This window comes from Salvelinus namaycush, chromosome 42, assembly GCF_016432855.1.
Source record: "Salvelinus namaycush isolate Seneca chromosome 42, SaNama_1.0, whole genome shotgun sequence".
NCBI lineage: Eukaryota > Metazoa > Chordata > Actinopteri > Salmoniformes > Salmonidae > Salvelinus > Salvelinus namaycush.
In genome coordinates, this window is record NC_052348.1 from 338,130 (window position 1) to 482,308 (window position 144,179).

Genomic DNA, 144,179 nt, shown 5'->3' on the forward strand with positions numbered 1-144,179 from the left:
TCTGACTTACATATTGAGCGAGTCACTGGTGCTTCCTGCTTTAGTTTTTGCTTGTAACCAGGAATAAGGAGGATAGAATTATGGTCAGATTTGCCAAATGGAGGGCGAGGGAGAGCTTTGCATGCGTCTCTGTGTGTGGAGTAAATGTGGTCTAGAGGTTTTTCCCTCTTGTTGCACATGTAACATGCTGGTCAAACTGAGGTAAAAACGGATTTAAGTTTCCCTGCATTAAAGTCCCCGGCCACTAGGAGCGCCACGTCTGGATGAGCATTTTCTTGTTTGCTTATGACTTTATACAGCTCGTTGATTGCGGTCTTAGTGCCAGCATTGGTTTCTGGTGGTAAATAGACTACTATGAAAAATAAAGATTTCAACTCTCTTGGTAATTTTTTTTAACCTTTATTTAACTTGGCAAGTAAGTTAAGAACATATTCTTATTTACAATGAAGGCCTAGGAACAGTGGGTTAACCCCTTACACTCGTGGGAATTGGCCTATTTGGATAGGGCTAAATTGCTATGTTTCTTACACTTTTTCCATATTTCTTTTGTATGCATAACCAATGGTAGCAATTGAAAGGGGACATTTTGGAGATGATGGAAAAAAATGATTAGACTAAAGGTGAGGACACAAAAGTTCAGCTGACACGAGTGAATCCTAACATTACACTGTTGATTTTATGTGCATTTTACATTTACTCAACTATTCGCCGCATTTGCTGATAAGGAAATCTGAAAATACTCTGGAAACATTCAGTAACATGATAAGAATATTCTTGAAACATTTTGGGTAGGTGCAACATAAGACAAATAAATGACAAGGGTTTGAGTGAGAGGTCTAACTGGTGTTTCCAAGTGGCCACACACCTCTCCAAAGTGTGCAGTTTCCTAAGTAACTTCAATGCACTTTTATGACTCATAGCACTTCATAGTTGACTTTTCTTTTTTGAGCTCTCCTAGCTGTGCCGTTGAGGAACTAGAGCAAGCACACTTGCAGCTGTTTTCTTTGGAACACAGGCCTCCCGCCTTTACACAAGAACTGTTGTTTATGCAATCCAAATACGATCCATTATAAATAGCAATCTGGGTCAGGTGGGCATCATTTGAAAGCCTGTTCTATTGTCAACATGACTAGCTAAACTATAAAATTACAAGACAATTCAGAGAAGTAGATCGTAATTTCGGTGCACATAGAATGGAGTTGAGTTCATTCAGATGTGTGGTCCGCTGCAAATTTTCTTCACAATAGAACAAACAATACTCATTCTGTTCAGGACAACCCAGGGTATAATGCCACGTCATCTTGTAATTGTACGTCAATCATAGTGATAATAAACATTGACTCTGTATATGCCAAGTTTTATGATATGGAAGTGAATATTTGGACTCACAGGTGTTTGACTTGCTTGTATGACATCATCAAAGTGCTATTTATTATGATACTCAGTGTTTTGTCTTTCAAAATACATAATGTCCTCATAATTTAACTGCCTTGTTCAGGGGCAGAACAACAGATTTTTACCTTGTCAGCTCGGGGATTTGATCTAGCAACCTTTCGGTTACTGGCCCAACGCTCTAACCACTAGGCTACCTGCTGCCCCAAATAGTGTGGTCTACAGCAAAACCTCGAGACTTCCTTAATACTTGATTTTGCGCACCAGCTGTTATTGACAAATAGACAAAAGACCGCCACCCCTTGTCTTACCAGAGGCGGTTGTTCTGTCTTGCCGATGCACGGAAAAATCAGCCAACTGTATATTATCAATGTCATCGTTCAGCCACGACTCAGTGAAACATAAGATATTACAGTTTTAATGTCCCGTTGGTAGTTGTCTTGAACGGAGCTCATCTAGTTTATTATTCAATGATTGCACGTTGGCCAATAGTACAGATGGTAGAGAAGGGTTACCCACTTGCAGACAAATTCTCACAATTTGGACCTGCGTCCCCTGTATCTGCCTGGTCGGGTATCTAGAGTAAATGCTTTGCGTGCGACTCGTTAAAGAAAAAATATTTGTCCAGTTCGAGGTGAGTAATCGCTGTTCTGATATCCAGAAGCTCGTTTTGCTCATAACAGACGGTGGCAAAAACATTATGTACAAAATAAGTTGCAAATAACGTGAAAAAAAAACACACAAAACAGCACAATTGGTTAAAAGCCCGTAAAACGGCAGCCATCTCCTCTGGCACCATTATGATTATTTAAAATATTTAATAATGTAATTAACTCCTGCAGAATTAAGCAGTTCTTGCAGTAAAATTATACACCAACGTACATTTTGACTCAGGAACAGGAGTGGAGAAATATGATTTAGCAGACCTGAAATCTTATCAGAAACATAGGTAATTAGGTAATTTTCACAGCTTTTAATTCCCGTCAAACTGATGTCATGTGGAAATTTTGCACTGCATTTTCACTTTATCACATAGTCGGACAGTTGCAGATGGGTTATTAGCAATTGCGGCGGGTGTGGTTGAACAAACAGCTGATTCCACGCATCACTACCGGAGTGCACCTTTAAGCCTACTGTCTAGTAGCGCTTCTACAACTGGGCCTTTAATATGTAGGCAAAATGTATCTTCCAAGTTAGAGAGGACACATCCTCTCTACTATCATCATACACATCCTACCGGCATACCACACACTTGCTTATGCCAGGACAGGAGCAAATGTTTTTAACCTACAAACGGAATAAGCATTTGGTCCTGTTCGGGTCAGGAAGAGCTTGCAATTGACCGTTTGGAGCCGACTGAAAGAGACACTGATTTCATGAAGGAAGGCGAAAGGGAAGCAAGTCTTATTTCTGGAGAATACATTTTTTACAGGATAGTTTATTTCACAGTACAACTATAATGGACCTAAACAATATCCTGCAATTTAAATAATATATATAAACAATTTAAACCAACACAAAAGACAAATGTAACATAATCCCTTGAGGAATGCACTTTAACTACTCATTCAAGTATCCAACAAAATATATGTGGTTCTAGACATTGTAAAAATAATAAAATGAAATGTTTAAATAAAACTGTATGAGAAACCTGAGGGAGAATTGCTGGTGCTTGTAGACGAGTTGCACATCCATGATTTGATTACAACACAATGCCCCTGCAATCTACTCCCAAAACTTTATACACATCCTTCGTTAAACACAAAAAGGATCATTCAGTAAGAAACAGGGTTGCGGTCAATTCAACTTTCAAATCAATCAGTGCATTTAGGAAGTTAATTAAATGTAACATTTACAATTAGGATTTTTCACTTCCTCAGTTGACGCAATTGAAGCGGGAACTGACCCCAACCCTGAAGAAAAGTCAACTTCTCTGTGCATGACATCAGGATGAAAGCATGACAGAGGTTTCAACCTCCAACATAAAATGTGATACTTAAGTCTACAAGTTTAAACCAAGTCCAACTTGATCCAGAGCGATTGAGCAGTGGTGTTAAAAATTCAGCTAATACAATCCACAACCAAAACACACATCTATTGCCCTCACTCAGATAGAAGCTAGCCTGATCCCAGGTCTGTTTTTCTTCTCTTGCCAACTCCTATAACAGTGACCATAGCTGTTGGCGAGACAGCTAAAATCGATCTGGAAGCAGGCAAATGAAGAGCTTCTTCACACCTTTCTCCTATCAGGGTGTAAAGTACATCTCTTTGGTCAGCATTGATACGATGCAGGGGATCTGCTTCTTGGCATCGAAACCAGGAGACTTTGACGCAGACTCAAACTCTGTCGCCACTTTGTGGTTGACCCGGGTCAGGATGTGTTGGACCTCCAGCTCTTTGCTGTACTTGCCAATCATCTCACACAGCGATTGGATGAACCAGGAGCCAGTCTGAGTGTTCCTCCACGAGTAGTAGCCTGTGGAAAGACGTGTGAGAGTGCATAAGAGTCAAAGGCCTGGTTTGAATAATTCAGAAAATGCATCCTTGCTCAAGATAATAACAGATCTTAAGTGGATGGATTGGTAGAAGTAAAAGGGTGGTAGCCTTGCTTTCACAGATCCAACTACTTATAGATCTGTGCATACTTCAAGGAAACAAGGCAACTTGACTGGAGAGTGCTTCTATGTATGTGTGTGTGGCTTTGGAACATGTCTTGGACCTGGAGCTGTGGAGTAGGCATAGAGGAAGTCTGCTTCCACAGGGATCTTGGTCGAGCTCCCATCTGAATTGCTGTCTGCCTCGATGCCCACGTCCAGATCAGTACCTCTGCACGCCTGCATGTCACACACACAGGGAAACAGGAGACATGGTCACAGTCACACACACAAAAACGCAAAGGCTAACTTTTGAACCATCCTTCACCTCTTGACTTCCGAATCGTACTACACCGGCTCTGACGCTTGTCGGACGTGGCAGGGCTTGCAAACCATTACAAACTACAAAGGGAAGCACAGCCGAGAGCTGCCCAGTGACACAAGCCTACCAGACGAGCTAAACTACTTCCATGCTCGTTTTGAGGCAAATAACACTGAAACATGCATGAGAGCACCAGCTGTTCTGGAAGACTGTATGATCACGCTCTCCGCAGCCAATGTGAGTAAAACCTTTAAACAGGTCAACATTCACAAGGTCGCAGGGGCAGACGGATTAGCAGGACGTGTACTGCGAGCATGCGCTGACAAGTGTCTTCACTGAAATGTTCAACCTCTCCCTGTCAGTCTGTAATACCAACATGTTTTAAGCAGACCACCGCCTGTGCCCAAGAACACTAAGGTAACCTGCCTAAATGACTACCGACCCCTAGCACTCACGTCTGTAGCCATGAAGTGCCCTAGAAAGGCTGGTCATGGCTCACATGAACACCATTATCCCAGAAACCCTAGACCCACTCCAATTTGCATACCGCCCCAATAGAGCCACAGATGATGCTATTGCACTCCACACTGCCCTTTCCAACCTGGACAAAAGGAACACCTATGTGTTGCATCACTGCTTGGTATGGCAACTGCACAGCATCCGACCGCAAGGCACTACAGAGGGTAGTGCGTACGGCCCAGTACATCACTGGGGCCAAGCTTCTTGCTATCCAGGACCTCTATACCAGGCGGTGTCAGAGGAAGGCTCTAAAAATTGTCAAAGACTCCAGCCACCCTAGTCATAGACTGTTCTCTCTGCTACCGCACAGCAAGCGCTACCGGAGCGCCAAGTCTAGGTCCAAGAGACTTCTAAACAGCTTCTACCCCAAGCCATAAGACTCCTGAACACCTAATCAAATGGCTATCCAGACTATTTACATTTCCCCCCCCCTCTCTTTTATACCGCTGCTACTCTCTGTTATCATCTATGCATAGTCACTTCAATAACTCTACCTACATGTACATATTACCTCAACTGACCGGTGCCCCCACACATTGACTCTGTACCGGTACCTCCCTGTATATAGTCTCGCTATTGTTAAACTGCATTGTTGGTTATGGGCTCGTAAGTAAGCATTTCACTGTAAGTATTGTTGTATTCGGCGCATGTGACTAATAACATTTGATTTGACTGCGGACGAGACTGACCTGTTTTGTCAGTAGGGGATTAAATTAACCGCTATCTTATACCTTCTTTTAACCTTAACTTCATATTGTTGTTCTAGTGCTTTTATTTCACTTTAATTCCATCTAGAAAACAAAAACCCCAAACAGGTGCAACGGCTTTGTAAATTTGCTACTGTGCAGTTTTAAAAGTCGGTTCTAGGAATACACGTGATGGCAACAGTACCTGGATGAAGAAGAGTTTGGGCTTGCCCACCAGCGAGTTGCAGCGGTCGCCCCGGAACAGGCTGGTGAGGCTCTTGAGCTCGATGGAGGCATCCGTTCCAAAGAACACACTATCGTCCCCGTGACTCAGCAGGACACACACGAACGAGGCGGAGCGGCTGTGGTCCTCCTTGGAGGCTGGAAACACAACAGCATGTTTTAGATAGGTCCTTCACAGAATTGACAAGACACTTTAACTTCTTATGGCTGGGGGCAGTATTGAGTAGCTTGGATGAATAAGGTGCCCAGAGGTGCCCATAGTAAACTGCCTGCTCCTCAGTCCCAGTTGCTAATATATGCATATTATTAGTATATTTGGATAGAAAACACGCTGAAGTTTCTAAAACTGTTTGAATGATGTCTGTGAGTATAACAGAATTCATATGGCAGGCAAAAACCGGAGACAAAATCCAACCAGGAAGTGGGACATCTGAGGTTGGTCGATTTTCAACTCAGCCTCTATTGAAGATACAGTGGGATATTGGTCATGTTGCACTTCCTACGGCTTCCACTAGATATCAACCGTCTTTAGAAACTTGTTTGAGGCTTCTACTGTGAAGTGGGGCCGAATGAGAGGGGAATGGGTCAGAGGTCTGGCAGAATGCTTTGAGCTCGTGACGCTCGTTCATGTGAGAGCGAGATCTGTTCCATTTGCTTTTCTGAAGACAAAGGAATTCTCCGGTTGGAACATTATTGAAGATTTATATTAAAAACATCCTAAAGATGGATTCTATACATCGTTTGACATGTTTCTACGGACTGTAACGGAACTTTTTGACATTTCGTCTGCTCCTAGTGAACACGCTTCGTGACTTTGGATTTGTTTACAAAACGCGCTAAAAAAAAGTAGCTATTTGGACATAAATGATGGACATTATCGAACAAACAAACATTTACTGTGGAACTGGGATTCCTGGGAGTGCATTCTGATGAAGATCATCAAAGGTAAGTGAATGTTTATAATGTTATTTCTGACTTCTGTTGACTGCACAATATGGCGGATATCTTTTTGTCTTGATTGGGCTCTGAGCGCCGTACTCAGATTATTGCATGGTTTGCTTTTTCCGTAAAGCTTTTTTAAATTTTTTATCTGACACAGCGGTTGCATTAAGGAGAAGTGGATCTAAAATTCCATGTGTAACACTTGTATCTTTGATCAACGTTTATTATGAGTATTTCTGGAAATTGATGTGGCTCTCTGAAAAATCACCGGATGTTTTTGGAACTACTGAACATAACGTGCCAATGAGATTTTTTTATATAAATATGAACTTTACCGAACAAAACATACATGTATTGTGTAACATGAAGTCCTATGAGTGTCATCTGATGAAGATCATCAAAGGTTAGTGATTCATTTTATCTCTATTTCTGCTTTTTGTGACTCCTGTCTTTGGCTGGAAAAATGTGTTTTTCTGTGACTTGTATGTTTGAGGAATTTTAATTATGAGATTTCTGTTGTTTGAATTTGGCGCCCTGCACTTTCACTGGCTGTTGTCATATCGATCCTGTTAAGCCAGGAGAAATCTGCTGTTGCTACATCAATTTTGGGACTTAGAAAGTATTGATGTACCCTTAGTTAAACTGTTGTATACCATCAGAACCCAAAATATAAGCTTGCGTTACTTCAATGTTTGTAAACAAAGTAAATGTAAACAAACACTGTACAGCATTTTAAAACATGGTTAATACTATAATGTTGATATCATGGATGGTCAGTCCTGTCTATGAGTTTGAAAATGGTTACATTTCTTCAGCCTCATCTCTCAGCTTTTTACCAAAACATGGTGGGGTTAGGTTTTGTTATTGTTTCAACTGCGGATTGCCCCTTTAAAAGGTAGACAAGAGCAGTATTGGGACGATTTCCCGGGACAAGAAGAAGTGGGAAGCGAGTCGCACATTTTCTCCACCATTGTTTCCACACAGCCATCACGTTGCAGGTGAGTGAATGAAGTGCAACAGTGCACATGTGCAGATACTGTGAGAGCGGATAGTTTTGCATCCCGCTCATCTGCAATGTCTTTGGTTAACCCTGTTGCTCGTGGCAACATCATATTGTTGATTCTCAGTTTAAGTACAGGAGACCATGTACCTGTTTTTATTGTGAATGGGCTGCTTTTAAAACTTAATTTACTGAATGTCTTCTGTGTATGATCTTCATACGAAGACAAACCTATCTCTGTAGTGGTTGTCAGTGGTGGTGCTGACTTCCGAACAAGCTTACCTGTGGTTAAAACATGCTTGATCTGGTCCACTGTCTGGTCGTTGTAAACCTTCACCTTATAACCCAGTTTCCCAAACACATTCATCACATTGCCTGCATCCACATCTGTGCCATTGCGTACATTCATACCTTTAAAAACAAAGTCAAGTTATTAGACTAATTCTATTTGCTTTCTGGATATGCAATGTGTCATCATTGTGTACATACAGCCTTACACAGTAGTGGAAAAAGTACCTGATTGTCATACTTGAGTAAAAGTAAAGATACCATAGAAAATGACTCAAGTAAAAGTGAGTCACCCAGTAAAATACGACTTGAGTAAAAGTCTAAAAGTTTGTTTTAAATATACTTAAGTATCAAAAGTAAAACTAAAAATAATTTCAAATTCCTTATATTAAGCAAACCCAATGGAACCATTTTATTTCTATTTTATTTACAGCTTGCCAGGGGCACACTCCAACAGTCAGACATCATTTACAAAAAAAGCATGTGTGTGTAGTGAGTCCTCCAGATCAGAGGCAGTAGGGATGACCAGGGATGTTCTCTTAATAAGTGCGTGGATTGGACCATTTTCCTGTTCTGCTAAGCATTCAAATGTAACAAATACTTTTGGGTGTCGGGGAAAATTTATGGCGTAAAAAGTACATTATTTTCTTTAGGAATGTAGTGAAGTAAAAGTTGTATAAAATATGAATAGTACAAAAAACTACTTTAGTACTTTAAAGTATTTTTACTTAAGTACTTTACACCGCTGCCTTTACACATATTCTTACAGTAGTAACCCAGCAGACAAAGCTGGGTGAGGTAATGTCATTACAACCAGTTTACATAATAAAAAATATATAAAAATATTGAACCTTTATTTAACCAGGTGGGCCAGTTGAGAACAAGTTCTCATTTACAACTGTGACCTGGCCAAGATAAAGCAAAGCAGTGCGATAAAAACAACAACACAGAGTTACACATGGGATAAACAAACATACAGTCAATAACACAATAGAACAATCTGTGTGTGCAAATGGAGTAAGGAGGTAAGGCAATAAATAGGCCAATAGTGGTGAAGTAATTACAATTTTGAAATGTACACTGGAGTAAGTAGAAATACTGGTGTGCAAAAGAGCGGGAAAACAAAAACAAATATGGGGATGAGGTAGGTAGTTGGTTGGATGGGCTATTTACAGATGGGCTTTGTACAGCTGCAGCGATCAGTAAACTGCTGACAGCTGACGCTTAAAGTTAGTAAGGGAAATATAAGTCTCCAACTTCAGTGATTTTTGCAATTCGTTCCAGTCACTGGCAGCAGAGAACTGGAAGGAAAGGCGGCCAAAGTAGGTGTTGGCTTTGGGGATGACGAGTGAAATATACCTGCTGGAGCGTGTGCTACGGGTGGGTGTTGCTATGGTGACCAGTGAGCTGAGATAAGGTGGGGCTTTACCTAGCAAAGACTTATAGATGACCTGGAGCCAGTGGGTTTGGCGACGAATATGTAGCGAGGACCATCCAACGAGAGCATACAGGTCGCAGTGGAGGAGGTATATGGGGCTTTGGTGACAAAATGGATGGCACTGTGATAGACTGCATTCAATTTGCTGAGTAGAATGTTGGAGGCTATTTTGTAAATGACATCGCCGAAGTCAAGGATCGGTAGGATAGTCAGTTTTACGAGGGTATGTTTGGCAGCATGAGTGAAGGATGCTTTGTTGCGAAATAGAAAGCCGATTTAATTTTGGATTGGAGATGCTTAATGTGAGTCTGGAAGGAGTTTACAGTCTAGCCAGACACCTAGGTATTTATAGTTGTCCACATATTCTAAGTCAGAACCGTCCAGAATAGTGATGCTAGTCGGGCAGGCAGGTGCGGGCAGTGATCGGTTGAAGAGCATGCATTTCGTTTTACTAGCATTTAAGAGCAGTTGGAGGCCACGGAAGGAGTGTTGCATGGCGTTGAATCTCGTTTGGAGGTTTGTTAACACAGTGTCCAAAGAAGGGCCAGATGTACACAGAATGGTGTCGTCTGTGTAGAGGTGGATCAAAGAATCACCCGCAGCAAGAGCGACATCATTGATATGTACAGAGAAAAGAGTCTGCCCGATAATTTAATCAGGTAATAATGATGTAATTTCAACTAGTTTCACCCACTGGGAAGAAGCTGAACAACAAGCTTTATGCAAATACAAAACACATGTATTAGACATAGACTAGACAAGGAAAAACATCATCCTATGTCTACAACTGAACAAACACAATACCTGTTCTTCTGTCAAAGTTCTTGTTGTTGATGATGATACACTGGCCAATGCTGGGGTAACTGAGACTGTACCTGAAGCTATGGGAGTGAGGTTTGGCGTCCACCTGCATAGACCCAGAGCCACCACGGGGGCCCTCACACCTAAGAAATAATAAAACAGATGCCACTTAGCAGACGCTTTCATCCAAAGTCCCTTGCAACCTAGTGATTGTATAGCCTACATTTTCATCTATGCATGTTATCCCTCTGAGAATTGAACCTACGACTGAGCCACACAGGACCACTAGTTAGATCACAGCAATACACCAATCTGATACTCTGTGTAAGTCAGATCTCGGACTGGGATTTGAGTAAGGATACATGTGATCTGTTGAAATACTTTTGAGCATCCTTCCCTCCTACTTTCCTCAAAGTAATCACTGATCAGACATGTGGATTGTGTGGATGAGCTATGAGGTGGTACCCTTACTTTTCACCTGCAGAATCATCAGATCAGTGATTACTGTAGGAAGGGCTGAAGAATGCATTTCAAAAGCATTTCCCAGGCAGGCTCTTAACTCAAAATTATCCCAGGGATGTTGCCATGTGACTGACCCTGTGCCTTCCCTCTCCCTCCGACTGGTAAGCCATTTATATGACTAAAAAGAGAAGACGTTTTAAATAAGAGATACAATAGATTTCCTATTGTAAAATGTATATTTTTAGTCATAGATATGGCTGTGTGTGTGTCAACTATAGGCGTGATACAAAAACAATTTTGCCAATTTCCTGTATGTAGTCTAGCTATACTGGCCATGAACCAAATTTGGCATCAGACTCCACGACCACAACACGATGATCAAGTAACAATGTAGCCGAATGTCCTGATTTCATTACAATTATTTTTAATAACATGTGAAGGCCCGACTGTCTGGTAAATATCGACACTCAAACCAACTTTACCACGGTTGACTAGGCTACTTCGTAAAATGCATGCATTGTGATAACAAAGAATCTCACTCTTGTCCATCGCCCCGCCTGGCGTCAATGCAGTCCCCAGCGCTCAAATCGTTTGCTACTGACATGGTATTCTGCGAATCGATTTCAAACAAATGTCAGTTATTATATATTTTAAAAAATCGTAGTAAAGTTTTGGTCAGACCGTGCAAATTGCCACACTTCTATAAAGCCAATATACTGTATGCGTATGTCTTCCTGGAGTTCTTTGTTACAAACACAGTCAGCAACCAACCAATAGTAGCGTCCGGAGTAAACAATATGAGATTACGTCACCATCAAAACCAATGCAAGGGGGCGTTCGGTTTCCACACCACTCATATGATCCCATCTAAAAAATAATATTAATAATACACATAACTTGTGGCTCCATATTGATGGGCTATATGCATTTGTAATATGTAATAGCCATATTGCACGAATTCAGCTTATGAGACAAAAGTATAATGTGCTCAACTATTTGGATAGTAAGGCACACTTCTAGCGCACTGGAAGTACGTCACTTTTCGCAGCAAAACAACGTTTTCAACACGGGTTCCTGTAAGTAGATAGATTCAGTTCCTGCTGTAAATCGAATTCTGTAACGTTAGCTTAGCTTAGCAAACGTTAAGCAGGTTTTTACATCTTATTATACATTTTAGTAGTACTAACATTACTGGTACACATTACACTCAACTCTGGCTAAATGTGCAGTGTGTATGGCTAGTCTGATTTAATCAGGCTGTAATACACAATTCATTAGTACCAATTCATACACAATTGAATGCTTGTAAACAAAAAAATGAATGTCGCTAAAACAATCTTGTCATTCTCATGGCCTGTCAGTCCTTGCATCCAATGTGTCGGGAATTTGAATGTTGGCCCTAGCTACATTTCTCCAGCCACATCCCATCCATTCTCTGCTAGACCTAATAATGATGGGGCTTCACAATCATATTGTTGTGAGTGCAAAATCAGAGATGGGCCTATAGTAATGCCTTCAGTATTGATCATTGTTAAAGTTAGAAATGAAAAACACTGACACAACTACATTAAAGTAATCAAATAAAAATTGTTTTTCTTACATGCAGAAATGACTGTGGTGGCAGCCTGCATCACATAGAAGATGAACACGGGTGATTGGGGGAAACAGATTGAAGAAGGTGGAACAACTAGCTCAGTCCTTCCAGCAGTGTCCTTTGTCCTCTCGCTTCAAACCAAGCAGGCAGCCATCCTCCATATGGAAGCTCTTCCCCCGTCAATGTATGGCTATCAACTTTGCCCAGAGAGGTACGCACCAGCATCTCTGCAGTAACGTGGTGCCATATCTGTTTGTGCTGTCATGTTTGACATTGACCATAGGATTTGACAAGACGGCACAAACAGATCTGTGAGCAGGTATGTCCGGAGGACTTTGTTCCCTTTTGTGTGACGTGTGTGTTTCATTGCACTTCCATGTGTCATAATAACAGAAAAAAATGACATTTGTTTTCAGCTAACTGTAGTTTTGACTGCCCTCTAATTCAAAGGACGTGCACGTGTTTGCACTTGAGAAGGAACAGGCCAAGATGGATGGGAAGATCTTCCTGGTCATCAGTTACAGTGAGCTATGGCATTACTACAGGTATGTATAAGGTAACACCATTCACTTCAATACAACTTTACTTATACCTTCAGAGGCAGTTAAGAAATAAGAAAGTCCTATTTGTCATAACTGAAGATTGTTAACCAATGGTACTACCGCACTTTAATAACCCTTTCAAGTTCAACTGTAATCATTACCTACAGGCAACCTGCGATGCGTTGCTATTAGGTTATCCCAGAGTAAGTAACTTGCCATAAGGTGAAACCAGCTGTCGAGACTGTTTATGACATCTGTTAGGTAATTGTTATGACAGTAGCCCTTATGACATGTGGTCCAAAAGTGATCCGTAGAAGGATGTTTTTTGTTGTACATTCTGAGGAATTAAATGTTAATTTAGCCACTCTCAATTTCATAGACAGAGCTATGGATGCAAAGACTGACTTGCAGAATTTTAATAATGTTTTGAGGTTATACAGTGTCGTTTACAACTACATTGTTTACAAACAATGGAGCAAAACTAGCTTATATTTTGGGTTCTGATGGGGTATGACAGTTAATGTGGAAATTTAGCAAGTTGAGATGACTTAACTGCTTGGAGTAACACTAGATTGTATACTGTCACGGTCAAAACATATTGATGCAGTTGTAGCTAAGATGGGGAGAAATATGTCTATAATAAAGCAATGCTCTGCCTTCTTAACACTTAACACTATCAACAAGGCAGGTCCTACAGGCCCTAGTTTTGTTGCACCTTGACTACTGTGTGGTCAGGTGCCACAAAAAAGGACTTAGGAAAATTGCAATTGGCTCAGAACAGGGCAGCACAGCTGGCCCTTAGATCTACACAGAGAGCTAATATTAATAATATGCATGTCAATCTCTCCTGGCTGAAAGCAGAGGAGAGGTTGACTTCATCACTACTTTTATTTATGAGAGGTATTGACATGTTGAATGCACCAAGCTGTCTGTCTAAACTACTGGCACACAGCTCGGACACCCATGCATACCCCACAAGACATGCCACCAGAGGTTTCTTCACAGTCCACAAGTCCAGAACAGACTATGGGAGGCACACAGTACTACATAGAGCCATGACTACATGGAACTCTATTCCACATCAAGTAACAGATGCAAGCAGCAAAATTAGATTAAAAAAACACCTTATGGAACAGCGGGGACTGTGAAGCAACACACAAACACACACGATAACATACGCACTAATGCCGGCCCTACTGGTTGTTCTGATAGCGTAGAATTGTATATAGCTTGGTAGGATGTTTCTGATAACTGAAAATTGATAAACTACCAACTCCTTACCTGTTTTCTGGTACTTGTTTGTTCTGGATTATTTTGTGAGTGATTTTATAATAAACATATGACTGCAAACCATTTATCTGCAAATTGAGTCACCAAGCATGTGTCCACAGGCATGGAAGGAAGCGAAAGTAATTCCACTGCCTAAAAATAGTAAAGCACCCTTTGGATGGCTGTAAGAGCCAGCAATCAGTTTGCTGCCTGTTCGAAGTAAACTGATGGGAGAGATTTTGCTTTGACCAAATACATTTTACATTTAATCATTTAGCAGACGCTCTTATCCAGAGCAACTTACAGTAGTGAGTGAATACATTTCCATTTGTACTGGTTCCCCGTGGAAATCGAACCCTGGCATTGCAAGTGCCATGCTCTACCAACTGAGCCATACACTATCATTTTTCAACTTCTGAATTTCAGATAGGGCACTCAACTTGTACTGCACTTACTCAAATGAAAGATGATTGGTTAAAATAAATGGATAAGATAGTTGGAGCTGTATTGTTAGATTTCAGTTCAGCCTTTCTTATTGATCATAAATTGTTATTGAAGAAACTCACTTACGACTTTACATCACCTGCCATTACATGGTTGGAGAGTTTATCCAATAGAACCCAGTGTTCAAGGCAGTTGCCTTGGGCCGTTATGCTTCTCTATTTTTACAAATGATTTGCCACAGGTCTTACACGAAGCTAGAATGACTATGTATGCGGATTAATTCACACTTAACATGTCAGCACCCAAAGCCTGTGAGCTCACTGACATTCTAAATGAAGAGTTTGTATCAGAATGGGTGGTTAGTAATAAACTGGTCTTAAATACATAAAACTAAAGCATTTTATTTGGTTCAGAACCTAAGATGTAAACCTCAACTGGAGTTGTGCATAAAGGGTGTAACCACTGAGCAAGTTGAGGAAGCGAACTCCTAGGTATAACAGGATGGTCAATTATCATGGTCAAGTCATATTGACAAAGTTGTGAAGATGGGGAAGGGGTATGTCTGTTATAAAAATATGTTCTGAGTTTTTTTTTTTATATACAAAAATCGACTGTATTAGTTAAGGCTCTGGCTTATGCGTCAGGTAATATGGTCAAGTGCGGCAAAGAAAGACCTAGCAAAGCTACAGCTGGCTCAACACAGAGCAGCACATATAGAACTAACACGCCAGTCCATCCTGGTTGAGGGTTCATGATAGATTAACTGCTTCTCTTCTAGTTTTCATGAAAAGTATTACTGCAATGAAAACTCCAGATTGTCTACATAATCAAATAACATTCCGCTCAGACACCCATGCATATCCCACAAGACATGCCACCAGGGGTCTCCAGTATTATAGAGCCACGATTGCATGGAACTCCAAACACTCAAGAAAACAGTAAAATTACCTTTAGGAAATGGATTAAACATCTCATGGAAAGGCAGGGACTGTGAGGCGACATTTTTTGTTGTATTTCTTGTGACCGTCCTTGTCTATCAGTGTTACTTGTCATGTGTTTTTTGTGGACCCCAGCAAGAGTAGCAGATGCTTCTCCAAACGCTAATGGGAATCGAAATAAAACCATGCATTTGATGAAGTTTAACATTTGATGACTGAAAACAGTTTCATCGTATTGCGTACATCACAAAGAATGTCTGTATACAAAAAAAAAAGATGAATCAGAGAGCAGGGACAAAAGTGTTTATTTGGTACAGTCAAATAAATGAAAAGGTATGATTTTCACTCCTGTACAAAACACGTCGAAACCGAACACTGCTAAGTCGATTTAAGGAGAGCTCAAGTTCCTAGTATTGGCCATCTGTGACAGTGTCTCGATAACGTAATCCAAGCAGATAAACCCAGTCAGGTACAGAACAATGTTAACAGGTCAATGTGTATCATGAGCACTTAATTCATTGTTAAATAACCTGAATTCACAAAAGGACCCTTTTTGTTAGATGTCAAAGGAGACTGAAATTATATAAGGAACCACATTATAGACGAGGTAAATGGTTGGTTAGGCCTAACACAATCACTATTTTTGTCCAAAAAAAAGCAAGCTTGCAAGGGGCCAGTGAGCCATGGCTTGGTACTGGTCTAAACCAGCTTAACCTGATCATTCTCCAGGGTATCCTTCATTAGGCATCAAATGGGAGCAAACATCTTCAAATGGATGGTGAGTGTGCAGTTCAATTGGACAAAGGTCAGTTTTACCACCTCCATTTGAAAACATTATTTAAAAGCATTGGATTTGTTTAAGCATGGGCTAGCTAGAGAGACCTTGCATCATTTCTTACACCCAATTATTCCTTTTATGTGAACAAGTGCACATTTCGGGGAGAGAATCGGAATTGGGCAGCTGGCTCCTGATTGTTGCCTTCGGAATATGACCCAGGTTCCAATTTGCCGATAGGACTAAGTTTTCTGTGGATAGGACAGGTACCAGCGTGTGCATTTTGGCACATTGAGGCCACTGTAGTTTTAAGGACACTTACAGAATAAATGTTTCTGTGTAAGAGCAGAAACATCGGCGTGTGCAATACCAGAACGAAAACAAACAACCTAGTCTTTTATCCCTGATGTGTGGGAGGCTTGTTTCCTTTGCCAGGCTTTTGTACCATTAGCGGTTCAGAAGATCATAACACCTTTCTGAATGGACGTCTTCCTACTTGTCTTGTGTGTAAAATAGATCTGGAACTGTTCAGAAAGGTTTAGACTAGGCCTTCTGACAGTACAACGTTGGTATGCAGAGAAAGGGAATGCAGAGAAAATAAAACATGGCACTTCTACTGTATCAACCATGACCCATTGATGTCCTCGTGATTTTTTCCCCCTTCTACAGACAGACACTACTTACAGTAACATTCATCAATGATATTAAATATCAAATTAAATTAAAAGAGACAAACATTAAATAGACTGCTATAAATAGCTACTGTATTTCTCAAGTTGAACAAGGCAGTAGGGTGATACTGAAACATCTGCATGGGTGTGGTATTAACATAACAAAAATAAGAATATAAAACTAAAGTTTGTCAGAACTTAGAGATGATTAGTAAAAATGAGTTAATTGAAACTGACACAATTGAAGGATTACCGACCGTGAGATGGTCGAGAAACTCCAGACGACTCGATCTGCACTTGAAACCTGACAGGAATGGTTGACACAGAGTCACATGGACAGTAAGGCATGAATCTCTCCCTCTTTCACTACGGCCTAGATATAAACAAATGTAGATAAACAACCTGTGCACTGCAATTTACTTCTAAAAGGGATTGTGCTGACATGATCACGTTTGCTGTAAACACAGCGCGCCGTGAACGTCTGGGAAAATCGCCTTTAAAAGTCTAATCGCAGTGCATGGTCTACCTGCATTTGTACAAATCCCGGTCTAGGCCTCTAACATAACCGTCTCCCTCCCTCTCCATCTCTTCTACAGCGCAAGGGGACCAAAGACACTGTCACAGTAGACAAGGGAGGGCACAACCGTCAATCATCACATCCGAGGAGCATTACATTCAAGTGGAGCGGGCTATGGTTTCCAGATGATCGTCACCCTCTGCTTCCCTTTCCCCTCTACCGGGGGGTTCACATCTTGATCGTCGCATAGAGCAGGTCAATCTGCTCCCGGAAGTGACTGCGAAGGTCGGTCCTCTTGGCCTTGAGCGTGGGCGTCAGGAGGCCGTTCTGGACGGAGAACATCTCCGTGTGCAGCGAGATATCTCTCACCTGCACGGGACAGAGAGCATGTTATTCATTATTCCGCTTATTATGCATTTAGCGTTTATTTAACAAGCCGAGTCCCATTGAGATGCAAATGTAGTTTTTTTTTTTAAATCCAAGAGTACTCTGGGCTAGAGGCAGCATTATAATCATGCACATTTTGGCACCAACATCGCTTGTGAGTGTTATCTTGTTTAAATGGTGCCTAAAGGAGTGTGTGGAGTATTAGGAAGGATGCCTTACCTGCTCAAAAGACTTCAGCCCACCTTCTTTCCCCAGCCTCAGAATGTCCTCCAGAATGGCATTTTTCAACTCCTGGAAAGACAGGCACTTTAGACAAGGCAGTGTAGACAATCTTAATGGCTGTACTTTAAAGGGATAGTTCACTCAAACTATCTTGTAGTATTTTGTTCGTTAGTCTATTGTTAATACAATCCCCCCCCCCAAAAAATTTTTTTGCATGTCAGGGGTCACATTTTCTTGGACACGTTCAGTACAAACAAAAACTGTGATGAGTGTTTGAGATGAGATTGGCCTTGTTCCGATATCCACGCTAGCATGCCCAATACATTGCTTTATTCTAAGGCTTTACACTCCAAATCAAATCAAGTTGTATGTCACATGCGCCAAATACAACAGGTGTAGACCTTACCGTGAAACGCTTACTTACAAGCCCTTAACCAACAATGCTGTTCAAGAAATAGAGTTAAAAAAAGATTTACTACATAAACTAAAGAAATAAAATAAGTAACAATAATGAGGCTATATACAGGTTACCGGTACCGAGTCAGTGTGCGGGGGTACAGGTTAGTTGAGGTAATTTGTACATGTAGGTTGGGTAAAGTGACTACGCATAGGTAATAAACAGCGAGTAGCAGCGGTGTAAAACAAAGGGGGGGGGGGGGGGGGGGGGGTCAATGTAAATAGTCCAGGTGGCCATTTGATGAATTGTTCAGCATTCTTATGGCTTGGGGGTAGAAGCTGTTAAGGAGCCTCTTGGACCTAAACTTGGCACTCTGGTATCGCTTGCCGTGCGGTAGCAGAAAGAACAGTATGACTTGGGTGATTGAGTCTGACAACTTGTTGGGCCTTCCTCTGACACCGCCTAGTATATAGGTCCTGGATGGCAGGAAGCTTGGCCCCAGTAATGTACTTGGCCGTACGCACTGCAATCTGTAGCGCCTTGCAGTCGGATGCCGAACAGTTGCCATACCAGGCAGTGATGCAATCGGTCAGGATGTTCTCGATGGTGCAGATGTAGAACTTTGAGGATCTGGGGACCCATGCTAAATATTTTCCGTCTCCTGAGGGGGAAAAGACGTTGTCGTGCCCTCTTCCCGACTGTCTTGGTGTTTGGTCCATGAGTTACTGTAGAGGCTCTTCAAGCTGCAATTACATTTTTCTGAGGACAACACCTGTTGAAGTTTAAGAGGATGGACTGTGGAACTTAGCCACTGAATACACTGTTAGTTGATGGTAAATCTGCCATACCATTGAAGCTAGCTAACCTTGCTTGCGCACATCTCCAAATAAGAACCCTCGATGCCCTTCTTCTTTGCCCATCCTGGTAAGAAGTCTGGATCAGGCACCACAATCCCCACCAGGCATGCCTGTGCCAAACAAGACATTTTCAAACATTTATCTTCTTACAATTCATAAGCATTTGTACTAATTTACAAATGTATCAACATTTACAAGCAGTGGCTTATACATGAAAGTCATAAGTGTAACCCAAACAAGTTTCAGTCCGATGGTGAATACAGCCACAGCAAACGTTATGCACGTACATACCCAACCACAAACAAAGTGCATCAATAGAAAGTATTTGGTTTGTCACACACCTGCACGCTATCGCCATGGACAAAGATCTGGGCCACCGGGTCGCTCCGGATGTAGATGTTCTCGACCTTCTCCGGGGCAATGTACTCTCCTTGAGCCAGCTTGAAGATGTGCTTCTTCCTGTCCACGATCTTCAGAACGCCATTCTGAAAGTACAGTAAACAAACAGTACAGTAAACAAACAGACTACATCAGATTTAGCCCCATTACTACTCTTAGTCAGTCATAGATTGAGGCCCAATAGCAGGGGTGGGCCAGTGTCTGCTGATCTCTTTTTCCTGGTACTTATATCATCATCATCATCTAAGCAGGGTCAGTCCTGATCGATCCCTGGATGGGATACCAGATGCTGCTGGCAGTGGTGTTGAAGCGCTAAGGAGATCCAATGCCCCAGGGCAGTGAAGGGGACATTGCCCTGCATAGTGTGCCGTCTTTCGGATGGAACGATAAACGGGTGTCCTGACCCAATGGTCATTAAAAATCCCATTGCAATTACCGTAAGAGTACAGGTGTTAGCCCCATTGTCATGGCTAAATTCCTAACCTGGCCCCATTCCATCATAGCCACCTAATCATCCCCTATATTCCTAATTGGCATATTTCACCTCATGTGTGGTGAGCGTTCTGGCACAACAACTGTCACTGTGCAAGCCCCACCAGAGGACAATTGCCATACGTTGCCTTATAGGCTAGCTCAGTGTTTCCCAATCTTGGTCCTGGGGACCCAATTGTGTGCACATTTTTGTTTTTGCCCTAGCACTAACACACTTGATTCAACTAATCAAGTCACCATCAAGCCTAAAAAAAAATGAGCAGAATTGAGAAACACAGAGGTAGCTGAATGTAGAGTTGACAGTACTTACAGGCAGCCACTTCCCAATGTCTCCCGTGTGGAGCCAGCCATCCTGATCCAAGGCCTCCATTGTCTTCTCCGGGTCATTCAGGTAGCCCTTGAATACGTTTGGTCCTTTTACACACACCTGCAAAGAAGCAGAATTTTATACACAAATACAAACATGAGACCAGGCTACACACCCACCTCCTCAAAGGCTATTGATAAAATTGTGAAGTATCAAAGCAAGCTCTCGAGTGGCGCAGCAGTCTAAGGCACTGCATCTCAGTGCAAGAGGCATCACTACAGTCCTTGGTTTGATTCCAGGCTGTATCACATCCGGCCGTGATTGGGAGTCCCTTAGGCTGACGCACAAATGGCCCAGCGTCGTCCGGGTTTGGGCGGGGTAGGCCGTCATTGTAAATAAGAATATTCTTAACTTACCTAGTTAAATAAATGTTAAAGAAAATTCAACTGGGAAAACCCCCATCCCAATAAAGCAAGCTAGAGAAGACCCATCTCAGTATTCCAGTAGGTCCCAATACATGCGTTAAAGAGATCAATGGAAGGCAGACCAAGTACGCTGCCATTGGAGGTCATTCAAAAAAACTTAACAATGTGGATATTCATCAAATCCGTCATGATTAATGTGTTCTAGCAGGCACATAATGTGGTTACTAAAGTCTGATTTGGCCAATTTCTTGTTGCATAATTTAGAAGTTGTACAATAGGGTTTAGAAAACAGACTACATGACCAAATGTACAGTTTAAGTTGACATACATCTTAGTCAAATACATTTAAACTCAGTTTCACAATTCCTGACATTTAATCCTAGTAAAAATGTCCAGTCTAAGTCAGTTAGGATCACCACTTTATTTTAAGAATGTGAAAAGTCAGAATAATAGTAGAGAGAATGATTTATTTCAGCTTTTATTTCTTTCATCACATTCCCAGTGAGTCAGAAGTTTACACACTCAATTAGTATTTGGTAGCATTGCCTTTAAATTGTTTAACTTGGGTCAAACGTTTCGGGTAGCCTTCCACAAGCTTCCTACAATAAGTTGGGTGAATTTTGGCCCATTCCTCCTGACAGAGCTGGTGTAACCGAGTCAGGTTTGTAGGCCTCCTTGCTCTCACACGCTTTCTCAGTTCTGCCCACAAATTTGAGATAGGGTTGAGGTCAGGGCTTCGTGATGGCCACTCCAATACCTTGACTTTGTCCTTAAGCCATTTTGCCACAACTTTGGAAGTATGCTTGGAGTCATTGTCCATTTGGAAGACCCATTTGCGACCAAGCTTTAACTTCCTGACTGATGTCTTGAGATGTTGCTTCAATATATCCACATGATTGTCCTTCCTCATGATGTGAAGTGCACCAGTCCCTCCTGCAGCAAAGCACCCCCACAACATGATTCTGCACTTCAACACTTAATCTGTCTAAACAATTGTTGGATTACTTGTGTCATGCACAAAGTAGATGTCCTAACCGACTTGCCAAAACTATAGTTTGTTAACAAGAAATTTGTGGAGTAGTTGAAAAACAAGTTAATGACTCCAACCTAAGTGTATGTAAACTGACTTTAACTGTATATGGATACCTGTTCGTCAAGCATCTCATTCCAAAATCATGGGCATTAATATGGAGTTGATCCCCCCCTTTGATGCTATAACAGCCTTCACTCTTCTGGGAAGGCTTTCCACTAGATTTTAGAACATTGTTGCAGGGACTTGCTTCCATTCAGCCACAAGAGCATTAGTGAGGTCAGGCACTAATGTTGGGCAATTAGCCTGGTTGCAGTCGGCGTTTGAATTCATCCCAAAAGTGTTTGATGGGTTTAGTTCAGGTCTCTTTGCAGGCCAGTCAAGTTCTTCCACACCAATCGACAAACCATTTCTGTATGGACCTCGCTTTGTGCACGGGGGCATTGTCATGCTGAAACAGGAAAGACCCTTCCCCAAACTGTTGCTACAAAGTTGGAAGCACAGAATCGTCATTGTATGCTGTAGCATTAAGAGTTCCATTCACTGGATCTAAGGGGTATAGCCAGAACCATGAAAAACAGCCCCAGACCATTATTCCTCGCGTTCTCCTGGCATTTGCCAAACCCAAATTTGTCCTTCGGACTGCCAGATGGTGAAGCGTGATTCATCACTCCAGAGATCGAGTTTCCACTGCTCCAGAGTCCAATGGCGGTGAGCTTTACACCACTCCAGCCGACGCTTGGCATTGCGCATTGTGACCTTAGGCATGTGTGCGGCTGCTCGGTCATGGAAACCCATTTCATGAAGCTCCCGAAGAACAGTTATTGTGCTGATGTTGCTTCCGGGGGCAGCTTGGAACTCGGTAGTGAGGGTTGCAACTGAGGACAGATCTGTGAGCTTGTGTGGCCTACCACATCGCGGCTGAGCCGTTGTTGCCACTAGACATTTCCACTTCACAATAATAGCACTTACAGTTGACTGGGGGAGCTTTAGCAGGGCAGAAGTTTTACGAACTGACTTGTTGGAGAGGTGGCATCCTATGACGGTGCCACGTTGAAAGTCACTGAGCTCTTCAGTAAGGCCATTCTACTGCCAATGTTTGGCTATGGAGATTGCATGGCTGTGTGCTCGATTTCATACACATGTCAGCAATGGGTGTGACAAATAGCTGATTCCACTTATTTGATGGGGTGTCCACATATACCATTTATAAAAAAGTATGTTTGCTAACTTGGATAAATTCAGATAAGCTAGTAGCATAGCTAGCCATATAGATGGTGGTATTTTAAGTCGTTTTTAAGTGTAATGCGGTTGATTGGTGACGATGACATGAACATGTATTGGAGTTGATAGGCTAATTTTGATGGGTGGCAATGAGGAAATTCTGGATCTATCCCCACCAGGGGGGACCCATGTGTGGAATTTCCATGGTGTTTACATTGTTTTGGTCGAACTCTAAACCTCTCTTTACTGCATGTATTAAAGCCTTACCACTGCACTTGGCCCTTATCTTTCAATGTTTGCAGATCAGTAAGGTGGAAGCTTTACCACTATAGTGCTTATACCCATTCAGACCCTTCAGATATGCTAACATCAACTGGTTAGGGCCAAGGGGGAGGAACAGGGAGCAATTTGAGACTGGCTGTTCCAATCAAAGGCACGCAAGAAACCAAGGTGGGACTTCCAATGGTCTTTACACCTCACCTCTCCTTCCCCATTGGCAGCAAAGTAGTTCATCTCAGTCACGTCTGCCAGCTTTACATAGTTGCAGGGCAGTGGAGCCCCCACATGACCTGGGCAGAAAGAGATGCGTTGTCACATTCAGTAACACTTTTTGTCTGTTCTTTCATAATGCCAACAAGGTTTCATGAAGATTCCAGTGAGCCACACAAGACAGAAGTAAAACTGTTCTTAAATCATTGTAGAATCAGAGTGTAGAGCGGGTGTAGAGCCATTTGTGTGACTTGTTTGTTGGATTAAGCATGTGGTGGTATGCGTTGTGTGATGTGGTAGTAATTGAATGTGTCGGTAACGCTTGAATGTGTGTATTACCTGCTGTCCAGTCCCCAGGCACGGACATGGTACACCCGGCTGTGCACTCAGTCTGACCATAGCCTTCGTAAAACTGTCAAGTAGAAGCACCAGACATTGATTTGAAAGCACTGTAATGGAGTAACTTGTGTTTCTGATGCTAGTATTATCCATCTTCAGCACCACAAGCAGGCTGGTTGGGTAGGAGGTTGATTCCCAAACATGAAGTGATTGTTTTGACTGATAGAAAGAGAACATTATTGAACAAACAGGAAGTGTCAAGAGGGCGCTACTTCTCTAGGGTATGAAAAGGGCTACATTCCGATTCTCTACCTCTCCCCCCAAAGAGTGCGCCTGTAAACTCCCCCTAAAGGATTTAAAAGGAAATGACTAGTGTGTTGGATATGGGTGAAATTCCTTCCAGCCATGCTTGTACCAATCCAATGCTTTTAAATGCATGAGGGGGAGTGAATGAGTGCACACCTCTTTAGAAGGTTAAAGAATTAGAACGCAACCAGGCTCTGCATCCAAATTCTCTGGGAAAGGGGGCATTTGTACACTCTTCCCCACACATTTAGAAGCATTGGATTGGTGGAAGCATGGACTAGAGAGTTTATCCTTTTGTTCACCTGTCATTTAAATGTGTAAATCAATGAAGGGAAGTCTCACCTGGCAGCCAAGTGCAGCACGAAGGAACGTCAGGACGGTTGGAGAAACTGGGGCCGCTCCTGTGATCATCAGCCTCACACGACCCCCAAGACTGTTCTGGAGAGCACAAAGGAGGAAAGACGTTATTGACATCCATGGTTGTACCTCACAATAGACCAGCGATTCTCAAATTTGGGTCGAGGGAGGTTGAGTGGGTCGCATGTGTCGAGTAATTTTCTTTAATATATTTTTGGTAAATTAATGGAAAAAAATAACTTAAACCAGGTAGAAAGTGTGTAGAAATTATTATGAATTTACATTTTTAAATAATTAGCAGAGACATTTTTGGTTGATTTTCTGGTCTCAAACCAGTGAGTTTATTAACCTTCAAAAACAGTGGCGACCCATTTTGAACCCCACCAGTTATTTTAATGTTGCCTGTTTTACCTTAATACATGGCACATATCTGATAGCAAAAAAGAGTTAAAAGAGTTAAAAGCTGCATACAGACATGGTCTCTTTTTTGCTTTCTTAAGGCAGCTCCAAAATGCAGGTGTTTCAGCCTCGCTCAGTGCTTTCTGTGGTGGGGCAGCCAGCGGAAAATATGGAGTGTAGGGGTTGGTAATGTTCTCTAGTTGCGACGTGATTGGCTCAGTGTTCTGTCACTGATAGGGACACTACGTCACCGCAAAATCTACGGGGAGTGCTCAAGCCCCTTGGGTGCTGCCATAGAGTTACATTAAGTGCCCATCCATGGTGGCTCAAGGTCATAAGCCACAGATTAAAAAAAACACATTATATTTACCGTAGCTTTGATTGGACTGATCATGTCAACATAAGTTTAAAAATCTTAACTAGCAGTCATCATGAATCAAGTCGACAATCTACTGGAAAATCCATTTAAATCCTTGTTATAGGAAGATAAATTATAGATAAAACCTATCGGTGCTCATTGGTCATAAACATTACACAACAAGTTGGAAATCGCAAATTCAACAATGAGTGGTTTAGGAGGACTCGGTGGCTAACTGCAAGCATTGCAAAGCAATCACTAGCCTGCTATTCAGTGGAGTGGGTGTGTGGTCCAAATCTGGGTTTAAGGGTCTCTTCCAAGCTTAAAAGGATAAACATTCAACATTGGCCATGCTGTCAATCCAGCAGGACTTCTGCCGCACTCAAAACTGGAAACTCAGAACTTGGAAATCTCAGACTTCAGTGAGTTCAAGACAACTGCGACCTCTAGAAAAAAAAAAAAAGGAGCTCCGACTGGGAAAATACGTTTTGAACGGTAACCCAATTTCAAGTCGGGAACTCTGGCCTCTAGAAAGAGCTCCAACGTGAAGAACACCGACGTCATGATTCGACCTTGTCGTCGCCCCCCCCCCCCCCCACCCGAGTTCCCAGTTGTCTTGAAAGCACCATAAATCCAGCGAATGCCAGACTTTGGATGACAAAATTTGCCCACGAAGAACCGCCACACCATCTTCCTGTTCAAGTGAGCACAGCACAACAAGGTGAGTCCAAAAATGTCTTGTATGCTGCATAAATGTACACTGCACATTTGTGGCCTGCTGGAGGTCATTTTGCACGGCTCTGGCAGTGCTCCTCCTTGCACAAAGGCGGAGGTAGCGGTCCTGCTGCTGGGTTGTTGCCCTCCTACGGCCTCCTCCACGTCTCCTGATGTACTGGCCTGTCTCCTGGTAGCGCCTCCATGCTCTGGACACTACGCTGACAGACACAGCAAACCTTCTTGCCACAGCTCGCATTGATGTGCCATCCTGGATGAGCTCCACTACCTGAGCCACTTGTGTGGGTTGTAGACTCCGTCTCATGCTACCACTAGAGTGAAAGCACCGCCAGCATTCAAAAGTGACCAAAACATCAGCCAGGAAGCATAGGAACTGAGAAGTGGTCTGTGGTCACCACCTGCAGAATCACTCCTTTATTGGGGGTGTCTTGCTAATTGCCTATAATTTCCACCTTTTGTCTATTCCATTTGCACAAAAGCATGTGAAATTTATTGTCAATCAGTGTTGCTTCCTAAGTGGACAGTTTGATTTCACAGAAGTGCGATTGACTTGGAGTTACATTGTGTTGTTTAAGTGTTCCCTTTATTTTTTTGAGCAGTGTATTATGCCAGGGAGATATGAATACTGCAGCTAAGAAAGTAATACTAAGTGTGTTGTGATCTGTTAGTAGCCCATGTGCCTCACCCTAATAATTTGGTCCCTTTTCCGCACATGTAGCCTGTTTTAGAGAAATGTCATCATAGAATATTGGAAGAGCTTTCATTGTATGCTTATTTGCCTCCTTTTGTAATCATACGGTTCTTAATTGGTGTACAGGGAGAAAACTAAGAACGGCCCATGTTCTGAATTCTGTCTCTGTACATTTCAAAAGTGCTGAACAAAGATATTTTGACTACATCCATCCTAGCTCATTGTCAATTGAAATTACGGATTGCCTCTTATCCGCTCGTCGTCCCCTTATGCCATAGTTTGTACATCTCAATTCTCAGTAGAAACCACATTTGTTTAAGTCGGCCATATCAGCTATGTTTTTTTAAAGGCAGTAAATGAGGCTGAATGAACTGTTTCGCTGCCAGACAAGGCTCTGCTGATAGCCAGGTGTAGCAGTGGTAAGGTTTTGGGACTGCTGTTGGGACAGCTTTATTTATTTATTTAGGCCAGTTTGCGGGCACCGTTTGTCACCATTATAGTGCAATTTATGTATTGTTTAGTGGCTTTGCTGTCATGCATAACAAAGATTCCGACCAAGATTTACATGCTAAAATCACCACTGATCAAGAATATGGGTAAAATGTAATAACTGACAACAAAAGTGGTGGGAATGTTGTTCCCATGTAATCTAATTTCTACATTTAATAGCAATATAGCATTTAAAACAGACAAAAAAATATAAACGTAACATGTAAAGTGTTGGTCCCATGTTTCATGAGCTGAAATATAAGATCCCAGAAATGTTCCATATGCACAAAAACATCCCTGTTAGTGAGCATTTCTCCTTTGTCAAGATAATCCATCCACCTGACAGGTGTGGCATATCAAGAAGCTGATTAAGCCTTGGGCCTTGTGCTGAGGACAAAAGGCCACTAAACAAAATACAGTTTTGAGGGAGTGTGCAATTGGCATGCTGACTGCAGGAATGTCCACCAGAGCTGTTGCCAGAGAATTTAATGTTAATTTCTCTACCATAAGCCGCATCCGATGTTGTTTTAGAGAATTTGGCAGTATGTCCAACAGGACTCACAACCGCAGACCACATGTAATTTTGCATGTGCATTTTTCCCCACCAATCAATCAGTTAAGGGTTGCATTATAATACTTCATACAAATTTGCCATGATGGAAAATGTTAATGTGTGGCACTTTCTTACCACCAAATTGTTTTACCATTAACCCTAGTCTTTACAATACCCACATTCCTAACTAAATGAAAAAAAGCCCTAACCTTAACCCTCACCCAGAACCCGAAACCTAAACCTAGCTCATGTAAGTCACAACATTAAAGTCAACATTGTCCTTTCTAGCACGACCATCTGGTTCCTATCCATGGGTACCTGGACTTTTTGGAAGATGAGCTTGTCCCACAAGCTGTCCTTCCTGACCACGCCATTCATCATCTCCGCATGCTTCCTCCTGGAGGCAAAAACCAGCAGCCACCTCTTCAGTGGCGTGTTGGCCTGTCCAAAGATCTGAAGGAGAGAGAAAATAATATCTTATTTGTCCATCTTGCAAAGGACATTTGTCTTTTGCCCTGCTCCCAACCTTGTGCCTCCGTCAAGGGCAAGACTGGAGTGGATGGGTAGCTACAATCTGTAAAGCAGTTGGTTGACAGTTCAGTTTGCTCTTTTATTGCCCAGCCCAGGATTTGAACCAGCGACTGTCCGGCTACTGGTCCGCCTGTCTGACCTCTAGGCTACATAACGCCCCTTCTCCAAAGAGAGTATTCAACAACATATCAAAACCCAAAGCAATCTAGGCCACTGAGCTATTTGAGACCTTTGTGGTTGAATTCAGTCCAACACGCCTTTAAATTGTTTATGAAGCATCTTGGTTTACAAACCTTTGCCCACACCCACCCATGCTTTAAAGGGTTCGATACACATGTACAACTGTTCTAAGAAATGTTTGTATTCGTCTTTTGTGCATGTCCAATTCAAATAAATCCAGCTACTGGTATTAAGTGATATGGTCATATTATTGTTGAAAACATCCCTCAGGGTCTACAGTATATCTGACCTTGTCAAACATGCGGTTGAGCAGGCGGGGGACCACAGGGAAGACTGTGGGCTGCAGGGTCTTCAGGTCGTCCATCAGGAGCCGGATGTCCCCCTGAAAGTAGCCAATCCGGGCACCGTGCACCAGGATCACGCCCTGGAGAATGGAGGAGGTGTGAGAAGGAGGCAGACGAAAAGGAAGAGTGTCCGTTAACTGCCAAGTACACGTGTCAAATATGTTCAATATATTTTAGGTGATTTTGCTTAGAGTTCACACTTGTGACTATTCCATTTGTTCCATGGTACCGGGAAAACTAAATCAAGCTAAGCCCAAGTATGACATTTTGTGTATTAAACAGGGGCAATTTGTAATTGCTACATCCATTTTTGGACTTTTAAATTAATGGTACAAACACGAAGAATATAATGCCTGATGCGCTTAGTCCAACTATCATACCCCATCAGAACCCAAAATACAAGCTTGTTTTACTCTGTAAATAAAGAAAATGTACTATATAGCCACAAAACAAGGTTAAAACTATAATGTTGATATCATGGAAGATCAATCCTTGCATCCATAGCCGTCTATGAATTTGAGAATGATTTAATTTCTACAGCCCCATCCCTCAGCTTTTTACAGAACCAGGGGTGGGGACACCGCTTTGTTATTGTTTATACTGCTGATTGCCGCTTTAAGGTCAAATATACAATATGTTTATATCCTGAAGCACACCCTAAAATTATTTTGTATGTTTTTTTCTTTCATACAAAAGTTGTGCACTGGGCCTTCACTAGTCCTGTATTAGCAGACCGATACAACACCGATACAAGCAACAACAAAAAAAAATCTGTCTCCCCTGTCGAAAAAAAACTGCCTTCGTATTAAGGGTGAAATGAAACGAGGGGTTCCTGCTTCTCCTCATTCTATCAGTTTCAGTACGTACCTCCACCACCCTCTCAAACATGTGTGCTAGAGGTAGGTAGGACATGTGAATGTCGTGGAGGTTCAGCATGCAGTGCACCTGCGGAAGACACACATACGTCAGGCATTGCATTACCTCAAAAACCTTCTCAAACATGTGGGCCATTGGTAGGACGGAGATGAGCACATCTTAGTGCTGGGCTTGAGTATGCTCTGAGGAGACACTGGGCAGAAAAATACATGGAATGGAAAAAAGGAAGAGGGAACGGATAGGACAGACAGGAAAGTCAACAAAGATTGAGGAACAAAAAGCAAGAAAAAAAAAATAACTGGCTTGATTTTAAAGGGCATTTAGCAGGGAGGCGGTAAGGCTTGGAAAATAGCAGCTTTATACAGTGTGGAATACAACAGTACATATTAAAATGACACTAAGCATAATATATATTTTTTTACTTAACTAGGCAAGTCAGTTAAAAACAAATTCTTATTTATAATGACGGCCTGGGAACAGTTCAGGGGCAGAACGACAGATTTTTACCTTGTGAGCTCGGGGATTCGATCTAGCAACCTTTCGATTACTGGCCCAATGCTCTAACCACTAGGCTACCTGCCGCTCCATAATAAGTCCATTTTGTTTTACTTGCCCGTCTAAGGCAGAGGCAAATGTTAAGATAAAAAAAATTGCTGTTTAAGCCAGGTTTGTTATTGCAAATAAGAAATTGTTTTCCATTCTTCCCAGGTTGAATAAATTCTACTTACTGATATAAGAAAACACTTCGCTGATGTGTTAGCAACCTCTTTTGTGATGCTATCTACACCAAGACACCCATCATAACACATAGGCTGCATTTACACAGGCAGCCCAATTTTGATATTTATGTGTATAATGTATAATATGTGTTCTGATTGGTCAAAAGACCATGTTAGCAAAATATCAGAATTGGGCAGCCATAGACAATACTCGAGTACAAAACTTGATTTGTTTTTTTTTATACGTGTCAGCTGCTTGTTATTGTGTTTACACACCTTGCTAAGATTCTCGTGTTAGTTCTCCAACTAAGAAGATTGCAGACTAAGGAGCTTCGGTTTGAAGGACTAACTTTGGGGGTCTCTCGGTTCTTAAACTAGTATCCCAATGCCCCAAACAAGGCTTTTTATGAGAACAAAAACAGTATGCAATCTGCCTTCTGTGAGAATATGCAGAGTGGCTAAATTTCAAATAGGTTGTCATGCAAATCACATGTCATGATGCCTATATTTCTTTTGATATCCACAATGCTTACATTTCCTGTGATACGCCATTCAGGGAACAAATTAATCAAAAGGGTGGTTAGTTTACCTCTGTTATCTTGATGAACGCAGCGCAATTGGCGATAACATTGCCATGTGTAAGCATTCCACCCTTTGGGTTTCCTGGGAGTGAAAGAAAACAAGTGACCGTTTATTAAATCTTGATGGTTAGATGCGTCACGTTTCCAGTACGCAATATCACTAATAAAAGAGTCAGTAATTAACGTGTGTGGGAGTCTCCATTCATGGAAACACAATGGATTAGTACCGTTTTTCATCAACTGCATCATTCTTGTCACGAGGGTCCAAGTGTAACACACATCCTCCTGATCATGCATGTACTTGCATATACACAGTATGTATTACTTCACACTTGACTATCGTATTAATGTATTACATTAGACATGTCAGTGTACTGGCCTATTTCTTCTACTGTGTTGCTTTTCCAATAAGACGGTTCATACTTTTAAAATGTCGACTCTTCCCTACTTTGAATCCCTGACTATGAAAAGCCTGACCTTAGAGTCTTGAAGTGTTTGAACCCTCTATAGCCATTATGGTTATTTTATGACCCTGCTGGTCCTCTATGAACATTTGAACAGCTTGGAAAAACAATCTGGCCTTAAATGGTACTCTTAAATCTCTACCCGGTATAGCCAGAAGAGGACTGGCCACCCCTTTCGAAGCCTTGTTCCTCTAGGTTTCTTCCAGTTCCTGCCTTCCAGGGAGTTTTTCCTGGCCACTGTGCTTCTACCTCTGCATTGCTTACTCTATGGCGTTTCAGGACAGGTATCTCAAATCAATTAATATTTTATTTATTTGTCACATGCGCCGAATAAAACAGGTTTAGACCTTACCGTGAAATGTTTACTTACAAGCCCTTAACCAACAATGCAGTTCAATAAATAGAATTAAGAAAATATTTACTAAATAAACTAAAGTAAGAAATAAAATAAAAAGTACCACAATAATGAGGCTATATAAAGGGGGTACCGGTACCGAGTCAATGTGCTGGGGTACAGGTTAGTCGAGGTAATTTGTACGTAGGTAGGGGTAAAGTGACTATGCATAGATAATAAACAGCGAGTAGCAGCAGTGTAAAAACAAAGGGGCTTTATAAAATACATTTGATTGTTTTAATGTGGGATATCTAAATTGTGAAATACAGAGTAATGACATGAAAGCAGAATTAATGCACACCACAAACACACCTGTGGTTCCACTAGTGAAGCAGATGAGTGCCAGGTCCTCTGGTGTTGGGGGCTATAGCAGACCAGAGATTTAAGAGCATCTAGTAGCACGTTACTTTAACAGTACAGACATATCAGATACTCATACAAATAATATAGTAAAGACAGAATAATAACCTATTACTTGTTTCTTTGGGATTCATAAAAAAAAAAAAATCACCACTGTTTGAATTAATCGCAATATGGATTTGTACAGTCCTACTTACCAATGGCTGCTGGTGGTGGGCCTTGCCAACAGCCTGAGGGTGACAAAGAAACCATGACACAATTCAGTTTCATTTTCCCCGCACTGAAACATTGGCTCACTACCATAAGAAAACATAGCTGGGAAAAGCATAATCAAATAAAACTAGAGAACATAGATCAAAATGAGCCCTCTGCTCAAATACGCTGGTTTTCTCAATGAGCCTCTGGATAAGAGCCTTTGCTAAAACGCATCTACTGTAAACACAGAAGTACATGACATTTTAGAGCTTACCTCCACATCCTCCAGGCTAAGGATCTCGATGCCGCTCTGCTGTCCGCGGGCCACAAGCTCCTCGTCGAAGGCCTCCATGAGCACGATGGTCTTCAACGTGTGCTCCTTGCCGCTCACGCAGTCCAGGATGAGCCGCACTTTGTCCACCAAGTCACAGATCACCGTAGAGATAGCGGCTGAAAACATGGGATGGCACTGGGTTATTTATTGTCTTTTTTTATGGTCAACTGTTATTTTTGAATGTTCTGTGACGGTCGTAATGGTGCGAGGTATAGTCCTGTCTTTTTTCCTGAGAAATGTACTTAGTTACACATAAATGTAATGTTTTTGTAGAATGCCTACAACAGTGACAACCATGACTTGTCATCTAAATGACAGTTAATGCAGATTACATTTCTTTTACGTTTTCAGTGTTATTGTGAGATTTCAGTGCTTTATAAACTTATGTTCAAATGATTGCTATAATCTAGGGGGCTTTTCCTGTTCTAGCAATTCTATTTCTATGGAAAAGTCTAGGGGTTGATTTTGGATATCAGTCCGCACTAGTGTGACCTTGTTCCAAATGGCGTTTATGGTTGCCCTGTGACATACCTTGGTCGATGATGTATTCAATGGCCTCGAGGCCTAGCGTGTCATACAGTGGTACACACACCAGGGAGTATGTGTAACAGGCCAGCTCTGAAATGGTCCACTGTAGGAGAGGACATGGATATCATCAGTACAGGGGTCAAATTTTCCCGCCGGGTCCAAAATCATTCTTGCTTAAAGTATATACTATGTACAATCCATACTATTTATTATCGACTGTTTAGTAAATATGTATCCAGTAAGCAACAAATATCAACATACTTATATACTGAGGTTAGACTATAAGCTGTTGTCAAACACACCTGGGTCTGAAAAGACAATGCTCTCTCAATAGTGTGGAGCAAATTCATACTAGATGAGAAGCCAAAATATGACATCCTGGAAATTCTCTTCCTCAATAGAGTGGAACAAATTCATACTAGATCCTAGTCAAAAAGCTTAGTACATTTTTGAAATGTTACATAAACTTAATTTTTAGTATACATAAGTACAGGTACACACATCCCCTTTTGTGTATTCACTGGCTGCGTGCACAAGTGAAAGCAAGAGTGTGTGTAAGAAAGAGGGCGAGAAAGAAGAATTGTTGCTGCTCATTCCTCTTACCTCTGGCCTGTTCTGGGAAAAGATGCCGATATGCTTGTCTCCAGTCTGGGAGTGCCCTCTGTGGAGAAGAGCCGAGCCAATGCACTCTGCTTTGTCTGCCACCTTCACAAAACAAATAGCAAAAATGCTCAGCTTTTTCCCATTTGAACAACCATACCGGTTTGAGGGAATTCACTGATATGAATTTCAAAAAGGTTAAAAAAAATCAATATAAAAATTGGCACATCGCTCATTTGTTAATGGCGTACATATCCAATTCAGTTAATTGTTAAAAACTGACTGACTGAAGAACGAACTAATTAACAAAATAAGCTGTAAAATGTCTAAAGTCCATTGCTCAAAGAGAAACCAACTGGAACTACTTTTTCCATCTAACCAAAAATTGGTAGTATAGCTCACCTCTCGGTATGACAGCCACTGGTAAGGCTGGTTGGGTTTTCTTGATCCTAGACAGGGCCCACCATCTGGAAAGTAAAAGACAGTGCCCTGGTGATAAACTCACTGCGGTTCTCTACATGCTTTCTAATCTAATGGAAAACCATGGTCCTTATACAATATTCTTCTCACAACTTAATATAAGTTTTTGAATTTTTAGATGTGTGTATTGCTAAAAATTACTCCAGTGTTGGCCCTCAAAACATAAGCATTTTGCTGCACCTGCGATAACGTGCAAATCTGTGTACGCGACCAATACACATTGATTTGATGATGAACCACAAGTCAGTTACAACCAGCCCGGGGTTAAAATACTATTTGAAATCATTTCAAATACTTTGTCTGTGTTTGATTGAGCTTGCCTGGTGCAATTGAACATGATACAAGTAATTTTTCCAACAATTGTTTAAAGACAGATTATTTCACTGTATCACAATTCCAGTGGGTCAGAAGTTTACATACACTACGTTGACTGTACCTTTAAACAGCTTGGAAAATTCCAGAAAATTATGTCATGGCTTTAGAAGCTTCTGTTAAGCTAATTGACATCATTTGAGTCAATTGGAGGTGTACCTGTAGATGTATTTCAAGGCCTACCTTCAAACTCAGTGCCTCTTTGCTTGACATCATGGGAAAATCAAAATAAATCAGCCAAGACCTCAGAAAGAAATTTGTAGACCTCCACAAGTCTGGTTCATCCTTGGGAGCAATTTCCAAGCGCCTGAAGGTACCACGTTCATCTGTACTAACAAGTACGAAAGTATAAACACCATGGGACCACGCAGCCATCATACCGCTCAGGAAAGAGACGCGTTCTGTCTCCTAGAGATGAATGTGCTTTGGTGTGAAAAGTGCAAATCAAACCAGAACAGCAGCAACGGACCTTGGGAAGATGCTGGAGGAAACCGGTACAAAAGTATCTATATCCACAGTAAGACGAGTCCTATATCGACAACCTGAAAGGCCGCTCAGCAAGGCGGAAGCCACTGCTCCAAAACCGCCATAAAAAAGCCAGACTACAGTTTGCAACTGCACATGGGGACAAAGATCGTACATTTTGGAGAAATGGTCTGCTCTGGTCTGATGAAACAAAAATAGAACTGTTTGGCCGTAATGAACATCGTTATGGTTTGGAGGAAAAAGGGGGAAGCTTGCAAGCTGAAGAACGCCATCCCAACCGTGAAGCACAGGGGTGGCAGCATCAGGTTGTGGGGGTGCTTTGTGTGCGAGGGACTGGTGCATCACTAGATGGCATCACAATTATGTGGATATATTTGAAACATCAAGACAGTCAGGAAGTTAAAGCTTGGTCGCAAATGGGTCTTCCAAATGGACAATGACCCCAAGCATACTTCCAAAGTTGTGGCAAAATGGCTTAAGGACAACAAAGTCAAGGTATTGGAGTGGCCATCACAAAGCCCTGACCTCAATCCCATAGAAACATTTTGGGCAGAACTGTAAAAGCGTGTGCGAGCAAGGAGGCCTACAAACCTGACCCAGTTACACTAGCTCTGTCAGGAGGAATGGGCCAAAATTCACCCAACTTATTGCAGGAAGCTTGTGGAAGGCGCCCTGAAACATTTGACCCAAGTTTAAATTGTTTAATGCAATGCTACCAAATACTAATTGAGGGTATGTAAACTTCTGACCCACTGGGAATGTGATGAAAGAAATAAAAGCTGAAATAAATCATTCTCTCTACTATTATTCTGACTTTTCACATTGTTAAAATAAAGTGGTGATCCTAACTGACCTAAGACAGGGAATTTTTACTAGGATTAAACGTCAGGAATTGTGAAACTGAGTTTAAATGTATTTGACTTAGATGTACGTAAACTTCTGACTTCAACTGTATATCTCCCTCTCTCAACAGTATATTTTTCAAATGAACTATCAAAATATTGATTTACTAATACAGTTGCTTACTTTTAAGAGTATTTCTTGTCTGTTTCTGCATGCCTGTTGTCCTTTATGTCTATAACTCAACTAAATAAAGTTATTTAAAAAAAAAATAAACCCCCAAAAACATTGTGTTTGTGGAAGAGTACTCACTGGACACCCGCATGCCTCGGCGGAATACCTCGTACATGGTCCGTGCGTCACTGTAGTAGTGCGTCATGTGCTCGTCGTTGTTATTCAGAATGGACCGCCTGACGTAACCGTCACCCTGTGAGGAGAGCGAGGTATCGTTAAGAAGTTGGGTTTTAAGAATGTTTTGAAATGCAAATTGCATTTCGCATCGAACAGTATGTGCCACTGAAATAACTGATCCACTTAGAACTGGGGTGGACAGGACAGTCTCACCCTGTGAGGGCTGGTGTGTGTGCAGACTTCTGTTCTAGCCAAGCAGCAACACACCTAATTCAAATAATCTTCAATTAAGAATTTGGTTATGATTAAGCTTGGCTGGAACAAAGGCATGCATCCACATCGGTCCTTGCAGGGGGAAGATTTATTGCCCATCACTCAATCAGAGCAGTTTTAATCAATCTTGGTCCTGGGGCCCACAGGGTGTGCCGGCTTTTGTTCCAACACAGTATGAACACACCCGATTCAATTAATCAAGGGCTCGATCCATTGAAATGAAAATGTTACTGCTGGGCAGGAACAAAATGCTTGCTCACCGTGTGTATCCCAAGGACCATGGTAAAAAAAAGAACTGAAAGAATCGGTTAGTTTGAACAAAGGCAATAACTGTTTTTACCACGCTTCTTAACTTCCTGCATTCAAACCAACCATGAGTCGCAAGTCTTAGCTAAAATAGAGAGTAACTATGTTTGTCATGCTCTCTGTGTAACCCTTGTGTTAAAATATTGCAAGTGGCATAGCAGCTACACTCAGGAATCACTTTTAGGTAACTTGCTGAAATGCCGAACATCCAAAAGGCACTCCCCAGATCTTATTTTGGCCACAATGGAGACAAGTCAGGCTGACTTGACACAGAGACACACACTTGATTATCGTGGTTGTGTGCCATATTTATAATGGCAGTTCGGTCACACGCGCACGTGACCTTTCTTATGGATACCTAAAAAGTATTCTATGGAGCAAGAGAATCAGCACAGATTTCAGGTTATTTACTTGGCTGCAGACTGGTTTCGTGCAAAACAATGGGTACGGTAGGACCCATGTTAGCATTCTCCAAATAGCATGGGTTCACGTTTTAGTCATATGTATGGAAAACACATGTTATACGTCGCCAAACGAAACACTTACTTGAAAGTTACTTTGACATGCAACAATAATAAAAGATAAGAATATGAATAGAAAGTAAATGGCATAAAGTATAATACAGGAAGGCAAAATGTATAGTCCAATATTTACATGTGTATTGGAGGAGGATGGGGTAAGTATATAAAATTGAGCATGCTTGAGCATTCTGCTCCAGCCATTACCACAAGCCCATCCTCCCCAATTAACTGTGCCCTAGACACTGAGCCAAGGCCAGTTTTGTATTTGGTTAAGGTCTGAATTGTTGTGTAACAACCTATCTGTTCCTACAGGGAACTTCTACCCAGAGTGAGATGGGAGGCTGATACAATTATCTTCCACACAGAGTAAAAAAACAACAGGGCTACCATAGACAACGGAGTACCATAGAGCTCACACAGTGAGACAACGTAACCTAGCCCACTAAGCCAGGCTAACCAATGACAGAGGACTGTTGGACTACAGACACAGCTAAGAAAACTGCACTACCCAGGTCTACAGCCCTGTTAGGTCACTCACTCAACTCCTTAAATGCAATAGACAGAAACAAAATCAGGCAACCCTGTACTTTAAAAACATACATTGGTATGTGTCTTTATGGGGTATTTTGTGTAGATTGTTGAGGATTTAAAAATGTATTTAATACATTTTAGAATAATGCTGTAATGAAACAAAATGTGGAAAAGTGCAAGAGGTCTGAATATTTTACGAAGGCACTGTATATACACACAAAAGTATGTGGACACCCCTTCAAATGAGTGGATTTGGCTAGTTCAGCCACACCCGTTGCTGACAGGTGTATAATTATTTTAAAACATTTTTTTAAGAATCGAGCACACAGCCATGTAATATCCATAGCCAAACATTGGCAGTAGAATGTTTTACTTGAGCTCAGTGACTTATTTTAGGCATAGGTCGACAACATCCGGTGAAAATTGGAGGGCGTGCAATTCAAATAATTGTAATATTAAAACATACAAGTATCTTATATCATTTAAAAGCTTAAATTCTTGTTAATCTAACTGCGTTGTCCGATTTACAATAGGCTTTACAGCGAAAGCATACCCTGCGATTGTCTGAGGACGGCGCCCCACATCAACATATTTTACAACCAGCACAGGCTTCAATTTTTTTTTATTTTAAATAAAAATCACAAATAGCGATTAAATAAATCGCTTACTTTTGAAAATCTTCCTCTGTTTGCAATCCCAAGGGTCGCAGCTACAACATGAATGGTCGTTTTGTTAGATCAAATCCTTCTTTATATCCCAAAAAGTATGTTTAGTTGGCGCCATCGATTTCAGTAATCCACTCGTTCAACATGCAGACAAAGGAGTCCAAAAAGCTACCGCTAAACTTTGTTCAAACAAGTCAAGCTCCATTTTTATTTAATCCTCAGGTATCCTAAAATGTAAATAAACTATAATATTTCATACGAAAAGTAGTATGTTCAATAGAAAAGTAAAATTAGTAAGCGCGCGTCCTCTTCCTCGCACGCCAACAGACTGGTATATTGTACCGGGAGGCTATGTACAAAAACTCAAATTCTTGCTAGTTTTTGAAGAAACAAGCCTGAAACCTTTCAAAGACTTGACATCTAGTGGAAGCCATAGGAATGGCAATCTGGGAGCTGGAATTGCATAGGACCCATAGCTTCCCATTATAAGAGCCTGCGAGCTAAAAAGAAATCTGGTTGGTTTTTCTTCAGAATTTCACCTGCCATATCAATTGTGTTATAGTCTCAGACATTATTTTAACATTTCTATTATCAAAGTGTGTTCTATCCAATGCTACTAATTATATGCATATCCTGGCTTCTGGCTTCTCTAAGAAGTTACTTCACTAGGGTAGGGAGCAGCATTCAGAATTTTGGATGAAAAGGGTGCCCAAATTAAACTGCCTGCTACTCAGGCCCATAAGCTAGGATATGCATATAATTAGTAGATTTGAATAGAAAACTCTAGTTTCCAAAACTGTTAAAATAATGTCTGTGAGTATAACAGAACTGATATGGCAGGAAAAACCAGAGGAAAATCCAACCAGGAAGTACTATTATTTTGAAACGCTGTTTTTCCATTGAAAGCCTATCCACCATACAAAGTCTTAGGACCCAGTTCACGAGCTCTGTGTCTTCCTCTACATGTGGCCAGTCTTTAGGCATTGTTTCAGGCTTTTACTCTGAAAAATTAGGGAGATACAGCACTTTCAAATCAGTGGCCAGTGGAAATTTCCAGCCATGAGTCCTGCGCCTGATTGGGAACGCGCCCTTGTTTCTCTTTTTCTATTGGACGAAGCTTTTGTCCGGTTGAAATATTATTGATTATTTATAACAAAAACAACCGGAGGATTGATTTTAAACATTGTTTGGCATGTTGACTAACTCTTATTTTACTTTTTAAAAAATTTGTCTGGATTAGTGCACACGCCTTGAGCATTCTGATTACTGGACAAAACGCGAACATAAGAGGTTTTTGGTCATAAAGAGGGACATTATCAAACAAAACAAACATTTGTTGTCTAACATGGAGACCTGGGAGTGCCACCAGATGAAGATCAAAGGTAAGTGATTAATGTTAATGCTATTTCTGACTTTTGTGACACCTCTCCTTGGTAGGAAAATGGCTGTATGTTTGTGGCTAGGCGCAGACCTAACATAATCGCAAAGTGTGCTTTCGCCGTAAAGCCTTTTTGAAATCTGACACAGCGGTTGCATTAAGGAGAAGTTTCTTTATTCGTATGTTTAACACTTGTATCGTTTATCAATGTTTATGATGAGTATTTCTGTATTTGATGTGGCTCTCTGCACTTTCACCTGATGTTTGTTTGAGACAATGCATTTCTGAACATAACGCGCCAATGTAAACTAAGATTTTTGGATATAAATATGAACTTTATCAAACAAAACATACATGTATTGTGTAAAATGAAGTCCTATGAGTGCCATCTGATGAAGATCAAAGGTTAGTGATTCATTTTCTCTATTTCTGCTCTTTGTGACTCCTCTCTTTGGCTGGAAAAATGGCTGTATGGTTCTGTGACTAGGTGCTGACCTAACATAATCGCAAAGTGTGCTTTCGCAGTAAAGCCTTTTTGAAATCGGACACTGTGGTTGGATTTACAAGTGTATCTTTAAAATGGTGCATAATACTTATATGTTTGAGGAATTTTAATTATGGGATTTATTTTGAATTTGGCGCCCTGCAATTTCATTGGCTGTTACCTCTCTGGTACCAGAGAGGTAACGTGGCACCATCATAGGGTGCCACCATTCAATTTGTTACATTTCTAGAGCTGCCCCGGTCAACTGTAAGTGCTGTTATTGTGAAGTGGAAATGTCTAGGAGCAACAACAGTTCAGCCGCGGAATGTGATCCGAGTGCTGAAGCGCGTAAAAATAGTCTGTCCTCGGTTGCGATACTCACTACCAAGTTTCAAACTGCCTCTGGAAGCAACGCCAGCACAAGAACTGTTCGTTAGGAGCTTCATGAAATGGGTTTCCATGGGCGAGCAGCCGCACACAAGCCTAAGATCACCATGTGCAATGCCAAACGTCGGCTGGCGTGGTGTAAAGCTCACCGCCATTGGACTCTGGAGCAGTGAAAACACGTTCTCTGGAGTGATGAATCACCCTTCACCATCTGTCAGTCTGACAGACTGATCTGGGTTTGGCGGATGCCAGGAGAACGCTACTTGCTCCAATGCAAACAGTAAAGTTTGGTGGAGGAATAACGGTCTGGGACTGTTTTTCATGGTTCAGTGAAGGGAAATCTTAACGTTACAGCATACAATGACATTTTAGATGATTCTGTGCTTCCAACTTTGTGGTAACAGTTTGGAGAAGACCCTTTCCCGTTTCAGCATGACAATGACTCCATGTACAAAGCGAGGTCCATCCACAAATTGTGTCAAGATCGGTGTGGAAGAACTTAAAATGGCCTGCACAGAGCCTTGACCTCAACCCCATCAAACACCTTTGGGATGAATTGGAATACCGACTGCGTGCCAGGCCTAATTGCCCAACATCAGTGCCCGACCTCACTAATGCTTGTGGCTGAATGGAAGGAAGTCCCTGCAGCAATATTCTAAGATCTAGTGGAAAGCCTTACCAGAAAAACAGAGACTAAGGGGAACCAACTCCATATTAATGCCTATGATTTTGGAATGAGATGTTCAACAAGGTGGTGTCCACATACTTTTGGTCATGTAGCGCAATTCAAATCAATATTCTCAAAAACAGTCCTGCAGCATTAGGTAGCCTAGTGGTTAGAGCATTGGGCCAGTAACCGAAAGGTTGCTCGATCGAATCCCCGAGCTGACATGGTAAAAATCTGTCGTTCTTCCCCTGAACAAGGCCGTTAACCCACTGTTCCTAGGACATCATTGTAAATAAGAATTTGTTCTTAACCGACTTGCCTAGTTAAATAAACAATTATTTGTTTTGCGTAATGAGGGTGGGGGAACTGTACAGTGTGTACATCAACTTGAATCCAAACTCCTTCCCTCTATTGATACTAACTCCTCATTCCCGATAATTTCCCTCCAGGGACCAGAAATTGGCCCATGTACTCTAATACACCAGCTTCCCCCTTCGGGCCTGTCATGCCAAATAATGTCCCCTGGCCAAATAGTGTCCCCCTCTACGTCACAATGGGATTCGATGAGTTCAAACTTCTGTTGCTAGGGCTGTTGCTAGAAATTGCAACATTCTGACTGGATTACGTAATGAACCAAAGCGTCCGTTGCTATGCTGGTTGCTTGGTTACCTCGTAGCGGTCACGAAGGAAGGAGGTTCTACTTCTATTTCACCTCAGAAGCGCTCGATCAGTCCTAGCAAAATTACTACATGAGCTGTTTTTAAATAGATTTTATATTGACATTGCTAGTTACTTATTTACCTCAGCTAAATAGCTAAACATCTGTCTGGCTAAGTTAGCTTGCTAGTTGTTATTGTAGCTGCTTTCTGTTCGTATGTATAGTAGCTTGCACTTTAATGTCATTTCTTTCATCTTTCCAACTAACGTTAGGCGAAGTACTATGAAGGCACCACTTATCTCGAGAAGAGGCGCAAAATTCGTAGCGGGGCAGAGAATTTCACAATTCAGGGTAACGTTAAGCAGTTCATTTATATTACAGTTACTGTTAAGATAAATCCTTTCAGTTAAGTACAACCATTTTTCATCTAGCTAACATTAGTTGGTCATCTACATGTTGCTACCTAACTTCATAGGTCTGTCACATTGAGGTAACGCAATTAATTAAATCAAATGGACAGGTGTAAACAATTATGGTAACTCCAACTGCCCTTAATAGGTGTCACTAGGTGAAAGAGACCCATAAAGAAAGAGAGCAAGAAAGAGAGGTGAGGAGTGAGAGCGAGAGAAACAAAGCAGTGCAAATTTACTTAGAAATTAGTATTTCAACAACTCTTGTCTTCAAACTTGGTAGGCAATCACATGTACCTATGGGGGAAGGATGGCCAGCCACACAGGAGGGCGATTTCCACTAAGGAGGCTGTGCTGACAGATGCATGCTGGACATTTAATATGAAATATATTTGTTATCAATCAAGATGAGACTGAACATCAACAAGGCACAGGATAAGCAGAGCGAAAGACTTGGTTTGGAAGAAGGACGAAAGGAAGGAGAGACCTGGGAAACCTCACTGCTCTTTAGCTCCAAGCTGGGGTCATCATCCATTATAGTAAATATTTAAAATTCTCAGATAACTATTTGAATTTGCACACAAAATAACCAAAACTAGCTTCAGGTTTTCCTAACACTGACATTTTTCTCTTCATAAGGGTTACCTCGGTGGAAGCCAAAAACCTTCTCCAGTTGGAGCAGTTGGACGGTCGACCACAAAGCCCTGACGCCCTACATTTCGGTGAAGCCCGTGAGACAAAGTACGGTAAGCTTTGGTTGACATTTAAGCAAGAATTGGTGGTTATGCTGAGCTCATAAAAATGTACCTCTTAAATTTCTCTCCAAATGACTTTAGGACAGTCAACTGTCCGAGGCACCCAGGAAGTATCCCATCCACCAGAGCCAGTGAGTTCGGATGAGTCTGATTCTCTGTGCTCTGAGTCGGAAGGGGACCAGCTTGAGGTAGGCTATACCTCAAGTACATATCTCCCCTCCATAACACTGCACTAATCCATCAAATGTTCTTACAGGTGGCTTGCGTCAGACTGGAGGAACAGGGGCAGGTAAGTCCAGTCATTGGATTAGAAGACATTAGTGAGGTTCTCATCACTAGTGTCCAGCAGGGACAGGTAAGGCCAGCTGCTCTGTGGCCGGATGCAGGACCTTCGGGGGGGGGGGGGGTCATTCTTCCGTCACACCCCTGGTTAGACAATTTTACAATTGATCATGCTCAAGCTCTTTTGCAGGTGCAGTATCCAGAATTAGGAGGCCTCCTCACAGTGAGCGGCATCGCCATGCTGTCAGCAGTACCAACACTGGCTCAGGGGTTTGTCCAGGTAGTCAATCTCAAGGCTAACCACTGGGTCACAGTAAGTAACCGTCGCTGCCAGGTAGGTATGTGGTGGTGTATGACGCCAGTGGTCATGACACCACCCCAGAGTTTCTCACAACTCACCTCTCCCTTATCTTTTCCAGGGACCTCTGTGACTGGAGTGGCTGACAGTCCGGCAGTAGAAAGGGGGCACAGATTGTGGGCTGTTTGCCATTGCAAACACTTACTCTCTGCAGAGATGAGGAACGCTCCATGGCACGATACCATCAGAAATCCATGAGAAAACATTCTCTTGTTTTCAGGCTGGGCACCTGGCACCAGTTCCCAGTCCCGATTCCATTTCCCGTCCAGGAAATGCGGTTTTCATGTGTGGTTGTCAGTGTGAGTGAATTTGTCTGTTCATCGTCCGTCATCTGTTTTGTCTGATATTTCCCCCACACTTGTTTTCACTGCTTGGCCAGCTCTCCACCTCAAGACGGTAGGTATTTTACTACATTGCATCTTGTTGTATATTGTATGTTATTGTAAATAACCTTAATAACATGTATTGTATAAAGATGTGTTTTATTGCAGACATTGGCTGTGAAGTTGGTAAGTATATAGCATATGTATTTGTCTTGTATTCTAAGTAACGTTTACAAGCATGTAAATATTTGTATATTTTTCCATTTGTTTGCTGATAAATATTTGAAACTTGCTCAAATTGGCTGTAAATGTACACATTTGCATATGAAAATGTATTCATTGCAAGAAATTCTCAATTGACTGTTCAATTGCCCAATTACTTACTGGTCCTTAACCCCTTCTCCCTAACCATTCATCTTTTGTGTCCAATTACAAATCAACATTTTAGGCCAGGGTTGGTATGGAATTGGACATAGGTTTCTAGTTAGTGTTTGCATATCTGGAGGTTCTAGATTTGTGTATGTATTATGGCATAAGTCTCCCAGAGTCCATTACACAGCAGGGCTGAGTAATCACCATATTGCTTCATCTATCCAAGCCCCATCAGGTCAATCACTACAAAGAGTGGGGGTTAAAGGCCTCAATTATAAACAAAATCCTTCTCGGCCTGTACCTTGACGTGGTCAGAGGGCTTCCAACTAAACCAGGCCCACGTTATTGAACCCATGACTGAGATTGGCTGCCTGTCGAGGGCGAGTGACAGGAAGAACTAGCCGCAGCACCTGATCAAGCAATCTCGATTCTGCCCCATTTCTCATCCTTTAACTCTCTCTCCCTGCAGACGAAATTCTACATCTGGTGACTCCTGATTGTTGGGCAATCTTCCCATCCCCATCATCTCAAGCTACTGTTATTGTCATGTTATCTGCTAATGAAGTTTGATAGCCGTATCATACAGGGCACATATTGTGAAATACACTGATGAACTAAAAAAAACCTAGCACTGCAAACACTCAGAACAAAGAGAGCAGGAGTGCTCCCTTCCAAGACTGCATGTTGACAACAAGTGACAGGCAGAACCTCCCAACCACACAGCACCCACCTCTTTATTCCACACACCAGAATGAAGTATTTCAGTCTGATTGCCATGTGTACAAAAAAATCTAAAAATAAATGACACCAAAAAACGATCGACGTTTGTATTAAAATCAGGTTGCCAGGTTGGTTTTCACAGCTGTTTCATAGTGTTCATTATTGTAAGGTGTCCTTTGATGGTATTTATGGAAATTAGCTGACTTTGTGATCTGTAAGATTAAAGTTACTTACGTGTCAAGCAGATTACACGTTTTGCCATTTCTGAAATGTGGCAACGTTTAAGACATGGATTTCATGTAGTAATGTTAAGGTACCAAAAAGTAGCTAGAATTTTCCCCCCATTATATTAGCTAAAAATAAAACTGATTAAACAGCAGAATTGTCGTGGAAATCAGCCTTGTTTGCATAGCGATGAAGAAAAGGATGTCATTTAGGCTTGAATGATCCAAAATCATTAGGTCGTCACGCTGTTGATATAGCAACGGACACTAATAGTTTGTTGAATCCCATTGTGACAGACCAAATTGGGATCATTCTACGCAAAAATATTTGCACATGGCCAGTCCGTTTCTGCAGCCGTGAACCTCAGAGCAAAAATATACCCTACTACACGGCCATGTGCTCTGTGAAGTTGGTCACAGCTGCACTAGACAACACAGCAAGCCTGCTTTTCATTGCAGAAAGTTTTCCTCCCCTCCTGCCTTAGCTCAGTCCCCCTTTGAGGATCTGAAATGACTGAATAAAGCTAGCATAGGCTAGTCTACCTGGGGTGGCTGAGGTTAGAGAAACTGGTCACCTTCCACCTCACAGTGAATGGGTGAGAGTGAAGGGGGGAAAGAGAAGAGGCAAGATCTGCTTTTCAGATCTAAAAGGATCGCTTTCACCAGTCAAGTTGTAGCTGGGTGAAGTGGAGTGAGAAGGGGTGGCTAATACTCTAGAATGGAACACAGCCTAGACTGTTGCCATGGTGATGAAGGGGCCCATACTAACAAGCCCAGTCACATCCTTGTGGTCTCTCTGGTTCGGCACTCTGGGTGAAGTTTCCTCAAGGTACAGATCTAGGATCAGCTTCCTCCACCCAATCCTAACCTTAAACATTTGTACGGAAAATGCTAAACTGGCCCAAGATCAGCATCTAGACTAGGGTAACTGTAAATCATTATGGTTTGTGTAGTGTGTGTGTGTTCAAAGCCACTGCTACTTCTTCTCAAACAAGCAGAAAATACAGACCTTTTACATTTTCCAACTTTTTTGAAAAACAGGCAATTTCAAAACTTTACTTAACACCTGAGAAAAACAGGCAGTAGATGCTAGAAGCGAAGACGTCCTCCAACCCTGTATTTTCCATTAGTCATGAATCATGATATGAGTATCTGTCTGCATAATGACTTTGTACTGTACGTTGAATAGAAGACTGGCTGAAAGGACAAAGACACTAGTGTTTTTCATTACACTGTGCACACACGCAATGCAGTTCTATTACACATTTTCATTGTCTTCAGCACACACACGGAAAAATAAGAGAGATGAGGACTGGAGGAATGCAGTGCTGGCACAGCGAAGAACTTCGTGTTTACATAGGCCAGAACACCAAATGACAGGAACAGCTTTCTCAAGTCCTCCCACTGCCAGCACCGGGGTGTGTGCGCTCACACACACACACACACACACTAATCTCACTTCTAAAACAAGATAAATACAGGGACTTACTTGGTATCCAATCGAATCAGGGGAGTCCATTAAAATGCTTCAATCTGTACTGGTGCACACAGACATTCAGTGACTCACTCAAAAATGTAAATAGTCTGACTACATGCTCAGACATACATGCTCAGACAAGCACACTTGTTGTCTGGCCTCCTACTCCGTTACTGAGATGGAATATTTTGAAAGTTGAAATGGAAAAACCTGGTCCAACACTTCAAAGTTTTGTTAACAAAATTAACCTGTGCAGACAGAGACAACAGGACTAAAAACACATGGGACACATTGTCCAAAGTACCCATGTTAACTGTCAACTTCTGAACCTCCTTAAACCAAGTTAACATTAGAACACTTCATAAAAGTACAAGAATAACTTACTGTGGACAAGTACAATGCCATACAGTAAATGAAGACTGATGCATCTATAGACAGTTCTCTTGTAACGTGTAGCATTTTTTTTGTTGACAAGTCCATAGCCGTTATTTCCTCATCACTTCCTCCTATGCAGTTACACAAGTTGTCTTAGAAACTAAGGAAACCTATGCTCTTTGGACTTGTGCTGGAACATTAAAAGGTGCAATCAGGGATTTGAACATAAATAAAAGTAAAGTAACGAAAGCATTCCCTTACCGTCATGGCCACTGACTGCATGTTGAGGTCGCAGGGCGGCTTGAGGGCCTTGGGCCGCGTGGCGTACCAGTAGGTGGTGAGGGCAGCAAGGGCGCCCACGCCCATCAGGATGTTGGCGGGCAGGCTGTGCATGTACTGGCACACATCCTCCAGCTCTGGGATCCGCAGCTGTCTCAGGAGCTCCTGGGCCTGCATCTCGTCTCTGTTGTCTAGAGAGGAGAATTAAAAAAAAAGACATTGTGTAACACTTACATATCTGTAGTCTTTGGGCGTGAGAGAGAAAGTTACGTTTCCATACCAGACACCACCCATCCATCTCCCCTAGCTACCCCCACAATATATAAAATACATGAAAGAACCGCATAGGGGAAAGCAATAATCGCCACAGGATGACTAGTGCTCGGTTCCTTTCTCCCACCCTGCACACTGAGCACATTTGGGGTGACATGTTTGACTGCAAGGAGCTTTGGTTGAGGGCAGAGCTACACTATTATTACCAACTATCTTAACCCCTTGGTTCTGCAAACATTAAAGTAGTAGGCACTAGTGAAAATGGTTGGTCCTATTACTCTCAAATGGCTTCCTTTTTGTCCACACTCACCTACAATAACTAGACGTCTGAAAGCGACAGTAATAGTAGGCTTCCTTCAACTCATACAATCTTAGACCAGTGCAGCTGACGGAAATGACAGAGGAAATCACTTCAGAGCACAGAGCACTGAGACAGAGCCACACACTTCAAGAGAAATGTAAACAAGACGGGAGAGAAAGGTTTTAGTGCAACACCTCACCAAACCAATGAAGGAAAATATAGCTTCCTTATATTATTTCCCCATCACCATACACTTGACTTGCAAACATAACAAATGCCTTAAGGGAGGCAATCTGACACTCAAAACATTCAACAAACCAATCCTGAACACAGGTTTCCATGACAATATCAGCACACCTCGTTTTAGTGGGGAAGACAGACATGGTGACATTTCCTGTTTGGAGTGTTTTGATAGTGAGCCCACTGGAATCCCCTCTTCCCTGCATAAACACTTCCTTGAAGTCAGCATTGATCTCATTAATACAGCACGGTTTAATTGATCCAAGCAAAGAGGGTGGGATTGATATTCCAGGGCATGAGGCAACATGTGACAACTGTGTAAGGGGGTGTGGATATTTTCTACAGCATGGATCACCAACAAGAACCATCCGCGGGCCGATTGTTTCTTGAGCGGCTGGTCGGGGACCGGAGAATAAAAACAAATAATTTGTAGACTGCAAATTGACCACAAGAAGCCCAAACAGATCATTTACTAAAACATTTCAAACCTTGCTTACATTTGTATGCAATCTATTGTGCGTGGGAATACTTGGGAACAGATTCCAAAATTTAAATAGATTCTGGTTTTGTTAAGTCTTATGAGCAAAAAATGAAAATGCTAAAAAAAGATAAATCATTTTTATAACAGTATTACCTTAAGGAAGTATTTTATAGTACAAGGTTCTGAGGCTCTAGTCACTCAGTCGCCACATGGAGACCAGTGTGACCGTCACAGGTCACGGTCTGTGAAAGTCACCTCAACATGTTCTCTCAATGTCAACATCTCTTCTGTCAATACAATATTTAGCCAAACTGAATGTTGCATTACTTGTTTATACATCACCTTTTAGCATTAAAACCGTCAAGGGTCTTTAAAACTAAAGACGCCCACACTACTCATTTTAGTTCAATTGTGACAGAATATTTTTTGATGAGCCTGTTGTTCTTAAAAAGCACTTTGTAGGACAGAGGTGTGTTACCATTGGTAACTGCACTACAGTCTCAAAGGGCCTTCATCCTGTCCTCCCATAGCAAATGGCACAATTACAGAAATCAGAGTGAGAGAGATAGAGAAACAGGAAAGAGTGAATAGGTCGCCCTATGCTCTTTGTCCCCAGACTGCCTGCCACTTGATGACTGAGAATGGTTATTTCAACAGGCAGATGGCTCAATTTTGACTTCCAACAACAGTGGCAGTCACATTTAGCCTAAGAAATGTTCAAATATTTTTTTTTGTTTTTGCTTTGTTCACATTTGTGAGTCAAAAATAGTGGGAGGAATAATTTCTAATGACACTTTCATCTAATACTTCACCTGGTTATATGAATGAGTCAAAAAGCAATGCATCACTTGAAATGCAAATCACTTGAAATGCCCCTTAAATTGACTTGAAATAAAGATTAAGTCAAATGACAAAGATGCGTATGGGAGAAGATTGTTTGTCCTGAGGTTAAGCCGAGGGCTCGTCAAATTATTAAACACTTCAGTACACACATTTCCACCCTTGGTTCAAAAACCTGTTCAGCCTCTTGGCTGCTGCCCATAGGCCTTACATTTGACTTCACATACTTCTGTTATTATCCCTCAAGCAATATGTCCCAAGAGGCTTTGTTCTAACTTGATCCCTGCGGTCGATATCAGACCAGTAAAACTTTACACTTGGAAGATAACTTTACGATCAGCAAATAGCTTACACACTGAATAACTAAATGTGTGATGATGCATAAGGTTTAACAGAATTTGATAATGATAAACAACGATGAAAGTGTGGCCCATATAGAATGACCAAAATCAATATTGTATGTGTAAAGCGTGCCATTGACCAAAATTCTGTTCTAACGAATCATTTTACGTTAAACTTGGCAAATGAGATGACTACACTTGATCAATTCCAAGCATGAATACAATTACTAAAACTCCAGTTCTTTGAAGCTGTAATACTAGGAACTAGGTGGCTAATGCAGAGGTGACAAAAACCCTGTGATATTCACATTATGCGACAATCATTGAAAAATAGCCACAAAAAGAAAAAAGTAACTGCTTTTTATCAGTATAGCATATAGTAGAGGTACCTTTACCTTGTATCCCTTAAGTAGTAGCAGTTGCTCCCAGAGGGGACTGAGCTACAGTAGACCTCTTAGTTCTCACAACTATGAATAGTAGGGCGACGCCCCTTTTCAAACAGGGGGGGGGGGGTTGCCTAAGCAACCAAAGTCTCAAATCAGAGACTTTGTGTTTACTTATAGCTAAACTGACAGCTTGGGGTTAGCTAGCCTAACTTGCTGATATATCTCTGTCAAGTGACAGTGTGCCCTGTTTGTGGTAAGCCATTGGGTGCATGTATTTGCTGATGTTTGCTACAACAAGGAGCAGCAACGTTCTCACGTTGTAAAGAGTCCATGTTACCGTGGAAATGGACTCAACCACACGTCTCTTGTCTTTAATGCCTGGCCGTCTTCAGTCAGTCACTACATTACAGTGCTAGAGTCATCACTACAGACCCTGGTTTGTTCCCAGGCTGTGTCACAACTGGCCCTGATCGGGAGTCCCATCGGGCGGCGCACAATTGGCCCAGCATCATCCGGGTTAGGGGGGGAAATAGGCCGTCATTGTAAATAAGAATTTGTTCTTAACTGGACTTGCCTAGTTAACAAGGTTATATATATATATATATATATTTTTTTATGTATTAAAACGTTTATTTTTATTTTCATGACGTCTTCATCCATTATCGTCAGTTACACGATTACTGAATTACTGTGGCAGCCCTAACCATGAAAGCCCTAATAGATCCCCATCATAGTGATTGAGGATTTAGTCCAGGATGCTAATGGCAGATCCATCACATCTGAAACATGTTAATGACGAAGAATCTAATCTCACGTAAACTGGCCCCGAGGTAGACCATTCCCGCACTGGTAGCTTGGCACACACACACTGCCAGTGACAGGGAAATGAGAGATTGTAACAAGGAAGAGGTAAATGTTGCTGTATTTACAGAACAACCTCCAGATATGGAACACCTTTTAGCTCAAACAAAAATGGTGGAATTCTTAAGTCTAGGGCAAACAAGAAAGAGTTTGTAACTAACCACAGCCGAATGCTCGATATACTTAAAACCATTGACATCTTCCTCTCAGCCCCCATCTTATCATTGTTTCCATACCAACCTGCCCACACTCCTAAGTGTGTGGTATGTGCATACAAGCGTCTGTATATGCATGTATATACAACACACACACACAAGGCGCATGTGTGCGCTCGTCTCATTCAGCTGGCCGGGGAGAGCAGGGAAAAGGGACACGGCACAGGCGTCACATGGCTTGGCTGGGACTCGTTTCCAGGCTAAAGGTAACCCTCCACTGCTGCTCACCCTCCAGCCAGCCCTTCCATAATAGGCCTGGGAAGATGACAGGCCAATGGCAGTGCTCGGCCACCAATCACCCGACTCAGCCAGAAAACGGAAGAGTGTGGGGGCCACAATCCAGCTGGATTGTGGCCCCTCAAAGCCCAGCTAAAAAGTGATATGTGGTTCAGTCATTTGAGGGCAACTCAAGTGCATGAGTCAGACTAGCTAGGTTTATACAGAAATATTCTTGGAGATCCCCTGGATATGTGATGTTAAAAGATGGAGTATAACTTATTAGCTACTTTTACTTAGAAAAACTAACTTACAAAGAGAGAAGAGCGGTTAACCTGAGCCATGTTCAAAATATAAAATTGTAAAAAACAGCCTGGAATTCAGGTTGTTAAATGGTAGGCTATTTTAAAAATGTGTAGGGCACAAACAAGTACTAAAGTTTTGAATACGCTGCAGCAAACAAAGTATGCACATACAGGACAACTGTAGAGGATAAACAAAGACCGTGTCCAAGAGAAGGGTACTGAACAATAATATAAATGCAAGTGTTAGTCCCATATTTCATGAGCTGAAATAAAAGACAGCAGAAATGTTCTATGCACTTTTATTTCTCTCAAATTATGTGCACAAATTTGTTTACATCCCTGTTAGTGAGCATCCTTTGCCAAGATTACCCATCCACCTGACAGGTGTGGCATATCAAGATGCTGATTAAACAGCATGACCATTACACAGCACCTTGTGCTGGGGACAATAAAAGGCCACTCTAAAATGTGCCGTTTTGTCACAACAATGCCACAGATCTCAAATTTTGATGGAGCGTGCAATTGTTATGCTGACTGCAGGAATGTCCACAAGAGTTGTTTCTCTTATGGTTTCTCTACCATAAGCCGCTGCCATAATTTTTTACCCCTTTGTCGTCATATTGGTAGTTACAGTCTGGTCCCATCACTGCAACTCCCGTACAAACTCGGGAGAGGCGAAGGTCGAGAGCCGCGTGTCCTCTGAAACAACCCGCACACTGCTCCTTGACACAATGCACGCTTAACCCGGAAGCCAGCCACACCAATGTGTCAGAGAAAACTGTACACCTGGCCACCGTGTCAGCATGCAAGCGCCCGCCACAGGAGACACTAGAGCGCGATTGGACAAGGACATCCCGGCTGGCCAAACCCTCCCTAACCCAGATGCTGGGCCAATTGTGTGTCGCCTCATGGTTCTCCTGGTTGCGGCCGGCTTGCGACACAGCCCGGTATCGAACCAGGACCTTTTGCCGATATAATTTTAGAGAATTTGGCAGTACATCCAACCGGCCTCAAAAAAATGCAAACCACGAGTAACCAGGCAGGCCCAGGACCTCCACATCCGGCTTCTTCACCAGTGAGATCATCTGAGACCAGTCACTCGGACAGCTGATGAAATTGTGGGTTTTCACAACCGAAGAATTTCTGCACAAACTGTCAGAAACCATCATGGAAGCTCATGTCAGTGCTCGTCGTCCTCACCAGGGTCTTGACCTGACTGTTCTTCGGTGTCGTAACAGACTTCAGTGGGTAAATGCTCACCTTCGATGGCCACTGGCACGCTGGAGAAGTCACGTCACGGATGAATCCCAGTTTCAACTGTGCCGCCATATGTCAATGTTGTGAACAGTGGGGGTGGGGTTATGATATGGGCAGGCATAAGCTACGGACAATACTGTAACGAAATCCTGAGGCCGATTGTCGTGCCATTCATCTGCCACCGTCACCTCGTGTATCAACATAATAATGCATGGTCCCATGTCGCAAGGATCTGTACACCATTCCAGGAAGCTGAAAATGTCCCAGTTCTTCCATACAGATGTCACCCATTGATGTGTACGGCAGTGTGTTCCAATTAGTTATAATTTTTACCCATTTTTCTCCCCAATTTCGTGATATTCAATTGGTAGTTACAGTCTTGTCCCATCGCTGAAACACCCCTAAAGACTCGGGAGAGGCGAAGGTTGAGAGCCACGTGTCCTCTGAAACACAACCCTGCTAAGCCACACTGCTCGCTTAACCTGGAAGCCAGCCGCACCAATGTGACGGAGGAAATACCGTACAGCTGGCGACCAAGGTCAGCTTGCAGGCGACCGACCTGCCACAAAGAGTCGCAAGAGCACGATGGGACAAAGAAATCCCGGCCCCCAAACCCGGACGACGCTGGGCCAAATGTGCGCCGCCTCATGGGTCTTCTGGTCACGGCCAGCTGTGCCCCAGCCTGGGATCGAACCCGGGTCTGTTGTGAGCCCTTAGACCGCTGCGCCACTCTGGAGGCCCCAATATCCAGCAACTTCGCACAGCCATTGAAGGAGTGGGACAACATGCCACAGTCCACAAACAGCCTGATCAACTCTATGCGAAGGTGTAGTCACACCAGATACTGACTGTTTTTTTTTTTTTAAAGGTATCTGACCAACAGATGCAGATCTGTATTCCCAGTGGTGTGAAATAAATACATTTGGCCCTGATCTATGAATTTCAATTGACTGATTTCCATACACACTTTAACTCTGTAAAATCTTTGCAATTGTTGCATTTATATTTTTGTTCAGTTGAGCTGTATACAACAGCTTTCCCTTTTCCATAAAAGTTATGAGTTCACTATGATGTATACAATTCAGAGAAAGCGCTTTCTAGAAAGCACATATCACGGGGCAATGATACCAGATGACATCACCAATGAGACAAGGACTAAGAGACGATCGATATGTAAATATGCTATGTATAAAAAAAAAATTAACTGCGAGAAAGAAGTGTGACATCCCATATCTGAAAAGGAGATTAGACTTGAAACGTAACACTTCCTATGAAGCTACTATAAGTGCCTAGATTTCATGCATTGTGGTGCATTATGCAGTATAAGACATGCATTATAAAGATGGAAATGTACAGTATGTCTTACTAAAAAAAAAGGAATGATAAAATACTGAACATAACCACAGTTTACACCTCGTGTTTCCATCTCACACCCAGTCACAAACTCAGAACTAAAGACACAAAACACATTGAATGGAAAGTCTCCATTGAGTATGCTTATGTTCAGGAATGAGCATATTCTGAACCAAGTCAACTCTCCTACCCCTGAGACAGACCAACAGGTAAACAGACAGGCACCACACCTGGGTTCAAATATATTAACACTTTGAGCATTTGATTGAGTCTGTCTGGAGTGCCAGATGGGCAGGATTTGCAGTTTTGGTGCTTTTCTATTGGTTTATCAAGCCAGGCAGACTCAAACAGGTACAGAAATTTGAAATTATTTTTCAAGTATTTGAAATCCATGTTTAAAAAGGCACGCATACACACCTCTCCAGTCTAGGCTTGCTTCAGATACAATGCCTAGCCCATTCCCACTCCTAGGCCTGGTCCAGAAACACTTCTAAACCCCTAGTCTTCTAAAGAATTCTGTTAACTTTAAGCTGCACGAAAGCAGCGTTCTAGCCCAGTTTGTTGTTTACAGTTAGAAATGCCTAGAGGGCTTACTACTGTCACAATACCAGCTAATCCACTTCTAGATATACAGTGTATATACACAATGCAGGCTCAACCTTTACTCTCTTTGGATAATTCATTCCAATAATTTTAAAGTTGAGGTGGCTAGCTGTGGACAGTGTAGGGTGGGTGGGGGTGGAGGTAACTGCCAAGGGAACAATCCACGATAATTAGCCCCACAAGGACAGTCTCATCTCTCACCCTCAATCCCCACTCCGCTTTGGACACAAAGGTGACTTGTGGGGAGGGCTGCTTTCAGGACACCAGGTGACCCCTGAGAGGAAATCAACCACGCTCGGACACATGTCCTCACTGTACAGGGTCATATAGAGTTGGGACATTGGGGAGGGAGAGGGGTGAAGTGGAGCCAAGGTTGTCCGCAATGCAGGTATGGCTTGGTGACTGCAGCCTCCCTCTCAGCCCTGTCAACAGGACCTAATGACAGTTAGTAGTCTGGTAAGATGGCTTCAAAATTAGAACCTACCTACCCCTAGCCAGGTCCCAGATCTGTTAGTGCCGTCGCGCCAACTCTTATGGTCATGCATAACCGTAGCCATATAGCACAAACATATGGGACCAGGCTTTCCTAACCATACCCTGCCAAGATTCCATGAGGCCCGGACCATCACTCTGCACTGCAGAGTCAACCACTGTTAGTACTGATGGTGCCACTGACTGCTGATAACCACCACAGTTTTGAATTTTGGGATATGAGCCCCCAAAACAAAAAGAAAGTATAATCGTTTTATTTGCAAAGATTCATCACTCCCATTTACAAACAAAACCAGGGTCATCACATTTACAGATTGCACCTAAGAATCTGAGTCTGGGCTATGAATCCTAAAAACATGGCAGAGGACAACTTCAAAAAGTAATACGTCAGACCCAACTTTCACCTAGTTTAATTTTAAACTGCATGTGCGTTTGTCAAAAAGCCATTTATAACCATGATCATTAAGAGAATACTAGCTTTCTCTACATCTAGCTTCATAAACAAAGCGTCAAACCTGCTGTCTTAACATTCAAATAAAATGTAGGGGTGCAAAGGTTTACAAAATCCATGTGTCGGTTCATTAATCGTTTGTGTCACGGTTCGGTTGATACCTCGGTTCAAAAATACTTAGTGTTACAGGATACAATTTGGCATCCAGTGGTGAAGAACTCCAAATATTTTATTTATAAAGCCATTTTTTACATCAAGTTCTTTACAGCACTCTGGCTACGGTTAGGCATAACCGAAAATAACTTCTGGACATCAGAACAGCGATTGCTCACTTTGAACTGGAAGAATCATTTTTCTTTAACGAGTCCGACGGGAAGGATATACTGCTTTCCTAGGAGCAGGCCCAAGTCCCTGCCATTTGCGTGAAGAAAAGGGGGGGGGCGGAGGTCAGGCTTCCTTCTGAGAATTCGTAGGTGAGAGTAAACGCCCACTGCCATCCGTTCTATTTGCCATCGTGCAATCATTGGAAAATAAAATCAATGACGTATGATCAAGACTATCCTACCAACGGGACATTAAAAACTGTAATATCTTATGTTTCACTGAGTCATGGCTGAACGACGACACGGATAATAGAGCTGGCAGGATTTTCCATGCACCGGCAGAACAGAGAAGCTACGTCTGGTAAGATGAGGGGTGGGGCTGTGTGTCCATTTGTCAATAACAGCTGGTGTCTAATATTAAAGAAGTCTCCAGGTATTGCTCGCCTGAGGTAGAGTACCTTATCATAAGCTGTAGACCACACTATCTACCAAGAGAGTTCTCATCTATATTATTCGTAGCCATCCATTTACCACCACATACCGATGCTGGCACTAAGACCACACTCAACCAACTCTATAAAAGGCCATAAGCAAACAAAGAAAATGCTCATCCAACAGTGGCACTCCTAGTGGCCAGGGACTTTAATGCTGGCAAACTTAAATCCTTTTTACCTCATTCTACCAGCATGTCACATATGCAACCAGAGGGGGGGGAAAAGTAAATTTTTTTAAATAAATAAAATAACTCTAGACCACCTTTACTCCACACACAAAGCTCTCCCACACCCACCATTTGGCATATCTGACCATAATTCTATCCTCCCGATTCCTCCTTACAAGCAAAAACTAAAGCAGGAAGTACCAGTGACTCGCACAATACAGAAGTGGTCAGATGACGCGGATGCTAGGCTATAGGACGGTTTTGCTAGCAGAGTGGAATATGTTCCGGTATTCATCCAATGGCATTGAGGAGTTTACCACCTCAGTCATCGGCTTCAACAATAAGTGCATGGACGACGTCGTCCCCACAGTGACCGTACGTATATATCCCAACCAGAAGCCATGGATTACAGACAACATCCGCTTCGAGCTAAAGGCGAGAGCTGCCGCTTTCAAGGAGTGGGACAGTAATCTGTACGCTTATAAGAAATCCCGCTATGCCCTCAGACGAACCATCAAACAAGCAAAGCATCAATACAGGACTAAGACTGAATCCTACTACACCGGCTCTGATGCTCATCGGATGTGGCAGGGCTTGAAAATGATTACGGACTACAAAGAGAAACCCAGACGCGAGCTGCCCAGTAACACGAGCTTACCAGACAAGCTAAATGCCTTTTATGCTCGCTTCGAGACAAGCAACACTGAAGCATGCACGAGAGCACCAGCTGTTCTGGACGACTGTGTGATAACGCTCTCGGTAGCCGATGTGAGCAAGACCTTAAAACAGGTCAACATTCACAAAACCTCTCCATGACCAAGTCTGTAATAGCTACATGTTAAGCAGACTACCATAGTCCCTGTGCCCAAGGAAGCGAAGGTAACCTGCCTAAATGATAACCGCCCTGTAGCACTCACGTTGGTAGCCATGAAGTGCTTTGAAAGGCTGGTCATGGCTCACAACAGCATCTTCCCGGATACCCTAGACCCACTCCAATTCGCATACCGCCCCAACAGATCTACAGATGACGCAGTCTCAATTGCACTCCACACTGCCCTTTCCCACCTGGACTGAAGGAACACCTATGTGAGAATGCTATTCATTGACTACAGCTCAGCATTCAACACCATAGCGCCCACAAAGCTCATCACTAAGCTAAGGGCCCTGGGACTAAACACCTCCCTCTGCAACTGGATCCTGGACCGGACAGGCCACCTCCAGGTGGTAAGGGTAGGCAACAACACGTCTGCCACGCTGATCCTCAACACTGGGGCCCCTCAATGGTGTGTACTTAGTCCCCTACTGTACTCCCGGTTCACCCACGACTGTGTGGCCAAACACGACTCCAACACCATCATTAAGTTTGCTGAAGACTTAAGTGGTAGGCCTGATCACCGACAACGATGAGACAACCTATAGGGAGGAGGTCAGAGACCGGGCAGTGTGGTGCCAGGACAACAACCTCTCCCTCAATGTGAGCAAGACAAAGGAGCTGATCGTGGACTACAGGAAAAGGCAGGCCGAACAGGCCCCAATTAACATTGACTGGGCTGAAGTGGAGCGGGTCGAGAGTTAAGTTCCTTGGTGTCCACATCACCAATGAACTATCATGGACCAAACACACCAAGACAGTCGTGAAGAGGGCACGACAAAGCCTATTCCCACTCAGGAGAATAAAAAGATTTGGCAAAGGTTCCCAGATCCTCAAAGTTCTACAGCTGCACCGTCGAGAGCATCCTGACCAGTTGCATCACCGCCTGGTATGGCAACTGCTCGGCATCTGACCGTAAGGCGCTACAGAGGGTAGTGCGTATGGCCCAGTACATCACTGGGGCCAAGCTTCCTGCCATCCAGGACATATATAATAAGCTGTGTCAGAGGAAAGCCCCAAAAATTGTCAGAGACTCCAGTCACAGACTTTCTCTGCTACCGCACAGCAAGCGGTACAGGAGCGCCAAGTCTAGGACCAAAAGGCTCCTTAACAGCTTTTACCACTAAGCCATAAGACTGCTGACAATTAATAAAATGGCCACCGGACTATTTACATTGACCCACCTCCATTTATTTTGCACACTGCTGCTACTCGCTGTTTATCATCTATGCAGTCACTTCACCCTTACCTACATGTACAAATTACCTCGACTAACCTCTACCCCCACACATTGACTCAGTACCGGTACCCCCTGTAATATAGCCTCGTTATTGTATTGTGTTACTTTTTACTCTATTTGGTAGATATTTTCTTAACTACTCTTGAACTGCACTGTTGGTTCAGGGCTTGTAAGTAAGCATTTCACATTAAGGTCTACACTTTATTCGGCACGTGACAAATTAAGTTCATTTTCTGATCCTACTGTGGCTATACATTTTGTCATTTATTTTTTTTAATAGGGACTATAGAATAGTTTTCTACCCGCAAACATTTTAACCACCACACCATTATACTGAAATGCTACAAACTCAAAACGATTTAACCATCGATGGAAAGTATTAAATACTTAATCTCATCAGCTTTAGCTCATTTAGCCGTTTAAAAGAGAACGTTTAGCACCAACTTTCCACTCAACAGAATGGAGCTCTCGCTAATAGTAACCCCTGCCAAAGACAAGCGGAGCAGGCGGATCGCGGCGGAGGCAGTGCGCCCTTGGCCCTGTTCCACAGAGTGGGGTGAGAGCTCCGTAAACTGTAGTAGAAAATGCTAGATTCTCATGTGAGATACGCCGAACATTTGAGACGACAGAGAGAGAGGACCAAGAGTTTCTTTCCCCACACCACAAGCCTGTATTTCCAGATTTCCTTGAATGGCTTGGGATGAATGCTGTCATTGTACTTCAAAGCTGACAGGCCACAAATCCTCCAATGCGCCACATGATAATCACAAGTTTGTAGACTGGAGCAATTGGTCTGTGTGCGTCGCAGCAACTAGGGTTACGGAATTGCGTTGTGACTCACTTAAAACGTATGGCAAACAAGGTAACGAGCCATACAACTCCACGCACAAGGACTACTTAATTTACACAGACATTTTTACAAAAATACATTTACTGGAAGAACTGTGCCGATGCAAAGTTTGGTAAAATCCCCTTTTTTAGGTGACCATGTTTTCCATAAACTCTTAAATATCTGCTCCAAATTAAGAATTAAAAAAAAAAGTCTGCATAAAGAATGAGGTGTCAGCTATTACAACACCTTGAGTTAAAAAAAATATTTAAATACAAATAAAATCGCTTTTGTTAAATTGAACCACAGTAAGTGAAGTGGGTCCCTGATCTATACTACACAGAAATTCATTATGATGGCTATGAATGCCATTCTCTTCTTGGTGATGTATCCTAAATAGGTACACCGAGCTAGACGTAGGCAATATCCACCTTTGCATGTGGGTATTATTCGACACATTCTGTATTATTTTAATGAGCTCCACTTAACAAAATTGTTGGTCCGGACCAAATCTGTACCAATCTTTGACGTCCAAACTTGTGACTTCTAAGTACAGCACAGTAGAGCTCAAGAGTAATGCAGAGTATATATATACACAGTACAGCACAGAACTGTTGAGTGTAATCCACTTGTGCTCTAATGGGTTTAGTACTGTACTGTCGAGTATAGTACACTTTACTGTACTCTACTTTTCTTTACTCTACTGTACTGTGCAAACTTGTGAAACAGACATCTAACATTGTTTTAGATTAGGTCCGGTTCAAATCTGAAGCAATCATGGACGTCTATGTTTGGACCAAATGAAGGCCGGTCCTGACGACTGTTTACGTTAAAATCAAGGCCAGGGCGGATTGACCAAATTTCAACGTCCATGGATGTCCGGTGTCGGTCAGTGCTCAGTGGGTGAGGATGCTGGTTAAGTGGAAAGGGGCTCATGGGTAGGGCTGTAGCGGCCATGAAACTTTGTCATGCAAATAACTGCCGGTCTCACGGTAACTGACCGTTAATTAACAAATATGTTTAGCATGTCCTGGCTTCCAGGAACCACTGATGCAGACCGTTGGAACATCTACATTTTAAAAATGCTAGATTCTCATGTGAGATACACCGAACATTTGAGACAGAGAAAGAGAACCACAGTCTACACCATCACAATAAATCCATTATTTATTTTAGGACAGGTCTAAAGAAACATGAAGAAACTGTAGCCCATTTCAGAGGAACAGAATAGCACATTCTGAGTTTACCTTATGTTAGGCCCTGATCTGCCTGTGGGCTACACTAGTTCATTTAGCAGACAAGGTTTGCTTAGAATTCTGTGGCACTATTTTACAGTATGAGGAATACAATTGAACACAGCTGAAGAAAATAGAAAGGATATTTTCTCCAAATGATTTCCGAGGGAGTGCGCACATGCGGCTATTCTGTGTTGAGAAATTAACAAAAGAAACAGGTCCTCCTATTGGCTTCATTTAGAGTTATTTATGAAACTTCAGTTAATACAAACGTTAGGCTATACGTTTAGATTTTTTTATACTTACTAAAGCCTGCATGATGCGACTAATGATGATTTGAAAAAAGCCACATGAAAGGCATGAGCTCTGCTTCTTGCGCAGGCTGCACACACTTCAGTATCTCATTCACATTTTAACAAGCACTTGATAATATTCTCACCCATCACACTATTATTTTAATAACATATAGCCTATGGATGGATTTTTAATTTAGAATGGCCTACAAAAACAAATGGAATCCGTAGCCTATACTCAAATAGCGAATGGGGTTGTTTTTCATATGCAGGCATAGGCAGCGCATGCATAAGGCTAGAAGAAGCTTTTCCTAAAGTAAATTGAATAAAAATTGCCAAAATTATAGCCTAATCCAGTCTATACAGAAGTAAATAAAAACATAATCAAAATAGGCTGGCATGATTTGGCCACAGAGAATCATTCAATTATAATTTTTTTAAATGGACTGTTTTAAATCGTATTGCACACAGGTCAGAAGGAAATGCAGCAGATGCAATTTGGGCAGTTTGTTAAATTGTGGCAGGTCTAGGATAATGGTGTTGATGTGAGCCAGGACCAGCCTTTCAAAGCACTTCACGGCTTCAGATGCGAGTGCTACGGGTCGGTAGTAATTTAGGCAGGTTACCTTAGCTTTCTTGGGCACAGGGACTATGGTGGTCTGCTTGAAACAAATAGGTATTACAGACTCGGACAGGGAGAGGTTGAAAATGTCAGTGAAGACAAGCCAGCACATGCTCGGAGTACACATCCTGGTAATTCATCTGGCCATGTAGCCTTGTGAATGTTGACCTGTTTAAAAGGTCTTGCTCACATGGCTACGAAGAGCGGGATCACACAGTCGTCGGGAAACAGCTGATGCTCGCATGTCACTGGGCAGCTCTCGGCTGTGCTTCCCTTTGTAGTCGGTAATAGTTTGAAAGCCATGCTCCTTGAAAGCAGCAGCTCTACCCTTTAGCTCAGTGCGAATGTTGCCTGTAATCCATGACTTCTGGTTGGGGTATGTACACGGTCACTCTGGGGACGACGTCGTCGATGCACTTATTGATGAAGCCAGTGACTGATGTGTACTCCTCAATGCCATCGGAAAAATCCTGGAACATATTCCAGTCTGTGCTAGCAACAGTCGTGTAGCTAAGCAGCTGCTTCATCTGACCACTTTCTTATTGACCGAGTCACTGGGTCTTCCTTCTTTAATATTCCACCTAGTTTCTCAGAAACGTGGTAATTAACTACAATAACCATAATCCATTGCTCCTGTTTCTGGCTGACGGAGATGGATCAGACGGGAAGAGGCGAAGCGAGAGTGAAACCTCTCGGCAAAATCTGTCCTAAATAAGCCCAATGCGTTTCATTGGATCTAAGCTTGTTGCCTGCCTTCCCACCTTTGGGACAACGACCCCCATTGTTATGGCGGCAACATGAGCATCTCGTCATTATATACAGATCTCTGGACAGATACACAGACCGCATGAGAGAGGAATGTACACAACGAAAAAGGGAAAGTATGCCTTATCTACTTTGAACTAGTCAAATGATTGCCAGACAGTTCTGAAGCATAGTCTACTTAGGCAGGCTAGCTAAATAGGATGACTAAAGACAGTACAGTATGGGGAGTGAATAGATAAGGTTACGTCTGACTGGCAGACTGTTACTGCCCGAGCAGAGATTAGATTTAATGTTTTAAATGATATTGAAACCGCACAGACCTTTAAAAAAAAAAGCACTAAATCACTCAGAACTACTTTGTGTTCTTCAAACAATGACATCCTCAGGACATTAGATTCTCATAGCAACCGATGGATTCCGATATATTATCAGTGCACAGAAGTCTTTCAAATGATGCCCGAAGAAGAGAAGACAGTGTGTGCTTCTGTGTCTGGACCCTTCTAGAACATGACATTTCCATACAAAATATAGATCTTGTTGTAAAAAAAGACAACTTCTCCTTTACGTTGTGTAAACAGTTCAAAGCTGAAGCCTACGCAAAGCGTCTCAAGTGCAGTAAATCAAGTGTAGAGCTAGACTGTTTACAATACAATTAATTAATAAACTGGTCTTCAGGGTAAATAAGCATTTGCAAAAGGGGCAATCTACAGTTTAAAAAAAACAGCAGTCTTCACCCCGCCAGTGTTTTGAGAGTGAGAGATAAAGTTGAAGTCAGAAGTTTACATACACCTAAGTCAAATACATTTAAACTCAGTTTCACAATTCCTGACACTTAATCCTAGTAAACAGTCCCTGTCTTAGGATCACCACTTTATTTTAAGAATGTGAAATGTCAGAATAATAGGAGAGAATGATTTATTTCAGCTTTTATTTCTTTCATCACATTACCAGTGGGTCAGAAGTTTACATGCTACCAAATACTAATTGAGTGTATTGCCTTTAAATTGTTTAACTTGGGTCAAACATTTCAGGATGGCCACTCCAAAACCCTCACTTTGTTGTCCTTAAGCCATTTGCCACAACTTTGGAAGTATGCTTGGGGTCATTGACCATTTGGAAGACCCATTTGTGACCAAGCTTTAACTTCCTGACGTCTTGAGATGTTGCTTCAATATATCCACATAATTGTCCTTCCTCATGATGCAATCTATTTTGTGACGTGCACCAGTCCCTCCTGCAGCAAAGCACCCCCACAACATGATGTTGCCACCCCCGTGCTTCACGTTTGGGATGGTGTTCTTCGGCTTGCAAGCATCCCCCTTTTTCCTCCAAACCTAACGATGGTAATTATGGCCGAAGAGTTCTATATTTGTTTCATCAGACCAGAGGACATTTCTCCAAAAAGTACAATCTTTGTCCCCATTTGCAGTTGCAAACCGTAGTCTGGCTTTTTTATGGCGGTTTTGGAGCAGTGGCTTCTTCCTTGCCGAGTGGCCTTTCAGGTTATGTCAAAACAGGACTCGTTTTACTGTGGATAAAGATACTTTTGTACCCGTTTCCTCCAGCATCTTCACAAGGTCCATTGCTGTTGTTCTGGGATTGATTTGCACTTTTCGCACCAAAGCACGTTCATCTCTAGGACACAGAACGCATCTCCTTCCTGAGTGGTATGACGGCTGCGTGGTCCCACGGTGTTTATACTTACCTATTGTTTGTACAGATGAACATGGTACCTTCAGGAGTTTGGAAATGGTGCCCAAGGATAAACCAGACTTGTGGAGGTCTACAATTTATTTGAGGTCTTGGCTGATTTCTTTTGATTTTCCCATGATGTCAAGCAAAGAGGCACTGAGTTTGAAGGTAGGCCTTCAAATACATCCACAGGTACACCTCCAATTGACTCAAGTGATGTCAATTAGCCTATCAGAAGCTTTTAAAGCCATGACATCATTTTCTGGAATTTTCCTAGCTGTTTAAAGGCACAGTCAACTTAGTGTATGTAAAATTCTGACCCACTTGAATTGTGCTAGTGAATTATGAGTGAAATAATCTGTCTGTAAACAATTGTTGGAAAAATTACTTGTGTCATGCACAAAGTAGATGTCCTAACAGACCTGCCAAAACTATAGTTTGTTAACAAGAAATTTGTGGAGTGGTTGAAAAACGAGTTTTAATGACTCCGGAGAGATGCATATTCCTGTCGGCGCAACGTACAAAAGAATCGAGGTGACAATTTCTGTGAAACAGAGTATGTTACAATCCCTGATGTCTTTCTGGAAAGCAACCCTTGCCCTAATGTCATCTACCTTTGTTATCTAGAGACTGGACATTAGCGAGAAATACACTCAAGTGGTGGGTGTTGTGCGCGCCCTCAAAGTCTGACCAGAAGACCGCTCCGTCTACCTCTTCTCTGGCGGCGTTGTTTTGGGTCAGCCTCTGGAATCATATTAACTGCCCTGGGTAGTCCGGAAAAAGGATCCGCTTCGGGAAAGTCCTTTTCCTGGTCGTAGTGCTGGTAAGTTGACGCCGCTCTGATATCTAATTCTTCCCGGCTCTATGTAATAACACTTAAGATTTTCTGGGCTAACAATGTAAGAAATAAAACATAAAAAAACTAAATACTGCAAAGTTTCCTAAGGACTAGAAGCAAAGCAGCCCTCTGTCGGCACCATACGAACCAGACTTCGTAGCAGAATACCTTTGTAATATATAGTAAAAGGCGTGTGAAGATCTTCTGTAGAAGTTGCCACATGGTTGTCAGTCAACACATCTGTTCATATCTGCATTTGACATGAATCCAAAGACATGAATGCATGCTACTAAAGGAAGGTTGTATAGGGGTTGGTTTCAGACCAGATCTAGGAGCTTTTAGGCAACAAAAAAAAGGTGGGATTGGGAACGGGAACCAGGCAACAGGTGGCACACAGCCTGGCTGGATGATGAATGGGTGTAAACAGGAACCGGTTCAGGATGGTGCAACGTTACAGAAACGTTCATATAGAAAAGCATTGAGTAGAACAGATATGGTTGTCTGTCTTGTAGAATAAGAAACCATGTTACCTGTATTTGTTACACTATCTGCGACGTTGAACATTTCACCTCACTGAAACACATCCCTGGTGACCCCTTCCATGTGTTCCATAAGCGCCAGCTGCTAGTCAACTAGCTGCCTACTTTTGTGGCATCAACTTAATTGCCTAACAAATTGGGGTGCATCAGATGCAACCAAATCTGATTTTGAAGGGCAAACATTTTCAGGGGGGCATGCCACCACTCCCCCTTAGCTGGCAATTTTTTTTTTAATAATGCGGACTACTCTAGATTTTCGGGAACACACTGCCCCTGGGGGTTGTAGTCAATAAGAGACATTCACCTTTCACCTAAAAACCAGACTGTCTTCAACAGCAGTACTGTAATATACTGACAAAATATTATCTCCTTTGTAGTATATGAACAATGCAACTCCATATGATAACCACATGGCAGACCAATCCAGTGAAATAAAGGGTTCGCATCTCAAGTATATTGTCAACAGGAGAGGCCTTTAAAACCAGCGCACTCAGTAAGTCAATGTCAAAAACAGACTCCAGGCAACATTCCACGCAATTCCTCGAATGTGGTTGTCTGCTGTACCACATTGAGCCAGGTATAGGCCTAGCTTATAACGTCAAATGTTCTGGTGTTCTATCCAACCAAGTTTCAAAGGCACCGTCATTATTTGAACTTGGGCCTAATATGTAGGCTACAACCATTGGTAACAAGTGTATGTCTTTGAAATAGCTGTGAACTTGCAGCCACCCTGAGCTGGTCTGGGCAGGGTTAAGAAAGTGTGCATTACAGATTTCTGGCAAAGAACATTGACGATTTAGTAACACCAACAGGTCTAAATCTTGCCACCTGTACTAAGCTTAATAACACTTATGAACTATTTAGCAAGAGCAAAAATAAACCTTCATTTGAAAAGGTCACCAAGACCGGAGTAGGCCAAATGCAGCATTAATATGCTACAAGATACTCATTGCAATTTCAACAGAACCTGATCACTTAAACGGGTATCACACTTTCCCTTTAAATGCAACGTGATAAAAATGACTTAATCCCAAAATAAAATCAAAAGTATTAACATTTCGGAGTAGCCTATCATTTTTGCTTTACTAATGGAAATATTATTTTATATTGCTTGTTTAAATAAATGGTTTTAAAAAGCATAAGAGTATTTTTCGACAATCACTGATAGCAACTCAGCAAACTGTCTCGATACAAATGACAAGGCGGGGGATGCCGCAACATGAGTTTGACAATGGATACATTGTCTCCTTTTAAACTTGTATTACAATATTAGTTAATTAACTAACGGCGTCATTCGGGCTCTTTTCACAAGTCCTAAAAGCGCTCATCACGCTAATAAACGTTTCGAAACAAAGTTGAGTGTCGCACAAACGTACTATTTCCTCATACGACCTTTTTCTTCAACCTCTTCCACTCGACTGCCTTGGAAATGTCGTGTTTACAATTTGTGGTCGCAAGAAGTTAATATAGCTTACAGGAATAAAAAGTTACACAGCACATAGCTATTTTTATGACTACGTGTTGATTCACCAAGCACGCTACGGAATAGGGAACGCCTGTAAAAGATAACTATTGTTTTCGTGATGTTTCGAGTATAGGCCTACGTTTTAAAATTCGTATTCTATCCAGCCTGCGATATCACGTAATCTATATTGATAATATGATGGATGTTATCTACATTTAAAACGAATGAATCCACCAGACATCTACAGCTTTTGAAAATTTAGCGATATATGGTGACTGATGGTTTTTTTAATGACCCAGTTATCAATGTTATTGCGCAAACAAACACAATCATGTATTCATTATTTTTACATAGTTATTGAGCACAAACCTGGAACAATATAATTGAATAGGCAAAGCATAAAGTTAAACATCCAACAAACCTGTGTCAAGCAGGCTCCTAGGCGTGAACCATTCAGAATCTTTAAAGGGGATGTAGCGCTCAACAGTGCATCTCACATATATTTTCAAAGGCGTGTTTTCATTGGTCAATTTCTATTGAACGTTAACGTACACGCACATTTTTTTGCACATTCCATCACACTTCATTTACGTCACATTACTCAATACATATTCAATCACCAAAAGAGTTTCAGATCATATTTGATCAAACCACTTGAATTTGTTTATTAAAGATGCTTCGACTGCAAATTTGTTCAGACAAGTTCAATTTTGTTCCAAGTTCAATTTCAATGCAATCTTTATCAAAGCAATTCATGTAACCTAGGATTATATTACATTTCTTGTTGTTTTTGACAACACAGTTTTGCCACATTATCAGACACTCGCTAAATGTTATCAGCATATCGAATGTGCGACCCGGGCTGGCAAAATTCTGGATCATTGTTACTCTAACTTCCACGACACATACAAAGCTCTCCCTCGCCCTCCTTTTGGCAAATCGGACCACGACTCCATTTTGTTGCTCCCAGCCTATAGACAGAAACTGAAACAGGAAACGCCCGTGCTCAGGTCTGTTCAACGCTGGTCCGACCAATCTGATTCCACGCTTCAAGATTGCTTCGATCACGTGAACTGGGATATTTTTCATTTTATTTCACCTTTATTTAACCAGGTAGGCCAGTTGAGAACAAGTTCTCATTTGCAACTGCGACCTGGCCAAGATAAATCAAAGCAGTTCGACACATACAACAACACAGATTTACACATGGAATAAACAAACATACAATCAATAATACAGTAGAAACATCTATATACAGCATGTGCAAATGAGGTAGGATAAGAGAGGTAAGGCAATAAATAGGCAATGGTGGCAAATTAATTACAATATAGCAATTAAACACTGGAATGGTAGGATGTGCAGAAGATGAATGTGCAAGTTGAGACACTGGGGTGCAAAGGAGCAAGATAAATAAATTAATAAAGTATGGGGATGAGGTAGATTGGATGGGCTATTTACAGATGAGCTATGTACAGGTGCAGTGATCTGTGAGCTGCTCTGACAGCTGGTGCTTAAAGCTAGTGAGGGAGGTAAGAGTCTCCAGCTTCAGAGATTTTTGCAGTTCGTTCCAGTCATTGGCAGCAGAGAACTGGAAGGAGAGGCGGCCAAAGGAAGAATTGGCTTTGGGGGTGACCAGTGAGATATACCTGCTGGAGCGCGTGCTACGGGTGGGTGCTGCTATGGTGACCAGCGAGCTGAGATAAGGCGGGGCTTTACCTAGCAGAGACTTGCAGATGACCTGGAGCCAGTGGGTTTGGCGACGAGTATGAAGCGAGGGCCAGCCAACGAGAGCATACAGGTCGCAGTGTTAGGTAGTATATGGGGCTTTGGTGACAAAAAGGATGGCACTGTGATAGACTGCATCCAGGTTGCTGAGTAGAGTATTGGAGGCTATTTTGTAAATGACATCGCCGAAGTCGAGGATCGGTAGGATGGTCAGTTTTACGAGGGTATGTTTGGCAGCATGAGTGAAGGATGCTTTGTTGCGAAATAGGAAGCCGTTTCTAGATTTAACTTTGGATTGGAGATGTTTAATGTGAGTCTGGAAGGAGAGTTTACAGTCGAACCAGACACCTAGGTATTTATAGTTGTCCACATATTCTAAGTCAGAACCGTCCAGAGTAGTGATGCTGGACGGGCGGGCAGGTGTGGGCAGCGATCGGTTGAAGAGCATGCATTTAGTTTTACTTGCATTTAAGAGCAGTTGGAGGCCACGGAAGGAGAGTTGTTTGGCATTGAAGCTCATCTGGAGGTTAGTTAACACAGTGTCCAACGAAGGGCCAGAGGTATACAGAATGGTGTCGTCTGCGTAGAGGTGGATCAAAGAATCACCAGCAGCGAGAGCGCCATCATTGATGTATACAGAGAAGAGAGTCGGCCCAGGAATTGAACCCTGTGGCACCCCCATAGAGACTGCCAGAGGTCCGTACAACAGGCCCTCCGATTTGACACACTGAACTCTATCGGAGAAGTAGTTGGTGAACCAAGCGAGGCAATCATTTGAGAAACCAAGGCTGTTGAGTCTGCCAATAAGAATGTTGTGATTGACAGAGTCAAAAGTCTTAGCCAGGTCGATGAATACGGTTGCACAGTAATGTCTCTTATCGATGGCGGTTATGATATCGTTTAGGACCTTGAGCATGGCTGAAGTGCACCCATGACCAGCTCTGAAACCAGATTGCATAGCGGAGAAGGTATGGTGAAATTCGAAATGGTCGGTAATCTGTTTGTTAACTTTGCTTTCAAAGACCTTAAAATGGCAGGGTAGAATAGATATAGGTCTGTAGCAGTTTGGGTCTAGAGTGTCTCCCCCTTTGAAGAGGGGGATGACCGCGGCAGCTTTCCAATCTATGGGAATCTCAGACGATACAAAAGAGAGGTTGAAAAGGCTAATAATAGGGGTTGCAACAATTTTAGCGGATAATTTTAGAAAGAGAGGGTCCAGATTGTCTAGCCCGGCTGATTTGTAGGGGTCCAGATTTTGCAGCTCTTTCAGAACATCAGCTATCTGGATTTGGGTGAATGAGAAGTGGGGGAGGTTTGGGCGAGTTGCTGTGGGGAGCGCAGGGCTGTTGGCCGGGGTAGGGGTAGCCAGGTGGAAAGCATGGCCAGCCGTAGAAAAATGCTTATTGAAATTCTCAATTATTGTGGATTTATCGGTAGTGACAGTGTTTCCTAGCCTCAGTGCAGTGGGCAGCTGGGAGGAGGTGCTCTTATTCTCCATGGACTTTACAGTGTCCCAGAACTTTTTTGAATTTGTACTACAGGATGCAAATTTCTGTTTGAAAAAGCTAGCCTTAGCTTTCCTAACTGCCTGTGTATATCGTTTTCCTAACTTCCCTGAAAAGTTGCATATCACGGGGGCTATTTGATGCTAATGCAGAACGCCACAGGATGTTTTTGTGCTGGTCAAGGGCAGACAGGTCTGGAGTGAACGAAGGGTTATATCTATTCCTAGTTTAAAAAAAAAAATTGAATGGAGCATGCTTATTTAAGATGGTGAGGAAGGCACTTTTAAAGAATAACCAGGCATCCTCTACTGACGGGCTGAGGTCAATATCCTTCCAGGATACCCGGGCCAGGTCGATTAGAAAGGCCTGCTCGCTGAAGTGTTTTAGGGAGTTGACCCATTACGGATGCAGGCAATGAGGCAGTGATCGCTGAGATCTTTGTTGAAAACAGCAGAGGTGTATTTGGAGGGCAGGTTGGTTAGGCTGATATCTATGAGGGTGCCCGTGTTTACCGGATTTGGTGTTGTATCTGGTGGGTTCATTGATAATTTGTGTGAGATTGAGGGCATCAAGCTTAGACTGTAGGATGGCCGAGGTGTTAAGCATGTCCCAGTTTAGGTCACCTAGCAGCACGAGCTCTGAAGATAGATGGGGGGCAATCAATTCACATATGGTGTCCAGGGCACAGCTGGGGGCAGAGGGTGGTCTATAGCAAGCGGCAACGGTGAGAGACTTGTTTCTGGAACGGTGGATTTTTAAAAGTAGAAGCTCAAATTGTTTGGGTACAGACCTGGATAGTAAGACAGAACTCTGCAGTCTATCTCTGCAGTAGATTGCAACACCGCCCCCTTTGGTAGTTCTTTCTTGTCGGAAAATGTTATAGTTATAGATGGAAATTTCAGGGTTTTTGGTGGTCTTCCTAAGCCAGGATTCAGACACGGCTAGGACATCCGGGTTGGCAGAGTGTGCTGAAGCAGTGAATAAAGCAAACTTTGGGAGTAGGCTTCTAATGTTAACATGCATGAAACCAAGGCTTTAAAGGTTACAGAAGTCAACAAATGAGAGCACCTGGGGAGTAGGAGTGGAGCTAGGCACTGCAGCTCCTGGATTAACCTCTACATCATCAGAGGAACAGAGGAGAAGTAGGATAAGGGTACGGCTAAAGGCTATAAAAAAGGCTATATGTTTCGGATAGCCTCGAACAACAACATTGATGTATACGCTGACTCGGTGAGCGAGTTTATTAGCAACTGCATCTGTGATGTTGTACCCACGGCGACTATTAAAACCTTCCCCAACCAGAAACCGTGGATTGATGGCAGAATTCGCACAAAACTGAAAGCGCGAACCACTGCTTTTAATCAGGGCAAGGCGACCGGAAACATGACCGAATACAAACAGTGTAGCTATTCCCGCAAGGCAATCAAACAAGCTAAGCGTCAATATAGAGACAAAGTAGAGTCACAATTCAACGGCTCAGACACGAGAGGTATGTGGTAGGGTCTACAGTCAATCACTGACTACAAAAAGAAAACCAGCCCCGTCGCGGACCCTGATGTCTTGCTCCCACACAAACTAAACAACTTCTTTGCTCGCTTTGAGGACAATACAATGCCACCGACACGGCCCGCTACCAAAACCTGTGGGCTCTCCTTCACCGCAGCCAACGTGAGTAAAACATTTAAATGTGTTAACCCTCGCAAGGTTGCCGGCCCAGACGGCATCCCTAGCCGCGTCCTCAGAGCCTGCGCCGGACCAGCTGGCTGGTGTGTTTACGGACACATTCAATCAATCCTTATCCCAGTCTGCTGTTCCCACATGCTTCAAGAGGGCCACCATTGTTCCTGTTCCCAAGAAAGCTAAGGTAACTGAACTAAACGACTATTGCCTCGTAGCACTCACTTCCGTCATCATGAAGTGCTTTGAGAGACTAGTCAAGGATCATATCACCTACACCCTACCTGACACCCTAGACCCACTCCAATTTGCTTACCGCCCCAATAGGTCCACAGACGACGCAACCACAATCCCACTGCACACTGCCCTAACCCATCTGGACAAGAGGAATACCTATGTAAGAATGCTGTTCATCAACTACAGCTCAGCATTTAACACCATAGTACCCTCCAAACTTGTCATTAAGCTTGAGACCCTGGGTCTCGACCCCGCCCTGTGCAACTGGGTCCTGGACTTTCTGACGGGATGCCCCCAGGTGTTGAGGGTAGGAAACAACATCTCCACCCCGCTGATCCTCAACACTAGGGCCCCACAAGGGTGCGTTATCAGCCCTCTCCTGTACTCCCTGTTCACCCATGACTGCGTGGCCATGCACGCCTCCAACTCAATCACCAAGTTTGCAGACGACACTACAGTGGTAGGCTTGATTACCAACAACGACGAGACGGCCTACAGGGAGGAGGTGAGGGCCCTCGGAGTGTGGTGTCAGGAAAATAACCTCACACTCAACGTCAACAAAACAAAGGAGATGATCGTGGACTTCAGGGGACAGCAGAGGGAGCACCCCCCTATCCAAATTGACGGGACAGTAGTGGAGAAGGTGGAAAGTTTTAAGTTCCTCGGCATACACATCACGGACAAACTGAAATGGTCCACCAACACAGACAGTGTGGTGTAGAAGGCGCAACAGCACCTCTTCACCCTCAGGAGGCTGAAGAAATTCGGCTTGTCACCAAAAACACCAAAAACACAAAAACACAACTTCTACAGATACACAATCGAGAGCATCCTGTCGGGCTATATCACCGCCTGGTACGGCAACTGCTCCGCCCACAACCGTAAGGCTCTCCAGAGGGTAGTGAGGTCTGCACAACGCATCACCGGGGGCAAACTACCTGCCCTCCAGGACACCTACACCACCCGATGTCACAGGAAGGCCAAAAAGATCATCAAGGACAACAACCACCCGAGCCACTGCCTGTTCACCCCGCTATCATCCAGAAGGCGAGGTCAGTACAGGTGCATCAAAGCTGGGACCAAGAGACTGAAAAACAGCTTCTATCTCAAGGCCATTAGACTGTTGAACAGCCATCACTAACATTGAGTGGCTGCTGCCAACATATTGACTCAAATCTCTAGCCACTTTAATAATTAAAAATTGAATGTAATAAATATATCACTAGTCACTTTAAACAATGCCACTTTATATAATGTTTACATACCTACATTACTCATCTCATATGTATATGTATATACTGTACTCTATACTATCTACTGCATCTTGCCTATGCCGTTCGGCCATCGCTCATCCATATATTTATATGTACATATTCTTATGCATTCCTTACACTTGTGTGTATAAGGTAGTTGTTGTGAAATTGTTAGATTACTTGTTAGATATTACTGCATGGTCGGAACTAGAAGCACAAGCATATCGCTACACTCGCATTAACATCTGCTACCATGTGTATGTGACCAATACAATTTGATTTGATTTGATTTGACCCACTAATTAGGCCTACCCTTTTTCTCATATGGACAAACTATGATATTCTACCAGGGCAAAGGACATGATAACCCACAGTAGGCAAAGGACATTGTTTGAAGTCTACTGATCAATTGCTTATGCGGTCTAGCCTAACTTAACTTCGTCCAACCAATGGTCCAACTAATATTAAGATTGTCAGTCAGCGGTCAAGTTACTCACACACTGTCCTCTGTGATATCATGGTGACAACTAACATTTAGAGCAGTGGTTCCCAAAATGTTATAGTCCTGTACCCCTTCAAATATTCAACCTCCAGCTGCGTACCCCCTCTAGCACCAGAGTCAGCGCACTCTCAAATGTTTTTGCCATTATTGTAAGCCTGCCACACACACACTATACAATACATTTATTAAACATAAGAATGAGTGTGAGTTTTTGTCACAACCCAGCTCGTGGGAAGTGACAAAGAGCTCTTATAGGACCATTGCACAAATAATAATTTAATAATCAAGAATTTACATATTAAACCTTATTTGTTCATCAACAATTGTGAATAACTCACCACAGGTTAATGAGAAGGGTATGCTTGAAAGGATGCACATAACTCTGCAACGTTGGGTTGTATTGGAGAGAGTCTCAGTCTTAAATCATTTTCCACACACAGTCTGTGCCTGTATTTCGTTTTCATGCTAGTGAGGGCCGAGAACCGGAAGGTGGAGTCGGAAGTTTACATACACTTAGGTTGGAATCATTATAACTCGTTTTCAACCATTCCACAAATTTCAAACTATAGTTTCGGCAAGTCGGTTAGGACATCTACTTTATGCATGACACAAGTAATTTTTCCAACAATTGTTTACAGACAGATTGCTTCACTTATAATTCACTGTATCACAATTCCGGTGGGTCAGAAGTTTACATACACTAACTTGACTGTGCCTTTAAACAGCTTGGAAAATTCCAGAAAATGATGTCATGGCTTTAGAAGCTTCTGATAGGCTAATTGACATCATTTGAGTCAATTGGAGGTGTACCTGTGGATGTATTTCAAGGCCTACCTTCAAACTCAGTGCCTCTTTGCTTGACATCATGTAAAAATCTAAAGAAATCAGCCCAAAAATGGTAGACCTCCACAAGTCTGGTTCATCCTTGGGAGCAATTTCCAAACGCCTGAAGGTACCACGTTCGTCTGTACAAACAATAGTAGGTAAGTATAAACACCATGGGACCACGCAGCCGTCATACCGCTCAAGAAGGAGACGCTTTCTGTCTCCTAGAGATGAACGTGCTTTGGTGCGAAAAGTGCAAATCAATCCCAGAACAACAGCAAAGGACCATTTGAAGATGCTGGAGGAAACAGGTACCAAAGTATCTATATCTACAGTAAAACGAGTCCTATATCGACATAACCTGAAAGGCCGCTCAGCAAGGAAGAAGCCACTGCTCCAAAACCTCCATAAAAAATCCAGTCTACGGTTTTCAACTGCACATGGGGATGAAAATCGTACTTTTTGGAGAAATGTCCTCTGGTCTGATGAAACAACAATAGAACTGTTTGGCCATAATTACCATCGTTATGTTCGGAGGAAAAAGGGGGAGGCTTGCAAGCCGAAGATCACCATCCCAGCCGTGAAGTGTGGGGGTGGAAGCATCATGTTGTGGGGGTGCTTTGCTACAGGAGGGACTGGTGCACTTCACAAAATAGTTGGCATTATGAGGAAGGACAATTATGTGGATATATTGAAGCAACATCTCAAGACATCAGTCAGGAAGTTAAAGCTTGGTCACAAATGGGTCTTCCAAATGGACAATGACCCCAAGCACACTTCCAAAGTTGTGGCAAAATGGCTTAAGGACAACAAAGTCAAGGTATTGGAGTGGCCATCCCAAAATGTTTGACCCAAGTTAAGCATTTAAAGGCAATGCTACCAAATACTAATTGAGTGTATGTAAACTTCTGACCCACTGGGAATGTGATGAAATAAATAAAAGCTGAAATAAATCATTCTCTGTTTTAGCGTTGACATTTAGATTTTTATTTGATTTATTTCACCTTTATTTAACCAGGTAGGCAAGTTGAGAACAAGTTCTCATTTACAATTGCGACCTGGCCAAGATAAAGCAAAGCAGTTCGACACATACAACACAGAGTTACACATGTAGTAAAATAAACATACAGTCAATAATACAGTAGAAGAATAAGTCTATATACAATGTGAGCAAATGAGGTGAGATAAGGGAGGTAAAGGCAAAAAAAGGCCTTGGTGGCGAAGTAAAATGTCAATGATACACTAAAAGCTGATGAATTTCAAGCAGGGGATACTGCATCAGTTGACAAGTCAGGTGGAAAAGGTGATTTAGTACAATGTTGCATGGGGCAGAAATGGAATTCAACAATGTTCTACGTTTTTACAGTAGCCAATACCCCTATTTCTGATGATTTGTCCTACATATGTACTGTATAATGATAATGAAACTGTAAGACACATATTTCTCAACATGCTCACAACCTGCCATTACAGGCAGCAGTAGCCTAATGGTTAGAGCATTGGGCCAGTATCTGAAAAGTTGCTGGTTTGAATACCCGAGCTGACGATGTGAAAAATCTGTCGATGTGGCAATACAACTTTTTTATTTTTACAACACAACCTGTCAAATTCTAAAACAAATTGTGGATGAAGTTGTAAAATAACATGTACCATTTACTCAAGTGACTAAGTACAACCCATTAACTAATACAGTCACTTTTTTCAGCAAAGTTAATCAGTTTCATCTTGAAATACATGTTTCACCTTACAATATGTTCACATAAAGTAATTGCTTTCACAATGCAATGCTCACATTACTTTTGATATGACAGTATGTTTATTTGTTAAAATACATTTTACTATTACTCTGACTGCTCTTAATCGATAATCACTTAACCGTTTGGTAAACCTATAGATTTTAAACCAGTTTGTCTACCACTGATTTTGAGAACTACATAATGAAAATGTATGTTGGCAAAGTATAAACATATAAAGTATGATATATACTGTAATGTACTATTATGTTGATCAATCAATCAATCAATGTACTTATAAAGCCCTTTTTACATCAGCTGATATCACAAAGTGTGCTGTACAGAAACCCAGCCTAAAACCCCAAACAGCAAGCAATGCAGATGTAGAAGCACGGTGGCTAGGAAAAACTCCCTTGAAAGGCAGGAACCTAGGAAGAAACCTAGAGAGGAACCAGGCTCTGAGAGGTGGCCAGTCCTCTTCTGGCTGTGCCGGGTGGAGATTATAACTGTACATGGCCAAGATGGTCAAATGTTCATAAATGACCAGCAGGGACAGATAATAATAAGCACAGTGGTTGTAGAGGGTGCAACAGGTCAGCACCTCAGGAGTAAATGTCAGTTGACTTTTCATAGCCGATCATTCAGAGTTAGAGACAGTAGGTGCGGTAGAGAGAGAGAGTTGAAAACAGCAGGTCCGGGACAAGGTAGCATGTCTGGTGAACAGGTCAGGGTTCCATAGCCGCAGGCAGAACAATTGAAACTGGAGCAGCAACACGACCAGGTGCACTGGGGACAGCAAGGAGTCATCAGGCCAGGTAGTCCTGAGGCATGGTCCTAGGGCTCAGGTCCTCTGAGAGAAGAGAGAAAAGAGAGAGAGAGTTAAAGGGAGCATACTTAAATTCACACAGGACACCGGATAAGACAGGATAAATACTCCAGATACAGTATAACAGACTGATCCTAGCCCCCCGACAAATAAACTATTGCAGCATAAATACTGGAGACTGAGACAGGAGGGTTTGGGAGACACTGTGGCCCCGTCCGACAATACCCCCGGACAGGTCCAACCAGGCAGGATATAACCCCACCCACAGCCCCCACACCACTAGAGGGATATCTTCCAACCATCAACTTACTACCCTGAGACAAGGCCGAGTATAGCCCACGAAGATCTCCCCCACGGCACGAACTCGAGGGGGGCGCCAACCCGGACAGGAAGATCACGTCAGTGACTCAACCCACTCAGTGACACACCCCTCCTAGGAACGGCATGGATGAGCACTAGTAAACCAGTGACTCAGACCCAGTAAAAGGTTTAGAGGCAGAGAATCCCAGTGGAGAGAGGGGAACCGGCCAGGCAGAGACAGCAAGGGCGGTTCGTCGCTCCAGTGCCTTTCCATTTACCTTCACACCCCTGGGCCAGACTACACTCAATCATAGGACCTACTGAAGAGATGAGTCTTCAATAAAGACTTAAGGGTCGAGACCGAGTCTGCGTCTCTAACATGGATAGGCAAAACATTCCATAAAAATTGAGCTCTATAGGAGAAAGCCCTGCCTCCAGCTGTTTGCTTAGAAATTCTAGGGACAATAAGAAGGCCTGCGTCTTGTGACCGTTGCGTACGTGTACTGTATGTATGTACGGCAGGACCAAATCGGAAAGATAGGTAGGAGCAAGCCCATGTAATGCTTTGTATCAGCTCTAGCCTTAATAGGAAGCCAGTGTAGAGAGGCTAGCACTGGAGTAATATGATCAAATGTTTTGGTTCTAATCAAGATTCTAGCACCGTGTTCAGCATAAACTGAAGTTTATTTCGTGCTTTATCTGGGTAGCCGGAAAGTAGAGCATTGCAGTAGTCTAATCTAGAAGTGACAAAAGCATGAATACATTTTTCTGCATCATTTTTGGACAGAAAGTTTCTGATTTTTGCAATGTTACGTAGATGTGAAAAAGCTGTCCTTGAAACAGTCTTGATATGTTTGTCAAAAGAGAGATCAGGGTCCAGAGTAACGCCGAGGTACTTTTTATTTCAGACTGCTGTACAACCATCAAGATGAATTGTCAGATCCAACAGAGAGATCTCTTTTATTCTTGGGACCTAGAACTAGGATCTTCATTTTGTCCGAGTTTAAAAGTAAAACATTTGCCGCCATCCACTTCCTTATGTTTGAAACACAGGCTTCCAGGGAGGTCATTTTTGGGGCTTCACCATGTTTCATCGAAATGTACAGCTGTGTATTGTCCGCATAGCAGTGAAAGTTAACATGATGTTAACATCACCAAGAGATAAAATATATAGTGAAAACAATAGTGGTCCTATAACGGAACCTTGAGGAACACTGAAATTTACAATTGATTTGTCAGAGGACAAACCATCCACAGAGACAAACTGATATCTTTCCGACAGATAAGATCTAAACCAGGCCAGAACTTGTCCGTGTAGACCAATTTGTGTTTCCAATCTCTCCAAAAGAATGTGGTGACCGATGGTATCAAAAGCAGCACTAAGGTCTAGGAGCACGAGGACAGATGCAGAGCCTTGGTCTGACGCCATTAAAATAAATGTAATTTACCACCTTCACAAGTGCAGTCTCAGAGCTATGATGGGGCCTAAAACCAGACTGAAGCGTTTCGTATACATTGTTCGTCTTCAGGAAGGCAGTGAGTTGCTGCGCAACAGCTTTTTCTAAAATGTTTGAGAGGAATGGGAGATTCGATATAGGCTGATAGTTTTTTATATTTTCTAGGTCAAGGTTTGGCTTTTTCAAGAGAGGCTTTATTACTGCCACTTAGTGCTTGGCCCTCCTATGTTCAACATATGAGGGCCAAGCACAGGAAGCAGTTCTTTCAGTAGTTTAGTTGGAATAGGGTCCAGTATGCAGCTTGAAGGTTTAGAGGCCATGACTATTTTCATCAATGTGTCAAGAGATATAGCATTAAAAAACTTGAGTGTCTCCCTTGATCCTAGGTCCTGGCAGTGTTGTGCACTCAGGATAACTGAGCTTTGGAGAAATATGCAGATTTAAAGAGGAGTTTGTAATTTGCTTTCTAATGATCATGATCTTTTCGTCAAAGAAGTTCAGGATTTTATAACTGCTGAAGTGAAAGCCATCCTTTCTTGGGGAATGCTGCTTTTTAGTTAGCTTTGCGACAGTATCAAAAATACATTTTGGATTGTTCTTATTCTCCTCAATTAAGTTGGAAAAATAGGATGATTGAGCAGCAGTGAGGGCTCTTCGATACTGCACGGTACTGTCTTTCCAAGCTAATCGGAAGACTTCCAGTTTGGTGTAGCGCCATTTCCGTTCCAATTTTCTGGAAGCTTGCCTCAGAGCTTGAGTATTTTCTGTATACCAGGAAGCTAGTTTCTTATGACAAATGTTTTTTGTTTTTAGGGGTGCGACTGCATCTAGGGTATTACGCAAGATTAAATTTAGTTCCTCAGTTAGACGGTTAAATGATTTTTGTACTCTGACGTCCATGGGTAGGTGGAGGGAGTCTGGAAGGGTATCTAGGAATCTTTGGGTTGTCCGAGAATTTATAGCACGGCTTTGATGATCCTTGGTTGGGGTCTGAGCAGATTATTTGTTGCGATTGCAAATGTAATAAAATGGTGGTCCAACATTCCAGGATTATGAGGAAAAACATGAAGGTCCACAATATCTATTCCACGGGACAAAACTAGGTCCGGAGTATGACTGTGGCAGTGAGTAGGTCCGGAGACATGTTGGAAAAAAAACACAAAACCCATCGATGATGGCTCCGAAAGCCTTTTGGAGTGGGTCTGTGGACTTTTCCATGTGAATATTAAAGTCAACAAAAATTGGAATATTATCTGCCATGACTACTAGGTCCAATAGGAATTCAGGGAACTCAGTGAGGAACGCTGTATACGGCCCAGGAGGCCTGTAAACAGTAGCTCTAAAAAGTTATTGAGTAGGCTGCATAGATGTAATGACTAGAAACTCAAAAGATGAAAATGCAGTCATTTTGTTTTTTGTAAATTGAAATTTGCTATCGTAAATGTTAGCAACACCTCCGCCTTTGCGGGATGCGCGGGGGATATGGTCACTAGTGTAACCAGGAGGAGAGGCCTCATTTAACACAGTAAATGTATCAGGCTTAAGCCATGCTTCAGTCAGGCCGATCACATCAAGATTATGATCAGTGATTAGTTCATTGACTATAACTGCCTTGGAGGTGAGGGATCTAACATTAAGTGGCCCTATTTTGAGATGTGAGATTTCACAATCTCTTTCAATAATGACAGGAATGGAGGTCTTTATTCCAGTGAGCTTGCTAGAGCGAACACTGCCATGTTTAGTTTTGCCCAACCTAGATCGAGGCACAGACACAGACTCAATGGGGATAGCTGAGCTGACTACACTGACTGTGCTGGTGGCAGACTCCACTAAGCTGGTGTAACAGATGTAAATCGTACTCTCCTTGCGTTGTGTTTTGTCCAAGTAAATCACATCAGCCAGTGGTCCCAGTTGAGCATAATTTATTTCTGTTGCTGTTGTTAAATAGGAAACAGCACTTTAGTTGTGCAGGGCTTAACGGTATTGATGGCTGTCGATGGCAAAATCCCTTGCATCACATTTTCATACTGGGACGAACAAAATACAAAAATACAATACAAAATATAACATGTGTAAATACCTGTTGTTAAATAGGAAACAGCACGTTAGTTGTGCAGGGCATAACGGTATTGTTGGCTGTCGATGGCAAAATCTGTAGCATGAAGACAACTGTGTTAGCAGTGGGCTTATGTGACCATTACGTCGGTGTATGCTAGCTAACACACTTATTTACAGCAATCATATGCCATCGCACATCCCAGAAAGCCCCTCAATCTCTAACAGGTGCCATATAAGTTACCCACACATGTATAAATCAGTAATGTACAGCAAACTTGTACACATTGTAAAATATCAAATAGAAAACAGTATTCAGAATGTGACCTACCCCTTGCATCACATTTTCATACTGGGAAGGCCTGACGTTCGCGATCTCCCCTATCTGCAAGCGGGGCCAATCACAACACGCCTTATTGTCATTGGAGTTGAACCAACCAATAAGAATGCTTGAACATTAAATACACCTTTCTTTAGAGGCAAGTGGAAACATAACCAACCCTGTTACACTGGCAGGCTGGCTAACAGCCTGCTGCCTGGCCTGCACACTATCTCATTGTGGAGCTAGAGGAATTAGAGCCATCTATGTTCATAGATAAGATGAGAGCACCCATCCAGCTAGGATGGAGACCGTCACTCCTCAGCAGGCCAGGCTTGGTCCTGTTTGTGGGTGAGTCCCAGAAAGAGGGCCAATTATCTTCAAATTCTATCTTTTGGGAGGGGCAGAAAACAGTTTTCAACCTGCGATTGAGTTGTGAGACTGCTGTAGAGCTCATCACTCCCCCTAACTGGGAGGGGGCCAGAGACTATTACTTGATGCCGACACATCTTTCTAGCTGATTTACACGCTGAAGCTATGTTGTGCTTGGTGACATCGTTGGTGCCAACGTGGATAACAATATCCCTATACTCTCTACACTCGCCAGTTTTAGCTTTAGCCAGCACTATCTTCAGATTAGCCTTAACGTCGGTAGCCCTGCCCCCTGTTAAACAGTGTATGATCGCTGGATGATTCTTTTTAAATCTAATACTGCGGGCAATGGGGTCCCCAATGACTAGGGTTTTCAATTTGTCAGAGCTAATGGTGGGAGGTTTCGGCATCTCAGACCCCGTAACGGGATGAGTAGAGACCAGAGAAGGCTCGGCCTCTGACTCCGACTCGCTGCTTAATGGGGAAAACCGGTTGAAAGTTTCTGTCGGCTGAATGAGCGACACCGGTTGAGCATTCCTACAGCATTTCCTTCCAGAAGCCATGAGAAATGTGTCCGGCTGTGGGGACTGTGCGAGGGGATTTATACTACTATCTGTACTTATTGGTGGCACAGACTCTGTTTCATCCTTTCCTACACTTTGTCACGGCTGTTAAAGGACCAAGGTGCAGCGTGGTAAGCGTACATTTTATTATTATTTGGAAAAAAGACGCCGAACAAAACAATAAACACTACAAAAACAAACCGTGAAGCTAAAGGCTATGTGCCCTAAACAAAGTCAACTTCCCACAAAGACAGGTGGAAAAAAGGGCCACCTAAGTATGGTTCTCAATCAGAGACAACGATAGACAGCTGCCTCTGATTAAGAACCACACCCGGCCAAACACAAAGAAATAGAAAACATAGAAATAAAGAAACTAGAATGCCCACCCTAGTCACACCCTGGCCTACCCAAAATAGAGAATGAAAGCCTCTCTGGCCAGGGCGTGACAGTACCCCCCCCCCCCCCCTTCGCCTCTGGCTCCCCCCACTTTGGTGGCGCCTCTGGTGAGGGGACCCTCGCCGCCGACCCCGGACTGGGCACCCTCGTAGCGGGCCCCGGACTGGGCACCCTCGTTGCGTGCCCCGGACTGGGCACCCTCGTTGCGGGCCCCGGACTGGAGACCGTCGCTGGAGGCTCCAGACTGGACTACTCAACTACTATTTGAGAAGATCCTGTCACACAAATTTCCTAGGTAGCAAAGGTATGGATATTGTAATTTCTCAGTTTAGTTACAAAGCCCCACCTCGCGACCCATACAACCCCAAACTGCATTAAATTGAAAGCCCGACTGAGTTCCTAAAAAATTCATAAAGTCGGGACACGGGGTCCGTATTGACCCCGTTCTGGGTCCGGATCTGGACCGCGGTCTGCCTGTTGAGTATGGCCGCCCTAAAAATAAACAGAACCCTCCGGTGTTGCTAATCCTCAAGACAGGCTGGTCAGGCTTTCATTTGTTTCATTTGATTACAATGCACCTATGTTGTCATTATATCTGAACAATGCATGTATTTTGTTGCGTCACTGATTATGAATGATGTCTTCAGTGATCACACCTTTAATCACACATGGGATATAAATGATGGAAATTCAATTTTCAGTGAATGTTTATGGGTAGTGCAGTTGTATAATTTGAAAACAGTGTAATGTACTGTACTTTACAGTACTGTTGCATGTTATATTCAAAGGGCAATTTTTAAACATGCGTTTTTTGCTATTGGATTAAATGGTTATTACAATGACTCATTTGAGAATATATCATTATGTTGTGTTTTGGTGATTACATCAATGTTCTTATGGTATTTCACAGTAAATGTACATTTTGGATCAAAGGTTGTGTGGTGAAAGATGTCTCCAAACAACATGAATACATAATAACATGTTTTAAATACAAGGCTTGCTGTTTTACAAGGGTTACCAGTTTGGAGTTTTGAAAATTCCCCACATAGGCCTACGTGTGAAAATAAGCGCCAAAGCCAAAGAAATTCATCCATTATTATTTTCACCGTGTATTATTTTTGCTTGTATTCCTTATTTATGTGATTTTCACACACAATGGTGAGAGTGTGAACTGAGGCAGATCAGACTCGGGGTGGCGCGAGAAGCTGAAGGATTGGTGTCGGGGACTCACGATAGGTCATTGCGGGTCACTGCGCAGCGCATGACAATGCAGCGTCCAGTGTCTAACACATCATTACCATAAGAGCTGTAATTTATTTTTGTAATAATAATTCTTATACCTACAACAAAACATTTCGGAAATAGGTTGATAACACATCGACTACCTCATATTGGGGTGGCAGGTAGCTTAGTGTTTAGAGCGTTGGGCCAGTAAGCGAAAGGTTGCTATATCGAATCCCTGAGCTGACAAGGTAAAAATCTGCCGTTTTGTCCCTGAATACGGCAGTTAACCCACTGTTCCTAGGCTGTCATTGTAAATAAGAATTTGTTCTTAACTGACTTGCCTAGTTAAAACAATTAAATAGACCTATGCAGTTCTTAGAATGAGGTTTTTAACCTATATAAGTATAATATTATTGTAATGAATAAAAACAAAAATGTGGATGGTTTAGTACATTAGTTTGATGAGTATGTTAAATTGTAGTTAGTGAGAAACATTGGTTGATTCTCATTTTGGATGAGAATACATGAGAATATTCAATTCTAAAGTAATGCAGGGGGATTAAAATACAGTGCCTTAAACATTTATGAAAAATAAAACACTTATCTTCATTAGATAAGTATTCAAAGCCATGAGTCCATACATGTTAGAATCACCTTTGGCAGCGATTACAGGTGTGAGTCTTTCTGGGTAAGTCTTTAATAAGCACTATTCACAACTGGATTGTGCAACATTTGCCCATTATTCCTTTCAAAATACTTCAAGCTCTGTCAAATTGGTTGTTGATCATTGCTAGACAACCATTTTCAGGTCTTGCCATAGATTTTCAAGCAGATTTAAGTCAAAACTGTAACTCTGCTACTTAGGAATATTCACTGTCTTCTTAGTAAGAAACTTCAGTGTGTATTTGACCTTGTGTTTAAGGTTATTGTCCTGCTGAAAGGTGAATTAATCTCCCAGTGTCTGGTGGAAAGAAGACTGAACCAGGTTTTCCTCTAGGATTTGCCTGTGGTTAAAGCCATTCCATTTATTTTTTATTCTGAAAAACTCCCCAGTCTGTAATGATTACAAGCGTAACATGACGCAGTCACCACTATGCTTGAGAATATGGAACGTGATAATCAGCAATGTGTTGCATTGGATTTGCCCAATACATAACACTTTGTATTCAGAAGAAAAAAAAGTATTACTTTAGTGCCTTTTTGCAAACAGGATGCATGTTTTGGAATTTTTGTATTACGAACAGTCTTCCTTCTTTTTACTCTTTCATTTATGTTAGTATTGTGGAGTAACTACAATGTTGTTGAGCCATCCTCAGTTATCGCCTATCACAGCCATTAAACTCTGTAACTGTTTGCCGGAGAGGAAGGAAATCCCTGAGCGGTTTTCTTCCCTCCAGGCAACTGAGTTAGGAAGGACGCCTGTAGTGACTGGGTGTATTGATACACCATCCAAAGTCGAATTATTAACTTTACCATGCTTAAAGGGATATTTAATAAATATATATATTTTTTTTACCCATTTACCAATAGGTGCCATTCTTTGTGACACATTGGAACACCTCCCTGGTCCTTGTGGATGAATCTGTTTGAAATTCACTGCTTGACGGGACCTTAAAGATAATTGTATGTGTGGGGTACAGAGATGAGGTAGTCATTCAAAAATCATGTTGAATACTATTATTGAACACAGGTGAGTCATGGAACAGAGCGCACTCTGACACTCCAGTGAATTTACGAACTAACCCTAACCCTTAATGTGAACACTGGAATTGTATGATGATATTCAACTCCTAATGTATAACTGTTCATAAAACATTTTTGTTAAGAAATACTATGTGTTTGCTGTTGGTGGTATTATGTTGCTCCTCAGATAATAATCTGTTGGCCTATTTTACCAGCCTGGTCTCATAGACTAGACGTAACATAGTAAATGTAAATCAAGGACACTCAAATTAGTATGATGGTTAGTCAGGGTGGATGGGTGAGCATGTAATGTGAACATCTAGCATCTCAAAGGTTACGAGTTCGAATCTAATCACGGACAACTTTAACATGTTAGCAACTTTTCGACTACTTATTACTTTTTAGTTATTTGAAACGGCTTATCATGTTAGATATCCCTTCCCCTAACCTTAACCCTTTCAGCTAACCCTTCCCCTAACCCTTTAACCTAACTCCTAAACTTAGCACTAACCTTAACCCTAACCCCTAGCTAACATTAGCAAGCAAGCTAATGTTAGCCACCTAGCCACCTAGAATTTGTAACATATCATATGTTTTGCAAATTTGTAACATATTGTAAGTTTTGCAAATTCTTAACATATTGTACATTTTACAAATTTGTAACATATAATATGAATTGTAATTCGTAACATATCATACGAACTGGGTAATGAACATCCAAAAATTGATACATACCATACAAAACGTAACATATCATGCTAAAGGGAGTGCCTCTGATTTACAAACAGAATAATATGAAATGCTCTGAGACCAGGTTGATTTTACATGACATATATAAGGCATTTGGTGCTCACATTTTATTTTATTTATTGCAAAATACATAAATATTAGAGTTTTTTTTATCATTATACTGCTATCTTTTTTTGTCATGGACTTGATCTGCTCTTATGCACGTATTATTTTTGTTTAATGCAGAACTTAATATCTAATCTGAGCTCGCCTTAATTTGTTGTCTTTTATGGTATTTATAAATGATTAGGCTTCATACATCATATGACTGAATATGATAGTTGTTTTATTGTGTTTAGAATACTGAACAAATAACGCCATATGAAAACATATGTATCATTATTTTAAACATCCCACGTGATCTGAGCATTTAAAATGTGTATAGTATGGAGCATTAGGGTATATGGAGTATACCGCATGGAGACGCAGTCCTAGTGCCCAAACATCCACAATGACTGTTTTACATCTATGTAAATCGTATAAATGACAATAACAATACATTTAGCAAACTCATAACTCAATTTTTACCACAGTGATTAGAAAACATGTAATTTAATGTTTGAATAATAAAATGCAGTAATTAAACATGTCAAGGATCGGTAAGAAAACTATGACGCATCGTCTTTAACCACCGTTTATAGTTCCTAAAGTCTCGTTTTGGACTTTCGACAGAAAATAGTCACACTATAAAACTTCATAAAACAAACAACGTTGTTGTTCTTGTTTTCAAATACCACATGTATAAAGACGTGTTAAAAAAATCCACAATTAAAGTAATGGGATTTAATAATGCCCCAGTCCTGTTCACCGGCGCCTTTCTCTAGTGGTGCTCCAGTCTCCAACGCCTTAGAAGTCCTGGGATCCTTTATATTTTATTTAAGCTCCATTTCTTTTATAAATTTTTTTCTCTCCAAAGTTGCACACAGGATCAATTATATGAAACACGGCGAAACTTTCAAGATTAAAACGTCCCGATGAAAAAATGCAGACGAGCAAACGGTTTTGGCGCATGAGACCCAAGGCTGAATCTGTGAGACGGAGCGTACACAATAAACCTGTTGTTAAACTTGCTGTGAAAATATGTTTGAAGAAAATAGACAATTGTTGTACGAAATGTATTCAAGTATAAAATAATGCCCTTTGTTGGAGAAAACTTGAGCAATGTGAGGGTACAAAAGTCCCCTGTGGTATTTACTAGGTCCCTTTGTGAAGTTTGCGCTTTGGCGTCTCCACTTGGCGCATTACCCAGGCCCCTTTAAACGCGATTGTTTCTTTCTTTCTAATGACGTTTACCGGATCAAAACATGCTCTTAATTCGATCAGAAAGCTTCACCCTTCACAACAATACCAGAATAATTTCTCCCAAAGTTTGTTAAGTTGACCGAAATTAGGCAAATGAATAGGGGTCTCTAGGCTACCCCTGACGCAGGTGACGGGGATAATGCACGTTCACACCAGCTGCATTCTTCTTTATTTCTCCCTTTTCTTTCACAGCATTATTAAAATGTAGGCCAATGAAACTATTCACTCGACTCAATAGACATTTTCTTATAGGATAATAGGATACAAATTGAGCCTCTCCAAAGAGTCCTCGGTGGTGGGTAACCCTTGAGTGCCAAAGACTGCTGGAGACGCCGGCCGGTACGCAGGCGACGCTCGTGTGCCAGACCCATCACACACCTGCCTAGGACTCCCACGAAATAAAGAATGTAAACAAAAAGCTTGCCATCTCTCATAATAGATGGACGTGTCATCAAGTCGTGTGAGAAACGCGGCGAACAAACGGGGGGACTCCGTCTCCAAAAGTTCTCCCTTGAACTTGGCGGAACAGCCTATTAAAGGCTTACTTAATTACTCTAATGGCACTGGACAGGTCTTAAAACTCAGACAGGGCTTGGATGGAAGTTAAGTTCGCTTGCTGGGATTTGTAAACAGGCGATCGTGTGAGAAACGCGAGTTGGAAGAAAGAGGGGTCTTTTTTCGGCGGCTTTGTTGTCAGTGCGCGCACTGCGCCCGGTCGGATCAGGCGAACCCAACGCTCAGTTCACATTTCCCGCCTGAGTTGTTACTATGCAAATAATATTATAAAAATAATCACGTGCATGTCTTTTGAACAGCCACGTGGATGAACAAAGCAAGTCTTTCCCCCTGCTAGCCGATGGCTTCAGACGTTTTATTTGTTTTTTTTAACTGATCCTAAATGCTCACATTTACCAGAAGCTTGCTCTTTAATCCTATGGAATAATTTAGACCATGAATGCGGGAGTCCCTCGGATGATCGCTTTATAAGGGGCAGCTTCTCAGCTCACCTCTCAGTCTACCTAGTCTACAAGCTAAGGAACACACATCCAAACTGCCTCCTGGCATTCATATTTTGAATTAGAACTTTATCAGCACTTTGCCAAAGGATGGCATCCAAGATGAAGGATCGCAAGGTAGGCGCTCCCCTTCTGCTTTTTGGGATGGAAACCTACTCGGAAACCGTGGCCTTTTCTTGTCGTTATTTTAATATTACAATAATTTACTTTGGTAGTCATAATGTTATTATGGCTATGTGTAGTCAAACGCGAAATTTGGGTCCATGGAAATCGATCGGAACCAATATAGTACACATTTGAGTTTGCAAAAACGACTAAAATGTAAATAATTAATTTAAAGAAGAAAAGTGGCTTAAGTTATCACTAAAATAGTATAATTTACGGTTTGAAGCCCATGTGTGACATACCCCATGGTTGTGTTTGAGCCTTGGCACCTGCCTTGGTCCATGTGGTACTCGCAAGCGCTATTGCGCATCAAGGTGGCTAGGCAAGGCTTATGCGTCTCTTTGCCGTTTGGTTTCCAAGTAGTTTCGTCTTCATTATAGTTTCAATCAGATTTTTATTCTAGGTTTCCAGAGCTATACACTTTAGACCTGTCCTACGGTTGATTATGTTTGTTTGTCTAATCATTTGCGTTGTTATTTTTCAACAGAGAACTCCCATCTCCCATAAAGTGATAGAAAAAAGAAGACGGGACCGCATCAACCGCTGCCTAAACGAACTGGGGAAAACTGTGCCAATGGCGCGCGCGAAACAGGTAGCCTACAGTACAGTTGTCAAATTAAATAATCTTGTTCACAATTCATAAAGGATAGCCTAAATCATCTTATTCAAAGTTTTATATTGGCTAAATATATTTATTATTTAGCCTACTCATTGCATTAAATCCTTGCTATGCGTGACAAATAGCGTAGCCTACATAATATCTGCCGTCGTCTGTAGGCTCATCTGTTTGATTTAGTGTATTTAAACGACTTAATATTATTTTTCTAATAACTTTTTTTTCTGATGGTAGAACTCTGGAAAGCTGGAGAAGGCCGAGATTCTGGAGATGACAGTTCAGTATCTACGAGCGCTCCACTCCGCAGACTTCCCCAGGGGCAGAGAAAAGGGTGCGTATTCCTGTCGGCTCCAATGCGCACGGGACCCGGGGCTCTCACCCAGAGCGCATCCCTATCCTGTTCCACCTTCTTTTACTCCATTCCGGCTGTCTGGTTTACATATTTATCTCGGTGATATCAATCATCATCACTGTAGTCTGTATCGTAAACATATCCTCACATTTGAATGTAAAAGCCTAAATAATAGCGGAGTTTCGGTGTGTTTTCTGATCGTCCCCTTCTTCGGATTCCTTTTAGGTGAGCTACTGGGGGAGTTCGCCAACTACTTCCACTACGGCTACCACGAGTGCATGAAGAACCTGGTGCACTACCTGACCACGGAGGAGAGGGTTGAGACCAAAGACATCAAGTACGCAAGGATCCTGGCCTTTCTTCAGTCCAAGTCCCGAGTCGTCACCGAGCCGGTGTTCGGCTCCCTGGGCGCGTTGCCAGACCAGGCAGATTATCTGTGCCAGTTGTACTCCTCCCCGGAGTCACACCAGAGCCACAGCCCCAGCGACTCCGTGTTTCAGCAGAGCCCACCCGGACACTTCTCTTGGCACAGCACGGCACGCAGCCCAACCATGTCGTACCCAACTGTGCCGCTTTCCGCGCCGACGCAACAGCACCACGGTGGCTACTTGTCACCAGTGCAAGGACTTGACCATCACTACTTCAACTTCTTCAACGGCCACCCGCACGCGAATGCGTTCAGTTTTCACAGTACGCAACACGCGTTGTAAATAGAATCCGGCTACCATTTTGTGTTGTCTTTATTTATATGTGTTCATAATAAATACTTAAAAATTGTGGATATTGTATAGTGTACAATACATTTTATTTTAATAAAAGTAAATGTTTATTTCCCACAGTTTTGGGTTTTCTTGTGGTGTTATAATATAGGTTGATCATCAATTGGTGAAAACCTCCCTAAAAATCTGATGGTATAATAGCGTTGGTCTATTGATTATGAATAGGCCTAATTGTTCATTCTTCTAAATCATTTATTGCAGAAGAGTTAGCCTGTTACAGTACAACCACTCAGGCCATTTCTACAAAAATATATATTTGTATTTCTTAAAGGGATAGGCTAGTTAACTTTTTTTTACGCTTATTTTCAACTAACCAAGGGTGTTGTCCTTTCATACAAACCGTTTTTAATCAAATCAAATCACATTTTAATGGTCAAATACACATATTTAGCAGATGTTATTTCGGGTGTAACGAAATGCTTGTCTTTCTAGCGGCAACAGTGCAGTAGTATCTAAAAAATTCACAACAATACACACAAATCTAAAAGTCAAATAATGGAATTAAGAAATTATATAACGTCCTTTAACTGGTTATTTAGCAAGTTCTATGATATCTTAGCATTTTTGGAGTATATAACAATGTTAGTGGAAACGGATTATAGCCAGTAAGATGCTAGTTGACAAGAAACCGTGGTCCACCTATCTTTACCCTCTAGGCTAGTAGTATTATGTGTCGATAGGACCTTAGGACACTTACAATTAAATAAGCACTAAACTAACTCACTAAACTGGGAGTTCCCTTCTTCTGTGAAGGATGGACTCTTGTTTACACAAATATGAATATATGTTGAGGTTGACAGTTAGGCTACTCTCCTCTTCATCAATTACTCCTCTTCCTTATTAAAGCATATGTACCATCATAAACATGATAGAGGTTGCTTTTCTATCATTTAAAGATTTTTTATGGCTATTGAAAACTGAAAAAATGTATAAAGTCACACACTCCCAAATATATATTATTCATTATAACTCATTGCTGAACTAACGTTTTGGCACCCTCCAGTGTGACATACGACCTAAAACCGATATCCCTGTTGCATGATTACAAAAACTTGTAGAGTATTTGAGGTTTAAAAACCCTTCTGAAGTTTGTCATTTTCACTTTTTAATTTCAGACTTGATTTTCCCTTAGAAAAATGTATTAACCCCTACCAAAATTTCCATTAATTATAATCCACATAATAATTCACATTTCCTGTTGCTGCAGTACTATTTTTCAGCTGTAGCATACTGGCTCAAATTAAGATCCTACATCGGCATCAATGCTTTTACCAAGTTATTTAAAGGCAGTGACTCGGCGCAACCAATGGCTATAGTGAGAGGTGTTATCTTGTTAAGTGATGGGATAATATATATTTGTAATCATTGAGTAAAAATATAGTAAATTATGAAATATGATTATGAAGATATTGATGACAACCTATTAGGCCATATTCAAGCTCCATCATATACTTCTGCCAGATTTGAGATACACATTTTTTAAAATGGGGTCAATAAATTATTGTGCACATATTATCGATCAGAATAGGTGAGTGGAATAAGTGTCCTTTTACACAATGGTCTGTTGAAGTCTAACACCATGATTGACAGTAAGCTTCTTTCATGGGTGATCCATTAATAATGGTGCACATTCATAGTGCACCACCCATCCAGCCCTAGTTTTCTCCACCTATATTTAAATAAAATGCAAATAGTAAAATATAGCTGCAAGCAGCAATGTCGGGGTTCAAGCTGTGGGCCCAATGTGCCACCATCAGGACAAATTGGACACATTGTCCTAAATTAGCAAAATCTGTGCTCCTTATCACGCTTGCCAAATATCAGAACTCAAAATTAAACAGATCATGCAATATACATATTTTGTGATGTTGATGTGATGAATTTTTTATGATGTTGACAAATTTTTCCACATTTTGTTGAGCTACAAAGTGGGATTGAAATTGAGTTAATTGTAATTTTTTGTCAATAATCTACACAAAATACATTGTAATGTAAAGTGGAAGAAACATTCTGATTTTTTTTGGATGAATGGAAAATAAAACACTAATATATTTTGATTTGAGTATTCAACCCCCTGAATGTTAGAAGCAACTTTGGCAGCGTTTACAGCTGTGAGTCTTTCTGGGTAAGTCTCTAAAACCTTTGCACACCTGGATATTACTATATTTGCCCATTCATTCTTAAAACAAATTCTTCAAGCTCTGTCAAATTGGATGTTGATCATTGCTAGATAGCCATTTCAAGTATTGCCATAGATTTTCAAGCCAATTAAAGTCAAAATTGTAACTCGGCCCTGCTGAAAAGGGGATTTGTCTCCCAGTTTCTGTTGGAAAGCATACTTAACCAGGTTTTCCTTTAGGTCTTTGCCTGTGCTCAGCTCTATTCCTTTTCTTTTTATCCTAAAAAACAACTCCTTATTCCTTGCCAATGATAAGCATACCCATAACATGATGCAGCCACAACCATGCTTATAAATATGAAGACTGGTACTTTGTGATGTGTTGTGTTGGATTTGCCCCAAACATAATGCTTTTGTATTCCGGACAAAAAGTTGATTACTTTGCCACATTTTTTGCAGTATTTAGTGTCTTATTGCAAACAGGATGCATGTTTTGGAATATTTGTATTCTGTACAGGCTTCCTTCTTTTCACTCTGTAATTTAGGTTAGTATTGTGGAGTAACTACAATGTTGTTGATCCATCCTCAGTTTTTTCCTATCACAGCCATTTAACTCTGTAACTGGTTTAAAATCACCATTGGCCTCATTGTGAAACCCCTGAGTGGTTTCCTTCCTCTCCGTCAACTGAATTAGAAAGACTCTTGTATCTTTGTAGTGAATAATTGTTGACTCAAGACATTTCAGCTTTTCATTTGACTAAAAACATAATTCCACTTTGATATTATGGGGTATTGTGTGTAGATCAGTGACATAAAAAAATATATATTTTAAATTCAGGCTGTAACACAACAAATTAGCTAGACTCATATCCCTTAGCATATAATATTGCCTTGAGAGAGCTTGGTCCATAGATGCTATATATATCGTTTCATCTAGATCGGCCTAGCAGTTCTGGAGGAATTCAAAATGGCAAAAAATCCATCATGGCGGACTTCATGGGCCATTTAGGAAAATGTGTTGCTTGTGAGGAGAGGGACATGAGTATCAAATTTCAGGACTGTGTCACACAGGGTGGGGTGAGGGGATTGACCTTTCAAAGTTTGCATTTGAAATAGATTGTTATAGCTCCCCCATGTGGCCAATATGCATGGCAAGCAATGGTTTCTAGAGTCACTTCTACCTATATTTAAATATAATTCAAATAACAAACACGATTTGTCGACGCTCTCTCTCAAAGAGGAGGTCTTTCTAGGGAAGGGTTCATCTCTGTGTGTTAACAACATGAGAAACAGGGGTTTCTGGGAAGGGGGGCAACTCCATGCTTTAAGCCCCTAGCTTAAACAAGCTTGTATGTTAGGTCCCATTCATCCCTCGCTCCCTCAGCCAAGCTAAAGTTTATCAATGAGATTTCAATTGCCAACAAAAGTATTTTGTCACAAATATCAATCCATGTCTGTATCTACACTGTTATAACATTGTTATTCATGGTTATAATGGGTGAGATATTGTTAGTAGGGAAAATATCAGTTCTTCATGCCAGTAAGAAATAAAGTGGTCACTTGATGTATTCTGACAATAAATTGAAAATGTTTCACAACACCAGTAATGCAAAATGCTTTTTAACATTATGATAAGAATTTAAGAATTTGTCCTTAACTGACTTGCCTAGTTAAATAAAGGTTAAATAAAATAAAACATGAAAGTGAAGGGATTTTCGAGGACTACAGAGGAAATATGAGAGTTCTCATACACTTTTGGCATAGGCAAGTTGCATCAATTCCATATATTTAGGCAAATTAGGCTAGACTATTCATCATTGTGGGTCGGATTAAAGTTTGCAGTTCTGAGGACCAGATGAGGGCTGTGATGAGATGAGGACAATGATGGTTTTCATTTGCATACAATTTTATCAATTGTCAGTGAGCCATGGTCTAACCATTTTATCAGCGGAGGATAAAGTCAACCTTGGGATTTACAAGTCGACTAAAGAAATGATCTTGACCCGACCATGGTCCTTGTCTCTTGCATCATTAAAAATAAATATATTTCAATCCATCCATAAAAATTTTGACAATTTTCAGCCCTGTTGCCATTCTTAAAAACACCTTTGGACCCACCATTTAAATTTAGATCATTTAAGCCTTCTTGCCCTCCTTTAAAAATATTTGGACTCATTTCAATTTTGCATTTTTTTTTTTACCTGGACTCTGATAACTCAATTGTGGCAGGGCCTCTAACTTTCCCTCACACAGAAAATAAAATGTCTTCCGACTAGTAGGGAGTTGATTTTGTCCAGCTTGTGCCTTAAATGCTCTTCCCTTGTCTCTCAATAACTCAACCAATCTCCTCCCCAACCCCTGTCCCTTCACTCTTTCTTTAAGTAAGTTGTATGGCATTGCTTTCTAAGAGAGAGGTGAGAAAAGAGAGGTAAAAAAGAAAGTGAGAAACTCATAGTGGTTTTTGCTAGGGTTGCCCCGTTGTGGTGGGCCTGAATGGGAGGACAATCTCTGGTTCCTTGGGCTTCATCCTTGAGTGATTCGGAAGAAAAATAATCACCCCCATGAAATCAAAGTGTTCTCTATAGAAGGGAAGGACTAAAGCTGCTTGCTGGGCACCCCAGGCCCCTCTCCCCCAGGCCCTCTCCCCTCTTCAGCCCAGGTCAGGGAGCCCTGTTACCGTTTTCCTCTCCTGCATCCACCAACAAGTACACTTTTACACACGCACGCACACTAATTAGCCAGAGTGTCCCATGGGTGCGGGTTAAAGCAAAGAGAGTGAGGGGTCTGCAGGTGTCCTTGTGTGGACTAGAGGATGGATGGATGGATAAATGGACAACGCCAGCTACTGACCAAAAGGGGAAGACAAAGTGCCCACGCAGATGGAAAAGTGATAATAAGATAAAAGAGGAGGGCGTTTGAAAGAATACTTCGGTCCCAACAGCCCCAATATTGGTTTAAGTCCGTGCTCTAAACACAAAGTTTAGTGGAGAAAAAAAGACTCCCTGTTCAGCCAGATGAAAAAGATTTAGCGACAGCACTCACCGTGAATAATAATAAATTGAACACAGAAACAAAGGATCTGTCACGTTCTGACCCTAGTTCTTTTGTTATTTCTATTTCATTTTTTGTTATTTTTTATTTTTGTAATAAAAAAATAAATAAAAATTAGGGGTGGATCAGCTTAATATTGCGGAAAGAATGTTGCTTCCAATGTAATTGTCTGCATCATTTCCAATCCCCCATATTTTTGGGGGTAAATATATATATCCATACACGCATGCATACATATACACATATATACATACGCATACCTATATAGACATACATACTTTTTTAAAGAATATACCTTTATTATTATTCCCCGCAACCCTACCACCGATCCCCCAATTGGAGTAAACTGATAAACACTTCTGCTTTTACATCTTATACCCATTTTACAGACAGTCTACTTTATAATAGTTCTCTCTTGTTTGTTCTTAGTCCTTCCTCTATTTCTGTTGTCCATCCAGTTTTATTTCCACTTGTAACTGTGCTATTTCACAAAAGCTCCGCACCTATACACATTTCACAGATCCCGTATGCCCTACATTGTTTATCTTGTTATTAGTCCCACCCTTCAGCTCCACTCAACCCTTCCAATCTATCTTCCAACATCCTCCATTTCGGATTTTTATTTGCCATATATTTTTCAACTGTGCTGTGATGCTTCACAAAAGATTTGAATCTTCCTATTCTCATAGCTTCTACAGATTGTAAATTTAAAAAAATTTTTTTTGCTAAAATAATTATTATATTATTGATTGATTGACTATGGCTTTTCAAATCCCCCAGTATTGCTATCTGTAGCGTTAGTTCTAGGCAAATGTTGCAATTCTTCAGCCATTCCTGGACCTGTGACCAAAAACGAGCTACATATGGACAATACCGAAATAAATGATCTAATGACTCTGCCTCCTCACAGCAGAATCTGCAGAGCTGGGAAGATTGTATCCCCCATATATATAACATTCTATTAGTTGCAAGAATTTTGTACAGTAATTTAAATAGAAAAATTTGAAGTTTTGAATCCGGCGTTGTTTTGCGTATCAATTCATAAACCATGTGCCATGGAATGGGTACATTGAAAATCTCTTCCCAACTATTTTGCAATTTATATGGCACAGCTGTCAGTTTTTTGGTCCTTAAATGAAATTGGTATATGTTTTTATTTATCACACTTTTCTTTAACCATTTATGTTCTTTAATATAGGGCCGACATACAAGTTCCTTACTTTTTTCCCCTTCTACTTGCCTCTTCCATTTTTGTGGTAATGCTGCAATTAATTGGTTGTAATTTTGGGTAGAGCAGACATTTCCATATGTCTGTGTTAGCTGCATGTGTGACATAACTCCACCAGTCCTATTTATGATATCATTCACAAAAATTATACCTTTTTGAAACATTTCTTTGATAAATACAGTTTTTTTTATCAATTACTATATTTGAATTTAACCACAATATTTGTTGTACTATTTGTTCCGTCCTTTCAGGTGGATTAAACTGAAATTGCAACCAACTTTCTAAGGCTTGTTTAAAAAATAAGGATATTTTGGAGATTATTTCCTTTTCAAACAACTGAAAGTGAGCAGGTGTAATCTGAATAAAGGGGAAAAGGCCCTTCTTGAACATAGGATGAGACATTCGTACCAATTTACTAGAGAACCAGTTTGGATTTAAGTATAACTTTTGTATGACTGATGCCTATTTCTTTGTTTTAGTGTGGTCAGGGCGTGAGTTGGGTGGGTTATCTATGTTTGTTTTTCTATGTTGTGTTTTTCGTTTGGCCTGATATGGTTCTCAATCAGAGGCAGGTGTTAGTCATTGTCTCTGGTTGGGAACCATATTTAGGGAGCTTGTTTCTATTGTGTTTTGTGGGTGGTTGTCTTCCGTGTCTGTGTGTTCCACATGAAACTGTTTCGGTTTTCGTTCGTTCACTTTATTGTTTTGTATTTCAGTGTTCAGTTTGTTCCATTAAATATTCATCATGAACACTTACCACGCTGCGCTTTGGTCCTCCTCTCTTTCTGGAGTCTGGAGTCCTTCCTCCTAGACTGCAGGTGGTTCAGAGGGCAGCATGGCGCAGAAAACATAGCTATAACTTTTTATGAAATCATCGATGAATATCGCATCACAAATAAAGTAGCTTATGTTATCACAGATAAAGCAGCAAATATGAAATGTGCATTCAAAGTGAAGCTGCCACAGCAGGAGGAGCACAGTGAAGAAAGTGACGACAGTGAAGATGGTGACCTGCACGATGAACGTCTGTGGGAGGATGTATCATGGGATGACGATCAGAACATCGACCTCCTGAGATCCAGACAGCGACTCTCCTGTTTTGCTCACTCCCTACAGCTAGTGATACATGATGGGATGAAAAAAGTCAAGGCCATTTCACTAGCCATCGCCAAGACATCAAGGTTCAGTACACTGCTACATAGTAGCAGCCTATTTAAACACAGGTTTGAGGTTGTATTTGGCATGGGAAAGTCTGTTCCCGGCAGCAAATACCACTTCCTGGAATAGGATGTTCAAGCAGCTGCAGGCCCGCAAGGCTCTTGACCACAGGGCCCTCACAGATATGTGCAGCGTGGACTTCGAGAATGTGTTTACCACTCGCGAATGGAACCAACGGAAAGAATTGGGTGCAGTTCTTGCACCATTCTCTGAGGCAATGGAGCTTACAGAAGGAGATAAGTCTATCACCATCAGTATGATGGTTCCAACTGTCTTGGATCTGAACATTCACCTGCTCCAGATGGAAGAGTCAAGAAGACAGTGCCGGCCATTAGCAAAGACCCTTCGACAGTCTCTACTAAAAAGATTCTCAGGGGCCTCCCGAGTGGCGCAGCGGTCTAAGGCACTGCATCGCAGTGCTAGAGGCGTCACTACAGATCCAGGTTTGATCCCGGGCTGTGTCGCAGCTGGCTGCGACCGGGAGACCCATGAGGAGGCGCACAATTGGACCAGCGTCGTCCGGGTTAGGGGAGGGTTTGACCGGCTGGGATGTCCTCGTCTCATTGCGCTCTAGCAACTCCTTGTGGTGGCTGGGCGCATGCATGCTGACTTCGGTAGCCAGCTGTACGGTGTTTTCTCCGACACATTGGTGCGGCTGGCTTCCGGGTAAAGCAAGCAGTGTGTCAAGAAGCAGTGTGGCTTGGTGGGGTCGTGTTTCGGGGGACGCATGGCTCTCGACCTTCGCCTCTCCGAAGTCCGTACGGGAGTTTCAATGATGGGACAAGACTGTAACTACCAATTGGGGAGAAAAGGGGGTAAAAGGTAACCCTATAAATAGTCATTTACAATTCTCAGGAATCTTTGTGAGAATGAAAAGGGTCAAGGAGTGAGGGAGAGCAAGCTTTTGGCCATGACGTGTACTTTCTTGCCGCCATGCTGGAGCCACAGTTTGGCCTCAGCTGGGTTGATCTAGATGTTACCAACAATGGGAATGCAACATTGCAGAAGAAGTTCAGAGATGATCTGAAGAGGACACTAACGGGTAAGTACATCCTTTAATCCCATGACTTTCTCTTGACTGTAGACTACTTTGTGCTCTGAAAAAACGTTAATCTTGAGTGGACTATCCCTTTAAATGTATTTCAGTATAAAGTCACGCAATTTCAATAGTTACAAGATGATGTGCTGTGATTATTTTTTGTTTGTTCCTTTATGTTTTCCAGACACCTTGATCACGGATCACTGATCACTGCACTTGTATTTCTGAAATGCAATCATACCCTGTTGTAGTTGATCTCTGATAAGAGCTACAGCTATCCATTCACTTTCCTCGAGAAATAAAAATTAGGGGCACAAGATCATGTGTGAAATGCATACAATATAAGTCTCAAACAGCTTGACCTGGTATGAAATCGCTTCATTGAAACTGGTAATGTGATTTGAAATGCAGGCAATATACAGTTGAAGTCGGAAGTTTACATACAGTACACCTTAGCCAAAAACATTTAAACTCAGCTTTTCACAATTCCTGACATTTAATCCGAGTAAAAAATCCCTGTTTTAGGTCAGTTAGGATCACCACTTTATTTTAAGAATGTGAAATGTCAGAATAATAGTGGAGAGAATGTGAAGACCAATTAGTGAAAAAAACATCAGAATTGGGCTGCATGTCTAAACTCAGCCAAGTTGGCATAGAAGTCTGGTGTGAATTTAAATCTGAGGAAAGGCTCAGTTAGTTTGTCCCCCAATTTAAATGCACATTCTATGTATGTAGTGATTAATCCCTGAGCCGCCACTTGCACATGTTAATGACGCAAGTCAGTCATTTGAAATGCGATTTATTTTGAGAAACGGTTTGACTTCTGTCACTCAGTAAATAATCCAGTTTAGTGGATTTAGTTTCAAAATAATCGATATGTTCTTCTGAAATATGAACACAGAAATTCTGGACATTTTAAATTCTTATGGTGGAGATTTTTCAAATTTACAATCATGGTCTTGAATTGGACTCGCATTTTTCTGGTCTCGGTCTTGACTCAGTCTCTGACCCCTCGTCCCCCTCCCGGTCATGGTCTTGGTCTTGACTCAGACTCGATTCACTCCGGTCTTGGTCTTGAATCGGTCTCGCTTTAGGTGGTCTCGAACACAACACTGGTATAAGCCCTGCATGTCGATAGCTGCCAGGACTGGTCGTAAGCAGTGTTGTAAACTGCCGACCGGAAAATTACTGCTTATCGAGGGGCTCGAAGAGGGAAAGCATACGTCTTCTCCCAATTTTTCCTGGGTGTGTCAGCTCTTCCACCCCAAACGGCACGGGCAAGGTCTTTTGGGATGGGGTCTCCCAGGGCTCTCATAGGGGCATCGCTTATACCAGGCTGCAGTAAGTCAGTCTGGATAGATGTGGGTAGCGAGCTTTCTCAGGACAGAGCATCTAGCGCCATGACCTAAGTTGTCAAGCAATATATATATACACTGCTCAAAAAAATAAAGGGAACACTTAAACAACACAATGTAACTCCAAGTCAATCACACTTCTGTGAAATCAAACTGTCCACTTAGGAAGCAACACTGATTGACAATAAATTTCACATGCTGTTGTGCAAATGGAATAGACAAAAGGTGGAAATTATAGGCAATTAGCAAGACACCCCCAATAAAGAAGTGATTCTGCAGGTGGTGACCACAGACCACTTCTCAGTTCCTATGCTTCCTGGCTGATGTTTTGGTCACTTTTGAATGCTGGCGGTGCTCTCACTCTAGTGGTAGCATGAGACGGAGTCTACAACCCACACAAGTGGCTCAGGTAGTGCAGCTCATCCAGGATGGCACATCAATGCGAGCTGGTGGAAAAAAAGTATTTGGTCAATAACAAAAGTTTATCTCAATACTTTGTTATATACCCTTTGTTGGCAATGACAGAGGTCAAACGTTTTCTGTAAGTCTTCACAAGGTTTTCACACACTGTTGCTGGTATTTTGGCCCATTCCTCCATGCAGATCTCCTCTAGAGCAGTGATGTTTTGGGGCTGTTGCTGGGCAACACGGACTTTCAACTCCCTCCAAAGATTTTCTATGGGGTTGAGATCTGGAGACTGGCTAGGTCCCGTGTGGCTCAGTTGGTAGAGCATGGCGCTTGCAACGCCAGGGTTGTGGGTTCATTCCCCACGGGGGGACCAGGATGAATATGTATGAACTTTCCAATTTGTAAGTCGCTCTGGGTAAGAGCGTCTGCTAAATGACTTAAATGTAAATGTAAATGTAGGCCACTCCAAGACCTTGAAATGCTTCTTACGAAGCCACTCCTTCGTTGCCCGGGCGGTGTGTTTGGGATCATTGTCATGCTGAAAGACCCAGCCACGTTTCATCTTCAATGCCCTTGCTGATGGAAGGAGGTTTTCACTCAAAATCTCACGATACATGGCCCCATTCATTCTTTCCTTTACACGGATCAGTCGTCCTGGTCCCTTTGCAGAAAAACAGCCCCAAAGCATGATGTTTCCACCCCCATGCTTCACAGTAGGTATGGTGTTCTTTGGATGCAACTCAGTATTCTTTGTCCTCCAAACACGACGAGTTGAGTTTTTACCAAAAAGTTCTATTTTGGTTTCATCTGACCATATGACATTCTCCCAATCTTCTTCTGGATCATCCAAATGCTCTCTAGCAAACTTCAGACGGGCCTGGACATGTACTGGCTTAAGCAGGGGGACACGTCTGGGACTGCAGGATTTGAGTCCCTGGCGGCGTAGTGGTAGGTAGGCTTTGATGGTAAGCTTTGTTACTTTGGTCCCAGCTCTCTGCAGGTCATTCACTAGGTCCCCCCGTGTGGTTCTGGGATTTTTGCTCACCGTTCTTGTGATCATTTTGACCCCACGGGGTGAGTTCTTGCGTGGAGCCCCAGATCGAGGGAGATTATCAGTGGTCTTGTATGTCTTCCATTTCCTAATAATTGCTCCCACAGTTGATTTCTTCAAACCAAGCTGCTTACCTATTGCAGATTCAGTCTTCCCAGCCTGGTGCAGGGCTACAATTTTGTTTCTGGTGTCCTTTGACAGCTCTTTTGTCTTGGCCATAGTGGAGTTTGGAGTGTGACTGTTTGAGGTTGTGGACAGGTGTCTTTTATACTGATAACAAGTTCAAACAGGTGCCATTAATACAGGTAACGAGTGGAGGACAGAGGAGCCTCTTAAAGAAGAAGTTACAGGTCTGTGAGAGCCAGAAATCTTGCTTGTTTGTAGGTGACCAAATACTTATTTTCCACCATAATTTGCAAATAAATTCATTAAAAATCCTACAATGTGATTTTCTGGATTTTCTTTTCTCATTTTGTCTGTCATAGTTGAAGTGTACCTATGATGAAAATTACAGGCCTCTCTCATCTTTTTAAGTGGGAGAACTTGCACAATTGGTGGCTGACTAAATACTTTTTTGCCCCACTGTATATATATATATATATATACAGTACCAGTCACAAGTTTGAACACACCTACTCATTCAAGGGTTTTTCTTTATTTTACCTATTTTCTACATTGTAGAATAATAGTGAAGACATGAAAACTATGAAATAACACATATGAAATCACATTATTAACCAAAAAAGTGTTAAACAAATCAAAATCTATTTGAGATTTGAGATTCTTCAAAGTAGCCACTCTTTGCCTTGATGACAGCTTTGCACACAATTATTCTATAATGTAGAAAATAGTAAAAATAGAGGAAAACCCTTGAATGAGTAGGTGGGTCCAAACTTTTGACTCGAGAGTACCAGATAGCTCTCCGCCTTTCCCCTAAGATCCAAAGTAAAGAAACAAATTACTATATTGACTGATCTCTAGCTCAATGGAGAGTGTTCTCCATAACAGAGCCAAGTCGTCTTTGCAATGTAGAGGGAAAAAAACATCCAGAGTAAGTCCTGGAAACCTGTCCTCCCCATAGAGCGGTGTAGCTAATATGGTTAGTGTTCCCCTTCCTTGTTGTACAGAGTAGCGGTACTTTCTGGTGGGAAAACCGTAGTGGCGGATACCTGAGCTGGCTTGAATGTGATAGTTCGCTCTATAGCAGTCAGAGGGAAAAAGGCCATAGGCAAGGGGAAAAGGGTCACAGAGGATGGCGAAAGACAGATTGCAGTCCTGCTCCGTGTGTTGGTGAGACTGGAAGGAGAGATGAAATGCAGACTTCTGTCCCTTGCTGAAAACCCGAGAAGATCCCTGGGGGAGAGCCTGAAGGAGGGAGGCAGTCGGGGGGAACAAAAAGTGTGTCTCCTCCATTTTCTCATGTGAGCACGGTCACTAAAGTGAGCTGCTGCACAGCGAATAGGGTTCTGTCTAAACACAGCCTGCCGTTCACTGCTGCGAACTCTGAGATGGGAAGGAGTGGCACCAGTTAAACCCAAAGTGAGAGGGTAGGGCAGAGAACCGTTGGCCTTGCACTTTATCCTTCTCAGCCGCTAGCGCTACGCCCTAAGTTGTCCGACCCTTCTTACTTCCATTAGCAGAGTTAGGATGGCGGATCCTTGCTGCAGCTGTAGCATATACTGTAGACTGCTTCCTTACAGGTTTGGCCTGGTTCAGGGGCCTAGCCTGAGTCTTGGCAGACTGCTGCGTCACCAGGGATCTCAGTCCCCAATGGTCAGCTTGTTGCCCCCTCCCAGCTGTGAGGCTGGGGCGAGATGCAGGAACCAACGGGCTGCCATGGGGCCCGGGTCTGTGTTGCAGGCAGAAGAGGGAGTGCCTTCCTCCCTTTCAGCGAGCTAGCCAAGTTAGCCTTGCAGTGAGGGATAACTAGCCGTAAGCTAACTACCAACTGAGACTGAATTTTTTACACAAAACAAAAACCTTCAGGTTAGTACTCAAACTCTGGACAGGGTCTGAAGACCTACACTCTGCATTGAAATCCTTAACGGTTCACTTGTGAGCAGGTAAGCAGGAAAACAGGTATCGAGTCGATCTGAGGAGAACTAGAGAGTAATGCTCTTCGTGAGGAAGAGAAGCGAGAATAAAGTCTCCAACAAATAATTGAAAGAGAACATATATTCAGCATGGGAGAGTGGGAAATGTGGGGAACCGGTGTCTATATGTGTTTGAAAATGATTTAATCGCAGGTAAGACATTTAACTTGTTTAGTATAGTCCGTTTGTAACTGTACTCACTACTTATATCTGTATAGTCCGTTTGTTTGTGTTTTTGGTCTTGGGTAGCTTAATGTTCCCGTTGGTAGCTAGTTAGCACTCACTCACGTGGCTGCTAGCACCTTCATGAAAAGGGGCATGAGGGAAGCCCTATAATATTATGTTTTTCTAAGTTGTGAGATCGCCTGGGAGCAGGCAATGTTGAAAAGTAATCTTTAGACATGCTGTACTTTTCTTAAATGTAGTTTTGTAATTGAGTAAAACAAGCAGACAACAATATATTTTTTTTGCTGTGAGCCAATGGGGTAACCTAGGTAACCACATGTTGTTTTCCCCACAGACGGGGGCGGTCTAGAACCAACTGGGACTATAGGGAATGATATTTGCTTCGGAAGATATTGGAAATATCTATATACGGTAAGTGTTATAAATGGGTTATGGTGTGCAGAGCCGGTGACCTAGTGGTAAATCTCCTGGCTCAAGACACATATACAGTATGTAGCCTATACCACTCTCCCCACCAGAGATAGAGGTTCAAACCCAGCTCCAACCCTTCAACCTGTTTGTCCAGTCTGTATCCCCCTCTGTCATTTCAAATCTGGAAAATGTAAGTGGAATTCCACTCTCCTTTCAAAAAGGGGTTATAAAGGCTTCGTTAATCCTTAAAAGTTGTGCTTTGTTTAAAGTGTGATGATTATTATTATCATGATCACAGGGAAGGTAGAAGGGAAGAATGTTGATCCGAAATGGGGAAGTTGGGAGGTTCTCTGAGAGTTGCACCAAAGCTGAGTGGCCTCCCCCTCCAATTTCACGAGTGGGGACATGGTGGTAGGGAGACAGGAGTGGAGATCCTCTGGTTCTCCCACGTGAAGGACAAAGCCCTCTCTGCTGGGTGAGTGTGAGCAGCAAGTCCCTCTAGGGAACTCCCATGGCCCCCTGTTCTCATACCCACCCACCCAACAGCCATCAGTCCCCCTAACACACACACACACACACACACACACACACACACACACACACACACACACACACACACACACACACACACACACACACACACACACACACACACACACACACTTTGCAGTAACCTTAAACAAGCTCCCAACTGAGCTCACATTAGACAGATGCGGGTAGCACAGTGTTGTGTGTGTGTGTGTTGAAGGCGATAGGGGCTTACCCTTGTTTGTTTTGTAAGTCCCCTCTACCCCCGCTCTTATCTTCCCACCCATGCCCCCTTACCCCTACCTTGGCACGCATGCCATCTGCAAGTATGTTAGACACACAGTGGAGCTTTCTGGAGCATTGCCGGAGATTCTCATCCCCTTTCTTCAGGGGGCTGCGCTTGGACTTGGACTTGGGAGAGTAGCCAAAGTGGCGCGCAAGCTGCAAGAAATCCAGCGCCCTGTCCTGGTTGGAAATCAAAGTGACCCAAAGATGTCGGATCTCCCCCCGGCTCACTTCAGGGTGCATGTCAAATCTGCAGGACGAAAAGATGAAAATAGAGCGGGAGAGAAGGAACAACAGAGTGAGAAAGGGATGGAGAAAGAAGAGGGGAACAATTCCCACTACATATAGATGAATAACTACTATCTCACAGGGTTTAAGGGCCCCCTTTTTGCTTGACCCCCCCCCCCCCCCCCCCACTCCCCACTTCACCAATAACAATGCCAAAACTTGGCAGCCAACCCAGCACATAAGCAGCAGTTTCCCATCAGAGAGCAAGCAGCTATCTTAGGCCTTGTTGGCATCGACCGGAGGCCAAAGAATGGGAAGCACTGTGAGAGAGCAGACATGAATGGGTCTGTAAGAAATGTAAAAACAACGACAACATGTCTACACCGTTATACTGCCTGGCTCTCAGCTCCATGAGAATATGTTATTGATGAGTAAAGAAGCCCTTTGAAGAAAAACAGATTTAACCCAGATAATTTAACTATTTGTTATTGTCACGATCGTCTTCTTGATAGACAGTGGACCAAGGCGCAGCGTGTGGAAAATACATCTTCTTTTATTGAGAAGATTGGTGAACACAAAACAAACACTATACACAAACTAACAAAACAACAAAACGACAAACGACCGTGAAGCTAAATAACGTAAGTGCACAGACAAGCAACAAACGTTCAACATAGACAATTACCCACCAACAGCTAAAGCCTATGGCTGCCTTAAATATGGCTCCCAATCAGAGACAACAATAACCAGCTGTCTCTGATTGAGAACCAATTCAGGCAACCATAGACTTTCCTAGACACCTACACTGAACACTAACCCATCTACTCTACTTAACCCCCTAAACCATACAACCACCCTAGACAATACAAAAAAAACACATACCTTCCCCATGTCACACCCTGACCTAACTAAAATAATAAATGAAACAAAGAATACTAAGGCCAGGGCGTGACAGTACCCCCCCCCCCAAAGATGCGGACTCCGGCCGCAGAACCTGAAACAGAAGGGGAGGGTCCGGGGTGGCCCCCCATCATGGCGGCGGCTCGGGCGCGGGACGAGGCCCCCACTCCACCATTGTCAATACCCGCTTTGGTGGCGCCTCTGGAGCGGCGGCCCTTGTAGAAAGTCCCGGATTGAAGACCATCCCAGAGGGCGCCACCGGACGGATGGGTAGCTCCGGACTGAGGGGGGGTAGCTCCGGACTGAGGGGGGGTAGCTCCGGACTGAGGGGGGGTAGCTCCGGACTGAGGGACTGCAGCTCCGGACTGAGGGACGGCAGCTCCGGACTGAGGGACGGCAGCTCCGGACTGAGGGACGGCAGCTCATGGCTGGCTGACGGATCTGGCTGCTCATGGCTGGCTGACGGATCTGGCTGCTCATGGCTGACTGACGGATCTGGCTGCTCATGGCTGGCTGACGGATCTGGCTGCTCATGGCTGACTGACGGATCTGGCTGCTCATGGCTGACTGACGGATCTGGCTGCTCATGGCTGGCTGACGGATCTGGCTGCTCATGGCTGGCTGACGGATCTGGCTGCTCATGGCTGGCTGACGGATCTGGCTGCTCATGGCTGGCTGACGGATCTGGCTGCTCATGGCTGGCTGACGGATCTGGCTGCTCATGGCTGGCTGACGGATCTGGCTGCTCATGGCTGGCTGACGGATCTGGCTGCTCATGGCTGGCGGAAGGCTCTGGCTGCTCATGGCTGGCGGAAGGCTCTGGCTGCTCATGGCTGGCGGAAGGCTCTGGCTGCTCATGGCTGGCGGAAGGCTCTGGCTGCTCATGGCTGGCGGAAGGCTCTGGCTGATCCTGTCTGGCGGAAGGCTCTGGCTGATCCTGTCTGGCGGAAGGCTCTGGCTGATCCTGTCTGGCGGAAGGCTCTGGCTGATCCTGTCTGGCGGAAGGCTCTGGCTGATCCTGTCTGGCGGAAGGCTCTGGCGGCTCCTGTCTGGCGGAAGGCTCTGGCGGCTCCTGTCTGGCGGAAGGCTCTGGCGGCTCCTGTCTGGCGGAAGGCTCTGGCGGCTCCTGTCTGGCGGAAGGCTCTGGCGGCTCCTGTCTGGCGGACGGCTCTGAAGGCTCATGGTAGACGGGCGGCTTTGCAGGCTCAGTACAGACGTGCGGCTTTGAAGACTCAGTACAGACGGGCAGTTCATACGGCGCTTGGCAGACGGACAGTTCAGACAGCGTTGGGCAGACGGGCAGTTCAGGCGCCGTTGGGCAGACGGGCAGTTCAGGCGCCGTTGGGCAGACGGGCAGTTCAGGCGCCGTTGGGCAGACGGGCAGTTCAGGCGCCGTTGGGCAGACGGGCAGTTCAGGCGCCGTTGGGCAGACGGGCAGTTCAGGCGCCGTTGGGCAGACGGCAGACTCTGGCCGGCTGAGACGCACTGTAGGCCTGGTGCGTGGTGCCGGAACTGGAGGTACCGGGCTAAATACACGCACCTTCAGGCTATTGCGGGGAGAAGGAACAGGTCATGCTGGACCCTGGGGGCGCACATTAGGCCTAGTGCGTGGTGCCGGAACTGGTGGTACCGGACTGGGGACACGCATCTCAGGGCTAGTGCGGGGAGCAGCAACAGGACGCACAGGACTCTGGGGACACACAGGAGGCTTGGTGCGTGGTTTAGGCACTGGTGGTAAAGGGCTGGAGACACGCATCATAGGGCTAGTGCGTGGAGGAGGCACTGGTGGTACTGTGTTGGGGCGGGGAGGTGGCGCCGGAAATACCGGACCGTGCAGGCGTACTGGCTCCCTTGAGCACTGAGCCTGCCCAACCTTACCTGGTTGTATGCTCCCCGTCGCCCGACCAGTGCGGGGAGGTGGAATAAACCGCACCGGGCTATGTAGGCGAACCGGGGACACCATGCGTAAGGCTGGTGCCATGTAAGCCGGCCCGAGGAGACGCACTGGTGACCAGATGCGTTGGGCCGGCTTCATGACATCCGGCTCAACGCTCAATCTAGCCCGGCCGATACGTGGAGCTGGAATGTACCGAACCGGGCTATGCACGCGTACAGGAGACACCATGCGCTCTACTGCGTAACACAGTGTCTGCCCGTACTCTCGCTCTCCACGGTAAGTACAGGGAGTAGGCGCAGGTCTCCTACCTGACTTCGCCACACTCCCTTTAAGGCCCCCCCCAAGAAATTTTTGGGTTGTACTCACGGACTTCCAGCCTTGCTTCCGTGCTGCCTCCTCATATCGCCTCCTCTCGGCTTTAGCTGCCTCCAGCTCTTCACGAGGGAGGCGATATTCTCCCGGTTGTGCCCAAGGTCCCTTTCCATCCAGTATCTCCTCCCATGTCCATGAATCCTGTGTAGGTGGGTCCTGTTGCCGCTTGACACGCCGCTTGGTCCTAGATTGGTGGGTAATTCTGTCACGATCGTCTTCTTGATAGACAGTGGACCAAGGCGCAGCGTGTGGAAAATACATCTTCTTTTATTGAGAAGATTGGTGAAAACACAAAACAAACACTATACACAAACTAACAAAACAACAAAACGACCGTGAAGCTAAATAACGTAAGTGCACAGACAAGCAACAAACGTTCAACATAGACAATTACCCACCAACAGCTAAAGCCTATGGCTGCCTTAAATATGGCTCCCAATCAGAGACAACAATAACCAGCTGTCTCTGATTGAGAACCAATTCAGGCAACCATAGACTTTCCTAGACACCTACACTGAACACTAACCCATCTACTCTACTTAACCCCCTAAACCATACAATCACCCTAGACAATACAAAAAAAACACATACCTTCCCCATGTCACACCCTGACCTAACTAAAATAATAAATGAAACAAAGAATACTAAGGCCAGGGCGTGACAGTTATTCTATTTTTATACAGCCCATGTAGATGGATATACATATGTGAGATATGACATGTTTTCAAATGACAAAGCCTAAAACATATATATAAAAAAGCCCCAAAAACCTGAGTTGAGTGGAAAATATTACAGATAGCAGGAGTATCTCAGAAGGGAAAGCTTTAACTGGCTAGATGTGGGATATTAGCTGCGGACCTGCTGGATTCTGACTAAGTTGTTGTACTAAGACTCTGGAAGGGTGCGGTGAGGGCACAACCCACAATATGCTCACCCGCACTGAGAACCTCAATGCTACGAGATTATGCAAATCCATGGAGATGTTCTATTCAACACCCCTCTATTTAGGGCAGCCACTGGGATATTCCAGCCAAAAAATGAATAGACAGAATAAGGAGGGAAACAATATAAAGTAAAAAACAAGTGGGAAAGGGTCAAAAGAAGACTCAGATAAATGAACAATATTTTTTTTTTTAAATGTTCCCCAAACTTTGAGAAAGTGTCCCCAGTCTCGTAGTCTTTGTCACTCTTCTTTGGTAGTGGGATTCTGAGAGACATGGAGCCCAATGCAGAACAGAGCATGACATGGGAACACCAAAACAGGCGTGCAATACGCCTTAGAAAATGGTCTGCCTGTGCTCTCAAGAAAAACAAAATCACAGTAAATGCTTTGTTATTCATGGAAAAAAAAGAGCAGGCTTGTTAACTCCCACAATTAAGGCATCATTTGCCAGGAGATAGTGCTGCTTCTGATGGCCATTGTTTTTGTGGACAAAAGGTCTCCGAAGCGACCTTCAGATCAGTGCTTATGACTGTGTGAGTATCGCGAGGGTGGCTTTGGTTATCATGTGGCGCCACAACAAGGGGCACTAGTGTCACGAGGAGAGACAGGGTTGTGTGACATCTGAGAAGTCCTAAAAATGAATCAGTTGATTTGACACGGTGGTAAGACAAAGAGGCAGTATGCATTCCATAACTCTGTGACACTATTGAGAAATACTCCCCGGAACTGGGGGCATATAATGCATTTTGAGTAATTTCCCAAGACATTGCCTGAAGAATAATATAATTCAGGGGTGAAAATGTTCAGATTAAAAGCATTTTTGTTATAGACTATAATATCATTATGTCTAAACACTAATCAATTATTCATATTTGGACTTATTTTTTTCCATCAAAAGAGCTTAGGTAAAAAATTATGAATTAAAACAAATTTTGAATGACATTTTCTGTGGAAATAAAGATGAAAATCATGTCTGTAAAATGGCAAATTACTACTTTAGATAACAAAACACAATATTTTCAGTTGCAGCAAAGTTGAGGGTCTAAATTAGTTCTGCAACTAAACACATTGTGTGGTTGATTCAGCTATTGTAGTTGCAAAGTCAAACTTCAATACCTACAGTAAGTTCACACAACATAACTTTTTAAAATTCAGCGTATAGTGAACAAACTGCCTTGGTTAGTATAGTATTACATGTCATCTCAACATGTTTTAGTCCAGCAAACTTAGACATTTAAACAGTTACATTTTTCTTTGTTTTACAGTGAAGCAAAACAATATAAGCGATTAAGAGAAACATTTCACATTTTAGGAATGAACTTTGTGTGTGTGGCGAAGTGGTCTAAGGCAATGCAAGAGGCGTCACTACAGTCCCTGGTTTGATTCCAGGCTATATCACATCCGGCCATGATTTAGAGTCCCATAGGGTGGCGCACAATTGGCCCAGCGACGTCCAGGTTTGGCTGGGGAAGGCCGTCATTGGAAATAAGAATTTGTTCTTTAACTGACTTGCCTAGTTAAAATAAGGTGGTGATCCTGACTGACCTGAGACAGGGAATTTTTACTAGGATTAAATGTCAGGAATTGTGATAAACTGAGTTTAAATGTATTTGGCTAAGGTGTATGTAAACTTCCGACTTCAACCTTATTTATGTACTTTGTATCCCTCATTTACACAAGTGTTCCCATTATTTTGGCAGTTACTTGTATAGTTTAGTTTAGAGCAGTGGTCACCAACCAGTCGATAGTATGATCAACGTACAGTATATACTGTATGTGAATATACATGAACACATCATTTCAATTCACTGGTAAAGGGATGACGCCCTAAATATGACGGTAAAGACCCATGAATCACAACAATTTGTATTTATTTTGATTTATTTAACCTTTATTTAAGAATGTGAAATGTCAGAATAATAGTAGAGAATGATTAATTTCAGCATTTCTTTCTTTCATCGCATTCCCAGTGGGTCAGAAGTTTACATACACTCAATTAGTATTTGGTAGCATTGCCTTTAAATTGCTTAACTTGGGTCAAACATTTTGGCTAGCCTTCCACAAGCTTCCATAAGCTTCCACAATAAGTCCTCCTGATAGAGCTGGTGTAACTGAGTCAAGTTTGTAGGCCTCCTTGCTCGCACACGCTATTTCAGTTCTGCCCACACATTTTCTACAGGATTGAGGTCAGGGCTTTGTGATGGCCACTCCAATACCTTGACTTTGTTGTCCTTAAGCCATTTTGCCACAACTTTGGAAGTATGCTTGGGGTCAATGTCCATTTGGAAGACCCAATTGCAACCAAGCTTTATTTTCCTGACTGATGTCTTGAGATGCTGCTTCAATATATCCACATAATTTTCCTTTCTCATGATGCCATTTATTTTGTGAAGTGCACCAGTCCCTCCTGCAGCAAAGCACCCTCACAACATGATGTTGCCACCCCCGTGCTTTACGGTTTGGATGGTGTTCTTCGGCTTGCAAGCCTCCCCCTTTTCCTCCAAACATAACGATGGTCATTATGGCCAAACAGTTCTATTTTTGTTCTATCAGACCAGAGAACATTTCTCAAAAAAGTACGATCTTTGTCCCCATGTGCAGTTGCAAACTGCTTTTTTTTCCTGGCTTTTTTTCTGGCGGTTTTGGAGCAGTGGCTTCATACTTGCTGAGCGGCCTTTCAGGTTATGTCGATATAGGACTCGTTTTACTGTGGATATAGATACTTTTGTACCTGTTTCCTCCAGCATCTTCACAAGGTCCTTTGCTGTTGTTCTGGGATTGATTTGCACTTTTCGCACCAAAGTACGTTCATCTCTAGGAGACAGAATGTGCCTCCTTCCTGAGCGGTATGACGGTGTTTATACTTGCGTACTATTGTTTGTACAGATGAACGTGGTACCTTCAGGCATTTGGAAATTGCTCCCAAGGATGAACCAGACTTGTGGAGGTCTACCATTTTTTCTGAGGTCTTGGCTGATTTCTTTTGATTTTCCCATAATGTCAAGCAAAGAGGCACTGAGTTTGAAGGTAGGCCTTGGAATACATCCACAATTACACCTCCAATTGACTCAAACTATGTCAATTAGCCTATCAGAAGCTTCGAAAGCCATGACATAATTTTCTGGAATTTTCCAAACTGTTAGAAGGCGCAGTCTACTTTAGTGTATGTAATCTTCTGACCCACTGGATTTGTGATACAGTGAATTATATGTGAAATAATCTGTCTGTAAACAATTGTTGGAAGAATTACTTGTCATGCTCAAAGTAGTTGTCCTAACCGACTTGTCAAAACTATAGTTTGTTAACAAGAAATTTGTGGAGTGGATGAAAAACGAGTTTTAATGACTCCAACCGAAATGTATGTAAATTTACATTTTACATTTTACATTTAAGTCATTTAGCAGACGCTCTTATCCAGAGCGACTTACAAATTGGTGCATTCACCTTATGATATCCAGTGGAACAACCACTTTACAATAGTGCATCTAAATCTTTTAAGGGGGGGGGGGTGGTTAGAAGGATTACTTTATCCTATCCTAGGTATTCCTTAAAGAGGTGGGGTTTCAGGTGTCTCCGGAAGGTGGTGATTGACTCCGCTGACCTGGCGTCGTGAGGGAGTTTGTTCCACCATTGGGGTGCCAGAGCAGCGAACAGTTTTGACTGGGCTGAGCGGGAACTGTACTTCCTCAGAGGTAGGGGTATCTACCTCAGAGGTAGAGGTATTTACGACTTCAACTGTATATATATATATATATATATATATATATATATATATATATATATATATATGTATTTTTATTTGTATTTTATTTAACCTTTACTTAACTAGGCAAGTCAGTTAAGAACAAATTCTTATTTACAATGACGGCCTACCAAAAGGCAAAAGGCCTCCTGCTGGGACGGGGGCTGGGATTAAAGAAAATAAATTGTTAATTAAAAATATAGGCCAAAACACACATCACGACAAGAGAGACAACACAACACTACATAAAGAGAGACCTAAGACAACAACATAGCATGGCAGCAACACGTGAAAACACAGCATGGTAGCAACACAACATGACAACAACATGGTAGCAACACAATATGGCAGCAGGACAACATGGTAGCAGCACAAAACAGGGTACAAACATTCTTGGCCACAGACAACAGCACAAATGGCAAGAAGGTAGAGACAACAATACATCAACTGTCAGTAAGAGTGTCCATGATTGAGACGTTGAATGAAGAGATTGAGATAAAACTGTCAAATTTCAGTGTTTGTTGCAGCTCGTTCCAGTCGCTAGCTGCAGCGAACTGAAAAGACAAGCGACCCAGGGATGTGTGTGCTTTGGGGACCTTTAACAGAATCTGACTGGCAGAATGGGTGTTGTATGTGGAGGATGAGGACTGCAGTAGATATCTCAGATAGGGGGGGGGGGGGGGGGGGGGGGGTGAGGCCTAAGACGGTTTTATAAATAAACATCAACCAGTGGGTCTTGCAACGGGTATACAGAGATGACCAGTTAACAGAAGTGTATAGAGTGCAGTGATGTTTCCTATAAGGAGCATTGGTGGCAAATCGAATGGTAAAGAACATCTAGCCGCTCGAGAACAACCTTACCTGCCAATCTATAAATTACGCCTGTAATCTAGCATGGGTAGGATGTCCATCTGAATCAGGGTTAGTTTGGCAGCTGGGGTGAAAGAGGAATGATTACGACAGAGGAAACCAAGTCTTGATGTAACTTTAACCTGCAGCTTTGATATGTGCTGAGAGAAGGACAGTGTACCGTCTAGCCATACTCCCAAGTACTTGTATGAGGTGACTACCTCAAGCTCTAAACCCTCAGAGGTAGTAATCACACCTGTGGGGAGATGGGAATTCTTCTTACCAAACCACAACCTTTGTTTTGGAGGTGTTCAGAACAAGGTTAAGGGCAGAGAAAGCTTGTTGGACACTAAGAAAGCTTTGTTGTAGAGTGTTTAACACAAAATCCTGGGAGGGGCCAGCTGAGTATAAGACTGTATCTTCTGCATATAAATGGATGAGAGAGCTTCCTACTGCCTGAGCTATGTTGTTGATGTAAATTGAGAAGTGCGGGGGGCCTAGGATTGAGCCTTGGGGTACACCCTTGGTGACAGGCAGTGGCTGAGACAGCAGATGTTCTGATTTTATACACTGCACTCTTTGAGAGAGGTAGTTAGCAAACCAGGCCAAAGACCCCTCAGAGACACCAATACTCCTTAGCCGGCCAAAAGAATGTCTACCATATCAAAAGCTTTGTCCAAGTCAATACAAATAGCAGCACAACATTGCTTAGAATCAAAGGCAATAGTGACATCATTGAGGGCCTTTAAGGTTGCAGTGACACATCCATATCCTGAGTGGAAACCAGATTGCATACCAGAGAGAATACTAGTTTTTCCAACACTTTTGATTAACAGGGCAAAATAGAAATAGGCCTATAACAGTTAGGATCAGCTTGATTTCCCCTTTAAATAATGGACAAACCGTGACTGCCTTCCAAGCAATGGGAACCTCCCCAGAGAGGAGAGACAGGTTTAAAAGGTCAGAGATAGGCTTGGCGATTATAGGGGCAGCAACCTTAAAGAAGAAAGGGTCTAAACCATCTGATCCAGATGGTTTTTTGGGGTCAAGTTTAAGGAGCTCCTTAATGCTTAGGATCATGTATAAAAATGCTAGGCAGGCCATTATTTTGGCTACCATGGCTATGCCCCCATGGGATGACAATGCCACTATCCACAAGGCACGAGTGGTCACTGAATGGTTTGATGAGCATGAAAATGATGTAAACCCTATGCCATGTCCATCTCAGTCACCAGGGCCCAGACTCACAAAATTCACAAAACCAGATTCACAAAACCTTCTTCTTTGGGTTCGGTGTCCCGCTAGCTTTCCACTACGACAACATCCGGTGAAATTGCAGAGCGCGAAATTCAAAATACAAAATTCGTAATATTAAACATTCATGAAAATACAAGTGTCTTACATTGTTTAAAAGCTTAACTTCTTGTTAATCCAACCGCATTGTCAGATTTCAAAAAGGCTTTACAGCGAAAGCATACCATGTGATTATCTGAGTACAGCGCCCCGCATACACCAGCATTTCAAACATTTTCCAAACCAGCAGAGGCGTCACAAAAATCAGAAATAGCGATAAAATAAATCACTTACCTTTGAAGATCTTCCTCTGGTTGCAATCCAAAGGGTCCCAGCTACACAACAAATGGTTGTTTTGTTCGATAAAGTCCTTCTTTATATCCCCAAAAAGTCAGTTTAGTTGGTGCGTTTGATTCAGTAATCCACCCGTTCCACTCGTTCAACATGCAGACAAAGCAATCCCAAAAGTTACCGGTAAACTTCATCCAAACAAGTCAAACAAAATTTCTAATCAATCCTCAGGTACCCTAATACAGTATGTAAATAAACGATAAAATTTAAGACAGAATGTAGTATGTTCAATACTGGAGATAAATAACAAAGTGCACACCCTCATTCACGAGCGCCACTTGACTAGATTCCTAACGAGGGACACCTTACAAAAATACAAATACTTGCTCATTTTTCAAAAAACAAGCCTGAAACCCTTTCGAAAGACTGTTGACATCTAGTGGAAGCCATAGGAACTGCAATCTGGGAGGAATGCCTTTGAATATCCCATAGACTAGCATTGAACTACCCTATGACCTCAACAACAACAACAAATCCAGATGGATTCTCCTCGGGTTTTCGCCTGCCATATCAGTTCTGTTATACTCACAAACATTATTTTAACAGTTTTAGAGACTTCAGAGTGTTTTCTATCCAATGCATATCCTAGCGTCTGGGCCTGAGTAACAGGCAGTTTACTTTGGGCACGTCAGTCATCCGAACTTCCGAATACTGCCCCCTAGCCCTAAGAGGCTATTAGAAGCAAAGTTGCTATTCCTCAAAAAGGTTATTGGACATTTTCTTGCGCTATTTCGTATGTTTCTCCTTAAGCATAAAGTTAAGAAGAAATGTAATTCTTGAAAATAAAGTACTTGGAAATGTCCTTAATTCCAAGATAGCTTAACACTTACCTTAAACTCAGGGCAGTTTAATGATTAATTCAGGACAGTTTAATGTTTAATTCATCTGAAAGTCATTTAAACCCAAGAACATGCTTTAGAAGAGTAATCTCAGTAAGAAATATGCTAACATGATTGCCATTGCTAGCTAGATAGTTAGCTAAATGGTTGCTTAGCAACACACATCTTAAGAAGATTTGTAAGAAGATATTTGAGAAGCTCGGAAGAAAATCATTAAATCTTAAGATATTGTTGAGGAATTGCGCTAACGAACTATCTTATGAACTTCTTCTTATTTTTCTTAACAACCTTCTTAAGTTTTTGCGTAAGAAGTGTTTTGTGAATCTGGGCCCAGGTCATCAAAATCAAAGGCACTCCTTCAATATGAAGTTGTTTTTGACGAAAATGTATCAGTTTGTCACTTTCACGAGGTTGGAGTAATAACATGTTCAACTACCTAAAAGATTGGCTCGAATCTAGGTTGGACCTTTTACATTTCTAGAAAAATAGCTACGGAATAATTTTTCACTTCTCTCATTGAGTTTAAGACAAGGGTTTAACAAATATAAAAACGTTATTTTCAAGAATCTACTTTCTTCATAACTTTTTCCTAAAGGAGAAACATAAGAAATAGTGCAAGAACACTTCCAATAACCTTTTTGAGGAATAGCAACTTTGCTTAACTTTCTTCTTAAGTCTATAGTTAAGGAAAAAATGGCAGTTAAGAAGAAATTTCTTCTTAAGAAGGTTTTGTGAATCTAGGCCCAGATCTCAATGCAATTGAACCCTTATGGGAGATTCTGGAGCGGTGCCTGAGACAGCGTTTTCCCACCACCATCAACAAAACACCAAATTATGGATTTTCTTGTGGAAGAATGATGTTGCGTCCCTCCAATAGAGTTCCAGAATCTATGCCAAGGTGTGTTGAATCTGTTCTGGCAGCTCGTGGTAGCCCAACACCCTATTAGGATGTTTTATATTGGTGTTTCCTTTATTTTGCTAGTTACCTGTATATTGTTTTGTCACATAAACTGAAATTAGGCGAAAATGATAGAACTTTAGGAACCAGAAAATGGTGGCGCTATTTCTACATATAGTATTGCACCTTTAACTGTTGAATATGCTAAACATAATAAGATATGAGGAAATGTCAATATACCTGTGCCACACTCTGACCCCGTCCCCGTCCCAGAATCCTGCTCTCCTCATTCACGAGTTGCACATTCAGCCCCTCCTGCTCTCCGTTGGTACGCCCCAAATTTCCAGCAGGACTTGCCTCGAAAAGACTGGGAACTCTTCTCCTGGAATTCAATTAACAGAGAGATTATTTCAGTCTCAATTGCTCTGTTTTGTGATCTGGGAGATTTTGCTCACTTGAAAAGGTCGCTTCAAGAATGCCTTAAAGGACAGGAGAATGTAGCAGTGCAGTGAGCCTCTTAATAAAAGCAGGGGTTGCTTTGTGTCCAGGCCCTTAAACCTGCACATTTTCCACATATATGTTTCAGTGGCCCAACGACGCACATACACAAGGCGACAACACGAATCAGGGACTAAGACATGAAACGCTTTGAGGCAGCCTGAAAGGATGTGTGATGTGGTCAAACATTTTGAGGGCACCTGACAAACTTGACATGCCAGTCAACCCTGTAAGGGAGCCAAAAGAAAGGGCAGACAAAAACCACTGGTCCTAATTTGCTCCCTGTCCGCTGGCAGGACTCCGGGGCCGGGCTGGTGTGTCCTCCCAGCCACCCCTGCCGCCCTGCCTTTTGTCTGGAGAAATGGCCCAGCCACTCCTCTGCCTTTGGCTCCTTTGGCTGAGGGCCGGGGCCAGTTTCAGGGCCAGTGTCAGGGAAGACTGTAGGTTTTTAAGGTCACGCGCCAGAGGTCACAATCAGGAGACCAATCTGGACAAAACTAATCAGGCGTAAAAAACAAAGCTGAAATTTGACAGGCTAGTTGGGTTGAGGACTTCATCACCAGTAACTGAATCAATAACCTCTGTGTGTGTGTGTGTGTGTGTGTGTGTGTGTGTGTGTGTGTGTGTGTGTGTGTGTGTGTGTGTGTGTGTGTGTGTGTGTGTGTGTGTGTGTGTGTGTGTGTGTGTGTGTGTGTGTGTGTGTGTGTGTGTGTGTATGTGTGTGTGTGTGTCTACACAATCCCCAAGTCCAGAACAGAGTCCAGAACAGAGTATGGGAGGCGCACACTATTACATATAGCCATGACTACATGGAATTCTATTCAGCATCAAGTAATTCATGCAAGCAATAATATTAGATTTGAAAAACATGTCTTGTTTCTTTTCTTTAAAAAAAGATCCAATTAAAGAGCATTCTCTAGTGTAGCCCAGGATAGGGAGGAATGAGGGACTGAGGGAGAGGTGTGGAGAGTGTGAACAGAAGAGGCTGAGGGGGTTAGGTGACTTTATGGCCCCACTGCGGCCATCACAGTGGGGCATCCATGTCAGACACCAGGGCACCAACAATAGCACAACAGGACCGGGCAAGAACAGAAGTCAGCTCAGAAACAGCGTTCGGCACGCATGCAGGCACGCATACACCCGGGTCTCCTGCTGCCACAATACTGTGATAGCCCGCTAAACTGAAGCCTAGACATTATCTTGGTAAGCCAACACAAGTCTTACCGCATCAGGTTACTCATCAAGTGAGTTTCTGAAGCATCTCTTTTACATACACACTCGCAAATGAACTTACGCACACACCAAACAATCTACTCAGTCATTTGCACATTTTTCAACATCTTTTGCACAATTAAACTACGCTCTGTGGTTGATCTGATCAATATGCAGAGGATCTCTCGCTCTCACTCTGTCTCTCTTTCTGTAAATCTGTGTTTGCTTTTCCTAGGGTATTTAAGAAGGCTTTTCATAAATTAGGACACACAGTCCACAAAACAAGAGTCTGCTTTCTGTCTACGTAACATATAGTGTATATTTTTTGCGGTCAAAATAAACAAGGGCTTGAGAGCCCATTATTGGAGGACATCTGGGAGGGCAGTGCTGGGTTGGCATTGTTACTTGGTCCTTTCTGGCTCAGTTGGCAGAGCATGGTGCTGGTTACGCCAGAGTAGTGGATTCGATTCCTCCGACCACCCATACGTCAAATGTATACACGCTTGACTGTAAGTCGCTTTGGATAAAAGCATCTGCTAAATGGCATATATTTTTATTAGTAGCTAAACCTAGTAGCCAAGTAGTCTTCAGAAGCACTTATCAAGGGAGTGTGCTTTTTGGGACACAACCACTGTTGTACAACCCAGCCCAGCATGGGGTGACCATTTCCATGGCTCAGGAGCCATTGTGATGTCAGAGGCTGGGCCCTGGGGTATTATGTGGGGGTTAGGGGGTCAAGGGAGATGGCATCACAAGGAGCAGGGAAAAAACCCACTATGGCTACGACTGAAACACTCAGACAGCCCAGCCAACAATGATACCACGAGTACGACCAATAACTGTCACGCGGAGCAGGAACAGGTGAACCCAAGAGCAGACTCAGACAAGGAGACTGGGATGAGGTAACCAAGGTATTTATTGAAACACAGGGGGAAGATGGGGTGCATGCCAGGGAAAGCTCGGCCGGGTTGCAGGAAGCCAGGTACGGAGGCTGAGGCTGGAGCGAGGGGAGTTGGGACTGGGTAAGCAGGTCCGTAGAGGAATCCAGGGACGCAGTGGAGTGGGGGGTTCAGGACAGAGTAGCAGGACTGACAAGACGTGGGACTGGAGACAGGGGCCAAAGTCAGAGCGGGCAGAACTGTAGAAGAGAGGAAAACAGTGTCAGGCAAGGGAAACAGGCAAAACACGAAAACAGGATCTAAGCAGGAACAAACGGCTAAAAACGCAAACTGACTGAGCAGAGGTTACGATCTGGCAGCATGGAAGTGGCAGGGCTGAGTATTTGTAGAGGTCTTGATTATGGAACAGGCTGCAGCTGGTGGGGATTTGCTCTGCCTCCAGCACACCAGTCTCCACCCACACAATCACACACACACACACACACACACACACACACACACACACACACACACACACACACACACACACACACACACACACACACACACACACACACACACACACACACACACACACACACACACACACACAGAGAGAGAGGAAGAGCACAGGGGAGTGGTGGCAGGTTAGGGAGACACTGGATGAGAAGTAAAGAAACACTCACGCATTTAAGTAAATCAATTGCATGGCCTTCTATTGCAGCAAAACCAGGTCCAACAATCTTCAAAGTGAAAAATATCATATTTTCCCTTTTTGAAAAATGGAAGATAGAAGATGTAGGAAGCTGCTTCTTACTGCTAGTAAAAAGGCTGCATTATGAGTGCTACTAGGAATCTTGGCTCCATATACTGTATGTACTAGTATACAGTGCATTCGGAACGTATTCAGACCCACTGACTTTTTTTTAATTTTTTTTTTTTTTAAACCCTCACCAATCCACACACAGTGCCCCACAATTACAAAGTGAAAAACATTTTTTTATAAATTTTAGGAAATGTATTCAAAATACAAAAAAGAAATACCTTATTTACGTAAGTATTCAGACCCTTTGCTATGAGACTCAAAATTGAGCTCAGGTGCATCCTGTTTCCATCGATCATCCTTGAAATGTTTCTACAACTTGATTGGAGTCCACCTGTGGTACATTCAATTGATTGGACATGATTTGGAAAGGCACACACCTGTCTATATAAGGTCCCACAGTTGACAGTGCATGCCAGAGCAAAAACTAAGCCATGAGGGCGAAGGAATTGTCCATAGAGCTCTGAGACAGGATTGTGTTGAGGCACAGATCTGGGGTAGGGTACCAACAATTTCTGAAGCACGAAGAACACAGTGGCCTCCATCATTCTTAAATGGAAGAAGTTTGGAACCACCAAGACTCTTCCTAGATCTGGCCACCTGGCCAAACTGAGCAATCGGGGGAGAATGGCCTTGGTCAGATAGGGGACCAGAACACTGTGGTCACTCTGACAGTGCTCCAGAGCTCTTCTGTGGAGATGGGAGAACCTTCCAGAAGGACAACCATCTCTGCAGCACTCTAACAATCAGGCCTTTATGACGGAGTGGCCAGACAGAAGCCACTCCTCAGTAAAAAGAACATGACAGCCCACTTGGAGTTTGCCAAAAGGCACCTAAAGGACTCTCAGACCATGAGAAACAAGATTCTCTGGTCTGATGAAACCAAGATTGAACTCTTTGGCTTGAATGCCAAGTGCACGTCTGAAGGAAACTTGGAACCATCCCTAAGGTGAAGCATGGTGGTGGCAGCATCATGCTGTGGGGATGTTTTTCAGTGGCAGGGACTGGGAGACTAGTCAGGATTGAGGGAAAGATGAACAGAGCAAAGTACAGAGAGATCCTTGATGAAAACCTGCTCCAGAGCGCTCAGGACCTCAGACTGGGGCGAAGGTTCACCTTCCAACAGGACAACGACCCTAAGCACACAGCCAAGACAATGCTGAAGTGGCTTAGGGACAAGTCTCTGAATTTCCTCAAGTAGCCCAGCAAGAGCCCGAACTTGAACCCAATCGAACATCTCTGGAGAGACCTGAAAATAGCTTTGCAGCAGCTCTCCCCATCCAACCTGACAGAGATTGAAAGAATCAGCAGAGAAGAATGGGAGAAACTCCCCAAATACAGATGTGCCAGCTTGTAGCGTCATACCCAAGAAGACTCGAGCCTGTAATCGCTGTCAAAGGCGCTTCAACAGAGTACTGAGTAAAGGGTCTGAATACTTACGGAAATGTAATATTTCTGTTTTTAATTTTGAATAACTGTGCTAAAAAAATTTAAAACCTGTTTTTGTTTTGTCATTATGGGGTGTGTCGATTGATGAGGGAAAAAATCAATTTAATCAATTTTAGAATAAGGCTGTAACATAAATGTGGAAAAGTGAATACTTTCCCGAATGCACTTTATATACAGATACATATACAGTATGTTTACAAACCTGAAAGAAATTACATGAAAACAGCTCAAAACTGAGAATCTGAAATTCTTGCTGCTCCCTATGCACTGTGGTAAATAACATTGAATTGAAAAACAGAGTGAGAGCGAGATAAAGAGAATTCTCCATCATTTGCCAAGACATGACACCCAGAGATGACTTGATGAATAGTCCTCTTATTCCCTTTCTCTATCCCATCCCAGGGTAAAAGAGGAGAGATGGAGGGATAAAAAGAGCTTAACTAGATGCACATTTTACATTGAAAACTGTATTGTTCGACTCCTAATCTGGCCCACCATCTGAGAGGAGGGCTGTGCATGTCGGAGAAGGGAGGCCTGAATGGGAGGACGAGAGCCAGGAGCGCTGGGACAGGGGACTGGGGGGTGAAGGGGAGTAACTGGGGGGAGGGTGACTAGGCTTTGGATTTACGGAGGGGATCAGGGTGGGTGGAAGTTCAGAATGGATGTTTCTTTTTCTCCAAAAAGGGGGGACCTTTGTATTTGACTGTTGTTTGTATCTGTCTTTCAGGGGGCCTGATCCCCGCCAGGACGTACTGGGAGATGCCCTGTGTGTGTGTGTGTGTGTGTGTGTGTGTGTGTGTGTGTGTGTGTGTGTGTGTGTGTGTGTGTGTGTGTGTGTGTGTGTGTGTGTGTGTGTGTGTGTGTGTGTGTGTGTGTGTGTGTGTGTGTGTGTGTGTGTGTGTGAATTTTATTTTATTTTTTATTTTGTTATTTTTTTTGTATTATCTGTGATCATTTTGTTTGTCTTGTTTAGTTTCTTAATCATTGTACCTAAACTGTATGTGTAAACATGTATACGCAGGGCCCAGCTGTAAAAGAAACATTGGTCTCAATCTGTGTTCCTTGTTGAAATAAAGGTATAATAATAATAAAACGTGTGTGAGAGAGAGAGAGAGAGAGAGAGAGAGAGAGAGAGAGAGAGAGAGAGAGAGACGGGATCTACCCTTCTCCTTCCCTACAGCTGCAAGCTCAGAGGATTAGGCGTCATCCACAAGGCAACATTACAACAAGTAGCCTTTGAACAAAAGTCATGGATACTATTAATGAGATGGTAATCCTTAATGGAGCTACCTCCCAGTAGTGATTATACTGACATGGGAAGAATGTCCGAATGTCCTGGACGCTACTCCCTCAACAACACTGTGGCCATTGTTATTGTTACCATAGGCCCTGGTCCGAGGCCTAAAACCAAGTTGTACTGCTATTGCCCCAACCATCAATACATGTGTGCATGCACAAACACAGACATGCGTATATGCACATGCACACGGTCGCTCGCTCCTACAGACACAGTCACACACACACCTCTGCCCCCTTGCTCTCAACAACACCCTTCCCTCCACCCCTATCACCCTATGAATAAAAAATGAAAACCCCAAAAATGGACAGAGAGAAAATGTGATGGGGGAGGGAGGGAGGGGGGGGGGGACAAAGTGTCCTGGCGTGGATTTCTCCCCCTGTGGTTCCCACACGGATCTGAACTGGAGCAGAACATTTTCCCGTTCCCTCTCTCTCCCCGCCTCTCCTCCTCACCAGGATGACCACACAACACAACACTGGAGGATTTAATCAGAGTCTGTTAAAGCAGTAATGGCCGCCACCTGAGAGACAGAGGATAAGGGATGACGTCTTTTTTTCCGACTGCATCTTTCTTGGGGGGGACTCCAGGAGTGAGAGAGTGGCCTCTGTTTGCCTGAGTAAATGCCTCCCCCCGTTCAACGGGCCTATGTCACAGCAGGCGTGTTTAACCCCCAAAACTTTTGAGTCCTTTAAATCCCAATTATTTGTTCACACACTCTTACGGCCTCACATTAACCCGATCACCGTTGAAACGGATCTAAGTGGAGGACAATTCTAAAGCTTGAACTTTTCAGTGATTACAACAGATAGCAACATTTTGTCAAAAAGTGCTATGCAAAGTTTTACCTTGCATGCCAAATTGGAAAGTTTGCTGTTACTTACAACGTCATTCTAGTCACATTAGCGCAAGTTAGCATCAACCGTCCTGGTATAGGGACACCAATCCCATAGAGGTTAAAGCTATACTAACCAGAATTTTTTAAAAGCTGGCTGATGACTGAAGCCATTTTCATGTCTGTATCTATGTATCAATTCCTGTATCTATGTAATGTGTTCACCATGCACTTCAAGGGACCACAATTGAAATAAGTAATTGACTTTATTGTGTTACTCCATGTTTTAAAAATGCATGCATTTTTTTTTACTGTCAAATAAAATCAATCAATCAGTAAATCAACCTTTAAATAATAATGGATGATCAGATTTTATTTGTGAGTCAGAGTTGCCTCTTTTTCTGTCGGATGTTCTTGAACATTTCCGGGGAGTCGACACTGATCTTGGGTGAGTTTTGAATTCACAACACTGCTGGTTAAGGTTAGGATTGGGGGAGGGAGACTGATCCTTGATCTGCACCTAGGGGAATCTTGTCTCATGCTGGTTGATATGCTGTCTACTTTCCATCCAAAACATGTTACTCAGGACGGAAAAGGATGGTCTTTGTGAGTGTATATGCCCATAATACCAAAGAAATACAACAGGCACACTCATTGGCTGGCATATATTAAACTACGTTGCTATGGTTGTCTCAGTTGTTGTTTGAGGTTGATTGGGTTCGTACTCGACACCATAGGGAAATGAGAACATACAGATTGTGCCTTTCATTCTATAATGTATATTCATTGCATATTCCAGGCATTTAGTGGTTTACAGTTGTTTGGAGTAGTTGTCTGAACATAAGTTAAGTTTGTAATTCTCACTGTGTTTTGTGTCGCAAACCAAGTTTTGGGTGTGGTCTCTTAATAACTGATGTTAATTCCAAAACCATTTAAATCGAACGTTTCAAACGTTCAGCCACCTCTGGAGCAGGCCTCTGTATGGACAGCCCGGGGCCCTGCCTTACAGATACGTCAAAGTTGAAGACAAACAGGGGAAAAAGGGAGTGAAAATACCACACAGGCACTGACACAGGGGATCAATCCGATTGTAATTATTTAATTTTTCTCCGGATTGAATAAAAATGAGCGTGCTAGACAGTGAAGCAGTTTGATTAGGGAGATCCTAAGTCCCCCGGAGGCTCGGGTGGTTTTTCTCTCGTCCTTTGCGAGCATAGAAGTTTTCTTTCTCTCTTTTCAGGACTCCATTGGTACCCAGGCCTTTCCACACTGTTGGTATTACAAAATCCCCATTCAAAATAACCCTTGTCACCTGTCAACTAAGCCAGGCTGGTTTTCTAGGTCTTTATCCCCTACACACACACACACACACACACACACACACACACACACACACACACACACACACACACACACACACACACACACACACACACACACACACACACACACACACACACACACACACTCCCAACCCCCCACCCATACATACACATCCCCACATTCATACACACACACACAAAGAGACACAGACACATCCACAAATCCGAACCACACACACCCACCCACGCTCACACACTAAAACCACATGTCTGGGAGCAGTTACTATAGCAGTTTAAAATTCATTACCCTGTTCAATTTAAGAAACGTTTACACTGGGATGGTTTTTGTTGGCCATTCATTGGGTGGTGTGAGGCGGCTTTGGGGTTCACGTGCATAAGACGCTGTCCTCTCACTCGCCCATCACGTTTAACCTTGTTGACCTATATATCTTCAATCCAACTTTGTGAATAGGAACAACTTCAGATAAGTGAAAAATAATTCAATACTTAACTATTTGTGTCATATCAGGATTTAATATATAGTAAAATTGGCATGAATTCAATTGATAACTATAGATGTGGGATCTTAATTTGATCACTCTTTTGCTGCTCAGAATTGTCATGATTTACATAAATTCACTGAAAACCCACACTAACACAAAGCTATATCAACAGTATTGCACTTTTCATGTAGCCTATTTTGGCCAGCTAATAACCTAGACACCAATCAAGGAATATTATGGATTAAACGTTCAAATCCTGTTGCTGGAGGATTATTTTTCTGTGACAATATAGGTCAAATTAAGATCTTACATCTGTACAAAGGTCTGACAACTTCCCAACCCTGTGAAAGATGATCATATAGAATAGAAAAAGGATCTTAATGACTTCTTGTCATAAAAACACATAAAGATTATTATATCGTAACATTTTTCATAAAGATTATTATATCATAAAAATTTTCATAAATCATGTTCTTCTTTCAGGAAAACACACTACCAAGTAGTTTATGATTCTTAGAGCCTAAAGCACAGGCCAATAGAAAAATGCTGAAAATACTATGAACCCAAATCTACATTCAAGACATTACTCAGAGAAATAAAATACATGTTTTGACTGGCCTTCTGCAGCTTAAAAGGAATATTTTTTTTTTTATTAATCGAAAAAAATAATTGAGAGTGGAATAGTATTCTGAAAGTACAGTACTTTAACAAGTTGTCAATGACAGCAATGTTTCAGGATGCAAACAAAAACAAGAAGCTACAGCGGTGGGAATACATACGACGGCAATTTTTATTTCCACATTTCCTGAAAACTTTTGTACAAAATATGTTTAAACATATTTTTTGAAATTCTAAATTATTATCTTTTCAATGAAAATGTTTCACAGGGATGTAAAGAAAAAAGCTTATGTTTCATATTCCATTATGCACAACAAAAAAAGAACCAAGCAGACCATGATCAAAATTCTTGGAAAAATATTTCAAAAATGTCATATTTGTTTATTTTGAGGTTTTACAGTTTATGGAGGATGATTACATAGAAATATGAATTAACATTATTGGACCATAAACCTCTCCATAAAACTTTACTGGCTACTATTGTACTATATTTGACATTACTTTATGATCTCCTATGATTCTCCTAGGATTCATGAGTTAGGATTTCTAAATGAGTGTACAAGACTCTATTTAACCAATAACTAAAAGAGTATCTATGCTAGTTAATTGTAGAGCCTTAACCCTTTACTTCACAATTAGTATATAAGAGTGGTTTAGGGCAGTAGTTCTCAACTGGTTTTGCCTCAGGACCCTATTTGAACCAGGTTGTCTCAGTCACAATCCAATATTCGTAGCGGGGTTTATTTGTTGTTGCAAAAATGCAATCTGGAAAACTTTGTTTAACCCTATATTGATAGTAAATGTACAAATGATGTGACAAGAGAACAACAGTCCCACCCTTTTCATTGTCAATAATTACATTTTGCCCATATTCTTGATGAAGAATGTTAAGCTCACTGCTTTGAGACCACAAAATCAACCAAATCCGCTAAATAGTGCTGCTAATAACTCTATATTACTAAAATAGTTCAGAGGTTAAATTATTTTAAAATATAGGTTCAGTATCATTTCTACACATTTTCTACCTAGTCATTTAAGTTCAGACTGTAGTATTTGTACTATTTTTACTCAGACACTCGCAACCCATTCAAAACATCCCGCAACCGAAATGTGGGTCCACCAGATGAGAATCGCTGGCTTAGGGGAGGTTTACAACACATGGCGAAAATGGAGACTGTGCTAATTAACAACAAATAAAAAGAAATGAGTGAAGATGTAATACATTTTAGCTGCATTCAGGGAGCAGAGTGGAGAGATTTCACTGAAGAGAGAGAACGAGAAAGTGAAAGAGAGAGAGAGTGAAAGAGTGAGAGAGAGAGAGGGAGATAGAGAGAGGGGGGGGGCAAGGTAACGGCAGTGAAGGGATGGTGGAGTGGTCAAGGAGAGAAGGGGTGGGGGTGAGTTGGGGGGATTACCTTGTGTCGAAAGCAGTCATGAAGACGGGGTACTGGACATTTCCGTCCTTGTCCAGGGGCAGCCTGTCCAACAGCTTTTCAAACTCAGGGTCTGCGACCTCCAGGCCAAATCTAGAGAGGGTGTGTGTGTATGTGTGTGTGTGTCCAGAGGGGTTAAGGGTGCAAGAAAAGGGCAGGAGGGGGGACAAAAGAGAGGCATCGGGTCAGAACAGAGGGTGGTCATCTGGCCCAGTCACTTAGCCATGGCCCATAATGCCCCTGAGCAGCCGCTGGTCATTAGCCCTCCGACAGGGCCCCCTCCTCACCCCACACAGCCGGGTCAAGGGTCAATCAGCTCTCTCTGCGGCCATCACGTCGAGATGGACACATCCTCTCTCAATCAGAGGACTAATGGTGCACAGCGATGTCACACACAAACATATGCTCATACATGCAGATGCAGGCAGACACACATACACACACATATACACATACACCTCAAACTAGTCAACCGGAGAAATACACATAGAGGCAAATTAACTTAGCACAGATTAATTTGCCATTTTCAAAACAACATATCTGGATTTTGAACCTCATGGTTGAGCGCTATACAGATGAAGATGAAGATGAAGACACCTTCATCTAGTCTACATGAGGAGAACATATACCGTTTTGCTTGGTGCTAGAAATTGACATTTCAATATAATTTGTGTTTTGTATACTCAGTGTATATCTGAAACTATAAAATGTATCGCTTTCACCATTACGTTCTGTTGAATGAACTGTTGGAAAGCACATTGAAAGAGAGAGAGACATAGAGAAAAAGAAAAGGAACCAACTGAGATGACCATACACTATATATACAAAAGTATGTGGACACCCCTTCGAATTAGTGGATTCGGCTATTTTAGGCACACCCGTTGCTGACAGGTGTATAAAACGTTGCACCGTAATAGGATGCCACCTTTCCAACAAGTCAGTTCGTCAAATTTCTGCCCTGCTAGAGTTGCACCTGCCAATTGTAAGTGCTGTTATTGTGAAGTGGAAACGTCTAGGAGCAACAATGGCTCAGATGCGAAGTGGTGGGCCACAACGGCCCTGCCGAGGGCTGAAGCGGGTAAAAAATTGTCTGTGCTCGGTTGCAACTCACTACCGAGTTCCAAACTGCCTCTGGAAGCAACGTCAGCACAATAACTGCTCGTCGAGAACTTCATGAAATGGGTTACCATGGCCGAGCAGCCGCACACACAAGCCTAAGAATCACCATGCGCAATGCCAAGCGTCGTCTGGAGTGGTGTAAAGCTCACCGCCATTGAACTCTGGAGCAGTGGAAACACGTTTTCTGGAGTGATGAATCACGCTTCACTATCTGGCAATCCGACGGACGAATCTGGGTTTGGCAGATGCCAGGAGAACACTACCTGCCCGAATTCATAGTGCCAACTGTAAAGTTTGGTGGAGGAGGAATAATGGTCTGGGCTGTTGCGGTGACTGTATTACCGCCACACCAGCGGTCATGAGTCATGAAGGCAGCCAAATTCCACGTGACTGTTTAGTCACGGTAATTACGCTTCTCCAAACTCTGGTGCTGCTGATGGTCGTTAGTAGCCTACCAAACTTGCTAACTGCCTTGTACTCAGTACTCTATTGCCCTTCTAATTGCTCTGACATCAATGCAAATGTGTTCTAAAATCTAATCACACACTTCATGAGAGCCCATGAGCTCATGTTGTGCAACATTCCTATAGGCTATGCAATTGTGCGAGAAAACAGAGAGATGGCCTCTACTAAAAATAGGAGGCTCCCATCAGGCTAGGTGTCCCGCTGTCACACCCTGATCTGTTTCACCTGTCCTCATTATTGTCTCCACCCCCTCCAGGTGTCACTTGTTAACCCCAGTGTATTTATCCCTGTGTTTCCTGTCTCTCTGTGCCAGTTCGTCTTGTATGTCCAAGCCTACCAGCGTTTTTTCCCGTTTTCCTGCTTTGCCTTTTCTCCTTTTTCTAGTCTTCCCGGTTTTGACCCTTGCCTGTTCTGGACTCTGTACCCGCCTGCCTGACCATTCTGCCTGCCCTGACCTCGAGCCTGCCTGCTGCTCTGTACCTTCTGGACTCTGATCTGGTTATGACCTTTTGCCTGTCCATGACCATTCTCTTCCTTATTCCCTTTGGATTTATTAAACATCTTTTAAACTCCAACCATCTGCCTCCAGTGTCTGCATTTGGGTCTCGCCTAGTGTCATGATACACCATTACGCGCACCTGTCAAAATCATTACTCGCAGCAGCGCTCATTGGACTCACCTGGACTCCTTCACGTTTTGACTGCATTCCCTATATCTGTCTGTTTCATCCCTGTGTCAGCATTATTGTCATTTTCGTTTACCCTGTCCAGACGCTGTCCGTATTCTGTTCCTGTCCGTGGTTAATAAATGTTCACTCCCTGTACCTGCTTCTCATCTCCAGCGTCGATCCTTACAGATTGCTGATACCACTATACGAAGCATCAGGGAGGTTTTAGTTTTTTGTTTTGTTGGTGACGTCGGGTCCGGGTGCCGCCGCCAATGTAACCGGGGGTGCCTCAGCTGGCGCATCGGGCTTCCACGCCTTAGCTAGCTTGAGAGGTTTCCTTGCCCTGGTTGGGTTGACAGGCTCCCAACCCACGTCATGCCTCAGCCGGCTCGTCGGGCTCCTACGCCTCGGCCGGCTCATAGGGCTCCCATCCCTCGTCATGCCTCAGCCGGCCCATCAGGGCCCCATGCCTAAGCCGGCTTATCAGGCTCCCGCGCCTTAGCAGGATCATCAGGCTTTCACGCCTTAGGCGGATCTTCAGACTCCCACGCCTCAGCCGGCTCGCCAGGCTCCCACGCCTCTGCCGGCGCCCATGTCTCGGCCAGCCCGTCAGGCTCGCCCAGGTGGGACTCCTGGTGGTGCCCCTAGAGAGATTATCTGTATTTTTTCCGCTGCCTCTGTTTCGAGACAGGTGCATGATAATGGTCCATTCTAAATCAAAACAAATTTCACACATATATTATTTAGTACATGTAAAGACAAGATTAAATCAAGAATAGTTTGATGGGTGACAATATTACCCTATCACTTGTGAATGATATATTATCACTTGTGATGAAACTGCCTTTTTTTGTGCTACTTTTTCTAATCATAGTCGCACACCTCATGTAGCCTAGCCCATAGGCCTATATACTATACTAAAGTGGCCAAATAACATTAATCCGATTAATTAAGAGTGTAACTGGCAGAGAAAAACAGGGCCAGAGTTATACGTTTGGGAAAGATCATTTTCACCATAAAAATTCACCTTTATAATAAAAGCATTACATGCATAATCGCATTTGCGGTCACTTTTGATAATGGTGTTTTCCCCCTAATGGAACGTTTGCGCTTATAGCCTACTGCCATGTGCGCATTGTTGTGCTTATAATAATGTGATTAAATAGCATCGTAATTTATCAACATTTTAAGCTAAATGTTCTGATCTGTTGCGTCAGCCACATTGTGTAAAAAAATAATTATGCTAGTGGTTGTATTAATTTGGATTCTATTGCATCCCACTACTGTCCCAGACATTGTTTGGAATATTTATTTATCGCACAGAATAGAATAGGTCGACTTTTGTACTATGGACAGTTCTTCCAATATCTTCAACATGCACCTCGGAATTGGATAAGGACGCGCACAGTTGCGTCCCCGATGTGTCTGTCTTCACTTGTAGCCTGTGAGAAAGACCCGATCACATGACGGAGAGCCATGTGAGTGAGAGGTGCTTAGAAGCTCTCAGCACTTAAGGAGAAGTGCACAATGCAGCACTCCATGCACAATCTAGCACTCCAGGCCGCACTGACCGCAAAAGGCATGGATTCTTTTAAGGTGCATTAAGGCCACAAAGGGGATGCCGCCCTGAAATTCGAGGCATTATCAAGTGCTTGTCAAATTGTCAATGAGAGACTAATGAAGTGTGTATACAGCCTGTGCAAAAAACAAAGCAGAGCTCATGCAGCCTTACAATTTATTGAAAATCCAAACATATAGCCAAACATTTTTAGAACAACTAAAGTTACATTAATAACTTTAATAAATTAAGCATATAGGAGAGCCTATTTCTTTGTTAACCGTTCTAGCCCCTTTGTAGCCACGCGCTAGCGGAACCCCCCCCCCACATTCCACTGAAAAGTGGAAAAGGTGAAATTCAAAAAATATTTTTTTGAAATATTTAACTTTCACACATTAACAAGTCCAATACAGCAAATGAAAGATAAACATCTTGTGAATCCAGCCAACATGTCCGATTTTTTAAATGTTTTACAGCGAAAACACCACGTATATTTATGTTAGCTCACCACCAAATACAAAAAAGCCCAGACATTTCTTTCACAGCACAGGTAGCTTGCACAAAACCCCCAAATAGAGATAGAATTAGTCACTAACCAAGAAACAACTTCATCAGATGACAGTCTTATAACATGTTATACAATAAATCTATGTTTTGTTCGAAAAATGTGCATATTTCAGGTATAAATCATAGTTTTACATTGCAGCTACAATCACAAATAGCACCGAAGCAGCAAGAATAACTACAGAGAGCAACGTGAAATACCTAAATACTCATCATAAAACATTTATGAAAAATACATGGTGTACAGCAAATGAAAGATAAACATCTTGTGAATCCAGCCAATATTTCAGATTTTTTAAGTGTTTTACAGCAAAAACACAATATAGCATTATATTAGCGTACCACAATAGCCAACCACACAACCGCATTCATTCACCGCAAAGGTAGCGATTGCAAAAAAACAGCAAAAGATATAAAATTATTCACTAACCTTGACAAACTTCATCAGATGACAGTCCTATAACATCATGTTACACAATACATATATGTTTTGTTCGGAAATGTGCATATTTAGCAGTACAAATCGTGGTTTTACAATGTGAATACGTAGCCAAACTGCACAAAATTATCCGGATATATTTCTGACACTCACCTAATCTAATCAAATAACTCATCATAAACTTTACTAAAAAATACATGTTGTACAGCAAATGAAAGATACACTAGTTCTTAATGCAATCGCCGTGTTAGAATTCTAAAAATAACTTTAGTACGACATACAGCTTACGTTATAGCGAGACAGCGCCTGCAATGAGGGCGGAAAATAGTACTAAACATTTTCCACAGAAATACGAAATAACATCATAAATGGTTCCTACTTTTGCTGAGCTTCCATCAGAATCTTGTACAAGGAGTCCTTTGTCTAGAATAAATCGTTGTTTGGTTTTAGAATGTCCTCTTCTCCTGTCGAATTAGCAACCAAAGCTAGCCAAGTGGCGCGAAGTTGTCCATCTTCACCAAACGCAGAGAACGGAAAACGCCAAAACTCCCGATAAACGTTCAATAATCTGATAAAACTATATTGAAAAAACATACTTTACGATGATATTATCACATGTATCAAATAAAATCAAAGCCGGAGATATTAGCCGTCTATACCGAAAGCTTTTCAGAAGGCAATCCAGGGTTCCTTCCCGCACCTTGCTGGACAAAGGAAATTTGGGGTCACGTCATTCCAAGAGCTCTTGTTCGACCTCAGATCAAGCTAGACACCCCATTCCACCTCCCACTGCCTGTTGACATCTAGTGGAAGGCGTATGAAGTGCATGTATATCCATAGATTTCAAGCAAATGAATAGGAAGGCCCTGGAACAGAGCCACGATTTCAGATTTTTCACTTCCTGACAGGAAGATTGCTGCAAAATGAGACTTGTAGATAACCTGTAGCCAGTGGGTTTGGCGACGAGTATGAAGCGAGGGCCAACCAACGAGAGCATACAGGTCGCAATGGTGGGTAGTGTATGGGGCTTTGGTGACAAAACGGATGGCACTGTGATAGACTGCATCCAGTTTGTTGAGTAGAGTGTTGGAGGCTATTTTATAGATGACATCACCGAAGTCGAGGATCGGTAGGATGGTCAGTTTTACGAGGGTATGTTTGGCAGCATGAGTGAAGGATGCTTTGTTGCGAAATAGGAAGCAGATTCTAGATTTAATTTTGGATTGGAGATGCTTAATGTGAGTCTGGAAGGAGAGTTTACAGTCTAACCAGACACCTAGGTATTTGTAGTTGTCCACATATTCTAAGTCAGAGCCGTCCAGAGTAGTGATGCTGGGCGGGCGAGCAGGTGCGGGCAGTGATCGGTTGAATAGCATGCATTTAGTTTTACTTGCGTTTAAGAGCAGTTGGAGGCCACGGAAGGAGAGTTGTATGGCATTGAAGCTTGTCTGGAGGTTAGTTAACACAGTGTCCAAAGAGGGGCCAGAAGGATACAGAATGGTGTCGTCTGCGTAGAGGTGTATCAGAGAATCACCAGCAGCAAGAGCAACATCATTGATGTATACAGAGAAGAGAGTCGGCCCGAGGATTGAACCCTGTGGCACCCCCATAGAGACTGCCAGAGGTCCGGACAACAGGCCCTCTGATTTTACACACTGAACTCTATCAGAGAAGTAGTTGGTAAACCAGGTGAGGCAATCATTTGAGAAACCAAGGCTGTCGAGTCTGCCAATAAGAATGTGGTGATTGACAGAGTCGAAAGCCTTGGCCAGGTCGATAAATACGGCTGCGCAGTAATGTCTCTTATCGATGGCGGTTAGGATGTCGTTTAGGACCTTGGCTGAGGTGCACCCATGACCAGCTCTGAAACCCGATTGCATAGCGGAGAAGGTACGGTGGGGTTCGAAAAATGGACGGTAATCTGTTTGTTAACTTGGCTTTCGAAGACCTTAGAAAGACAGGGTAGGATAGATATAGGTCTGTAGCAGTTTGGGTCTAGAGTGTCTCCCCCTTTGAAGAGGGGGATGACCGCGGCAGCTTTCCAATCTTTGGGAATCTCAGACGATACGAAAGAGAGGTTGAACAGGCTAGTAATTGGGGTTGCAACAATTTCGGCAGATAATTTTAGAAAGAGAGGGTCCAGATTGTCTAGCCCGGCTGATTTGTAGGGGTCCAGATTTTGCAGCTCTTTCAGAACATCAGCTATCTGGATTTGGGTGAAAAAGAAATGGTGGGGGCTTTGGCGGGTTGCTGTGGAGGGTGCCGGGCAGTTGACCGGGGTAGGGGTAGCCAGGTGGAAAGCATGGCCAGCCGTAGAGAAATGCTTATTGAAATTCTCAATTATAGTGGATTTATCGGTGGTGACAGTGTTTCCTAGCCTCAGAGCAGTGGGCAGCTGGGAGGAGGTGCTCTTATTCTCCATGGACTTTACAGTGTCCCAGAACCTTTTTGAGTTAGTACTACAGGATGCAAATTTCTGTTTGAAAAAGCTAGCCTTAGCTTTCCTAACTGCCTGTGTATATTTGTTCCTAACTTCCCTGAAAAGTTGCATATCACGGGGGCTATTCGATGCTAATGCAGAACGCCACAGGATGTTTTTGTGCTGGTCAAGGGCAGACAGGTCTGGAGTGAACCAAGGACTATATCTGTTCCTAGTTCTAAATATTTTTAATGGGGCATGCTTATTTAAGATGGTGAGGAAGGCACTTTTAAAGAATAGCCAGGTATCATCTACTGACGGGATGAGTTCAATGTCATTCCAGGATACCCCGGCCAGGTCGATTAGAAAGGTTTGCTCGCAGAAGTGTTTTAGGGAGCGTTTGACAGTGATGAGGGGTGGTCGTTTGGTCGCAGACCCGTTACGGATGCAGGCAATGAGGCAGTGATCGCTGATATCTTGATTTAAAACAGCAGAGGTGTATTTGGAGGGCGAGTTAGTTAGGATGACATCTATGAGGGTGCCCGTGTTCACGGATTTGGAGTTGTACCTGGTAGGTTCATTGATCATTTGTGTGAGATTGAGGGCATCAAGTTTAGATTGTAGGATGGCCGGGGTGTTAAGCATGTCCCAGTTTAGGTCACCAAGTAGCACGAGCTCAGAAGATAGATGGGGGGCAATCAATTCACATATGGTATCGAGGGCACAGCTGGGGGCAGAGGGAGGTCTATAGCAAGCGGCAACAGTGAGAGACTTGTTTCTGGAAAGGTGAATTGGTCTGCATCAGTGGCTTGTAGGCTAAGTGTGGATGCAAGCAGATGCTAAATGTGTTTATGTTGATTAACAGTCAATTACCGTGAGACCGACAGTTATTTGCTTGACAATCACTGGCTGAGAAATATTGTGACCTGGGTCGGTCTAGGCCCCTTAGTTCCAGTGAAGGGAAATCTTAACGCTACAATGACATTCTAGACAATTCTATGCTTTGTAGCAACATTTTGGGGAAGGCCTTTTCCTGTTTCAGCATGATAATGCCCCCGTGCACAAAGCGAGGTCGGTTGGTCGAGATCGGTGTGGAAGAACTTGACTGGCTTGACTGATTGAGCCCTGACCTCATCCCCATCGAACACCTTTGGGATGAATTCGAACACCGACTGCGTGCCAGGCCTAATCACATAACATCAGTCCCCGCCTTTACTCTTCATGGTCCCCGCGGCAATGTTCCAACATCTACTGGAAAGCCTTCCCAGAAGAGTAAAGGCTGTTATATAAAGGGGGACCAACTTTATTGGTACACATACTTTTAGTCGTGTAGTGTATCTAGCTGCTACAATATGCTCATATTTGCTATTTGTTGAATCACTACTAACTGAAACATTTCTAACAGAGCGAGGTACTCTGACTGGAAGAGTTGAGCCAGTTTAGCCTCCACAGTGGTGACTGTGGAAGCGTGGCTGATGCTCCCCTGGATATGATGAAACCTGTGGTAAGAAGAAGACATTGTCCTTGTCTGAATACCCGTTCTTGCATTCCAAGTAGTATTTTGGTTCTGCAAAATTAAAACGTTTTATAGTATATGACATTTCAAAAATGTACCGGTATGCTTTGTATTTGACAACAGCTGGTAATTAGAGATGGTGACGCACTGTACCAAAATTAACGAATGGTTGAAATCAATTACACATTAGATTACCTATTCCCAGTATGGAGGCGACGTTGTTGCTGGTGATGTCTGGTGAGGACCTGCCTTACAACAGGCCTACAAGCCCTCAGTCCAGCCTCTCTCAGCCTATTGCGGACAGTCTGAGCACTGATGGAGGGATTGTGCGTTCCTGGTGTAACTCGAGCAGTTGTTGCCATCCTGTACCTGTCCCGCAGGTGTGATGTTCGGATGTACCGATCCTGTGCAGGTGTTGTTACACGTGGTCTGCCACTGTGAGGACGATCAGCTGTCCGACCTGTCTCCCTGTAGCTCTGTCTTAGGCTTCTCACAGTACGGACAATGCAATTTATTGCCCTGGCCACATCTGCAGTCCTCATGCCTCCTTGCAGCATGCCTAAGGCACGGTCACACAGATGAGCAGGGACCCTGGGCATCTTTCATTTGGTGTTTTTCAGAGTCAGTAGAAAGGCCTCTTTGGTGTCCTAAGTTTTCATAACTGTGACCTTAATTGTCTAACGTCTGTAAGCTGTTAGTGTGTTAATGACCGTTCCACAGGTGCATGTTCATTAATTGTTTATGGTTCATTGAACAAGCATGGGAAACAGTGTTTAAACCCTTTACAATGAAGATCTGTGAAGTTATTTGGATGTTTACGAATTATTTTTGAAAGACAGGGTCCTGAAAAAGGCATGTTTCTTTTTTTGCTGAGTTCATATATTTATATTTTTACATTTTAAATAAATGCTCCTTTTTATTTTTCCTTTTTGTCCTTTTCAGTTTATTGAGAAATCATTGAAAATATGACATTTTTTCAATCTGAGTAATTTGATTTGACTTCAATTTGATTTTACTCCAACGCTGATGCACATACTTAAATGCCGAAAATGCAGTATATAATGTTTATCGTTTAAAAAATAACCATACTTTACTTATGTGCCACATCGTATTATTCATAAATGACTTATACATATATAGAAAGATTTTGAGGGGGATAACACACTTTTTCCAAAGCTTCTCAAACTCCCGGTCCTCTAAGTCTCTTCAGCTCTGGAGCTACAATCCAACTGGTCCTCTGTAGGCCTAGCTCTGTGTGACGTGACTGGACCTCCAGGAACCTGTGGTGGGGAGAACCACATCATCTACATTTTAGTCAGCTGTAAGCAGACACTTTTGTCTAGCTAACTCTAGCTATCTCTGGTCTAGCATTCAGCTAAGGAAAGTGAAAACGTTTCTGTGACATTCAGATACGTATACATAGTGTGTGTGTGTGTGTGTGTGTGTGTGTGTGTGTGTGTGTGTGTGTGTGTGTGTGTGTGTGTGTGTGTGTGTGTGTGTGTGTGTGGATTTAGGATGACTATTTAGGCACTCAAACAGTACAGATTCTTGGTTGCATTCATATTGCAGATATACAGTACCATCTCTATTAAAAAATACTGCTTCTTTGTTTTCCAAATGTCACTCTCAATACCAAGCCAATTAAGTAGTCATATCCAAAATATTCTATCACTTTTAAACTTGCATGGACTTGATATGTGGTGACCAAAAGTTGATATTAGGGAAATTTGACACTGATACTTTGTAAATGTTAATGAGATAGATTGGGGGTAAGGCCCTGCAATAGACCTGTCCAGGGGGTGTACTTGTACATCAAGTTGCCTCACGCTATAGAAACAGGAGATAGTTTCCATCTCCGATGAGCCATTCTGGCAAGCCAAGGCATGTGCAAGGCTAGTTATTTTTTACTTACTTTGTAAATGTAGCCTAGTGTCCACAGGGTGGTTGATAGTGTAACTGACTAACAGACGTTTTCAAAAGATAACAATACTTGGACGCATGCGGGTGAACGCCTTATGGAAAGCAAGAAAAAGTCCTGTCAATCAGACACATCAGTAAGGGGTTATGGGATTAAAGAGTTCACAATCATTTGACTCTCTCTCTCTCTCTCTCTCTCTCTCTCTCTCTCTCTCTCTCTCTCTCTCTCTCTCTCTCTCTCTCTCTCTCTCTCTCTCTCTCTCTCTCTCTCTCTCTCTCTCTCTCTCTCTCTCTCTCTCTCTCTCTCTCTCTCTCTCTCTCTCTCTCTCTCTCTCTCTCTCTCTCTCTCTCTCTCTCTCTCTCTCTCTCTCTGAGTTTTTCTTTCTCTCCCTCACCCCGTTCTCTTGCTCTCACCGTTTATCTGTCCCTCTCACTCCTCTCTATTCCTGAGTTGCTTTTCTCTCCACCCTCTTACTTTCTCTCTCCTCCTTTCAGTGGTGGAAAAAGTACTCAATTGTCATTCTTGAGTAAAAGTAAAGATACCTCAAGTAAAGATGACTCAAGTAAAATTGTGTGAAAGTGATACAGTAAAATACTACTTGCGTAAAAGTCTAAAAGTATCTGGTTTTAAATGTACTTAAGTACAGTGGTGGAAAACGTACTCAATTGTCATACTTGAGTAAAAGTCAAAGGTAAAAGTAAATCAAACCAGACTGCACAATTTTCTTGTTTTTTAAATGTAAGGACAGCCAGGGGCACACTCCAACACTCAGGCATTATTTACAAGCATATTATTTCTGCTTAGTGAGTCAGGCAGATCAGAGTCAGTAGAGATGACAACGCGTTATATTGATAGGTGTGTAAATTGGACCATATTGCTGTCCTGCCTGAGCATTTGATATGTAAGTAGTACTTTTGGGTGTCAGGGAAAATGTATGGGAGTAAAAATAAAAAATAATATTTTGTAATATAGTGGAGTAAAAGTAAAAGTTGTCAAAAACATAAATAATAAAGTAGAGTACAGATATCCCCAAAAACTACTTAAGTAGTACTTCAAAGTATTTTTACTTTGTTACTTTACAGCACTGGCTCCTTTTTCACGCTGTTCTTTTTTGGTCACTCTTTCTCTTGTATTCCCTCCCTTTCAATCCCCTCCTGCTCTCTTTCCCTCTTTCTCCCCCTCTCCCACTCCACCCCTTTTCTCTCACTCCCCCTCTTCCCTTTCTTTCTCCCCGCCCCCCTTCTCTTTGCTCCAACTGACTGGGAGTCTCCAGGTCTTCCTGATTGGTCACAGGGATTTCTGAACTGGTGGCTCTCAGGCCTTCTCAGCCTCCACTGTAATGTGTTTATGCAGCCAGTTTGCCCTGACAGGGGAGACACACATACCTCCCCGGTAGAGAGCTGCTGATGACAAACTCTCTCTTGCCATGCGCCCACACCCACTCACACATATATACACACAGACACACCATTTGACACCCAGACAATGGCACCAAAGAGAAGAGGTAAATACTTAAATAATCTCCATTCACTTGAGTCCTGTGGTTTTGGGCTCCCCTGTCGATGAAGAGGGAGTGTTTAAAGCATCCTACCAAGTTTGAACTGAGATTGCTCTAAAGTGGGTGTATTACGTCAGCATTGACTTAAAACAGAAAGGGCCATTTTGGCTCTGCATTGTTTGAATATAACTATCCAGGGGGTGAGTTTCCCGAAAGCTTTGTAGCTAACTCGCCCTAAGCCTGCCTTTTGTCTAGAGTTATCTTTCCAGGGTTAGCCAATGCCCAGCCTTCTTTGACCCAGAGATTTCAGACCTGACGGTCTAGTAATGCCGTTTTTGTGGTTATGGTACAGTATCTGTCACAACCAATTTCACGATTTCACTATGTTGGAATTTAGACACTGCATTGTCAAGGCATTTCTGGGCTGGGGGGGGGGGGGGGGGGTGACAGTATTTCAGCTCTCAATAAGACAATAGAGATGCTAACTTAACCATCCGCTCTCCGTGTCTGACACTTGCAGTTCTTAGCCATAACAAACTCACACTTTCCCTAAAGCCTGAAGTACAACCCCGGCACAACCATAGCACGACTTACAATCTTTTAAATTATAAAAAAATATATTGGGAGTAGATCAGCTTTAATATTGCATATAAATTGTAGCTTCCATCAATGTAATTATCTGCATAATTTCCAATCCCCCATATATATATATATGCAGTGCATTTGGAAAGTATTCAGACCCCTTGACTTTTTCCACATTTTGTTACGTTACAGCCTTATTCTAAAATGTATTACATCGTTTTTTGCCCCTCATCAATCCTCACAGAATACCCCGTAATGACAAAGCAACAACACATTTTTATAATTTTTTGCAAATGCATAAAAAAATGTAAATATGACATTTACATAAGTATTCAGACCGTTTACTCAGTACTTTGTTGAATCACCTTTGACAGCGATTACAGCCTTGAGGTCTTTTTGGGTATGGCAATACAGGCATGGCACACCTGTATTTGGAAAATTTCTCCCATTCTTCTCTGCAGATCATCTCAAGCTCTGTCAGGTTGAATGGGGAGCGTCGCTGCACAGCTATTTTCAGGTCTCGATCGGGTTCAAGTCCAGGCTCTGGCTGGGCCACTCAAGGACATTCAGAGACCTGTCCTGAAGCCACTCCTGTGTTGTCTTGGCTGTGTGCTTAGGGTCGTTGTCCTGTTGGAAGATGAAACTTCATCCCAGTCTGAGGTCCTTAGCGCTGTGGAGCTAGTTTTCATCAAGGATATCTCTGATCTTGACTAGTCTCCCAGTACCTGCCGCTGAAAAAAATCACACTACATGATGCTGCCACCACCATGCTTCACCTTAGGGAGGGTATTGGCCAGGTGATGAGTGGTGCCTGGTTTCCTCCAGACGTGACACTTGGAATTTAGACCAAAGAGTTCAAATTTGGTTTCATCAAACCAGGGAATCTTGTTTCTCATGGTGTGAGAGTACTTTAGGTACATTTTGGCAAACTCCAAGCGGGCTGTCATGTGCCTTTTACTGAGGAGTGGCTTCCATCTGGCCACTCTACCATAAAGGCCTGATTGGTGGAGTGCTGCAGAGATGGTTGTCCATCTGGAAGGTTCTCCCATCTCCATAGAGGAACTCCAGATCTCTGTCAGAGTGACCATCGGCTTCTTGGTCACCTCCCTGACCAAGGCCCTTCCCCCCCGATTGCTCAGTTTGGCCGGACTGTCAGCTCTAGGAAGAGTCTTGGTGGTTCCAAACTTCTTCCATTTAAGAATGATGGAGGCCACTGTGTTCTTGGAGATCTTCAATGCTGCAGACATTTTTTGGTACAGTACCCTTCCCCAGATCTCTGCCTCGACACAATGTACAATTGCTTCAACCTCATGGCTTGGTTCTTAATCTGACATGCCTGTCAACTGTGGGACGTTATATAGACAGGTGTGTGCCTTTCCAAATCATGTCCAATCTATTGAATTTACCACGGGGGGACTCCAATCAAGTTGTAGAAACATCTCAAGGATGATCAATGGAAACAGGATGCACCTGAGGTAAATTTCGAGACTCATGGCAAAGGGTCTGAATACTTATGTAAATAATATAGGTAAGTTGCTAGCTAGCATTAAACTTATCTTATAAAAAACAATCTGCATATTTAGTTAAAATAAATTCATGTTAGCAGGCAATATTAACTAGGGAAATTGTGTCACTTCTATTGCGTTCAGT

General features: G+C 42.6%; 3 protein-coding genes and 1 long non-coding RNA gene across 5 annotated transcripts; 2 read left to right on the forward strand and 2 right to left on the reverse strand.

The window, feature by feature from the left end:
* Nucleotides 1–2,810: 2,810 nt before the first annotated feature.
* LOC120035095 (caspase-3-like) lies at nucleotides 2,811–11,463 on the reverse strand. The gene is made up of 6 exons (XM_038981870.1): nucleotides 11,227–11,463; nucleotides 10,229–10,368; nucleotides 7,981–8,109; nucleotides 5,719–5,894; nucleotides 4,112–4,226; nucleotides 2,811–3,868 (listed from the first exon to the last, which is right to left on the reverse strand). Exons 1-6 carry the CDS (start codon nucleotides 11,289–11,291, stop codon nucleotides 3,639–3,641), a joined length of 855 nt encoding a protein of 284 aa, XP_038837798.1. The 5' UTR covers nucleotides 11,292–11,463; the 3' UTR covers nucleotides 2,811–3,638.
* A 72-nt stretch (nucleotides 11,464–11,535) lies between these two features.
* Nucleotides 11,536–18,592, forward strand: LOC120034964. 2 transcript variants are annotated; one of them, XR_005474090.1, is made up of 4 exons: nucleotides 11,536–11,763; nucleotides 12,294–12,492; nucleotides 12,698–12,826; nucleotides 17,517–18,592. It is a non-coding gene; the product is annotated as an uncharacterized LOC120034964 (long non-coding RNA). The 2 variants fall into 2 exon arrangements; XR_005474089.1 differs by having other exon boundaries at nucleotides 11,539–11,763; nucleotides 12,732–12,826.
* On the reverse strand, nucleotides 15,768–68,456 carry LOC120034962 (long-chain-fatty-acid--CoA ligase 1-like). The gene is made up of 21 exons (XM_038981683.1): nucleotides 68,383–68,456; nucleotides 47,956–48,164; nucleotides 36,490–36,604; nucleotides 34,402–34,466; nucleotides 34,003–34,104; nucleotides 33,403–33,502; nucleotides 32,812–32,987; nucleotides 32,540–32,572; nucleotides 32,295–32,346; nucleotides 31,133–31,206; nucleotides 29,816–29,893; nucleotides 28,894–29,028; nucleotides 28,212–28,346; nucleotides 24,654–24,749; nucleotides 24,006–24,078; nucleotides 23,658–23,746; nucleotides 20,502–20,618; nucleotides 19,642–19,785; nucleotides 19,309–19,410; nucleotides 18,044–18,115; nucleotides 15,768–17,806 (listed from the first exon to the last, which is right to left on the reverse strand). Exons 2-21 carry the CDS (start codon nucleotides 48,148–48,150, stop codon nucleotides 17,666–17,668), a joined length of 2,094 nt encoding a protein of 697 aa, XP_038837611.1. The 5' UTR covers nucleotides 48,151–48,164; nucleotides 68,383–68,456; the 3' UTR covers nucleotides 15,768–17,665.
* Nucleotides 68,457–89,810: 21,354 nt separating this feature from the next.
* Nucleotides 89,811–91,563, forward strand: LOC120034705 (hairy and enhancer of split-related protein helt-like). Its single transcript, XM_038981311.1, has 4 exons — nucleotides 89,811–89,837; nucleotides 90,373–90,477; nucleotides 90,736–90,832; nucleotides 91,079–91,563. Exons 1-4 carry the CDS (start codon nucleotides 89,811–89,813, stop codon nucleotides 91,561–91,563), a joined length of 714 nt encoding a protein of 237 aa, XP_038837239.1.
* The last annotated feature ends 52,616 nt before the right edge of the window (nucleotides 91,564–144,179 follow it).

Bases quoted from the DNA above. Each gene is read 5' to 3' on its own strand.
- LOC120035095 (XM_038981870.1), bottom strand. From the start codon at position 11,291: ATGTCAGTAGCAAACGATTTGAGCGCTGGGGACTGCATTGACGCCAGG. The intron at 10,369-11,226 runs GTGAGATTCTTT...ATTATTTCTTAG, and splicing joins AGGCGGGGCGATGGACAAGA to GTGTGAGGGCCCCCGTGGTG. The intron at 4,227-5,718 runs GTACTGTTGCCA...TGTGACATGCAG, and splicing joins CCAAACTCTTCTTCATCCAG to GCGTGCAGAGGTACTGATCT.
- LOC120034962 (XM_038981683.1), bottom strand. From the start codon at position 48,150: ATGCAGGCCCAGGAGCTCCTGAGACAGCTGCGGATCCCAGAGCTGGAG. The intron at 29,029-29,815 runs GTACGTACTGAA...TCCATTCTCCAG, and splicing joins TGTTTGAGAGGGTGGTGGAG to GGCGTGATCCTGGTGCACGG. The intron at 28,347-28,893 runs GTCAGATATACT...TCTCTCCTTCAG, and splicing joins TCAACCGCATGTTTGACAAG to ATCTTTGGACAGGCCAACAC.
- LOC120034705 (XM_038981311.1), top strand. From the start codon at position 89,811: ATGGCATCCAAGATGAAGGATCGCAAG. The intron at 89,838-90,372 runs GTAGGCGCTCCC...ATTTTTCAACAG, and splicing joins CCAAGATGAAGGATCGCAAG to AGAACTCCCATCTCCCATAA. The intron at 90,833-91,078 runs GTGCGTATTCCT...GATTCCTTTTAG, and splicing joins CCCCAGGGGCAGAGAAAAGG to GTGAGCTACTGGGGGAGTTC.